This window comes from Neovison vison, chromosome 1 (genome assembly GCF_020171115.1).
Source record: "Neovison vison isolate M4711 chromosome 1, ASM_NN_V1, whole genome shotgun sequence".
In the NCBI taxonomy this organism is placed as follows: Eukaryota; Metazoa; Chordata; class Mammalia; order Carnivora; family Mustelidae; genus Neogale; species Neogale vison.
The window spans coordinates 291,146,654-291,290,832 of record NC_058091.1 but is presented as its reverse complement, the minus strand read 5'-3'; the positions used below and the strand labels follow the sequence as shown (position 1 = coordinate 291,290,832).

Genomic DNA, 144,179 nt, shown 5'->3' with positions numbered 1-144,179 from the left:
CGGAGAAGACCCCAGCTGCACTGCTAAGTATCCTTTCTTTAACAACAACAAAAAACTGAAGCGAATATGGCAAAGTGAAAATATTTATTATAGCTAAGTGGTATAATGTACTATTTTGTGTATTTTGAAATATTTAATAATAAAGTAATAATGAAAAAAATCTAAGCATAAGACATATGGAGTTAGATATTTTTGAAGCAACATTTTTGTCTATAATATAATGTTAAATAGAAATTTGAACTAGTCCCATTATGTAGTCAAACTATATACTGAGCTGGTGAATGATTTGTAGATTTTCAGTGCTGTACCCTGACTCAGTGCTCAAGCCTTGGGTCTTTAATTCTAATACTACAGCTAGTCATTGTCTGTCTACATACCACAGCCAATGGTTTCCTCTTCTGCAAAATCCCACTTGAAAAGGGGATGAAGTTTTCATTTGTTTGTCTTTACCAACACTAATTCTTTTTTTTTTCTAATGCTTTAAAAAAAGATTTTATTTATTTATTTGGCAGAGTATAAGCAGGGGTAGGGGCAGGCAGAGGGAGAGGGAGAGGCAATCCCCTGCCCCTCCTTGAGCAGGGGGCCTGATGTGGGGCTCGATCCCAGGATCCTGGGATCATGCCCTGAGCTGAAGGTAGATGCTTAACGGACTGAGTCACCCACGTGCTCCTTACCAACACTTATTCTTACTAAAAACCTCTCTAGTATGATAATTCCATCATGAACTTGCTTTAGCAGGATAAAGTCAATGATCCAGATTTTTTCCCCCCAGGGACTTATGCAGTAGACATGAACTTTCTCTGTCGAACTAGATGGAAACATATGCTAGGTAATTTTTTATAATGAATATAGAATTATCTCTTCACTATGATCATATTGAATTTTGAGTAGGACATCATCCAAATAATGATGTAAGACTGCAACTTCCCCAGCGCTGCGTGTCTGCCTTACACACATTACAGGCAAGTTTAAAGGTGACTGCTATTTAGAAATTTGATGGAACCCTTCTGTATCTACTCTTTTCCAGCCACCTAGTACTTTGTGCTTTTCTTCACATTGCAAGTACCAAGTTGTGCTATTTCTCCAGGCTTCCCAAACTGCAAGGAGAGGTTCTGGACACTCTGTACAGAAGGAGAATTTGTAGTTGAAAAAAACAAGATTTTAAGGTGCTGAAGTAGTGGAGCAGAAGTGAATACATAAAGGTTTTTATACAAATTCTTGTTCACTAAGTTAGAGCAGTAAAGATAATACATGCATGACTGCTGCGAGGGCATACAGACCCTCTGTGCAAAATCTGAAATGCACCCTTTCTCTGGATGGACACAGCTTCAGTTGGCCAGGTGCCCTTGTACAGGCCATAACCTGCCCAACCATGTGTAGTGGCTCTGAGAGGGATTATCCATAGCTTTTTAGACATCTTAAAATAGCAATACAGATATGCTACAGATAATTTAAATGTGCATGTTGGAAACTTTTTAGGGTATGCATGCAAATATCTTTGCTGAGATAGCATGTACAGTAAGAGACCTGTTTCTTCCTCTGTATCTGTGTGTCCATCCAAATAGCGAGTGGGGACTGTTGAGTCATTCCCACACTCACTGTGACTCCAGGGGTGATGACCGTATCAGAGCCTGGGGAGGGTAGTGGGAGCAGGCATCTGCTCAAGGCAGTAGTCCCCAGGGGCCGATGCAGCACAGGAATGCTGTAGTGCAGTGAGAAACTGGTTCAGATAGACACCTATGAGTAGGAGTAAAATAACTTGAGTGCCCAGCTGTGTCTCCTGAAAGTTTTTGTGATGCCCATACACTGTTCCTCTAGCCAGTTAAAAGTGAGCCCTCCTAGCCAGCTGGAATCTGCAAACCAAGTAAAGCATGGCACAGAGAGCTTCATGTGGATGGAATAAATGATGGATGATGGATTTCTTTTATTATTTAATATGCCTCCCAATAATTGGCTAGGATGAGAAAATTCTAACAGGAAACAATGACCACAAAAGCTGGAAATGCTCCGCTGAATTTTTTCAGACTACTGACTACGTTTCAGTTAGAATTGAATTAGCATTTCTCATGCCCCCGCCCTTAAAAAAGTTTTTATTTATTTATTTGAGAGAGAGAAAGAGGAAGAGCACAGAGGGAAAAGCAGGCTCCCTGCTGAGCAGGAAACCCACCGACCACAGTGGGACTTGATCCCAGGACCCTGGGATCATGACCTGAGCCGAAGGCGGACGCTTACTTAACCAACTGTGCCACCCAGAAGTCCCTCTTACACACTTTTAAAAGATATAATTTTGAAGCAATCACACAGGAAAGCTACAAGTACACCACAGAACATTTTTACCTCTGAGACTTCTCTTTTCTTCTTTGTGATTAGTCAGTATTCTTGTGGGGAGATATATATATATCTATATCCTGTGCCTCATTAAACTGACAGTTCACTGATTGTGTTTTTCCAATAGGTGTATAGGTTTACATGTTTGGGTAAGAATCTATGATTATGGTAACTTATCTGATCCACTGTCCCTGTTTCGGGCCCCATTCAGGCTGGCTGCTGTGTTCTCTGTGGCATGTCCCCTTATTCTGAGACTTGGTGCTTTCTGGCCTCAGATGCTCAGCCTCATCTTCTACTCTCCCTGTCCCAGCCTGGGGGACGGCCCAGCCATTTCCTTGGGGAGCTGTGGCTCCCTTCACTGGCCCGTGGTGGTTAGGATTCAAGATCTGGGTATAGGGTGTATTCATTGTTCCTGGAGTTTGTGGCTGCTAGGCCACTTTAGTAGGTAGATTCTCTCTGTCTCTCTTGATACATGTATGTACAGAAACACATACTTAAATTTATATTAGTTTCTATATCTGCTATTTATAGAAACTCATGACCTCACACCGATACCTCCAATCCGAATCCATCACCGTAGAAGTTCCTTCCTACCTTCCCATATTTATATGTCTCTTCTACATGAGAAGCCTGTCTCCACTAGCTTTATAGCTGTCCCCCAGCCTCTGCCAGCCACTCGCCTTGCCTCATCTCATCATGCGGGTGGTGTAGCATCTTGCATCATCACAAGAAATAGAAAGGTGAGTGCAGTAAGATATTTTGAGAGGGAGACCACATTCATATAACTGTTGTCATAGCATACTGTTCTAGTTGTCCTGTTTTATTATGACTGTTGCTAATCTTACTGTGCCTAATTTATAAGTTAAACTTTATCACAAGTATGTATATACAGGATAAAATAGAGTACATATAGGATTGGGACTTCTTGTGGTTTCAGGCATCCACTGGGGGGTTCTTGGAGCATCTCCCCTGCAGATAAAGGGGGACGACTGTCTTTTACTCCTTTGATCAACCAGTCTGCCCCACTTGCCTTGTCCAGATGCCCTCTTCACTTGAGTGCCCAGCTGCCCCTCCACAAAGATACCCTTCTCCCCTTTGCCCCAGCAACCTGGCCTGGTGGCCCCCCAGCCCCCAAAGGACGCCCTCCTCCTCATGCAGAGCTCTGACACACCCCACTGCCCCAGTTTGCAGATACTGCATTCCCTTTGCTGAGCTGACCTCACATTCTGGGCCACCATGGCTTCTTCCCTCTTCCCTTTTCCTGCCTCATCTGGTAGCTCTGGGAATGGTTTGAGAAGGAAAGAGAAGGGAAGCAGGAGAAGGAGGAGGAGGAGGAGGGCTACTTTTTATATGTACTTTTTAAGAATAAAAGGACCTTAGGGGTGCCGAGGTGGCCCAGTGGGTTAAGTGTCTGCCTTTGGCTCAGGTCATAATCTTGGGGTCCTGGGATTGAGACCCTCACTGGGCTCCTTGCTCAGTGGGGAGCCTGCTTCTCTCTCTCCCTCTGCCCCTTCCCCCACTCATGCTCCCTCTCAAATAAATAAAATCTTAAAAAAGGAAAGAATAAAAGGACTCTAACCTTAACCTTTCTAAATAAATGTTGAACTGTTTTGAAAAACAGCGGTGATTTGGGGACACGCCAAATTGTTGGCCTTCCTGGGGTGCCTTGTGTTTCTGCTCAGCTCTGGCTGTCAAGCGCTCTTATAGATGTCTTAGTTCCTGCCTTCTGTACAAACCCAGAACCCAGTCCTGAGGAATTAGGCTTCTCTCTACTTCCTTTATCTTCCTGAGTTTTCATTGAAGTTATGCTGTGTGGTTTACCTTCATTTTCTATTTTCAGCAGTCTGGCTCCTGCATGTATTTTTCCCTTTCTAAATACGCCTTTCTGGAGTAACTTGGGTTTACTTGCCTCAGAATTCTCAGGCTTGCCACGGTGATGTATAGAGGTAGGTTTGTTGCTAGAATTTGTTTATCAGGAACTTGTGACTGAATTTCTATACATGTTTATTCCTGAGTCTCTCTAGACTGACCTTCCTTCCTTCCTTCCCTCCCACCCTCCTTTTTTTCTTCCTTCCTTTTTTTTTTTTTTTAAAGACTTAGCATCGTACCTGACATGTAAGAGTGATTGTTGTAATTTGTTGGATTGTAACAAGTGATATTGACTGATACTGTACTCCTGACTTCTAATTTATTTGGCCAGTAGTCCCTTTGTTCTGAGGGAATTAGGACAGTCCTTTAGTAATGAAAGGTGAAGCAAAGGCCTTCTTTTAGAACTGACAGGTGTTCGCTAAATGACTTGTCTCTGTATGTGGGCAGAGCTGCCTCACTGCCCATTGTCTTTGCATTAGTGGGGTTTCTCTAAGTACAGATCCAGGCCATGATGCTTAGTATGTCAATGCTCTAAATACTGGAACACAGTGTATGTATTCTTGCTCCCATATCAGGAACAGAGACCCTGAAGGCTCTGGGAACACACGCAGTCCCAGCCTTCTCTTTCCTTATGCTGGAGGAGAGACTGTGCTTGGAGCAAAGTGACCTGGGTGAGATTTGTCTGACCCCAAATTGTGTTTTGAAGATTGAGTGCCCCATTTGGCAAACGTGCTGATACAGAAATGCATTCTGATGTCTTTGGGGGTAAAGAACGATACTACAGTCCTGGGAGTGAAGGCTGGTGTTTCCACTCCACAGTCAGTCATTCTGGAAAGAGGTTAGTCCTGAGGAAGGAGGTGGGAGCGTAAGGGGGTAGATCTGAGGAGAGGTAGAGGAATGATATCTTCTTCTCTCTAATGCCTCAGGTTGGTTAGTCTGGAGCACTTTAGGAACTATTTCCAGGAAATCTTCTATTTCACTTGCTCTTAGACTTACTTTGAGGACTCCATTCTTTTATTTTTTTAAATAAAAAATTTTTTTTATTATTATGTTCAGTTAGCCAGCATATAGTACACAACTCTTTATTTTCAGAAACATGCTCATGTGTGTCATGGTGGCTCACAGCATTTGCTTATCTGGTTTACCCAAGATGATTATAAAGAAACAGTGACATAAAATGTTGAAATGTCAAAGTGAAAATGTCAGAGATGATCTAGGTTAGTTTCACAATAGGGCTATATTGACTTTCTGATGGAATAATTCTTTGTTGTGTGGGACTGGCCTCCCCATTACAGGGCACGTAGCATTCTTTTTTTTTTTTTCCTTTTAAAGATTTAATTTATTTATTTGACAGAGAGAGAAAGCACGAGCAGGGGGAGCAGCAGGGAGAGGGAGAAGCAAGGAGAGGGAGAAGCAGACTCCCCACTGAGCAAGGAGCTGACGTGGGGCTCAATCCCAGGACTTTGAGATCATGAACTGAGCTGAAGGCAGATGCTAACTGATTGAGTCACCCAGGCACACAGCGTTCTTGATTCCCTTAATTTTTGTGACAACCCAAAACCACCCCACTCATCTCCAAATGCCCCCAGGGGAGGGAAGTAACATTCCTGTTGAGAACCACCAAAACCTTCATTACCTAGAAGATAGGAGGCCTGAAGTACTCATGTGACTGCCAAAATTACAGAATGACTTAGAGAGCCCCAAAAGAAACCAAATCCTCTCACTCCTACAGGTAAGTCTTATTATCCTCTTCACTTCACTTGAAATTAAGAAACAAAAGTTCAGAGTGGTTAAGGACAAGTCTTGGATCACACAATTCATAAATGGCACAGCCTGTAGTTAGCCCTAGACCTGGCTAGTTTCAAAGACTACCCATCACACTTCCATCACGTGACTCTCATAAGCTAGCTCATATCCGGTTAGAAAATGAAGACCCTGGGGCGCCTGGGTGGCTCAGTGGGTTAAAGCCTCTGCCTTCGGCTCAGGTCATGATCCCAGGGTCCTGGGATTGAGCCCCGCGTCGGGCTCTCTGCTCTGCAGGGAGCCTGCTTCCTCCCCTCTCTCTCTCTGTCTGCCTCTCTGCCTATTCGTGATTTCTGCCTCTGTCAAATAAATAAAATCTTAAAAAAAAAAAGAAAAGAAAATGAAGACCCTCACGTGCTTGACACTTTCTGCAGGATATTTCCTCCTCGCCCAACATACAACTAACAAAGTGATAATCCTTAGATTTTTTTTTCTTATTTTTTAAAAAATATATTTATTTATTTGAGCAAGGGAGACGGAACGAGCACACGCAAGCAGGGGGAGGGACAGAGTCAGTGGGAGAGAATCCCAAGCAGACTCCCCAATGAGCTTAGAGCCAACATGGGGCTCCATCCCAAGACCCTGAGATATGACCTATGCTGAAATTGAGAGTCAGACACTCAACCAACTGAGCCACCTAGGAACCCCCATAGATTTTTCTGATATTTTGAAATGTTCTAATTTTTCTCATATAAGGTACTGTAAAAATTAACATTTTAAAGTGACGATGATGCAGAAATCTCTAATTTTTTTGGGTTATTACTCAACTATTAACTCATTTGGAATTGTGCAAATAATTAAACTTGCCCAACCCTGCATTCTTTCAGTATGACCAATTTCATCATGGGAGTTTTCATACAGAGATATAAGATGTCAACAAAATGTGTTACTATTAATGTATTACTATTAAAAGCAAATTCTTTGAATTTCTAACTGTGGAAATAAAGGATTATATATTATATTTTGTGTAAAATGAAACTAAATATATTTTTAAAAGATTTTATTTATTTATTTATTTGAGAGAAAGAAAAAGCAGGGGGGGGCAGAGGGACAAGTAGACTCCCTGCTGAGCACAGAGCCTGACCCAGGCTAGATCCCAGCACCCTGAGATCATGACCTGAGCCGAAGTCAGACTTTTAACCAACTGAGCCACCCAGGTGCCCCAAAGTGAAACTAAATATTAAGAAGAAGTTTCTGTATAGCCTCTCTTCATAAGCCTAGCCTATTAATGAGTTCTGTTGATCTATGTAATAGGAATCATTCTGGCATCTGGAACTAGCACACGCAAGATTACTTTTTTTTAAGATTTTTAAAAAAAATTTATTCGACAGAGAGAGTGAGATCACAAGTAGGCAGAGAGGCAGGCAGAGAGAGAAGAGGAAGCAGGCTCCCCGCTATGCAGAGAGCCTGATGCAGGGCTCGATCCCAACACTCTGAGATCACAACCTGAGCTGAAGGCAGAGGCTTAACCCACTGAGCCACCCAGGTGCCCCAAGATTACTTTTTTCTTATATGATAATATAAGAGCTACTTTTCATTGAGATAGTCTCAGTGCTATTTGTTCATGTTTCTAAGACACTTGTAAACAAAGCATGATTATAAATTAAAGAGATCCATGTTACCAGTGATAATCAAAATCTTTCTCATTGTTCTAGATGGTCATCCAGATAATCACAATATGCTGATATTAAACTTTCTGAGATTATTTTAGAAGCATAAATGTAAAATTCAAACATTCCTGGAGGACTCTCTCTTACACATGAAAGCATTTCTTTTCAGCTATCAGTGTTTTGTTCCTTATTAAGATGCTATAATTCTGAGTCTAACTCAACTACATAATTTAGAATAATTAAAAAATGCATTTAGAAAGTCAGTGCTTGCAAGATTTGGTTGAGGTGCCAAGAATTTTTATGCCTCTGTTTGCATTTGCTTTTCTGATTTGTTAACATCAGATAATGATATTCTAATTATCTGGGGTTAGTAAGAAGAGAGCACAGATATTTTCATGCCCAATGAAGGCCAAGTCCTGACCGGCCCTGCTGCCCCAAGGTTTCCCAGTGGACTGAGGGGGTAAAGTGGTGGGAGAACTGAGTCATCAGCAGGCATGGACAGCACAGTGCTGCTGAGCTCGGAAATGCCCGCAGTAGGCAGGCAGGACCAGATGCACGCTGGGAGGGGCAGCTCTGTTCCTGAAACATGTAAGATGTGTAAGTAATTTGAGTTCTATTCGTTTTGCCATTTTGTTTAGGTTGAATTTTAAAATGTGTTGTGCCTTTATGATTTTATAAGTGCTATGCATTCAAGGATTTTTACCCCTGTTTTCATATTTGTACACATCCAAGTAACATTGCAGTGAAAATTTAATTTAAGGCAACACTAGGTGGTCCATGGGCTTTTCTTTTAAATCTTTTATTTATTTTGTTAAAAGTGGTCCTTTTAAGAAGCAGTACTCTAAACGTTCTGGGACATTTTCTCGAGGAATTGCCTCCATTGAGCATTTCTTTGAATGTTTTCAATAGTCCAGGTCATTCTCCTCTGATCACGGATGTGTTGAGGTCATTGGGGCAGACATTTTGTTGCCTGCCCAGCACCCATGAAGCCTCCCTACGGTGACCGCCCCTCTCTTCTCCTTTCTCTTCTAGGCCTCTTACCTTTAGGGTCACTGGTGGGGCTGGGATGTGAGACATGACTGGTTTGAAGACATTTGGACAGACATGGACAAGGCTGAGAACTTTGAATCTGTAAGTTCCCATTATCTTCCTTGATAGCAGAGGAAACCCTACCCCTCTCTGAGGGAACAAGCCTTCCCCTCCTAAAAGCCTTTTGTACCTGGCAATTGTGTCCCCAGCTAGGGTCACCACTCAGTGCCTCCAGGCCCCTAACAAGATCTGAAACCAACAGAGCCCTGTTGGAGAGGCACAAAGGCTGGTCTGGGAAGGGAGAGTTTATACATAGCTCTAAGATGTCGCTGATCTGAGTTGGCAATGGTCTGGGGAGCAAAGTGACAGCGGATTCTAAAGGTATTAGATCTTGGGGCACCTGGGTGGCTCAGTTGGTTAAGTGACTGCCTTTGGCTCAGGTCGTGATCCTGGAGTCCTGGGATGGAGCCCCTCATTGGGATCCCTGCTCAGTAGGGAGTCTGCTTCTCCCTCTGATCCTCCCTCCTCTCGTCCTCTCTCTCAAAAGAAAACAAAACAAACAAAGGAATAACACAGAGGACATGGGGGAGATGGAAAGAAGGTAGTTGAGGGAAACTGGAGGGGGAGACAAACCATGAGAGCCTGTGGACTCTGAAAATCAACCTGTGGGTTTTGGAGGGTGGTGGGAGGTTGGGGGAGCCTGGTGGTGGGCATTATGGAGGGCACGTATTGCATGGAGCACCAGGTGTGGTGCATAAACAATTCTGGAACACTGAAAAGAAATTTAAAAAATAAATTAAAAAACATTAAGAAAAAAACAACAACCCTTAAAGGTGTTAAACCAAAAAGGACACTACATGAGGCTCTTTGGGTCTGAATTATTAGCACTGGAACGCTTTTCCAAGATTCTAGATTTCTGTGCTCAGTTGGTTGACTGAAACCTGGACTCCGCAGCCATGGCATGGTGGGGTGTATTTTCTGAACTGTTTGGAATATATATCCCACCCCATATGCTTAGTCCTAGGGCTAAGTCAGTTCTCTTGTTCCCTGTCACAGTGTAGTTTGGAGGAATAGCAGTCATTTTGCTATCCTATTGTGGATGGAATTATGCTAATAGGACTTGGTGGTGAGGAGGTAGCAAACCGCTTTGATGCCTTACCAAAAATGAGTATGCCTTAGGGTGAAAAGGAAACCCTGAGAAAGTTTAGGGCTTTGGCACCTTGGTGAGTTTCTAGAGCCCAGGGACCTGAACATTGCTTCTAAAGTGAGAGACATGTGTTGTACCTTGCCTGCCTCGCCACTAAGAATGAGGTACAATACATGGTAAGCCTCTTTGGATTTTAGAGGCACAGACCCCATTTGGGCATGCTGCTTTGACTCCCTTATTGGGCAACTCATAGGATACCAGTTTCCAGTTTTGGATAGGGTCTGGAATAAGAAAAGGTTGTGCAGCAGGTCTGGGTTGAGGGCCCATCTCCCTGCTACCTGAGCCTTAGGACCCAGGAGAACCAGGAGGAGGAGAGAATTTCCAATATAATAAAAATAAATAAGACTTTTATTTTCTGATTTTTATAAAATAATACATGCTTATTATGGAAAATTTAGACATACAAGTAAGGAAAATGAAGAAAATGAATCACCTATAATCCCACAACCTATATAACTGGATCCTATTTTGGTGTATATCCTCCCTGTGTTTTATGTTTTTTTCCCCTTAATGTAAATACTTGTCTTTTTCTTCAGAAGAGCAGGTTTCATAGAACATAGAATTCTATAACTCCCATTTAAGTATGTTAAAAGCCTTTCCTTATTCTTCAGCAACATTATTTTAAATACCTGTTTCATGGTTCGTTGTATGGCTATCTCATGATTTACTTAATTTCTTAGCTGTAGATAGATTGTTTTCAGTTTTTAGATACTATTACAGGTTTTGATGACCAACATATTTTAATTTTTATTCTGTTAAACTAAACCCACAACATATAAAAGAGAGAAAACTATTGCCTGAAAAATAATATATCTTTAAATTAAAAATGTGAAAAAATATACATATATTTTAAATTGGGGAGGAGAAAGGTAAAGTGTGCATCTGTCCTTACAATAATGTAAAACTTTCTGAACATAATGCTTTTGTGATTCAGTTTCATATCCCAAGAGCTTTGAGCAACTGTCTGGGACGGAATTACACATCTAACCCAGACTGTAGCGATATCTTCTTGTTCTTTTTTTTTTTTTTTTTTTTTTTTTGTATCAGAGTTGATGAATATCAAATAGCAGTTCTACCTGACATTTTGATTTGGGTTAATTCTGCTGAAGAATGACTTGCCTAAGAGTGGTCTTCAGTATTAATCATGATTTCTAGTTTCTGTATTTTCTGACGTTTGAGATCTTGCCCCACCCGGGATGGCTTGGTTCCTAGAGAGCGCCAACAACTCAGTGAGGGAGCATCTTTTTCATATTCACATTAACCCACCCAAAGTCTGACTCCCCAGCCACTTAACTCACACACCAAACTCCATCTCCTCTGCCCTAAAGCAGGTACTGGACAACTGGGAACCACCCCTAGAGCTTCGAGCCCTGTGAAATTTATTCAAACTCTTTAATCTTCAACGTGTTCAAACCTGTCATCCTGCCTTACCCATTCCTTCCCTGAGAATAAAGGCTTTTTTTGGATCATCCTATCCTCACTCCTGCCTCTTGTGCTTTCCCACCAAGGAAGTGTGTGGTGTGCTGGGCCCCTCTGTTGGGAAGTGTAAGGAATCACCTCTTCTTTCAAAGGTAGTTGTTCCCATGTCTGTCACCACACCACACTTGATTAAAACAAATCCCAGGTTCATCTTAGAACACCTCCCTTCTCCTTAACCGGAAACATTCTAAAGCTGCCAGGGGTCCCAATTCTGTGTCCTTCCTTAGCCTTTCCTGATTCATGGCCACATCCACAAGGGGTGGGGGGGACTGGTGTGCATCTAGTATTTTTGGATTCCCTGAGCCCTGAAGTTCTGAGCATTGTGTGGACAGTTTCCCGCTCTGCTCTCCAGTATGGGGATATAATACAGGGATACGATACAAAGAATGCCCTTTGGTTATTACAATTTGTTTTTTATTTTTCTGGTTTTATCATCATCATCATCATCATCATTATTATTATTATTTTAACTGGATCTTTGTGTTTTTTCCTTGTTCAGAAGAATTAATTAATCTATTATTCTGCTTCATAATCTTTGAATAGCTGCATGAAACAAGAGGACCCCTGGAATTTATATGACGAAAATACGTCTCTAGCAAATATAAATTTTACCCACTGTGAATCTTTCCCCAAAGCCCGGTAATTGGACATATAAAACATGTCAACCAAAGCCTACATTTGATCTCCATAGCTCTGGCAGCTTAAAAATAACTCCTGCTGAGAAACAGGAAAGTGCCTGCTCACAATGAGACAAGGAAGCCCAGGGACATTTAAGAAAATGTGTGATTCCCTAGGAACATATAAATCAAACAGAAATAGAACCTGAGGGCTTATGTACATTTAAAAAAGACATATTTTTTTTCCTGCAAAATAAGCTTGGTAGATTAAAAAAAATGATTTACTTGAAAAAATGCTGAATTTAGAAAATTTAGAAAATTCTGTCTAACATTAAACGTTGTCAAACGCTCACTGAGTAGCGTGTCTACAGCTGGCAGGCTCAAAACAAAAGTGGCAAAAGTTCTTTATAACATAATGTATGATAAGATAAAAAGACACATCACACTGAGAAGTGATTGGGTCGAAATATCTTAATTCTTGGCTTGGCTTCACTTGGTAGCAATGGGTATTCCCTTCACTTTCCATACCTTCCTTCTTCCGTGAAATGAAAGGATTGGACTGGCTGCATTCTTCCAATTCTAAAATTCTGACATATTAATAATTTACTCGGGATTCTTTCTGTGACTATTCCAAGCCCATCTTTAGATGTTTAAATTAGAAGACCCTCTGGTAGAGCCCTTTCCTCCTAATTTATTAGTAGTACAAAATACTTCTGATATATGTCAAAATACAGATGCATGTATTTATGTTTTATAATGAAGTGAAAAAGGGGTACCTGGCTGCTCCGTCAGTTAAGCATCTGCCTCTTGATTTTGGCTCAGGTGTTGATCTTGGGGTCATGAGTTTGTGCCCTGCATTGGGCTCCATGTTGGGTGTCGAACCTACTTAAAAAAAAAAAAAAGAAGAGTAATGGCTAAAATGGAAAATGCTTTGACAATGATTTCTCTATGCAAGGAGGGTAGACGGTGTTCAGCACGGCTGAGTTGGGGAGCCCACCACCCTGGCAGATTCTGAATTGCTTTCCACTATAATAGTGAGACTTGACACTGGCAAGTTCAATCCTGGTTCTGGGTGAACCCAAATCCCTTGTTTTTCCTGTGGAAAATTCCTTAGGAATGTGGGCTTTCGAGTAAAATGACTGGATTCAGCTTGCGACCCTGTCCCATACTACCCATCCTACTGCAGCCAGATTGTTCCATTTGCTGAGGGTTCAGTTTCACCATCTCTAAAATGGAGCTCATAGTAAAGCCTACTGCAGACAGTTACTGGAGGGTTTCTGTGAGCTCGTGCCTGCAGGCGTCTGGTTCTCTCTGAGCAAGGGCTCAGAAATGCTTCCTCTTGTGCTCTGTTGCTGTCTTGGATCTCAATTCTGTGCCCTTATGATCTTGTAGAATTAGGAATAGTGAAGAAAAAATAAGATGATTTATAAATAATAGAAAGGAAGTTGGGAGGGTAAATGGAGCATCTAGTATAAGAGAAAGATGAACTATTTCACAAAGGTAGGAAATAGATCCTAATAGAGTTTACAAAGGTAGAGAAACTGACTTATGAAATGATAGACCAAGAAAAAAAAAATCAGCATCAGATTGGGAAGGAACAGGACATTTTGACTCTCCTAAAACTTTCATACTACAGACATTTTGATAAGCAGATGGCAAAGGATGTGATTGTTATTTGGGTGATAACAGCAGAAAACCACCAATGGTTTCATACCTTCTTCTTAACCCTGGAGAATAAAATGAAATAGATTCAAGGCTGTTGGGTTTTTTTTTTTTTTTTTTTCTGTTTGGAGTTTGTCTTTTTTCCCCCCTGTCTTTAAAGAGTTCAGATCTTCTTTGTAAAAGCACCCAGCTCATGTTACAGTCTTTTTTTTTTTTTTTTAAAGATTTTATTTATTTGTTTGTCAGAGAGAGAGCTCACAAGGAGGGGGAGCAGCAGGCAGAGAGAGAAGCAGGTTCCCACTGAGCAAGGAGCCATATATGGGCAGGATCCCAGGAGCCTGGGATCATGACCTGAGCAGAAGGCAGACACAAGGTTACATGTCTTGATGGGAGGAGACACCGCCTCCCATGTTGCAAGCTAAAGGGGACATTTTCTCTCACACCCAGCCACGGGCAGCTCTCAAATTGTGCTCTGCAGAGTGGACATATTGCTCAGACTTTGGCTCCTCTGGGAGGGAGAGAGTGACGTGTGGACTGGGCTCTTCTCCCCAGGCTCTCCCCTTTTAAGTTCTGTGATGATCTCTCCCTCAATTCTTCGCACCTCCACCTGCCTCCCAGTGAAATCCCTTTTTTGCTGAAGGGACCCTGTTGAGTTTGGTTTCCCCAGAAGTAGACGCTGGGGAAAGAGTTTGAAAGCAAGGAGTTTATTTGGGAGGTGGCAGAAGAATTGCTTAGGAGAGTGGAGACCTCTCTTCTTTATCAGCAGAGAGAAGCTGATAAAAGGTGTATAATCACAGCAGCCTGGTGGGAACGATCCGTCAGCGGAACTCTGTGAACCTGATCTTGGAGTTATCTTGCACACGCCAGGCAGGCACTGGGGGAGTTAGACACTGGTTTCCGGGAGTCCGAGCCTCGGGGCTGCTCTGGGGCTGCTCTGGGGCTGCTCATCATCCTATCCTTCTGGCTGCCCTTAGCACAGGTAGGGCACCTGCTCCTGTTTGGGGAAAGTCTCCTGTCAGACCTGCAGGACACAGAGGAGAAGCAGGTGGGTTGCCGAGGACATCTGCTGCCGAGCCGGCCCGTTCCAGTTGCTGAGCATCAGAACTGGGCCTGCCGTGTGCCAGCGACAGGGCTATGGCCCGGCCAGCCACGCCCAGGTCAGTCATGCCAACATCACCTGCCTCCCCGCCATGTCTGTGTCTCCCTGAGTCTCAGCCAGCCAGGTGCCCCTCCCTCCAGAGTCCTGGGCCTTGGCCAAACCAGGCCCGATGGGTTGTGCTAGCCACCAGGGAGTGGCGAAAGGAAAGTCTGTCTTGGACCTGATTTCCCCAGTGGGAAGCAGAGCACTGAATCCCACCTCTGCTTGTTGTGCACACTTGCCTTCACTGCTGTGTTTCAGGAACAGTCCCTTTTCAGCCCTGCATACCATCATCAGCTGGTCGGCAGGGACTTTTCTCCGTACTGTTTTGGGTTTGAACTGAGCTGAAAGAGGGGAACTTGATGAACCCATCTAGAATGAATTTTTCTGTATTATGCTAATGGTGGTGACATTTCTGTCACCTGAACTTTGTTTAACATTGGTCACCATAGTTTAATATTGGAGAAACTCCAATTGCTTGTGGTGGTACGCTGAATCCAGAATCTTGGATGAGGTTACCTGTATCACCCAGGTTCAACTAGAGAGACAGAACATCTCAGTGGGAGATGCACATTAAGAGACTGATTCCACAGAACTGGCTCACATGTTTGTGGGGCTGGCAAGCCAACTCCAAAATTTATAAGGCAGATTTTCAGGAATGGCAGGTTGGACTTTTTGAGTGAGAGCCCCCCAACCCTTTTTTTTTTTTTTAAAGATTTTTATTTATTTGTCAGAGAGAGAGTGAGAGAGAGTTAGTGAGCCTAAGTAGGGGGACCAGCAGGCAGAGAGAGAAGCAGTTTCCCTGCTGAGCAAGGAGCCCTGATGTGGGACTTGATCCTGACCTGAGAGGAAGGCAGACACGTAACTGACTGAGCCACCCTGGCTGTCCCTTGAGTAAGAATCTTATCTGCTATCCACAGGTAGACTTTCTTCCTCATGAAAGTCTCAGTTTTACTCTTTATAGCCTTTCAACTGATTTAATCAGGCCCACCCAGGTTATCTATAATCTCCTTCACTTAAAGTCAGTTGATTATGGACTTTAATTATATGTACAAAATACCTTCACAGAAACACCTAGATTCACATTTGAATAAATAACTGCAGGACTATAGCTCAACCAAGCTGGTTGCATAAAACTGACCATCAGAGTACCTGTAACATTAAATTCAATCCCATTTAAAAATCAAATCTTAAAAAAAAGCACCAGATTTATAGATATGGAGAACAGATCCAGTGGTTGGTGGAAGTGGGAGGTAAAGAGTGGGGGAAATGGTTGAGGGGAGTCATAAACTTCCAGTTATAACAAATAAGTTACAGGCATGTAATGTACAGCACAGTGATTCTAGTTAATATAACTTTATTGTGTGTTTGAAAGTTGCTAAGAGAGTAAATCTCAAAAGTTCTCATCATAAGAAAAAAAATGCTGTAGATATGTATGATGACAAATGTTAACTGGACTTATGGTGGTAATAATTTCCCAGCATATGCAAATATCACATCATTATGTTGTACATCTGAAACGAATATGTCGTACACCAATTATACCTCAATAAAAAACACATTTTTTAAAAAAGATTTTATTTATTAATTTATTTGACAGAGAGAGAGAGAGAGAGAGAGAGATCACAAGTAGGCAGAGAGGCAGGCAGAGAGAGAGGGGGAAGAGAGGGACCACTGAGCAGAGAGCCCAATGCGGGGCTCGATCCCAGGACCCTGAGATCATGACCTGAGCCAAAGGCAGCGGCCTAACCCACTGAGCCACCCAGGCACCCCAATAAAAAACACATTTTAATGTTTTTTCATTTCTTTAAAAAAAAAGACTTTATTTTTCCCCCCAAGTTTTTAATATAAATTCTAGGTAGTTAATATATAGTGTAATACTACTTTCAGGTGTAGAATTTAGTCATTCAGCACTTCCATACCTCTTTGACATTGGCCATATCTACTTCTTACTGGATGTGTCTCTTATAAGGGAAACAAAAGCAAAAATAATCTATTGGAACTTCATCAAATAAAAAGCTTCTGCTCAGCAGAGGAAACAATCAATAAAACTAAAAGGCAACCTATGGAATAGGAGAAGATATTTGCAAATGATACATCTGATAAAGAATTAGTATCCAAAATATACAAAGAACTTACAAAACTCAACATCCCAAAAACAAATAATCTATTTAAAAATGGGCAGAAGATACAAATAAACATTTTTCCAAAGAAGACATCGAGATGGCGAACAGACACTTGAAAAGATGTTCAACATCACTCATCATCAGGGAAATGCAAATCAAAAGTACAGTGAGATATCACCTCACACCAGACAGAACTGCTAGAGCGAACAACACAGGAAACAACAGGTGTTGGCGAGGATGTGGAGAAATGGAAACCCTCTTACACTGTTGGTGGAAAACAGTATGGAGGTTCCTCAAAAAGTTAAAAATAGAGCTACTCTATGACCCAGCAATTGCACTACTAGGTATTTATCCAAAGGATATATACACAGACACAAAAAAAGGCTTCATCTTTTAAGGGCAGTTTCAGGTTCATAGCAAAATGCAGAGGCAGGTATAGAGATTTCCCATATACTGCTACCCTCACACATGTATACTCTCCCCCTAAATATCAATATCCCCCACCAAATGGGACACGTGTTTCAATTGGTGAACCTATCCTGACACAATCACTGTTATGTCCATGGGACATAACATTGGGATTCATTCTATGGGTTTGGACAATTGTAGAATGACATGTGTCTATCATTACGGTATCAGACAGATTGTTTTTGCTGCCCTAAACATCCTCCATGTTTTGCATAGTCATCTCTGTCCCCTCCCCAAGCTCTGACAAACCAGTGATCTTTTTACTACCTCCATAGTTTTATCTTTCCAGATTGTCATATAGTTGGAATCATACAGTATGCATCCTTTTCAGATTGATTTCTTTCACTAAGTGATATGCATTTAAGCTTTTCCCATGTCTTTTCATGGCTTGTTAGCGCATTTATTTTTAGGTTAATTAGTATTCCATTGTCTGATGTACCACAGTTGATTTATCCATTCACCTCCTGAAGGACAACTTGGTTGCTTCCAAGTTTTGGTAATTATGAATAAAGCTGCTATAAACATCCATGCACAGGTTTTGTGTGGGTACAATTTTTCAATTCCTTTGGGTAAATACCAAGGAGTGTGATTGCTGGATCATATGATAAGTATATGTTTAGCTTTGTAAGAAACAGCCCAACTGCCTTCCAACATGACTGCGCCATTTTTTCATTCCCATCAGCAATAAATGAAAGTTCCTGTAACTACACAGTCTCGCCAGCATTTGGTGTTGGTAGTGTTTCAGATTTTGGTCATTCTGAGGGGTGTGTTGTGGTTGAATCATTTTTTCACAGGAAAGTTTTTAGATTTTTCCATTACCTTTGAGTTATTTGGGAGCTCTTGAATTAAGAGTTTACCAATACACAATAAATAAACCCGAGTGTTACTTGGTACCAGGCAGGACACTTAGGATTTTACCTGTATTGTCTCATTAAAGATTTTATTTATTTACTGAGAGAGAGCGAGCAAGAGAGAGAGCATGAGAGTGGGGACAGGGGTGGGGAGGGGAAGAGGCAGAGGGAGAAGCAGACTCCTCAGTGAGCAGGGAGCCCGATGCAATGTGGGCCCTTGATCCCAAGACCCTGAGATCATGACCTGGACCGAAGGAAGACATTTAACCAACAGAGCCACCCAGGCACTCCTGTGTTGTTTTCATTAAATACCACGACATAAGTACTATTGTTACCCTCTTTCATTTTTGAGGAAAGTGAGATTTAGGGAAATTGCCTAAATTCATTCAGCTGGAGTTCAGTCTAAGTCTGTTTGGATTAGAAGTTTATGGCTTTTCATTTTAGAATAGTTTTAGGTTACAGAAAATTGCAAAGATAGCACAGAGTGTTCCCAGTGCCATGGAGTGAATGTTTGTGTCCCAGAATTCATATGTTGAAGCTTAAACCCCAGTGTGATGATATTGGGAGGTGTGACATTTGGAAGGTGATTAGGTCGTGAGGGTGGAGCCCCAATCATGGGATTAGTGCCATTGTAAAAGAGACTCTGGACAGCTCCCTCACCCCTTCCACAATGTAAAAACACAGCGAGAAGATGGCTTTCTATGAACTAGGAAGTGGTACCTCACTAGACACTGAATCTTCCAGCACCTTAATCTTGGACTTCCAAGCCTCCAGAACTATGAGGAAATAAATGTTTTTGTTTAAGCCATTCAGTCTACGATATTTTTGTTACAGCTACCCAAATGGACTAACATATGAAGTTTTCCCTTTTATTAATATCTGTAACTGTGGTACATTTGCTGAAAGTATGAGCTTAACATTGGTACATTACTAGTAACTAAGCTCTAGACTTTATTCAGATTTCACAAATTTTTCCACTAATGTCCTTTTCCTACCTCAGGACCCAATCCAGAATATACCGAATTGCATTTAGAAAAGCTTGCCTTTTTAACTATTTCACTTGGATTGCTCTATAGAGAAGTTTAGAAATCTAGAAAAAGGTATAAAGTTCCATAATTGTTCTCTGAGTCTGGGTGACACAGCCTAATAGTGGGATAATGGAACTGTTTTCCTTAGACTATGCTAACCACTTGAATTTTCAGATATACTTTGGTTTTAGTGCCTGACCTAAAAACTCAGAGACTTTCCCTTAAAGTTTTTGTAATAGCTTTCAGTAACATTCTTAGTTTCTTAGTTTTCCAGAGAAACCTGCTCCCAAGTAACTATGTTGGTGCCACTCGGAACTCCGCCGTCCTCCTGTCTGATGACTTCCTTCCACAAGCTTTTACTGTTCTCTTCATCTCTGTTCCTATTGCTATCACCTGAGTCCATCCAGGAAAAGATTATTTCACATCTGGATTTTTATAAGTACCTTTAAAGGCTCTTCTAACCTCTAGACTGCCTTCAGTTCCAAACTCATCTTTAATGTCAAGACCAGACTGACATTTTAAAATCATTAGCTTCATCATATGGACCCTTGCCTAAAAATCTTAAGGCTCTGCTCGATGATTTCAGGAGAAGTATTCAAGCTCTAAACGTTATTAAAATCTTTCCCTTTTCTTTTTCCATTTCATTTTCCTATGACCCCTTCACCTCAATGAATCCATTCCTCTGAGACCAGCCAGGCTAACTGACTCGGAGCTCATGCTTATGAGACTCCCCTTATTTAGGATGTCCATTGTCCTCTCCTTTCGGTGCCCAGATATTTTCCATTTTTTAAAGACTGTTTCAAGGTTTATCTGATTGTTCTCCAGGGTATGTAAAGAGTAATTCTCTTCTCTTAGTATTTCGGAAACTCTAGTGTTTATCGTGTGTCCTGGTGAGCAGGGGAAGCTGATTTGTAGTTCTAATTACTTCCCTTCTTTGTGTCCTTTAATTTTGTTATTCCTGCCAGCCACCTGTACACAGTCTCTGTCTAGGCAAGATTCTCTTGCCTTGTGCTCCCTGGGTACAACTGAAACAAGGATAGGGCTTCAAAAGACTTTCTGTGAAACAGGCAAAAAACAAAAGGAAAATAAATACCAAGTTTCAAAAAGCCACAAATAGCCCAGTGTACGTAGTACAAGTTACTCGGTCTACCTTGATGTACTAGTTAGGATTAAGTTCAAATGTATTGGCTTAAAACTCAAAGGATGGCTTGAAAATATAGTTTGTTCATTCTTGTAAAAAAGAGGTCTACCAGTCTATCACTGGGGAGTCAGATACTGATTTTCCTATTCCACCATCCTTGGCACAAGGGCTCCATCCCCCAAATCATTTCATAGCCTTAATGTGACTGCTGGAGCTCTAGCCATCATGCACATGCTCCAGAAAGGGAGAAGAGAAATGGCCAACAGAGTCAGAGTATGACTCCCTTTAAAGACCCTTCCTGGAACTCTTACCCCCAAATTAATTTCCACTTACATTTGACTAGCCATGTTTCTTATTTTTTAGTATTTTGTTATCTTTTTCAAGGTTTTTTAGAAAAGATTTAATTAATTAATTAATTAACTTAGAGAGCCATAGGTGGAGGGGCAAAGGGAGAGGGAGAGACATCTCAAGCAGATTCTGTGCTGAATGAGGAGCCTGCAGTGGGGCTGAATCTCATGACCCTGAGATCATGACCTGAGCTTGACCATACAAGAGTCATACATTTAATTTACTGAGCCACCAGCTGTCCCTATCTTTTTCAAGTTTTTATTAAATTCCAGTTTGTTAACATACAGTGTAATATTAGTTTCAAGTATAGGATTTAGTGATTCATCACTTAGGTACAACACTCAGTGCTCATTACAACAAGGGCCCTCCTTAATACTCAGCACCCACTTAGCCCATCTCTCTGCCCACCTTGCCCCCAGGAATTCTCAGTTATTCTCTGTAGTTAAGAATCTATTTTCTGGTTTGCCTCTCTTTCCCCTCACCCATGTTCATTTGTTTTGTTTCTTAAATTCCACATCTGAATGAAATCATATGACTTACTTCATTTTGTATAATACTCTTTAGCTCCATCCATGTTGCAAATGGCAAGATTTCATCCTTTTTAATGCCCAAGTAACATTCCTCTGTGTGTGTGTGTGTGTGTGTGTGTGTGTGTGTGTATCCCCCACATCTTCTTACCAATTCATCAGTTGATAGACACTTGGGCTGTTTCCACAGTTTGGCTATTGTAGATAATGCTGCTATAAACATTTGAGTGCATGTATACCTTTGAATTAGTATTTTTTTAATTCTTTGAGTAAATATCTAGTTGTGCAATTGCTGGACCATAGACTAGCACTATTTTTAACTTTTTGAGGAAAATCCACACTGTTTTCCAGAGTGTGATTAGCCATATTTAGCTTCTCACATTGCCATACTTAGTTTCAAGGGAGGCTGATCAATATAGTTTTTCATTAGAGAAGATTGCTGCTTTGAATAAAATGGGGTTCTATTAATAAGGACGAAGGGAAGAATGGATATTGGGTGGACAACTAGACTTCTCTGCTGCAGATTGCTTCTATGGCTGAGAATCCCTGTTCAGTATATATCCTCTAGTTCCAAAGCTCAAAGTCTCATTGTCTGTTTTGTTTGTATCTTGAACTTTTCTCTAGTCTCCATGTGGGGGTATTGTCTTAGAACCCATTAACTTGGTGTCCCCTCAATCTCCTGGGTTCTGTCTTAAGCCATTAAGTTTTGAGGTATCTCTTATGCAAAAACAGAACTGAGCCATCTTGGATACTACTCAGAGATGTTGTACCCTGGGTTAGGATTGTGGATTGGTCATACCTATTAACCACAAAGCTATAGTTTTAAGAAAATATGCTTTAGTAAGCACTTGTTCTGGTCATTCAATATCCCTTTCTCTCTCTTTTGGTAACAATACTGGGATTTTAGTTAGGGCCATCATTTATTTAGTTCTCACATGTGATTCCTTTGGTGACTATAGTTAGTAATACCGGACGGTATACTTGAAAGTTGTTAAGAGATTTTGAGCATTCTCACCAAACGCACAAAACGAGTTAACTACATGAGGTGATATATGCATTAATTATCTTGATCTTGATAACTAGTCCACCATGTATATGTATTTCACATCATTATATTGTCCACTTTAAGTATGTATAGTGCTCAAGAATTACTCCTCAATAAAGCCGGAAAAAAAGAGACAGCCTATTCTAAAAATTAAACAAATGTAATGATATAAATTTTTCACCTAATAGTTAAGGTCTATCCGTGTTACTCTTTATGAAAATAAGAAATAGCATAATACAATTTCCATATTGGAATGATACAGGCATGCCCAAGAAACACTCTTTTTCAAGAATCTAAGACCTGTCTGTGGCAGATGTTGAACACATAAAGAGGATCCCGTGGAGTAAAGGGAATATGAAGAGACCCATGAAGGAGAGAAACTAAAACAAGAATCTCACAGATCGATACGTGCCAGATTGAGTGTGCCAAGAACTGATGTTATGGTTAATTAAAAAAAATGTACCCGAGGTGAAAAAAAACCTCACAATGATCTACCACAGCATGAATAATTTGTAATTTGGGATCATCTGCACACTCTCATGCACTTGAATATGAGACATTGTCCAAGTAGAAAGTCATTTCCATGTCATATCTCAAGATTTCCAAGAGTCTGCAATGCAACGAATTCAGGTTAAAATAATCTTTACTGTTTTCCCCAGGCAGTTAGTAAAGGAAGAAAGAAAAGAAGGGCTGGAACGAGAATATTTTTGTAGGGTGGATGAAGAGGAAGAAGAACATTTAATGTTAAAGGTGTTACCAGCAATTGAAAAGTAACAATGTTAGCTTGAAGAAATAATTTTCTCCACTAGTGTCAGGGCGAAATTTGATGTCACAACATGATCACCGAAAATATGAGAGGGCAAATGTCAAGAATTTTCCTGATGTTTTCCTCATGGCATTCTATTCTATTTTAGTCTCATGTATCAGCTATCCAAGATTTAATACCTAGTGGAATGTACTTGTTGGAAAGAAATAAAAAATTATACCTCACAACATTGCACATGGTGTAACAAAAATTTTCCTCATTACCTTAAATTCCTGTTCATAGCATTACAAGATAATGTACTGATTTTTTTTTTTTAAGGATACTGCATTTTCCCCATTAGCAAGGAAATGATCAAGAATTGAGTATGAGTGAATAGATACTGGTGTATCAATGTGTGAATACCTCTTAAAATTGGTATTTAGGTTTTTGGGCCACTTACATTGTTTGCACATTAAGAAATCCAACATGGTCATATCTGAATGTGCTGAAAATTATGAAATTATAAGCTTATATATTTGAATTTGTATCTATGACTGAATTTCTCTTTGAATTATCTTTTTTCTTTCATTGCTTTATTATTTCTCTTCTAAATTCTGTTTTGTGAGAAATTTGTATTCTTTGGATTTATCTTTGGTGAGAAACTTTTTTTTTTTTAAAGGTTGTATTTATTTGAGAGAGAGAGAGAAAGAGAGAGCATGAGAAGGGAGAAGGTCAGAGGGAGAAGCAGACCCCTTAGGCTGGGAGCCTGATACAAGATTTGATCCCGGGACTTCGGGATCATGACCTGAGCCAAAGGTAGTCACTCAACCAACTGAGCCACCCAGATGACCTATCGTTGGTGAGAAGCTTGTAAATGTCTGCTGTATTCTTCTTGAAGGAGGGAACGTTGAATTAAAGAAAAAACTCCTCAGCCCTCATGAAATTTATATTCTAGTAGGTCAATGCTTGTTAATTTAGAGTACAAACCATTCAATATTGTGATGTAATAACACTGGAAAAATTATTTTTATAAGATGTTTTTATAACATTTTATAAATTTGATGTAATTTTGTCTTGATAATGTTTCTCTAAAACATAGCACAGTTGAGTATTATAACATGATTTTTCTATCACATAGAAGTAAGTGTAACTTGGGTCAGATCATAGACCCAGACAAAACTAATGAATGTCTGATATAGTAGGTTTAACGAAGCTGTAGAACACCATAGTGCTTGGCACAATGTAAATATCTTAAAAGGTTTCCTGAATTGGACAAGAGCATTTAGCCCTGGGCCTAAAATTTTTATTACCTGGGTATTTAGTACATTAGGATGCATTTTATTTTTTTCTCATTACTTGTGATAATGTCCACTATCTATAAAGTAAACACATTCCTTCCAACACAATCCTCTTTGTGTTTCCATGCAATCTGCCTCTTTCTTCCCCGTCCCCAAAGTCCTGCCCCTCTGTGCAGCTGCTCTATTTTACCCCCTTTTAAAGAAATTACTCTCTGATGTATCCCTTTAGTTCTCTGAGGCTGGAGGGAACCTGACTTTCTGGAGGAGCGTTTTAGATGGGAAGGGCAGCTGTGGGTGGCGAACATCAGCTCCTGCTCTCTTTGCTCCACTGTGCAGGGGGGAGAATATTGAACAAGATCTTGTCTCAAGCTTACCAGGAAATAGCTGTGGTTGGGAATATTTGCAGCCAGTATCACAGTGATTGCCAAAAGGGTTCCCCCTGGGAAGCCACTGTCACCAAACAAACATTATTAAGTAAGGTCTGGTGATCAGGCGATAGATAATTCCAAGCAAATTACACAAAAGCCACACCGTTTCATGTTTTGAATTAATTCTTTCATTCCATAAACACTTATTGAACACTGCTTGGTGTAGTACTCTTTACTGGCCTTGAAGGGAATTTAATAACAAGAGCTGCCATTTATCTTCCTATGGTAGACAAAGCACCTTGCATCTATTTTTTCTGATTCTTACTTCTACAACACCAGGAAAATATTATTATCTCCTTTGTAGCAGCGAGAAAATCCAAGCCAGTGAGGACACTGAAAGTCAAACAGGTGAGGTGATAACCTGCGCTTGTGCTGGAAGGGTTTTGTGCGGGCCCTCTTTCCCCTGGGAAGCCCGGCCCCCAGCCCCCAGCCCAGTACTCGAGTTAAACCAAGAGCAGCGGCTCTGCATTTTTCAGAAGTCTTTCTCATGTCATTTTGTTTCAGGACATTTTCAAAGAAGGGACAAGAGATTGTGGCACCTAATGGGAACCTAAGAGGGGACATACAGAAACAAATCTGACCTTAAGGAAGTAAGTCCGTTAGAGCTGTTTTCAAAAGAATCCCTCAAGGCCATGTTTAGCTGCAGTTTCTGGTGAAATTAAATCATAAATTTAAGTAGAAAAAATGTAATTGCTTTTATTTACAGTGTTGGGAAAAAAAATCACAGATTTGTAAAATAGAAGAAAAGGGGTCAATGAATAGAGTCCCTGCTAAAGGAAGGCTAAAACCCAGAGGCAAAGTTATAATTTAATTTTTTGGCATTCACTGATCTCTCTCCCAGGTCTTGAATGGTTCCCTCTAAAACATCAGCTATATGTTAAAACAAAAACCTCAATACTCATTAAATTATAGAAATGTTCTGAATTGTGTGTAATATTCTTTTATCTTTTTTGCCTCTAGGGGGAAGTGTGTTTTCAACAATTCTGTCCGAAGAAGGTATTTTCTTTGTGGGCTGCAGGCTTCACAGGGATCCTTTACTGTCCTTTACTGTGACCTCAGGGCTGGCTTCACGAGGGAGAAGATGTTTTCTGTGAAAATCTGGAAGGGTTCTTACTTGAGAGGTTGCCACTGGGTTTATGAGGGAGAAGGTCATACAGACTGTAAAAATTGGTGGAGAAAACTTCCTTAAGATAGCATTTCTAACACATTTCAAAGAATGGCATGTTGGGGTTCTCCCGATTATGCTGTCTTTCCTGGTGGTAGAAAAATTAACTTATATAGACACCAGACATTTCAAAGAGTGGCAAAGAAATAGCTGAATATAGAAAACTGGCCACCTTCTTTTAGTATCTTCATGTTAAAAAAATATAGTTTGTGATATGGATGAAAACATTTCTAAATCCTATAAAAAGTCGACGCTTTTGTAATAATCCTGCTTAGAGCTCACATTGCTTTTCATTTGGTTAATTTTATTTTATTTTGCAGCATTTCCCTGTAACTTTCTTTTGTTTTCATTCAGCAATTGTTGCCAGAAACAATGTATTAAGTGAAAAGGTTAGGGATTTTTTTTTTTTTCCATTTCACTGTTCTACAGAATTGAAAGGAACAATGTTTAAAAACTGACTCTAAGGGATGAGTTATTTCTATTTGTTTTCTTGTTTCCTTCTTTCTTGGCTTGATCTATCTTTATGTTTACAGTGCTGCAAAAATTCTATTATACTCTTTTAATAATTATATTAGTGTGCTGCCTATCCTCAAAACTTAGCTGCATATAAAACAAAATTTTAATGCAAAGAATGTTATTACTTAATGAAAATTAGCTTTGTCTCCAAACCTCTTTTACATGGTATAATAGGTGGTACATGCTTATTTCTAATTCAATCCCATTTTAAAATACTCTCAGGGACAAAGATGTATTTAAGTACCTCATTTTTATTCTTTGGCCTTAATTCACCATCTAGTGAGTGAGGGTGTCAGGGGGTGACTTCTAAAATCTTTTCCATTCCTATGATCGGAGAACTTCATGGTATTCAAGAAATTTACACAGACTCTCCCCTCCTTGGAAAAAATCTAATTTGGTGGAAAGTAAACAGACGTATAACATTAACATTCATATACTATTACTTCCTATAAATGTGCATATTTTCAATTAAAACTTTTCTTTAAAAAGTCTAATTTCTATAAATTAAATAAGTCCTGGGAGGTAAGATATAGCATGTTGACTATAGTTAAGAGTGCACTGCATATTTGAAAGTTGTGAAGAGATCTTAGAAGTTCTCATCAGGGGCGCCTGGGTGGCTCAGTGGGTTAATGCCTCTGACTTTGGCTCAGGTCATCATCCCAGGGTCCTGGGATCAAGCCCTGCATCAGGCTCTCTGCTCAACGGGGAGCCTGTTTCCTCCTCTCTCTCTGCCTGCCTCTCTGTCTACTTGTGATCTCTGTCTGTCAAGTAAATAAATAAAATCTTAAAAAAAAAAAAAAGAAGTTCTCATCACAAGAAAAAAGAATTTGTAACTATGCATAGTGATGGAAATTATAACTAGACTTATTGTGGTGACCATTTCCCAATATATACAAATATGGAATCATTATATATAGTACATCTGAGACTAATATAATGTTACATATCAATTGTACCTCAATTTAAAAAATTCTAATTTCTGCTCACTGGAAAAATTTAAGGGGTGCTTTGAGCACCAGCAAGGACAGTAATGCTTCTCTGGTTCTGCTGGGTAGTTTGGGGGCTCTTCCTTTCCACACATTGTTTAGTCTGTGCCATTGAGTGACAAGCTGCAAGTTGAGAGCTCTGATGGAAAGGCCACAGAGAGGCTGTGATACCCAACCTAACCGCACTGCCCTGGGCCTGACCCCTGGTGTGACTGGGGCAGAAGCGTTCATGCAGGGTGCCACTGAAACCCCAGACTCTCCTAATAAGCCCACACCACACAGCGTGCAGAATCCTATCGCCATTGGCCGGTGTTTCCAGACACAGGGCACAGAAAGCAGTAACAGGAAACCTTGATTCCTTCCCGTCTCCTGGCAACCAGTTTTAAAACCCATTAGACCCTTGGAATTCGTGATTTAGTTCTGTTCTCTCTTTCTCCCTCCCTCCCTTCCTTTCTTCCTCCCTTTTTCCTTCCTTCATTCCTTCCCTTCCTTTTTCCCTCCCTCCCTCTTTCTTCCCAGGAGTGTTTAATTGCTGTGAAGTGCTAAATCTCGATTTCCAGTGTGTGCAAATTACCCTCTTTGTGGAATTAAAATTTTATGCAGATGCCTCTTTTGCTACTGTTTAGCAGCTCTAATTAAATAAATAAGATTTCTTGTAGGAGTAGAAAGGTCTTGCTTGAAGACTGAGGGATCATAGTGCATAATCTGAAATCTTAATGACCCAGACGGTGACCTGTTGTCCATAATTACGTTTCCGGTGCCAGAAAGAGCATTAAGGAGGTGCTGTCACTGGTCTCCAGTGCCGCTGCTTGAAGTGGCCACGTCTCCTGTAATCCCAATTTGCCTTGTCACTGTTACACTGGAGAACGATTGCTCTCTTGGGGCTTCCGTGTTGAAAGGAAAAGAAAGGAAAAGCAAGGAAAAGAAAAGAAAAAAGAAAAGAAAGAACAACAAACAAAAGCAAAGCAACCAAACGGCAACCCCTGGGGCCATGACATCGGTGATAACCGTCGGCTGCAAGTTTCTGCCGAAAGAGGGCGTTGGTCTAAGACTGTTGGAAATTCGAGGTCACAGTCTACTTTAAAAACATTTTCAATTTATTTTAATTTGCGGTGCTTAAGTATCACAATTCCCCAGCCTAATGCAGCACGTTCGCACTGCAGATGACCTCGGAGTGTTATCACGTTCAGTGGTTCAAGTTCCTTTTGGAGCTGCCCTGTAGCACAGAGGGTATCCCGTGAGGCCCCTCTGACCACGGACTTCACGGCCGTTTCCATCCTTGTCTCCACTGCTGTTGTGGCTGTGACCAGTGGCTAGAGTCGTCTCGGACACAGGATCTTTCTCGGAAGTGCAGAACCGCGAGCACAGTGCCTCTCGCGACCCGGAGGAGAAGCGGTTGGAACGGAGGGTGCCCTTCCACCCAGGGGACCCTCGGGTGACGATTTAGGGAGGTCTCTTGGTTACCTGGTTTGGCAAACAAAACCTCGAGGACGCCTCGGAGATGCTTTTCAGACTATTCGCCACCTCCAGAAGCCGAACTCTTCATTCGCCTCCGGGAGCAACAAGTTTCGCTTTTCTGCTAGCCGCTTGCCAGCTGAGGGTCTTCGCGTGGGGTCACTGGACAGGAAGCGGGGCGACTCCAGCGCGAATCGCGAGGCCCAGAGGGAGAACGCGGGTGCGTGGCAGGAGAGAGCGGGGGTGGGGGGAGGGAGGGGTCCAAGTACCGACTGGGCTAACTGGGAGTTCGAGGTCCTCCATCGAGCCATCGTACGGGGACCTTGGTCCCTGCCTGACCTTGCGCCAGGCGACCGGGAAGGTCGGGTGCCCGCCCCGAGTTGGCGCGTCAGGAGGGAGTTTGGCTGGAGTGAGAAAGAGATGAGAGTGAGCGGCATTTACGGATTTTTGCAAGGAATGTACAAATTTCTAGAACCACCCCCTTCCCTAATCCTGTTGTTTTTTGCACAGTGTGTGCCTGCGTTCATTTACTTTCAAACACGTTTCCCTTTTTAAAGCCTGGAGCTGGAAAAAGAGCTGCCGCGTGCGGGGCCAGGGTAAGGCGAGGGACCCCAGAGGGTGTGCGGTGTGGTGGGGGCTCCCGCCTGTGCGGACGAGGGCGACTGCGGCTTTAAGGACAAGGGCTGGCTGGGAGTTGTTGGGGTTAGGGACCGGGGAGGGGTGGGAAGGTAGGGGTGTGGGGAGGAGCCCTGATGTAAGAATGTTAATGAGAGGCTCCCCAGCCCAGCCCCCACCACTCCCCACCCCCACCCACCCCACCCGCTGGAAATACAAGCCCAGCCTCGGAGCGCCTTGTGTGGTAACACGCTCCGCGGCTGCCACGCTATTTAAACGCGGGCTATGGATCCAGGAACCGGCGCGAATCAATGAGATCAAACGCGGGGGAGATGCACCGTCAATTACAAGCACTTGGACAAGTCTAACTTTTTTTTCTTTTACAAATACGCTTTCAAAAGCAATCTTAGCAACGCCCAAATAAGAAGCCACCTCTAAGCAAAATAGTATATATAAAGGGAGGGCGAAATATATATATATATATATATATATATATATATATATATATATATATATTAAGTATATATATAAAAAATCTATTGTAGGCGTACAGGTTTACACGCGGTGAACTTTTTCTTTTCTTTCTCTCTCTTTTTTAAACGAGTGACACTGCAAAGAAGGACTCTTCCTCTGTCTTCTGGTGAAGGGGGTATTCTATTTTCCTAGAGCGCCCAAGGGGGCGCAGGGACCTCGGAGAGAAGAGTGGGGAGGAAAGAGGAAGGGTGGGTGGGGGGCAGAGGGCGAGTCAGCAGCGAGGGCAGGCTCTTTCCTGCGGCACCATGCCGTCCCTGCTGGTGCTCACTTTCTCCGCGTGCGTCTTGCTTGTCTGGGTGTTGCTGGTCGGCAGCACCAGTGGCGGTGGCGGCGCCAGCCTCGGCGGAAGGCGCCGGGAGAGAGAGGCGCTGCAGCCGCAGAAGATCGAGGTGCTGGTGCTGTTGCCTCAGGACGACTCGTACCTGTTCTCTCTGGCCCGGGTGCGGCCGGCCATCGAATATGCGCTCCGCAGCGTGCAGGGCAACGGGACCGAGCGGCGGCTTCTGCCACCCGGAACTCGCTTCCAGGTGGCCTACGAAGACTCAGATTGCGGCAACCGCGCACTTTTCAGCCTGGTGGACCGCGTGGCGGAGGCACGCGGCGCCAAGCCCGATCTCATCCTGGGGCCGGTGTGCGAGTACGCAGCAGCGCCGGTGGCCCGACTTGCGTCGCACTGGGACCTGCCTATGTTGTCGGCAGGGGCACTGGCCGCAGGCTTCCAGCACAAGGACACCGAGTACTCGCACCTAACGCGCGTGGCACCCGCATACGCTAAGATGGGTGAGATGATGCTCGCCCTATTCCGCCACCACCAGTGGAGCCGCGCGGCACTTGTCTATAGCGATGACAAGCTGGAGCGGAACTGCTACTTCACCCTCGAAGGGGTCCACGAGGTCTTCCAGGAGGAGGGCTTGCACACGTCCGCCTACAATTTCGATGAGACCAAAGACTTGGACCTGGACGACATAGTGCGCTACATCCAGGCCAGTGAGCGAGGTGAGCAGGATTGCGACCCCCGGCTTCCGGCCCTAACCCCACCGCCCGCGGCGGGTCTTCCCGCACACGCGTCCGCTCCTCTGCGAACCCTACTGTACCCCCTGCACCGAGGACCCGGGGAGGACGTGCACGCGGGGATTCGCCCGGGTGTGCGCTGTTTGGCTGCGACAACCTTTGACCATCGCCCTTCGCCGTCGCGGGGTCAATGCGGAGGTCCGAGGGAGGTAGTAGAGCCTGGGGGAGGGGCGTCTGAGCCTGCAGCTCCCGAATGCCCGGGTCCGACAGGTGCTGTCAAATCGCTTTGGTTTTTCCTCCTCTCTCTTCCTTCGCCAGCACCAGGCTAGTGACTGGCGGCGCACTCTCGGTGTCCTGCAGCAACCAGGGTCTGAAAGCGTCCCGAGGCCAGAGAGAACTTGTTGCTCAGTCCTTTACCAGCGTGCGCCCCTTCCCAGTGCGTAAGCAAATGCATTCTCTCCACAGCTGGCTCGCCGCTACTTGGCTGGCTTGGTTCTAAGCGTTTCCCTGGCTGCACCTTCCGCAAATCCCAGCTTTCTTTTAAAAGGTCATTGTTTCGCCCTTCTCATTTCTTTCGTGGCCCTTGCAAAGGAGCCTCTGTGGTTTCCACCAAAAATGCCTCGCTGTGTCTGGACCCAGGCGACACTCACTACCCGCCCCTCCCCCCAAACCCCGCGCGATCGGCACCGAGGTCCTTAAAGCGCCCTGAGCGAGGCTTTGCGAGAGCGCGCGCTGGGGAAGCGATCGCTTTATAGTCTTTGCACGTGAGCCCCAAGTTTTCTCCCCGGGTCTGAGGGAGCTTGAATAACTACCAAACCGAACAAAGCTCAAGGCTGAGGATGGAGGATCCGGCCACAGGGAGCAGGGAGCGGGAGGAGAAACGGGTGGTCGCGGATACCTAAGGGCAGAAGACCCCAGTGCGGTCGCTTTTACTGCAGTGTAGGCGGCGTGAAGGTGGGCTGAGATCCCAGCATAGTGCGATTTCCTCTTTCCTGGTGTCAAGTTTGGGGTGAACAGTGCTCGGGGAACTCTCCTCGGCTCCCGGGTTCGGGAGCGCAGGCGCCTGGATTGCCAACGTGTAGTCGGGCAAAGCTCGCCACGACCCTGCGCGGGGAGGTCACTGGCGAGAAGGGCTGAGCCAAACACAGGGCTAGTCCATGTCTTGGCACGGGCAGGAGTCTGGGCGCTGTGACCGTGGGACACAGGGCAACCGGAAGCTAGCAGTCTCGGGAACAGGTGAGAGTGGGCAGAAGGTCGCTGGGGGATGGCTCGTGGCCGCCCCTTTGCCCAGTTTGTGCACTCCGACTGGGGAGTGAACGCACTCTTTAGAGAGAAGAGGCGGAAGGTGTTGACAGTGGGGTGCATGGCCAAGTTTTGAGCGTTTGAAATCCAGGCTGTCTTCGCGGAATCCCTGCCAGACAAGCAGCGGGGTGTCGGTTTTGCTGATTATGAAAAAAGGCACTTGTGTCCAACGGCTGCGGTCTCCCTACGCTCGGCGGAGAAACCCACATCTACTTCTTTCCCCTCTCCCAGTCCCCAGGTTAAGGCAGAGCCCCGTAGACCTCAGGTTGCCCTGTGTCCCTGGAACCTGATACTTCAGCTCTGGGCTTTCGAGGGGCTGGCAGGGCCTGGCTTTCAGGGCAGGAAGATCTGGGGGGAGGTGTCATCCTGGGGGCGCGAGGCGTGGTCTGCCAACGCTTCTCTGCTGCCACAGCCCTGAAAGTCTGAATGCTGGCGGTGTCCGACCCACACACACAGGGCCTGAGATCGTGGCCTAAGGGGAGCAGTCGGCCCCAAGGAGGGCAGATGGGACCACCAGTCCCCTCAGCCTCACAATGGTGTGACTGAGGCAAGGGGTAGAGGGACGCCAGTGCCCAGGTAGGCCTGGGGGCTTCCGAGAGCTTGGATTACAGTCTGGTGCCAAGGATTAATTTAATTCCGGAAGCCTCATACCTGTTCCCAGGTCTTTTTGCTGCTGCTCCTTCTCCTCCCTCTCTTTTTTGTTTGAATTTAGTGGTGAAAGTTTGCTGGGCTGAACTGTATGTTTACAGGTGATGAGGCTATCATTCTTATTCTAAAGTCTATTTCCAACAGTGACTAGGCAGAAGGATAAATATTCATAGATATAAAACAAAACAGTTTCTCTCATAAGGCTTCTCCCCCACCCCATTTCCCCACCCTCAGGTGAGAAAGTTGCTTGATCACAAAGCTCTCTCTGGGGATCTTTTATCCATCACCCTTCTTTGCCATAGCTGGTTAAAGTGTTAAAAAGGGCTTCAGTTCAGGGGTTTCCTGGCATTTGACTCGCAGAACACCTGCCCTGGCAAAAGAGGCTGGGCTGCTCCCAAGCCTCTTACCCCAGGCTCCTCAGCTGAGGTGTCAGGAGTTGGGGCAGCCCCTGTTGGGGATGCTGGGAGAGTTAAGTGAGCTAACACCCGGAATGTGCTGGAACAGGGCCAGGCACATACCGAATGCTCAGTCAACATGAGGTTTGAGACTGGTTATTCTTATTTAATATATATGACGATAATCGCCCTTACAGAGGTGGGGCCATGCTCTGGGGAGAGAACCTTGGCAGGAGGAGCAGATACTGCGGCTGCTGCATGGCCTGGGGCAAAGCATTTACCTTCTCTGAGGCAGGATTTCCTCCTCCTGGAACAGTGAGGTCAGATGAGAAGCAGGCCTCTTCATGCTGATCTGGCGTTTGCATTTGTGCTCACGCAAATATTAAAAACTTAACTGACCACAGTTTTGTCCTCGAAAATTCCATATGAAACATCATAGAACCAGAGAGTGTCTGTCCCCCTTAACCCATCTTTTGGAGATAACATTTTTAGCACTTTTTCTGAACTTATTTTCATCTTTAAAATCATATCACAAATGTTTGAATTTCTTAACGGGTAACAACTGATAATGTCACCACCTCAAATAATAATATGACTAAAATTTCACTTGGCTATGTGCTGTACTGTAGAATAAAGAACTGAGGGGCATTGATCATTCCTTTCAGGGACTTGCCACTAAGTCAATAATTAAAAAAAAATTTCCCTGTCTTTTGTCCTTAGGCAGCATAGAGCATCACCGAAATACACACGCCTGAGTCTACATCAGTAAAAAAACAATGATCTTTACTTAAAACTTAATCCTACAGTCCATGACAGCCCTCAGTATTCTATAGTCAACAATAAATTTATTTTTAAAAAGACAAGTTTAAGTATGACAACTCTTTCAAGCAATAGAAGCTAGCAGTTGTTTTGTCTCTGCATTTTAGGAAACGCAGAACTGGAAGTGGTACACACACACATTTTTGTATGGAGAACAATTTTATCCTTTTAGTTACTAATATGTCATGGATGTGGCTTGTTAACAACTATAGAGACAACAGTATTTAATCAGGATAAGAGTCACTTATTTTTAGATTTAAGCTGGGGTAAATGACCAAATGGTTGATCAGAATTTTTAAGCAATGAATGCATGATAAGTATAAAATAACTAGCACACAGCAGGGGGAAAAGAAGCATTGTAAGCTGCAGTGTGGATGAAAGTCTTTGGAGTGGATGAGCCTTTGTGAAAATAAAAATAAAAGTGCAATCTCTATTTTGCTAATGAAACGCATTTCTGTATACTGTAGAAATGGCCAGAAAGAAGTCTTTCTAATTTTCTTTCTGAAGATACTAATTTTATGGGTATTAGTTATACAGTTACATAGACTAGGAAGTCAGAAGATTGCACGAGTCTTATTAGGAACAAGCATTTGCTGCCTTGTACTACCCATGTCTCACTTCCCAGAGGAAAGCATTTTCAACTTTGGCAACAATTTCCTTAGGTATTTGACTTCTAAATAACATGTGACTTTGATTATTTTAGTTTGAGGGTTTCTCTCCTACCATCCCTGTGGCAGATGGTAATTTAGTTCTCTTCTCCTGCATATTAACCACATGCTGAAGCTCTGTTTGCAGACATCCTTTCAGAATGGTTGTGTAAAAATTTTTGGTTAGCTCAACTTTCAGTGTCTATATCTTTATTGCCTTCTAAATGTTATTTTTAGTTGGATTGTATCAGTTATTAAAATGATAGTTCCTGAATTGCTCTAGTTTTCCTGGGGTTAAAAAAACAAGTTGTTTTTTTCTTGTTTGCTTTGTTTCTATGGACTTAAAACTGAATCATCCATCAACTCTCTATTCTAAGTCCCTGAGGTGCTCCAGTTTGGTTATTTTCTAAGCAGGTTGCACAGTTGTCACTCTGGATTCTTTAACACACCCCTGCAACTCCAATTACCTCTCTCTCTCTCACACTAGATCCCTAGGTGTTCCTCTTTCTTAGTTTGTGTTCTTGTTTTGGTGGAGTTCTTCCTTCAGGAGCTTTCTCAGAAAGGATGGATAAGAGCTAAAGGTTGATACCTTTCATGACCGAAAATGTCTTCATTCTGCCCTTATGCATTATTATGGAATTCTAGGTTGGAAATCATTTTCCTTCAGGATTTGAAGGGTTGTCTTATAAATTTTGACATTGCTACTAGGAAGCTTCAATTGATTTGGGTTCTTGACCTTATTGTTGTTATCTATTTTTTTCCTGAAAACTTATGGAATTTTCTCTTTGCTCTCAATGTTTTAATATTGTGTTATGAGGTACTTTCATGCCAGTATCTTGCTTTATGCACATCAGGGTATTGGAAGGTGCACCTTTTCAGTTCAGAAACTCATGTCTTCTGGTTCTGAAAAAGTTTATTTAATTATTTCTTTCAACCCCTTCATTTTCTCTGTTGGTCTTTCTAGAATGTATTGATTTGTATATGAATGTATATGACTTGGAATGTATATGATTTGGATGTTAGACCTGGATTGAAACTACCTTTCTTACCTCTTTTCTCCTATTTACGACCTGTCTTTTAAAAAGAAATTACTCTTATTTAGATATTTCTTTGACTGACCCCCAAATTTCTATTAAATTTTTCTAACTTCTGCTATCATATTTTCAATTTGCAGCACATGGCATATATTGCTTTGGTTCCATAAAGTAACATCTCTTTTCTTTTTTAAGCTTAGAATTAAATGGAGAATGGATGCAAGAGTCTGATGGAGAATACGAAAATATGTTTTTTTAAAAAAAATTTTATTTATTTGAGAGACAATGAGTGAGCAAGCATGAATGGGGGGGGGGACAAAGGGAGAGGAAGAAACAGACTCCCCACAGAGCAGGAAGCCCAATGTGGGGCTTGAATCAGGACCTCGAGATTACATCCTGAGTGGGAGGCAGACGTTTAACCAATTGAGCCACCCAGGTGCCCCCAAAACAAGTTTTTATTATAGATAAGATCTTTCAGAAAACATGGGTTTAGGTCTGTTGCCAAAAGGACCCACTTACTGTTACTTCTCCCTTAATATGTGCCCTCTGCAAGCAGACATACATCCAAAAGAGGAAGGAAGAAAGGATCCAGCATGCCATTTTTGTTTTCAGACTCACTCACCAAACCCACAATTTACTCCTTTTCCTCTGGTGCAGGGAGAGGGAAAAATGAAGGCACATTGAGGGATAAGGAGTCTCACCCTCTTAGAGATTACTCCAGATGGAGATATGACACTGGGGAAAAGATATCATCCCTAACTCAGGTATGCCATGTGGACTGTTTCTGGTTCTTTGATGCGGCTTCTGTAGACACCCCTTAGCACCTCTCTTGTTCATTCTTAGAGTGATTGCAAAGTCACTTACAGAAGGCACTGGGAGTCAGATAGTGGAGGATGCCATGGGACATCACAAGTCTTTGGCAAAGAGAGAAAGAGACCAGAATGATGAACAGTCCATCCAGAAACCTAGAATCACACCATCATCCCTCCTTTTACAAGTTTAACAATTTGACCAAAAAGTGAGTATTTGTATATTTAATTATACTTAAATACAGCACAAATTATCTTAATTGACATCATTTAGACAGCCTGCAGGATTAGCTCCAGCTCTCTTTTGCTCCCCATGCTTTATTGACTGTTGGTGAACACTGGTCATTGTATACTTCTCCTGATTATGGCCACATGCTTCTCACACTTGTCCATATACTCTCCAGGAATTGTCGCCAAATCCATTTTTACCAGTTGTACTTAATATAATAAGTGTGTAATTTAATTAGTTATTATACAAACTGATGAAACCTGAGTAGGAGGAGAAGGCTATTTCAGTGAAAACTATTTTAAACCTTCTAACAGATTGTATAAAGACAAGTTGCTAAAAATAGTTGCCATTGAATTAGGCATGAATGAAACAGCCATAAGAGATTAGGAAATACCCTACAAATCTAGAAGGATTCTGCATTCTCTCTGCTTCGCCAGTGTCTGTAAGTGCTTGTTCCAACTTCAGCTGGGTCATAACGTGCATTATGGGGCTTCTTTTATGCAAGAAAAACAATATCTTGCCCAGGAACTTGAAAACCAGTTCTCACAAAGAGGGGTTTAACAGTACGGTCAACCCAAAATGGATGAGATCTAAAGTAATCGAAGTCTGCTCAGTTGGACACACTGGTGCTCTGCGTCACTCTTGGTCCGTCCCAGCAGGTACTGACATTTAAAGAAAGAGTGTGTCTGTCAGAGGGTTTGGTCTTTGTGGTGATGGGAATAGGGAGAAGGAGAAGGGCCAGAGCTGTAAAAATAGACAGAGAGGTGATGGGCGGTGGGGAGGGGCCAGTGTCAGGCAGAGCCCATACAGGACTTAGGGAAACTTCTGCTGCAGGCTGAGGACACAGCTGGGTAGGTCCTGGGCAAGTACTAGCACTTCTATGGATGCTTAGGGTTACCAAGGCCTGAGGTTTCTGGACACCTGAATCCTTTGACTGACCTCCCCGATTTGGATTCCATCCTCACTGACATGCACTGCGTACAATTTGGCTTCTTGTCTGGCATGCCCAGGGAAATATTGATGCAAGTGTGTTTGAGTTTGTGACCATTGGGTTCCTCATTGAAATGAAGTAATCTGCATTTGAGAGTATCTGAAAACATCTGAGTTAGATTATTGGGATTCTGCCTCTAAGCAAAGACTCTACTTTTTACGTGCTGACAGAATCAGGTTCTATATCTGGGGGTTTGGGGCCAGACTCCGCACTCTGATCAAATGATCACAGATTGATGGGGACTGCTGGTGGACAGTCAGCTACAGCCTCTGGGGTCCTTCTGTAGAGGCCCACTCTTGGAATCTGCACTCTTCAAGCTTGTCCAGCTTCAGCCTTTTCCTTATTGGCCGCTCTGTGGGACAGCATGGCTCTTTTAATCATTTTAAGGAACTGGAATTGAATCAGAGCTGAAACAAGGGTCTAGCACACAATGAGTGATGAAGAGTTTCTTTCAAAGCTTCCTTGCTGAGGCATCTTGGAATTGGACTACTCACCCAAATATGTAACAGTATTTCTAGGCACAAACCACACCTACTCCCATAGTTAACAGACCTTTAGGAATTTTGTATTGTTAAATCTTGTTCTCCAGAGTGTTAGCCTGCAGAGCGGGCCCTTCTGTAGTAAGAAATGTCAGAGTCGTGATCTAACACTCGGAATTAACATGCGTAATAAATGAATTATCAACAGGCACCTGACCTTCTGTGCAGGTTGCCAAGGCAGTCTTGGCCCAGCCTGGAGCTTATTTGAAGTTTTTCAGCACCCATGCTTTTACACATAACAGTCGTATCACAGAGGGCTGGCGTGTGTGGTGATAATGTGGGGACAGCCCCCAGAACCCTCTGGGTGTCCTCTCTCTGTGTATGCACTGAAACACAGCGGTCTGCATCATGGGGACCAGGGGCCACCGACAGTGATCAAATTAACTGGATAACGACCAGGCACCTGCTTCACACCAGCCTGGTGTAGCTCTTATGGGGTGGGCCACAAGGTTCTGGAGCTGCTTAAAACTTCTCAGACCTGACAGTGTGGGTATAAATGGAGAGAATATGAGGATGGACTTGGGAGTCTTGTTAACTATTTCCTATATATGTCGAGATAGCTCGTGAAAAATGTTTCAGCGTTCAGACTGCAGAACACTTACACCACTCGCTCGCTGCCTCCTCTGATTTGCCAAAGAGCTGTTCTCCCTAAAGCCATTCAGCTTGCTTTCTTAGGAAAATGTATTTTCCATGCTATGCAGGACAAAAGGCCATTGATATTCTTCACTGGCTTATATTGGGCAAATCTGGTATCTTTGAAGTATTTTTTTAAAACTTGATTTTGAAATAATTTTATACTTTTGGAAAAGATGTAAGAAATTGTAAGAAACCTCTGGGCAGCCTTTGCCTTGACTGTTACCAGTTGTAACATTTTGCTCCATATGCTTTCCTTCCAAATCTCTCCCCCCTCCTTCCCTTCCTACCACCTTCAAATACACACATACACACACACACACACTTATCTTTTTAAGAACCATTTGGGAAGTAAGTAGGACCATGATGCTCCCTTATTCCTAAATACTTAAGTGCGTGTTCCCCAAGAACAAGGACATTCACTTACAAAACCACAGTATAAGTATGAAAAGCAAAAACTTTAACACAGATGCAATACTGCTATCTAATTTACAGACTTACTCAAATTTTTCCAGTTGTCTCAATAATGCCCCTTCTAGCAAAACTTCTAATATTATTATTTTTTAAGATGCAGTTTCACACATTTAGTTTTCTGTTCCTTGAAGTTTTTTAGTTTAGAACATTTCCAAAGCTGGGTTTTTGGCTGCTCTCCTAACTGGATTCACATTGCCCATTTTGACCTTTTTGGTCCTGGGTGTAGATTCGTGTGTGTGCCCCATGGTTGGCGGTGGTGGCTTCCATCACCCGGTGACGCTGGCGTCCGCTCACTTTTTCCACCGTCATGTTACTCTTCTTTCCCTTTGTGATGTGACGGTCATGAGTGAGGAGGTACTATTAGTACCTCCTCTAGGGCTCTATTAGTACCCTATTCCTTGTCAGATGTGCCCCTCCCCCAGTTTCTGCATCCTGTGTCTTGTGGGAAAGGGCGTTTCACGCGTGTTGTTTGTTCCTTCCTCCCCAGTGGTGATCATGTGTGCAAGCAGCGACACTATCCGGGGCATCATGCTGGCAGCGCACAAGCACGGGATGACCAGTGGAGACTACGCCTTCTTCAACATCGAGCTCTTCAACAGCTCTTCCTACGGTAACTGTGCTTCCAGGTCCCCCCTCCAAGTTGTCAAAAGAGGTCCCAAGAAAGCCAATAATTTGAAATACCTCAATAGACTTCGTTCCATAAAGAGGAACTTAGAAATTTGTGATACTGAACACTCCCAGGACTTCTAAGTTCTCAAGCTTTTCTTCTCTGAGAACTCAGAGCAAGAAAATACCTCCTACTTGGGGTGCCCTTGGACTGTTTGGGAGTGAGCATAGCTCCCTGCAGAGCTCCAGATGCTCATAAATCCAGGCCCTAAAGACCCCTCAAACGTGTTTCCAGCTGCAGTTGCCACCATGACGGATGGTTGGAATATTTGAATGAGATCTGGGCATGCTGTTTAATAGAAATAGATGAGAATATATTGATGTAATAGGACATAGAAAAGCGTGTCACACATCGCAAGTGTATTTCATAAAACTTACTTTGTATGTAATATAATTGTATGTGTGTATACATCTAAGCAGGTTACACATAGGTTTGTAATGGGCTGCAGTGTGAAAATAAAATAACCATTACTGTAAACTGAGGTAAAAGCATTTTGAAAGCTACTGCTTCCAGCCTCTCTTCACTCCAGATTACTGCCCATTAAGCCTCCCCTATATCAAAGTTTGAGATCCACCAACAAATATGATTGAAAGCGTATAGTTCTTTAAAGTGGGTCTGGGGGTGTTTCCAGTGTTCCCATTATGGAGGGTGTTTAAGGCCACGAAGATCACAGGTACAAAACATTTCCTCCATATGTGATTGAGGCTCTCTCTGAAGAAGACAGTATAGGACAGTGGAACATTTTCTCAAACACTGCACATTGGCTGCTCAAAGCTGAGCAATTATAGGGAATCGTAAGTGTTACTTTCACAAATGGCTTGTTTATGCTGAGCTCTACTTCTCTGTTCTTGCTCCTGAGAGACAGGCTCTAAACCTTAAAGCATACACCTCACTTTCCTGCTCTGATACCCTGGCTTAGTCAATCAGCTCAAACAATAGAGCATTGTGCATAAACAGATAATAAAACACAATTCTCACAGGGCTAAAGAGAAGTTGATGAAACAAAAGTAGCTCCTGCTTCCTGTCGTGGATAAGATTGGAGATTTGAGGCTTAGAGGATAAACACCCATTTTTCCTCCCTGCTGCCATGGTTGTCTTTCCCCTTCTCTTTACATAAGCAAAGTGGTGGTTTTACTTTTTGACCCCAGATCTGTATGTAATTATAATACTGGCTATGGTATTGAGTTCACTGAGATAGTGGTAGAGAGTGGTGAAAATGAAAAACACTTATTCTGAGTTTTGCAAGTTGGTGATGCAAACATAGTGTTTATTTGGAGAAAATGCATGTGAATGCACATTATAAATGGACCAGTGCAGTGCAAATATTAGGTACTGGAATTTCTTGCATTCACGGGTAAAGCTTGTATTACTTTTCTTTGCTAATTACAATACATGAGTATTATAGAAAATTTGAGAAACAGAAAATCACAAGGAAGAAGGTAAGTAAGTTACCATAATTCTGCCACCAGCTAAAAAGTATATTGATAATATTTAGAAATATGTGCATCTTGCTTATTTTATTAAAAAAATTACAAAAACATTTTTCAATAAAGTGATACTATTTTAAGGGTGGCCATATAGGATTTTATAATGCTGATATGCCATCTTTACCTAAGCAGTCCATTGTTTTTCAATATTTATATTGCTCGCAACTTTTTACTATGAAGAACAATGATATACTGAGTAACATTTATACCTACATATAACCTGTGAGATAAATTTCTTAAAATAGAATTTCTGGGTCAAATTTTTAAGTTCTGATAGATCTTGCCAAGTTGACCTCTAAAGAGCTTTACCACTTGATGCTTTTGCAACAAACTCTGAGTTTGTCTGTTTTCCCGCATCCTTATGTCATCTAACATTTCAATTATTTTATTCATTTGAATTTCCATTTACATCCATAAGCAACGTTGTGCAGTTTCTTCATTTATGTTCTGTACCATTCTTCTTGAGTTCATTCTTAGATATTATGTTTTCTGGTTGTTATTATGATCATGTTCTTTTCCCATTACATTTTGTAACTGTACTTGCTATATAGAAAATCTATGAGAGTCTGTTTATTTATTTTGCAAGAATTCCACCTATCACATCCTCTGTCTCAATAGCTTTTTATATTATTTTTGTACAGCAATAAGTTTTTCCCCATTTTGACAGTTGAACATCTTATTTTTCTTTTTTATTGCATTGGCAAAAACCTCCAGAGTTTTATATAACAATTGTGATCCTTTAATTTCTGACTTCTTGAACTGAAGTAGATGGTAAAGTCTCCTTTTATTTCCAGTTCATTAAGTGTGGTTTTAAAAATTGGAAATGAGTGGGGAATGTTATCAAGTACATTTGACCTATTCTTTAAGTAAATTTCCCAAGATTGAGCCATTGTAGTATTCTTGGAATTAAGTATACTTTTTCATGAGGACTTTTATAGGTGTCTTGCTGATTTTAACTTTTTAGTATGTTAGTTAGGATTTTTGAGTCTGTATTCAGGAGTGAGATTGGACAGTAGTTTTCTTGCCTTGAGGTTGTATTGCCAGATTTTAATATCAGGTTTATATTAGCTTTATAAAATTAATTGGGACACTTGCCATTGTTTTTGTGCTTTAGAACAGTTTATATACCATAAGAATATTCCTTGAAATATGGAAACAATTCAACTCTGTATCTGGACCTAACTTCCTTTTAGAGGTAATTTTTGAAAAACTTAAAAAAAATTATTTTGAAATAATTTTGGACTTATAGAAAACTTGCAAAAATAATATAGAGAGTTCATGTATATCTTTTACCCAGATTCCTCTAGTGTTAACAATTTAAATAACCATACCTCAATGATCAGAATAAGAATATTAACACTGGTACAATACTACTAATTAAACTACAAGACTTATTTGAAATTTACTACTTTTCCTTCTAATGATCTTTTTCTGTTCCAGGATCCAATCCATTTAGCTGTCGTATCTTCTTAATCTTCACCAATCTGTGTTCTTCCCTCAATCTTTCTTTGTCACTCATGACCTGACAGTTCTGATGAGTCTGTTATTTTGTAAAATGTCTCCCAGTTTGGATTTACCTATTGTTTTCCCATGGTTAGAAGGAGTTTATACTTATTTGGCAAGAATACTACAAAAGTGATACCGTGTACTTCTCATTGCGTGTTATCACTGTGTAAGAAGTCATAACCGTATGACTTAGTCTTGGTGATTTGGGGACAACTTTTTAAAACGTATTGTTCCATAAGTTCAGTTTTTCTGCTTCTTGAACATTAAATTGCATAGAGTGATACAGTGTACTCTATACAGTTTGCAAAGTATCCTTGGTGTTCTGATTAGACCTTTCTTTTTTACCTTTTATAGCGTGGGTGCTCAGGCTTTGGGCTCTGGTATCAGTCTGCGGGAGAGGCTGAGCTCTGGGCAAATTGTAACACTGCCCTCCTCCATGGGTCTTAGTTTCTTTTAAAGATAATAATATACTTACCTCATGGCATCAAGCTGAGTAATAAATGAGGTAATGTGGTAATGTGTGTGAGATACCTACTTCTTGAAACATAATGAGTGTTTAATAAATGTTAGCTATATTATTAGTCTTAGTTTACTTTAATGTTTATATATAGTTCTTAAAAATGGTAAGTTTATACATTTTTCTTGGTGTAGTTTTTTTTTCTCTTTCCTTTTTTTTTTTAAGACTTTATTTATTTATTTGACAGACAGAGATCACAAGTAGGCAGAGAGGCAGGCAGAGAGAGAGAGGGGGAAGCAGGCTCCCCGCTTAGCAGAGAGCCCGATGGAGGGCTCGATCCCAGGACCCTGGGATCACGACCTGAGCCGAAGGCAGAGGCTTTAACCCACTGAGCCACCCAGGTGCCCCCGCCCCTTTTTTTTCTTTGTAAGATTTTATTTATTTGCTTGAGAGACAGAGCAAGAGATCATGAGTGGGGAGGAAGGGCAGAGGGAGAGGCAGAAGTGGGCACCCCAGTCAGCAGGGAGCCCAACATGGGGCTTGATCTCAGGACCCAGAGATCATGACCCGAACCAAAGGCAGACGCTTAACCCACTGAGCCACCCAAGTGCCCCTCTTGGTATTATTTTATAGAGAAGTTTAGGCCATACATTCTGTTAACAAATTAACCATCTTTCATCTAATACAGCCCAAGAATGGATGTAGGTGTATTAGGAATTACATCTGCATGCAAATAACCAAGGCTGCCAACTATAGTGATTTAAACAAATGTAGAGGTTTGTCCTCTCACCTGTAGGAGGTCCACAGGTGGGCCCTCCAGGGCAGAGAAGGTGATTCCAACATGTCATCAGGGACCCAAGCTGCTTCTGTTTCTTGGCTCCCTTAATCTCAGTGAACAGCATCCATCCTTAAGATCATAAGATGGTGGCTAGGACTGCAGGGAGGCTGTCTTCAATCCAGGCAAGGTGAAGGGGGAAAGATGAAAGGCAAACAGAGGCTACCTCAGTTGACTCAGTCCTGTTTGAAGGTCTTTCTGGAGGTCCCTCTGATTAACTTCTACTATATATCATTTGCAACCGTAGCTGTGAAGGATGCCAGAAAATGTGTGCTTTCAGCTACACTCTCTGTTACCCCAAATCAAGTTAGGAACCTAAGGAAGAAGGAAGAATGGATGTAGGGAGGCAAAGGTCTATAAGCATAGCTTCAGACCCTGAAGCCCCTTTCCTCCTGAGTAGAAGCAATAAACAGAATCTTATGGCAAGAGAGAGACCTAGACCAAGAATCTAGTGTCTATCATTAGTAAAGGGTCTTCTCAGAGTTTTTTTTTTTTTTTTAAGATTTATTTATTTGAGAGAGAAAGAGAGAGGAAGCACCCACATGCATAAGTGTGTGTGAGTTGGGAGAGGGGCAGAGGGAGAGAATCTTCAAGCTGACCCCGCCGAGCGTGGAGTCCCATATGAGGTTCGATTCCAAGGCCCATGAGATCATGACTTAGCCGAAACCATGAGTCAGAAGCTTAACTGACTGAGCCACCCAGGCACTCCATTGTGCCCTAAGAATCAGATATAAGTTCATGGAGAGTTCTTCAATATCATTATGTTCCTATGCTTCCTCACACCAAACACTATAGCAGTTCTAGAAAAAGACTCTATTTTAATTAATACTTACTTGTTATTGGATTAAAAAAAATATAGTGTGTCTGTATTTACTGATTACTGGGTTGTTTGGTCTTGATAAGTACTCAAATTCTCAGATCTGCCTAAATTACAGTTAGAGGAATTCAGAATATATGATGGGGGAATTCAAGTGGTGGAAAACAAGACTGAAAGGGGAGGTTTAAAAAAATCTAGAGAGAAGTGGCATCTGGGTGGCTCAGTTGGCGAAGCATCTCATGCTTGATTTCAGCTCAGATCTTGATTTCAGGGTTCTGGGATCGAGTCTCACATAGGGCTCTTCGCTCAGCATGGAGTCGGCTTGAGAGCCTCTCTCTCTCCCTCTCTCTCTGCTTCTCCCTCCTACTCACTCGCGTTCTCCCTCTCTCAACTAAATAAATAAATCTTTGAAGCAACATCTAGAAAGAAGATGATGTATAGATTGCCCTGTAGAGGGTTTTTTTTTTTAAAATTTTTATTTATTTACTTGACAGACAGAGATCACAAGTAGGCAGAGAGGGAGGCAGAGACAGAGAAAGAGGAGGAAGCAGGCTCTCTGCTGAGCAAAGAGCCCGATGCAGGGCTTGATCTCAGGATCCTGAGATCATGACCTGAGCCGAAGGCAGAGGCTTTAACCCACTGAGCCACCCAAGTGCCCCCCCCCGCCCTGGAGTTTTTAACAGCACCTGTTGGCATGCTAACTCATGAGCATTAACTTCTTCAGATGAAAGTTAGGTGGCAAGTTATTTGGGTGAGCCTGTCCAGGACTGGTAAGGTTACTGTAGAGCTTTCTTGAGTTCCTAGTAACTCAGAGGGCACTAATTAAGGTGAAGATGGAAATATAGTAGAGCCAGGTAATGCACATAAATTATTTGACTTGCTGAAAGTGGAAAAAAATAGAAAAAATTTAGGAGAGATTAGATTTACTCTAATTAGATGTACATTTTACTACAGAAGTAATATATGCACATTCAAGTTAGTTTGGGACTATGTGAAAAGAAAAAGAATTCTCATGTGATCTGTCAGCTGTAACAGTGGTTAAACCACATATAGACACTTCTTCTGAGCTTTCTTTCTGCGTTACCTTTGTTCTTAACACTTTTGCCATCCCGTTGCATGTTTAGTTTTAAAGCTTGGAACACCCCGAACTCGGATGAAACGAATATAGAGCAGGTCCGGCATGGCACCAATGTTTGGAGTCGGGCTTGCATCTGAGTCCTCCTTCTGTTTATTTGTTAAGTGACTTGGGGCTCATCAGTCTCCTGGAACCTCCGTTTCCTCATCTGTAAGGTGGCGGTTACATTCGCGTCCTTCTCATGGAGTTTTATGAGGACTGAACAATGAAATGCTGCTGGCACTGCCATTCACAATGGCGTCGCCCCGTAAGAGGCGCTGGGATTACTGAAGGGAGCAAGTGGACCGGCCCAGCTCATGGCAAGCTTGTAACAACGGGACATTTGGAGAGGGTCAGGAGAGGCGAGGGAAGAGCCAGAGCTCTACACAGCCAGCCCAGGGGAGTTCCAGGCATTCATTTCTTGGACATATTCTGTGATTCCTCAGCTAGTTATCCCAGGGTGGGTACACCCTGCCAGAGCAGTTCCCTGGCCGTGGGATTGCTGAGTACAAGGCTTGGGGGTGAGCAGGTTATTTCCTCTTTCACAAATATTCTGTGCCCCTAAATACAAGCTTGTGACTCCATGATGTTTAAAACAAAACAAAGAAAATTCACTTTCCTCATTCCTGAAACGGCCGCGAAGGGTCACCTCCTCTCCCCTACTCTTCACTAGCAGACTTCTGTTTCCTCTTACCCCCTTGCTCAGCCCCCCTGAGAGAGGATGACGTTAGTGCTGGCCCCTCTGAAAGTGTTACCATCAAGGTCACCGATGGGATCCTTATCACTAAAGCCCTTAGTCTTACATCAGACGGAGCCTCTGTGCCTCTAAGCAGTGCTGTCTGATGGAACTTTCTGTGATGCTGTGTTCTGTTCTCTGCTGCCCAGTACGGCAGCTACCCGCCACACATGACTACCAGGCACCTGAAAGGCGCCATGTGTGACCGACGATCCAAATTTTAAATTTTATTTAACTTTGATTAGTATAAGTTTGACGAGTCACACATGTGGCCGGTGGCTGCTCAGTTAGGCGGCACCGCTCTGGAGCATTCCATTCTGTTCCCACCAGTTTCTCTCTGGGCATCCGTTTTTCTTGTGTTGGTAGCATGGCATTCTCTGACTTTGCCAGAGCCTCCCCCTGCCCCCTGCCTGCTACAAACACCTTCCCCAAAGTGTCTGTGCTCAGCCCTTCTCCCTTTTTCTTATCCAGTGCCCTCAGGTCCTGGTCGAACTGAAGCCATCTGGAAAGGACGTCTAGCACTTTCTCTAGCACTCACTCCTCTTTCTGGCTTCAGACGACTATTTCCAGCTCCGGCCTGGTGGTGTCACTTGGGCATTCTATAGTTAGTCGTCTTGGATTGACCGTGACCCCGACTGAAAGAAATCATGAATGTTTCCACGTCATTTCCCTCCTCCTCCAGGCTCTGCTCTTTCCTCTCACAACATCCCCTTTTCCTTCCCTCTCTGGCGTCACCAGTGATGTGATGTGCCTCCCTTTCTGTTGTTCCTCACTCCCTCACTCTTTTTAAAAAAATATTTTATTTTTATTTATTTGACACAGAGAGACACACACAGTGAGAGAGGGAATACAAGCAGGGAGGTGGGAGAAGGAGAAGCAGGCTTCTCACTGAGCAGGGAGCTCAGTCCCAGGGTCTAGGGATCATGACCTGAGGCCAAAGGCAGCTGCTTAATGACTGGGCCACCCAGGCGCCCCTCCCTCCCTCCCTCCCTCCCTCCCGTGGAGTCCCGACATTCCTCTTGCCCTGTCCTCAGCTCTTGTTGTCAAGCGCTTTCCCTCTGCTTACAATTCCACACTTGATCTTAGCCAAAAGGCCGAGAAGCGATTTGCTTATAATTCCAAAAGCAGTAAATGTTTATGATCGAAAATTCACTAGATTCCGAAAAACACAAAAAAGGAAAAGAAAAAAAAAAACAACCCTGAAAAAAAAAGCTCGTCCCTGGTTCTGACTACCCAGAGAAACCCGCTTAGCTTTTTGGTGTGGGACTTCCCTCGTATTGCCTCTCATAACCTCTTGCGGGGACGGCGGTGGCTGTGAACCCTCTGTGTCTGCCCGTTCTAATCCACTGCTCTCTCCCAAGGCCTGGTCCTGATCATGTCATTCTTCTGTTACACTCGTAAATCTCCAGAGGCACCCAGTTGTCTACTGAATTAAATTTGTCCCTACTGATGGGGCATCACGCCAGGCGAGCTCTGCTTTTCCAGTGTTCAACAGCCTGGAGGTGGGCAACATTACTGACACGTTACAAGAAGCAACACCCGCAAAAGGAAGTCAGAGGATGGATTATGGTGGTAACTAGATAAGCATTCAGTTTGGATCAGATTTGTTAAGCTTGACTGTTTGCCTTTTTTATTTTTTTTTTCCCTAGAAGACAAAAACTCCCAAGTTATTACCCTTTGGATTGTGATAGATAGTTTTATTGTATTGGATTTCACTTCTTTTAGGAAAAAGTGTTTTCTTATTTCAGGAAGTGAGATAGGGACTGGTCCCACTTCTGTTTGTGTTTTCTAATCCTGCAGCAGAGAACCCATCAGGGTTTAGTATTTTCTTTCTTATGTGCCTAGAGAGTGCTCTTTCCCAGAGCTGAGAGCTCTGAGCCTCTGCCTACAGAGCATGACTACTGTTGACGTCTCAGGTCAGTTACGAATGAATGAATAAATATTGATTGATGCTTGTGAGAAATGGGTTCCTCCTTGGGATGAAGCTGTTCTGGACATTCTTAGAATTGGGGGTCTTACTGGGCAATGGATTTGGCTCCTTAAGAAAGGCCATGTTGTCTGTGTCTTGGCTGGGGGCAGGGACAGCAGCTTTCCCTCTCTCCTTCTCGCTGTAGTCTAGGCTGCTGTTGCCTCCTTAGTGTTTGGGAGGTTTCATATGGAGGAGGACTTTGTCAAGTTTTGTTTGGTGCCCTGAAATTTAATCTGGGCTCCTTGAGAACAGATCTAGTCCTTAATGAATTCCTTCCTCAGCTCTGTCTTATTTATCTTTTAACAGCTCCCTGGCACATAGGAGCAATTAATAAATGCTTGCTATTATTAGGATTATCGTTATACAGATAACTCCACAAACAAATTCTTTGTCTCTGCCTCATCTCATGCTCTAGACCGAGGCTCCCAGCTGCCTACTGGATGTCATACACATTTACACCTTTGCCTGTGCTGCGGGCTCTGCCAAGCATGCCCTTCTATCCCGCTCGCCTTCTATTAAAATCCTAGTCACACTTTGGGCCGGCTGATGCCTCCTCCTCACTTGAAACCTTCCCTCTTGGGAGTGTGGGAGCTCCTGGTGGCTCTCTGTACCCTCTGCATTGTTTCTTTCTACTCCCCCCACCTCCTGCCACAGTGAGCTAGTTGTCATCCTGTTGTAACTTCAGCTGTTAACACAGACATCTCGGAATCCCTTTCCCGAAGGTGGTGGAGGCTGGTCAGGACCTTCCTCATGCCTGCTGAGGTGGCCATCACAGACCCTTGCCTGTGGTCCATGGACAGTTACTGTCTGTCTGCTTTAGGAGGGGCTTGAAGCTCCAAAGCCACCAGCTCTTCCTGCAATTGCATCTGTAGGAGGGGAGTGAGCGCTGCCGAGGCCTGGCTGCCACCTGCTCCCAGCTGCCCTCCCCACTCAGCCGCGGGGCTCCAGGAGTCCGTAGTGACTCGGGGCTTGGTGTGAACGAATGACTCGGATGCTGGACTCCAGCAGGTTGAATTCTTTGTCATGACTCTGGAGATCTGTAGGGATCGTGAGGATAATTCACAGAAACAACAGTCCACGTTTCCTTCTGGGGTCCTGCAGGCCACATGTTTCCTCAGAAGTGAGATCACAAAGAGGAGAGCGCTAATTCTAATTTGCCTTTGCTTTTGTGAAAGGGAGCACTGTGAAGCTGGGCCGGTGGGGGGGACCCAGTTTCTTTGTGCCTCGATTTCCCTATCTGTGAAAGAGGATAACATACCTGAACCAGAGTCTTGTGAAGATTGAGTTTATGCATATAAAGTGCTCAATAAATAGAGCTTTTTAAAAAATATTTTATTTGTTTATTTGAGAAAGAGAGAGAGCACGTGTGAGAGAGAACTTGAGCGGTGGGGAGAGGCAGAGAGAGGGGGAGAAGCAGACTCCCCGCTGAGCAGGGAGCCCGATGCGGGGCTCGATCCCAGGACCCCCAGATCATGAACTGAGCCGAAGACAGACACTAAATGACTGAGCTACCCAGGTGCCCCAATAAATAGAGCTTTCATTGTTATATTTGTGCTCAATAAGCATTAGGAATTTTTATTTTATTACTATTGATACACTGATGAATATTGCCCAATAAATAATTTTTATATGATGTTGCCAGGACTAGAGAGAGATAAATCCTCACGGTCACCAAAGTTAGTTTTATTCTGAGGTGATTCCAGAAAAAGTTCAGAAAGAGTCAATAATCTCAGTGTCCCAAGTTCTTCTACGAATCCCGCCCACTTTACCACATTTGTGCACATCTGTCACGGCGTTCCTGTCATTCCACATCCACACAACGTCAGGTGTGTTTTCCATAGTAAGGACTCAGTTGACTTCCACAGTTGATGGTAGGTATTTAAAAACAATGTGAATAGAAAGGAATAAAAGCTTTCTTCTTACTTCCGCAGTGCTGCAGTTCTCGGGGGCTGAAAGTCACAGTCACACGGTTATTATAAGGCAGTTAACTCTGGAGTGCTTTCCTTGCTCTCTCACATTTCAAAGGAACATGTGTCCAAAAGGTCTTCTTCTCCTTTGAGGATCTTGGCACCGTCAGGTTATATCCAAGGGCAAAACTATGACAATACCGCCTGGCCCAGCTGCCAAAAGTAACATGTCGTGACACACTGCAGTCGAAGGGGGAGAATGGCCCCTTTATGGTGACTGCCTTGGAATTATAAATATTTTTATTTCTCTGTAGGAGATGGCTCGTGGAAGAGAGGAGACAAACATGACTTTGAAGCAAAGCAAGCATACTCATCCCTCCAAACAATCACTCTACTGAGGACAGTGAAGCCTGAATTTGAGAAGTTTTCCATGGAGGTGAAAAGTTCTGTTGAGAAACAAGGACTCAATGAGGAAGATTACGTAAGTGCTTGATTTCGGGCCTAGGCCTTCTGCATCCTGAAAACAGTCTTCTAATTAAATCAGAGGTGACAGTGTCCCGTTCTGAACCATTCAGAGATTCCTAGGTTCATGCCTGAATGTCATTGAGCTTCCTGTGTGGTTTTTTCCTGGCCTGCTCCACCCCCCACCCCAATCACCCCCACCCCACTTTCCCAACTGCTGCAGGAAAGAAAATTGCTCTTTGTGGGGACTTGTGGTAATGCTGAGCAGATGTCGGTAGACTTCCGGCGCCTATTTGACTGGGAGAGTATTGAGGGGGAAGATGGATGATGGAGTGCCAAAGCTTTGCATGCCGAATTTTTCCAAAGCCTGATGGCAGGAGATATTTTGGGTTTTAGAAGTCTCTTTCTTTTGGCAATCTTTTTGGGGAGTCTGCCTCTGTCTCCTGTGACTGTATCATTTCCCTGGGGTCTTCCAGAATTTCCTGCTCCTTCGGTGCTTTTGTTACGGATGTATTTCCGAGAGTGGACTAGGGTCAGGAGCTTTGGGCACCCTCAGGACTGAGCGGAGGAACCCATCTGAGAGGCAGCACGGAAGATGGTGGACCACACCTCACTTGGCACCCTTGTTGGGCTGCCTCTGACCCCTCAAATCCCCTCATCGCTCCTGTAGATTCATTCTCAGAGCAGGGGGAGCCATGGACTCGCAGACCAATTGGGGGGATATGCTCGTTTTCGAAACTGTTCACTCCACAGTGTCCAGGGCAGGAAAGAGATGCCTTCTTAATGGAGATAGATCGCTTTGGGTTGTTTGTGCCCAAAGTGGATGATCAGCTTCATCTGGGCCCTTCCAAAAAGGGCCTCTCTCAGTTTCTTTATTTGAAGTACTGCAGGGTACAGACGTTGGCCCCAGACAGACCTACATTCAGAGCCTGAAGCTAACTCTTCTTAGTTGTGTGATCTAGGGCAAATTACACAGGCTCCCTGGTCCAAACTGCTCCTCCGTGTTGGGAGGATTACAGAGAATCTACCTGAAACATTTACTGTTCTCCCTTCAAAAAGTTGGAGCTCCATAAAGGAGGCCTCTTTTATACCTCTTTTTATACCCGTTTTTATATTACACCTGGCTTTATAAGAATTTCCTATCAAAAGACATATGAAGGTTTTTTTTTTTTTAAGATTTTATTTATTTATTTGACAGAGAGATCACAAGTAGACAGAGAGGCAGGCAGAGAGAGAGGGGGAAGCAGGCTCCCCACTGAGCACAGAGCCCGATGTGGGCTTGATCCTCGGACCCTGAGACCAAAGGCAGATGCTTAACCCACTGAGCCACTCAGGTGCCCCTGAAGGGTCTTATAAAAATATTTATTCATGCCTTAAGTGTTATATATTATACGCATATCATTTAAAATACCTTTTGATTTTCTAAACCATTACTGTCCAGTAGATAAATATATGTGAGCTGCAAATGTGAGCCACATATGTAAGTTAAAATTTCTAGTAGCTACATTTTAAAAAAGTTAAAATAACCAGGTGAGATTAATTTGAATAATACATTTTATTTAACTCACATAGAATATGTTCTTTCAACACTTAAATCAATGTAGAAAGTATGGATGAGATTATATATTCTTTTTATTGGATAAAGTCTTTGAAATCCAATGTGTATTTTACCCTCGCAACATATATTAATTCTTTTCGAATGCTTGGTAGCCATGTGTGACTAGTGGCTACCGTATTGGACAGCGGGTTCTGAATTAGGAAGGAAGGAAGTAGAGCTTCTGCAGTAGAGCCCAGGTTGGAGGAAACCTTTGATAGTATCGTTGTCGTCCAAATCCTTTGCCTCAGGAATAGGAAAGAACGTAAAGGCACTGAACATTTTTGTTTGGCCTTTTACTTGAGGTTGTTGAAGTTCAAGTATCACAGTAAAGGCTGTCCCACATCACGATACTTCTTGGGCAAAAGAGGTGTGTACCTTTGTACCTACTACAAAGATCCATAATATATTCCAAACCAAGTGCTAGCGTTTGGAGATTAGTTGTGGTTTTACATTATAATATGGCTTCTTTCTGATGATGGGATCATTAAAACTGACTTTATAAATAAATGAAAATTTTAATTTTAAGTAGGAATTAAGGCTCATAATAATTTGTTTTGATTCTGAACATGTGTCTACTTTTCATATTTTATGTATTTTTTTTAAAGATTTACTGATTTATATGTAGAGGGGGAAGGGGCAGAAGAAGACGGAGGAAGAGACTCTCCAGCAGACTCCCTGCCGAGTGCAGAACCCAGCGTGGGGCTGGATCTCACCATCCTGAGATCATGACCTGAGCCAAAATCGAGCGTCTGATACTTAACTGACTGAGCCACCGAGGCGCCCCATCATATCTCACGTGTGTTTAGTTGGGCCCTTTTGCGTGCCATCGGGTTAGTGTAGGCAGGCGATTGTGGTGAGTATTGTGGAAGGGGGAGCTATGCGTGCCAAAGACCCGGGAGCTGCTGTAGCTCGGACTCCCAGGTGCTAGACCTTGATCTAAAGCTGCAGGAGATGCTTAACACAGCTAGCAAGGCGTGGTGGTCTTCATTCTAGAGCTCAGCTCTTTCCTAGGTCTTTCTGCTTCTCTTCTTTGTACTATAGATTGTTTTATCTACTTACCTAGAACTTCAGTTCATGACGTTCATCATGGGCTCTTCAGCCTCTACCATTGATTTCAAATCGAACAACTTCAGTGGACTCTCTTATTAGTTCTAAAATTTACCACTCGTTTTAAAAAAATAATCACATGACTTATGAATAGTGTCAATTTTGTTTCTTTCAATTCTTTTCCTATGTACACTTAATTAAAAATATACTTTATTAAATTAAGCATATTAAATTAAATTAAGTATAACTAATTACATTAAAACTTTTAATGGCACTGGCAAGGATCCCAGGACAGTATTGAATATAAGTAGTGATAAGGGGCATTCTTGCCTTGTTCTTAACTTTAATATGAAGAATGCACAACAGATTTCATATCTGTTCATATCACCATTTAGGCATAGTGTTTAGTGTGGGATTTTGGGGAGAGTCCTTATCAGATTATGGAAGTTTCTTTCTATTCTTTGCTGGTGAGGTTTTGTTTTGGCAAAATTACATCTTTTATTAGAATAACTGAAACAAAAATAGCATAACAAGCATTGAAGTTAATAAAATTGAACTTAAGGAAAGGCTTTGGACACAGGTTTTTATTGTAAGCAATGTAAATTACAGCATATTCTTGACGCTCTGTCATGTATATTAGCACTGCATTCATTATATTTAGCATGTTAGCAGCAGCCTTGGAAAGGTGTGATCTCAAAATGCAAAAATCTGATACTTTGGTAAGCCTATACTGAAACACTGGGAAGTGGGAGTAGCTATGGTTTTTAAAATAAAATTACTATTTTATGTTTTTAATTTATCAAATTTTGATGGATTCATGAAATTTTGTTCCCATAAAATTAATCTTCTTTTCCTTCATCCCCCTCTTTTTTCCTCCATCTCCACCTCTTGCGCTCTCTTTATATTTATTTATTATTTTTTAAGATTTTATTTATTCGACAGAGAGAGAGAGAGACAGCGAGAGAGAGAACACAAGCAGGGGGAGTGTGAGAGGGAAAAGCAGGCTTCCTGCTGAGCAGGGAGCCCAATGGGGGACTTGATCCCAGGACCCCAGGATTATGATGTGAGCTGAAGGCAGACACTTAATGATTGAGCCACCCAGGCACCTCTGTGCTCTCTTTTTAAAGTTGGTTTTTTATTGAGATAATTGTAGTTTTAAGGTGTAGTATGGAGAGATCACTTGTATATATTGCCTAATTTCCCCCATTGGTAGCATTTTGGAAAATTATATGTACCAACACAATACAGATATTGACACTGATACAATGCACTGAACTTATTGCTGTGTGTGTGTATGTACGTGTGTGTGTGCACATGTGTGTAGCATAGAGTATGCATATTAAATTCTATGCAATTTTATCACCTGTGTAGGTTGGGGTCTTTGAATTTCATTGAATGGCTTTTCTACATCTGCTGAGATAATCAAGATTTTTTAAAAAAAGATTTTATTTATTTATTTGACAGAGAGAGAAAGATCACAGGTATGCAGAGAGAAGATGGTTATTTCTTTATTCTGTTATAATGTACTAAGTTGCATTACTGGGTTTTTCTCTAATTGACATATAACATCATGTAAGTTTAATATTTGATACATGCATATATGGCAAAACGTTTATCACAGTAAGTTTAGTTAATGTCCATTACCTTGCATAGTTATACAATTTTTTTTCTGGTAATGAGAGGTTTTATGATCTATTATCTTTGCAGCTTTTAAATATACAATACAGTATTAATTATAATCATCATACTTTACATTAAATTCCCAGAACTTATTTATCTTATAACTGAAAACTTGTACCTTTTAATCACTTTTATTACTAGATTTTTCTAATTTTAACTATGTCTGCACTCCAGGCATAACTCTGGTCTCCCTACCTTTCAAGACTGTGAGCTTTTCTATTTCCCAGATCATATTGCAGAGAATAAGATCAGGTTGAACCTAAGCATGTTTGCCTGGGTGCAGCTTCTTTGGCTGCGTCATCCCAAGGGCTTTTGGCAGCCTGTACATCAGCATCTCTGGATCAGATGTCTACTCCTGTTTCCCTTGTCTTTGGTGGGTAGTTTGGTGGGTGCATGTGTGTGGCATGATAGAAAATCAGACTGCTTAGGACTGGGCTATCATTGGGACTGTATATGTTGCATGTACTGTAATGGTCTAGTTATTACCACATGTGTATTATGATGATGTTTCCACCATTCCTATGGGTAATATAAGAAATCCATTTTAAAAAGATTTATTATTTATTTTGGAGAGTGAAAGAGAGAGAGAGAGAGAGAGCGCTTATGGGAGTCGGGGGAGGGGCAGATCATGCCTGAGCCAAAATCAAGAGTCAGCTGCTTAACCAACTGAGCCACCCTGGTGCCCCTAATAATATTTTTACAAGTGTATTTGTCCTCTTACTAATGAACCTAGTAAAGACCTATTCCATTCTGGTGTATCATTTTTTAGTAGGGCCCAGGGGCCACTACTGGAGATAGTGTAGCCTGATGGTTAAAATATGTAGGCTAGGTGTTTCATGGACCTGGCTCTGCCTCTTACTGTTTTTATCGTAGGCACATTTCTGAAACTCTGTGCCTTAGTTTACTGACTATAAAATGGGGATAATAATTTTTAACTGAGAAGACTGTTGAAAGAACTCAAGAATTTTATATAAAGAATATTTAACACGATTCAGGCACTTAGTAAATATTCACTGGATGATAGCTATTATTTCTCTTACTTTTATTTCTTATACTCCAGACCAATGTATATGATGCTTCTGCATGCCTATAGTATCTAGTATTCCTACTTACCCTTCAGATCTCAGCTCAGACACCACCTTCTCAGGATGTGTCTTTCCTGACACTCCAGAATGTCTTAGGGCCCTCTGATCCTTTCCATCATAGCCTCTAGCTATGTGTGGGATTTTCTAATTAAATCCAGCCTCTCCTACCAGACTATAAACCCAGAGAGAGGAGGGACTATGTCTATTTCTGTTCATTCTTGCATCCCCTTGTGGTATGCTTGGTACAAAGGAAGCAGCCAATAAACATATAATTTATTATCATGCTTATTATTTTCATTATTTTTGAATGAGAGGACATCAAATCCAACCTACACTCAGCACAGTGATAGAAAGGGAGAAACTGAGGCCCAGGCAGGCAAGGCGGCCTTTCTAAACGTAATCAGTATGTTGCAATCAGTATAACAATGTTGGGTGGTGATGGAATCCTGTGCCTAGACCTTGTTAGGTCCACAAAGAGAGGAGTTCGGGATTACTTACACTGGGGAAGATGGTATTGGGGATAGTAATGGGTTTTCATAGTGGGGATTCTGAAGACTGTCTGCAAGTCATCAGAAATCTCAAGTTAGAAGTAAAGCCCCATGGAGAGGTCCTCAGCTAGCAGAGGGGCTCTAAGTGTGGCCCAGACAAGTGTTTGCAGAGTGCCTGCCTGGCCTTCTCTGGTGACTTTTATTCCATTGCCCACATGCGCAATGGCTCTCACTCAAGGGTATCTTAGTGGGTGTTTGGCCTTTGCCATGTGAGTGGTTCCAATTCTAGAGCCCTGGAATTTGGTTTTAGAATGCACTGTGTGGTAGCCAAGCCAAGATTAGTTGCATCCCCTGACTCCTGCTTCAGTGACTTTGTTTTTCCACTACATCAGTCTGACCCTTTTATTAACAACGTGCCCAATATGGGGGTGAACCCATGACCTGAAGATTAAATATCTTGGGCCCTACAAGTGAGCCTGGCAGGCAACAGAGGCTTCCTTCCTTTTTCTGCACCCTGCCTGCCCAAATACACACTTTTTTTTTTTTTAAGATTTTATTTATTTATTTTACAGAGATCACAAGTAGTCAGAGAGGCAGGCAGAGAGAGAGAGAGGGGGAAGCAGGCTCCCTGCTGAGCAGAGAGCCCGATGTGGGGCTCGATCCCAGGACCCTGAGATCATGACCTGAGCTGAAGGCAGAGGCTTTAACCCACTGAGCCACCCAGGTGCCCCCCAAATACACACTTTTAAGATAGCAGTTTCTCTTGACTTTTTTACACGCTTGACAAAATCTGGCTAGGACTCTTTCTCTTCTTCATCTGCAGCAATGTGTTTTCTTCTGAAGTGTAAATTATTATTTTATGGATCATGAGATGCTGTTTATTGAGTACTCCAGAGAGCCTGGCTGTGAGTTTGGTATGTGACCATGCAGTAGCCCCATCTGGGTTGAGATCCCCATCACCTAAAAATACTGAAGCAGGTATATCCATGGCCATGAGCTGTGGAAGCCCACAAGAGCGACATTTCTATGCCAGCGTGGATATAAAACATTATGCACCTCAGTGTAAAGCATTCTCATACACTGATGGTACTCACAGAGACATGGACAATTTATCTTGTAGCAGACCATATGTTGTGCATATGTGAAAATACCCACGGTCCTAGAGGAATGAAATCAACCACAGTGGAGTGGGTTCATTTAGTTCTTTAGTAGACAGCTCCTTCCAAATTCATCTAAGTTTCCATGACCTCTTTAAGTGGATAATGACTTAATGTGCATTAACTCTTTATAATTATGTACAGACTTTTGTGTGTGAATGAACATGTGTATATTTCTGGAGAGAGGGGACAGTATCCCTCACCTGATTCTTAATGGAGTCAGTGTCACAAAGAAGGAAGAATCATTGAATTAGACCATAGCTAGTCTGTCTACCATTTGCCCACTTATTGTCTGAAGCCCTATTCGTTCTTATTGATAGGGTACAATGTTGTGCATGTGCAGCTGCATTGAAAACTCACTCCCCTGGAAGCAAATGAAGAAACACCTAAATGCTGGAGTATTTCCTAATCTTAAATTCTAAAACAATTAGCTTTATTGCTGAGATGGGAGAGATACTAGGTCATTCCTTCATTCCTTCATTTTGGACTAGAGAGTCCATTTAGTCTTTCCAATTCCTAGTGTTTTCACATTATGTCTTGAAGAGGTAGACTTAAATTTATCCTTGCTACTATTTCTCAGTTTAGACTGAGCCAGTGCTGGAGACATCATTTCCCCTCTGGCAGGCTGTCTGACTTCTCAGTCGTGTAAATCCCACTCTTGGCCTTGCCCCATTCTCTCTATTGTGTTTGGCACTTCTGAGGCCCATTCACTGGCTGGCTTCGTAAACAGTTGGCTCTGCCTTTGGGTGAAGCTCACCTTCTTCCCCTGATGTTGTTGTTGTTGAAACCAAAATAATACATGACTTTTTAGATGAATACAGTAAATGAAAAAAAGGAACCAGACAGAATAAAAAATAAATTTGTGGTACTGTAAGTTATAGACAAAGAGCAGTGTCCGGTTCTTCTCTACTCCTGACCACCATTCCTTAGAGGCAATAATCTTTAATGTTTTTATTGGCTTCTTCTGCTGTTTCCCTCTATATTTTTCAAATAGCTTATTTATGCTGCTGTTTTTGACATATAAAATCTGATATCATCTTATTATTTTCTAAAATGGAAAGACATTTAACTCCTTTACACATTTTCTCTACAAGTATTTACTTTTCCTCCCAACCTCCCAATATTTTATAACATAATTTTTAGTTAAAAGTACAGTCACAAAATAAAATTTGAAGAAAAGCTACCCCCCACATTCAGAGCTACTATTATTATGACCATATATATAATGAACCACATAACAGAACCACATGGTGTTTTATGATTACATTTCCTCTTCTGTGTAGCCCTTTTTCTATGATGTTAATAATTTCCCTGTTTTGTTATTTGCTTCCATGTAGTTCTCACTATTCCCTGAATGATGTTAGTGATTTCTGTTTTCCGGCTCCAGTTTAGAGTAATGACTTCCTTTAGTATCAACCTGGAAATGTTTCTCAGTTTTCTCCTGTATTAGTTCCCCTTTTTCTTGAATATCAAATCTCCTTCTCAGTTGAATTTCACCTTAGTTTTGAAGATGATATGAGCAGAAAATCTTTTGAGACTTTGAGTATTAGAGAACATTTTGTTTTATCTTTATATATAATTGGTTATTTAGCTGGGTATAAAATTTTAGCTTGAAGGTTAATTTTCCTTCAAATTTTGATGTCATTTCCCTATTTTCATGTTGCTTTTGGTATTACCATTCTGATTATTTTTTTTCATGTTACTTTTTTTTTTCTCTCTCTCTTTAGAAGCCTTTAGTGTTTTCTCTGTATTGTTGATTGTTTAATCAGGGTCTAGTCAGGAAAAATTAGGTAATTGAATGGAAGGAATTTAATAGGAGAAGTTAACTCTAAGGTGTAGGAAGAGCTGAAATGCCAAATAGAATAGTAAGACAAGCCAGAAATTAGCAACAGCAAAAGCTATTACCACTTCTAGAGCTAGTAGGACCAGGAAAGAAATGGTTTTTACCAGGACCAAAGAGTTAGTGTCATAAGAGCTAGATGCATGGAAGAAATGCATCCTCTGCCAGAGATGTTACCTATGGTGAAGCGAGAGAGAGGAGTAAAATCCTGGCTTTTCCCTTCTTCCTGACCCTTCTACCAGTGCTTCCTGCTGACTGGATCAACCAAAAGTCAGCTAACAGGGAAATGCAGCCTAGAAGAATCATCCTCCTGTGATATAGAGCGGAGCAAAGCAGATGCAGGGAGGGAAATGAATTGGAGGCCAGAGGCAGACAGTTGGCTCACTGGTACTCTGTTTTCTCTGTTTTTTACTATTATGTGTCTTGGTTTGGATCCTTTAATATCTTTGTGCTGGTCATTTTGTTTGCTCTTTTCAGAAATTTTAAAATTGGATGTTGACCCTTTTCAGTTGATTCTTTAATTTTTTTCTCCTGTTTTCCAACTCTGCCTTTTTCTTTTCCATTCTGAGAGATTGCCTCAACTATATTTTCCAAAGTGTCCATTGCATTTTTAAATTCTGCTATAATATTTTTAATTTCCAAGAGCTCTCTCTTAGTCTCTTTCTAAAAAAATAGTACCTGACAAGGTTTCCTGGATTCAATATCTTATCTTTCTGTATATACCTTTTCCTCAGTTCTAGATCACATTTCTTTCACATTTTTAAATTTTCTGAAGTTAGGATCCATTTTATAATTGGTGGACTGTTGCAGTTTAGTAAGTAGAGTTTTTTTCTAAGGGAACATAAAACAAAGATGCTTTTTACAATTCTGGTACCTTACTTTTGTTGAGACAAGGGGTTTTTTGGTAAGTTTTCTTTTACTTCTTCATTGCTTATTTCAAGTTCTTTTTAAAAAATATTACTTTTTATTTCTTTCTCTTCCATATTATGAAGTTTTATTAAACTATTGGTAGTTCTTAACTATTTATATTTAAGGGTGATCCATGAAAGAGGCCATCTAGATATTCTGTGTACATGGGAACTTGTTTAGAGGTAGATTTTATTGTAGGGTAATAAGGTATTGAGTTAGTTTTTTCAAAAGGTTATCCCATATTTGATTAGCTGGAAGTTGTTTCTCTTAGACTCATTGGATTCATTAAAGAATTCTCCTCCAAATCCCTTCTTCTTTTTAAAAAAGATTTATTTATTTATTTATTTGACAGAGAGAGAGAGAGGGAGAGAGAGATCACAAGTAGGCAGAGAGGCAGGCAGAGAGAGAGGAAAACAGGCTCCTTGCTGAGCAGAGAGCCTGATGCGGGGCTTGGTCCCAGGACCCCAATCCCAGGACCCTGAGACAACGACCTGAGCCAAAGGCAGAGGCCCAACCAACCAAGCCATCCAGGCACCCCTCTCTTCTTGAGAGTTTTAAGTCTTCCCTACATTCTGGGAGACCATGGTGGGGGAGCCTCACCTTTAGGATTGTAGACTTTTCACTTAAACCTCATTTTCAGTTTTATGCTTCACCTGAGCTCCACCTGTGCCAGATAACTTCCTGTTTGGGTCTTTTTTGTGCCAACAATTTTGGCCAATAAACCTCTTGTTTTCTGCCTGGATGGGAAGGGGCAATTTCTTCTCTGGGTATGGTTTGGTGGTTCCTGGGGGGAGGGCGGGGGCAGCATTTGAGTTGAAGTGGTCTGTATACAGACTTTCAACTAATCCCACCATTTTCTTTTCTTTTCTTTTTTCTTTTAAGATTTTATTTTATTTATTTACTTATTTGACAGAAAGAAAGATAACAAGAGAGGGAGCACACACAAGGGGAGTGGGAGAGGGAGAACCAGGCTCCTCATTGAGTAGGGAGCCCTACGTGGGGTTCAATCCCAGCACCCTGGGATCATGACCTGAGCTAAAGTTTCATGCTTAACAACTGAGCCATCCAGGCAGCCCCAATTCCATCATTTTCAACTGCATGGCATCCCTGCTTCCAGAGACAACTAGTATTTCCAATTCTAGAACATCTTTAAGGGGAATTTTTTTTTTTTTTAATCGGAGCTTCCTGCCCTGTTCCTGTGCACAGTCTAGCTTTAGTTTCTCGGGTCTATTGTGTTGGTGATCCCTCTCCAGTTTCCAAAATTTTGTTGACATTTCTCATCTACTATTTCCTTCCTGTACTCTTTCCAGTTATAAGTTTACACCCTAAAAATTTCTTTTATTGTTGTTTTGGTAGGGATTTTGGAGGGAACGTGTGTTTTACTAGAAGTCTCCCTGGATTGTTGAATCCATGAAAATGTTCAAATACGGCGATGACATCTTGTTTTGTATGATGTTTGGTTTTGTGGTAGTGACAGGTGTGAGGGGTAATCTCATTATAGAGAAAGCAAGGAAGAGAGTTGTGTGTGTTTGAGAGAGGGATTTGTCATGTTTCTTTTGGTCCCAAATGTTGTAGATCCTTTAGAAATTCCTATTTGGTTCTAGTTTCCTTTCTAGTGGCTACTTTTACTTGACTTCCTAGCTTAGTGCCCACTTTCTCACCCTCACAGACATGTCTGCCTTCTGTGAGTCTTTAAAAGCAATTATACACAAACAACATACATTAACAGTAATACTAAGAAAAGGGTTGTTCTTTTACAGTTTTGATATACTGGTGTATGAGTCTTTTATTTTTTAATTTTTTTTTTTCTTTATGTCTAGGACTAAACTCCTCTAATATACCTTATATACCAGCTTCACTTGAAAAATGATTCTTTTTTACCTATACAGGAACATCATGTAGGGATCCTGTTGCCAGTCAAAGTAGAAGTCTAGGTTTTAAAGTAGATTTTTTAAAAGCCAAGTTGACTCAGTTTAAGGTTAAAAGATGGGATATTTAAATAAAAATAATAGGAGCTGTTTGTGTCCTGGCAGGTTATTTGTAATTTATCACAGTGCAATGGTAGCAATTTAAAACCCTTTCTAGAATCTGTTAGGATTCTTTCATTGTAAAACAAAATGCTTCAGAAAAAAAGTTAAAAAACATTTGAAGATGTTAAGAGGGCCCCAATGTGGGGCTCAGTTACCTTCCAAAGCAGTGACTGTCTCCTCTGAATGGGATCCAGCCCCTAGTAATCTCCATTATTGCAGACAGCATTATGCTAGAGCCAAATGCAATCCAGCTGGGAAAGAGCTATAGGAGAGAAGGCAGACTTCCTGACCATGGACTAGGGCAGTGGACTTGGGCTGCGAAAGCCCTTGGCCAGGTCCCTTCACCTCTTGGGGCTTCCTCTATTGTAAAACCAGAGGTTTGGTCCACACCTCAAGGAACGTTCCCATTTCCAGGTTTCTGTTATTACATATTGAAAGTGTTTTTTTGTCTTTAGTCTTAATTTAGAGGCTGCGTTTCAATGTCCATATCTGGTATGGAAGGTACATAGCCCTTACTGAAAAATCACAGTGTAACAATCATCACAAGGCCTCCCTCCCGCCCCACATTTTAGGAGACTCATTACAATGTACTATTCTGCTGCGTGTAACCTTACATCAGAGAAGTCTCTTGGAAATTTTCATTTCTCCAGTTTGTAAGAACAAAGGACCAACTTTTCTTCAGCTTTGAAATGGTCACATTCTATGGCCTGTGTTTGCCTCTGTAAAACTCACCTTTGTATTCATAAGGAATTGCAACCTTCTGTGTTCAATTTGCCTTAGCTAAGATAGAGCTGCCAGGGTACTTTTGCAAACACAGAGTTAGAGCCTGGTTTTTAAGAATGGATCAGAACTGATTTTTAGCCTTTCTCCAGTGAACCTCAGAAATGTTTTTTTGTTGTTACAAAAAGGTGTTCTAGTTATAAAGAATGTGTAGAGTCCACTTTTTTTTTTTTAATGAAATAATGCTGCATCCTCAGTGCTTTGGCCTTCAAATTCCGTTTCTTGCTTCTTAATGCCACCTCTGTTCTTGACTTGGGGTAGAATTTGGTAAATGCTGTTTTTATTTCTAACCAGGTATTCTGAGCAGGGGGTGATTTTATAACCTTGAATATTTGCTCGTTTGAGGTTAGCGGGCCACCCATAGCTTGTTTTTTCTCCTTATTTAAAAGTTGAAAATTTAACTAATTAAACAAATACTCTAGCTGTGTTTGATGCACAGCAGTATTGTTAGGGAGGGGGATGTGTATTTGGGCATCGTCTCCCTCCCACGTTTCCCACTGACACTCAAAAATGAAATGGGAGCCTGGGGAGCAGCCGATTTATCCAGCCAAGGTATTTGAACAGAGACAGGTTTAATAAATCATTGTTTAGATAGGCCACACATTACATTTCGGAAAGCCCCAAATGTTGGAAAACACCGCTCTCATTTCCTTCAATGAGGGGACGGCCTAGCAGGAAAGCTGTCTCAACCAGCTTGTATTTTGACACTGGTTTTGCACAGGAACAGTGTGGGAGGTGACATCAGTTGAAAAGTTATCAGATCATCAATAAAATCTCTGCCAGGCACTTCACCTTTTCTTGTCTTATATAATATCATTTAATGGACACTGTAGGCTCTGAGATTTTAATAGAAGTTAGCTGGTCAGTAAATGTCATGAAAGAAGAAAATGCAGCTGATGGATGCAAACTATATTTTAACCCACTTCTGGTGAGACGGTGCCCAGGCCAGCCTTTGTGCCTGCCAGAGATGCTATTAGAATAACGGAGGCTCCTCACGTTCCCCCCACCCCCACCGGCTGTCTCCCCTTTGTGTCCTCACCCCCTTTCTTTGAAGACAGCCAGGGAATAATTTGTCCAAATGAAAAGGCTCTTTCAGGCACTGGAGAGCTCAGCTAATTGTATTTGAAAGAGTAAAAGGGAACCACAAGTTGGCTTTTAACAACAGAAAAATAATGAGTTCACATGCCAACGTATTAATAAGATTAGTTTTATTAGGAAAATGTAATCAGGCAAACAGTGGCACTGCAAAAGGAATGGCTTATTAAAAGCCATTCTTTTTTGTTAGCTAAAGAAATACCAGTTGGCTTTCAAAACACATTTAAATAAAGACACAATGAAATCTAAAAGATAGTCACTTTCCTTTTCTTGAAATAGGAAAATTGCTTTGAAATTGTTTATTCCTATAAGTTCAATAGCTTTAGTTGTGCCAAATTAGAATATTTTAAAAACTTGGGTATCTCCCAACTCATGTGCTTTTTGTTTGATTGTAAATTATTACCCATTTGGTCATGAGTTTTCACATATAGGCAGGCGTGGATTCATTAATTGCAAAAGCAGTGTTGAACAGGTGCAACCCAAAGATGTTTGCGACAGAAAGAACAACTGTACCTATCAAAAAGGACTTTTCCAGACAGTAGGTTTCATTTTGACCCTTTGAAAGGCAATCACTGTTTTTTAAATTACCATTAGGTACAGTGATATAATTTCAGTTAGAAAGATATTTTGCAATACTGGAGACAATATACTCAAATATGCATGACCAAAATAGCAATGCAGTGGGGAACGATGTTTCACAATTGAAGGGCTCTGCTGTTGAATTTTTTTTTTTTTCCTCACTTGTACTGTCACTGCGTGGAGTAGAGGGCTTTTTAACACATGTGGCCACATTCTTCACAATGAAAACTCAATTCAAGTTCTTTTTAGAATAGCCAGGTCACTTAAAATGTGGACTGTAGCTACATTCCCAGTCCAGCTTGCAGCAAGAACACACATCAGCTTGAACAATCATACCCACGGGTGCCAGTGAAGGAGCCCAGGGCAAAACCGTAGAGGAGGAAAGCTCTGATTCGTTTGTTGTTTGTTTTGTTTTGCTTTTCTCTGCTGGTGCTCCTGGAGGCTCAGGGCTACAGCATCCCTCTTTTTCCACGTGGTGAGGAACTCATTTTCACAAAGGCACTGGGATTCAGCAGTTTAGCATCACTAGGATATCACATTTATAGAAAGTATGGGGAGGGATACGGCATTTATAGAAAGGAAAAGGAAGACCTACAATAAATGAGCCTAAAGGTGGTATTTTGCTGTCAGGAGGAGGAGTTGAAAGAGCCTCTCCGAGGCCAGGATTCATTCTTTCTCTGAGGGAAACATGGCTATAGTCAGACCCCCCCCCCCGCCGCCCCCCACAACCGCTGGAGCAGCACTTCAACGCCCTTACACAAAGCCTTGCGTTTTATTGATGGAGTAGCAGGAGAGGGACTCTGCATTTCACATACATTCACAGGAACAGGAAGAGACTGCCCATGTGTCCAGCCTTCCAGCCTGGGAGGGGGGCGGTGGACAGGCCCCGGCCAGCTTCATGGGCCACTAACACAGGATTCTGGTGCCTGATGCTGACGGTGGCCACAGAGTTTTAAAGTCCAAGGGCAGAGTTCTGGTTCATAAGGCCGGGCCACGGATGCTGCTCTCCATGTGGCTGGCTGTGGTGGAGGAGCCCGAGGTAGTGGTTCAGTAAATATTCATTAATGGGCATTAAAACAATTGATGACCTCGGGACATGCCACTTTGTGTGCTAGAGACTTTAATCTGTGAAATGGAGAAAACCACACTGAGTTGCTCTTGGAATTTATGAAAAATGATTGTAAAGGGGTTTTATAAGCTTAAGCGCTTTGAGTGACAGTGTCCAAAGCAAACAGCCCGGCGGCCGAGGGCAGGACATCCCGTAGCCTTGCAGGCAGCCGGAGCTGAGGCCGCATGCTTTCTGGGGGCTGGCTGGTTGTTGAAAAAGAGGAACTAGAATAATCCATTGCTAGGGACTCGATCCTCTCCCCAGTTGTGAAATCCGAAAGTAGCTCAAGCTGTAGGGAATGATTTTGGATTAGTATTTATCTTCTGATTTTTGCTCCCCCTGGAGTGAGCTTGCTTCATTTTGTAAAGTCCTAAAAATCTTGCTCCTACAGGCTGTGATTGGAGGTAGGGAGGCGGAGAACTGGGGAATTTTTTATTTATTTATTTATTTTTGGTATGTTAACTTGACAGTTGGCCTCAGTTGGGAGATCTTTATTATTTCCTTTATTCTTTCCTTTTCCTGCTCTCTCTATGTGAGATAATTACAGACTCACTGAAGTCAGATGGCTGTGTTTCTAGCCCATCGTAAAGATCTTGAAGATTCAGTCTCTCTATTAGTAAATGGCCCCGTGTCAGGTTGGCCCCCTAATTTGCCCAGTGTTGCTGTACAAATTATGTGCATTGCAGTCTTAGGACATTTTTCCTTTTCTGTACTCAGCAGTGACATGTATTTGATGTCAAACCTACGCCCAAAAATTTCTTGGGGAGGTGCACCTGGGTGGCTCTGTTGGTTAAGCATCTGCCTTCAGCTCAGGTCATGATCCCAGGGTTTGGGGATCGAGCTCCTGCTCAGTGGGGAGGCTGCTTCTCCCTCTGCTTCCTGCTTGTGGTGCCCTCTCACCCTATCTCTGTCTCTGTCTCTCTCAAATAAATAAATAAAATATTAAAAAAAAAGAGAAAATGTAAATTAAAAAAAAAAAAAGAATTTTTTGGGAGAAGAGACTTCAGATACAGTCCCCGAGCTCTCCGGGGGGACTCATATTCTTGCTGATCACCGGACCATGAGCATCACCATGCATATAATTAAGCTGGGAGAGGGTTGCTCTTTGAATCCCTACGCATACCGTGAAGAATTTACCAAGTCCTTTGTTTGGTCAAGGCATTGCAGCAGGTCCTGTGAGGATAATTCAGCATCTGTGTGGGCCGCTCTGGAAGGACAGGTAAGAAGAGTTGCGTACTGATGAGCCTCCTAAGTGAGGCTAAGTGAATCCAAGCCTAGAAGTAGGAAAGCCATTAGATGCATTTAGGGAATAGCGAGCAAAATAACCTGGCTTGACCGGAGTGATTTCACAGAGGAGTAGTTTGGAAAGGTCTCTTTCTGTGTTGAAATTTGCCCCTCCCTTGGCTGCCAAGACGCCGCTGTCTCCAAGTTCTCTGCCTACACTGCAATCCTTCCTAGTGTCCTTTCATGAATCCTCTTCCCCACTTGCTCCACAAATATTGGTGTTTCCCAGGGTTCTTCCCTTGGCCCTTTTCTCTCTAAACACAATTTCTGGGCAGCACATCCACTTGTCTGGGTGGGATGTTCAACTCTATGTGGATAGCACCTAAATTTATATCTCCAATTGCAACCTCTCTCCTGAGTGGCAGCCCTCCCCCCACCCCCCTTCCAATTTCCCACCCACACCTCTGCCTGAATGACATGGCATCTGCCTGCCTCATGCTTTCACTGGGAACTGCTCCATTTTGGCACTGGGCTGGACAAAGTATAGAGGGGTGTCAAGGAGGGTGGAAGCTTGAATTCAAAGAACTTGTTCTACACGCAGAAGGAAGTGGGAGATTATGGTCAAAAAGAGATTGTCAAGGATTTTGAAAGTAGAGCAGCTCCGGGGGATGACAAGGGTTAGCGTCTTGCTACTCACAGGGTGGTCTCTGGAGCAGCTACGTAGGATCAACGGGGAGACTGTAGAAATGAGGAATTTTTTTTTTTTAAACATTTTGTTTATTTATTTAAAAGAGAGATGCCCAGTGAGAGAAGGAACACAGCAGGGGGAGAGGGAGACAGGCTTCCCAAAGAGCAGGGAGCCTGATGTGGGGCTTGATCCCAGGACCCTGGGATCATGACCTGAGCCGAAGGCAGATGCTTAATGACTGAGCCACCCAGGTGCCCCGAAATGAGGAATCTTGGTGCCTCATTCCTTAGACCTGCTGAATCAGAATCTGCCTCTGAATGAGGTTCCTAGGTGACTGGTATGCACATTAAAGTCTGAGAGGCATTGGTCTAGGGTGTGTGCATGAGATTGAGTTGAAATTGAGGGGACATGAAATTTGTTAAATAATGGCAGTCAGGGAACCAAGAGGCTATGGTGTTGAATGAATGAATAATGCACGGGGACCTTGAAATGGCCCAGTATGAATGCAGTAACGTGGGTGGAGAGGAAGAATGCGAACTGACTGCCAGCCTCCTTAATGCATTCATTATGCCCTAGGAGTGAGGGAGGGGCCTTGCCTCAGATGACAGTAATATTTGACAGAGGATTTTTGACATCTCAGTTCTGTGAGAATAGAGCCTCTAATTAGGATTTTTCCCCTTTTAAGTTCCATGTCTTAGTTCTTAAAATAATAGCAGATTCTTAAATGATAATGAATTGGCTTTATGAGTACTGGACTTAATAAGACTAAGCCCTTTTTTCTGGCTTTATGTCAATTTATAATTTTCTCCGCTCCCCACCCCCCCTTTTTTTTTAACATAGCAGCAAGAGCTGACTTTAATGATCTGGTATCAAATACTACCCTTTTTTACTTCCTTTGATCCCCTTTTCCTGACAATTAAAAACACGTTTGCTAGGATAAAATTTCACATTATTTTTTCTCTTCCTCCTGATATGTAGATAACATCGTGGAAATCTCACATTAGAGAAGTGATACTAGACTTTGAAGGAAGAGGCTGATATCCTTGAGGCTATGTCCTTTGGGGAGGTGCCCTGCTTGATAAGAAAGTTAACACTGATGATGAAGGTGCTGGTTTGGAGTTAGGAGACTTTAGTTTTGGTTGTAGTTCTGTCCTTGTATCTGCATGGCTTTGAGTGAATCAGGCAACTGTTATGGGTTTCAGTTTCGCGTGTATGCTGGTTGGACTGTATAAACTCTAAATTCCCTTCAATCTGTGGAATTTTGTAATTCTCTGATTCTTTTGGTTTATACCCAGGAGTTTCTTCTATTGTGGCTAATATATTTTTTGAGCTCGGTGTTACTCTGCTTTGCAAATTCTTGGGGCTACTGCCATGATTCAAAATCATGACACATCTGCATCTAGAATACTCTGACTGTTTTGGTAACTTTCTTAAGAGTATCAAGTCTCCTCATATTAGCAGAGTATGTTAGCTCTAAATGTTTTTAAAAAGTAATAGAGAATGTTTTAATTGCCCAAGGGAATGAAACAATTTTCTTAATGAGATAGACTTAGAAAGACCAATCTCTTCAAAATGCATAATAAGATGTAGCATGAGTCAACCTGGTGAAGACCATGGGACATTTCTTGAAATTTGAAGACTTAAACTGAATTCTCAAACTGTAGACCTGAAGGCATACTTTCAGGATAATTACAAGGATGACTATTTTTCCTGGTAGTTAGTAGGCATATGAAACTCATTATTTGCATAGTTTCCAAAGGCTGTCTTAAAATGTGTCCCAGAATGATTTAGATAAGTTCATTATGATGGATTCCAAATGGGACTGAGAGCATGTTGGTCACTTGGTGTGTTGCCCTATTCTTTTAGGTTGATATTTAAGATTTTTAAAAGTCCAGGGCGCCTGGGTGGCTCAGTGGGTTGAAGCCTCTGCCTTCGGCTCAGGTCATGATCTCAGGGTCCTGGGATCAAGCCCCACATCGGGCTCTCTGCTCCACGGGGAGCCTGCTTCCTTCTCTCTCTCTCTGCCTGCCTCTCTGCCTATAATTGTGATCTCTGTCTGTCAAATAAATAAATAAAATCTTTAAAAAAATCTATAAATGTCCTTTATAAATGATTGATTTAAAAATTTTTAAAAATTTTGATTGATGATAGGAAACGCAGAACTTGACCAGACAAAGCATGAATGTTGACCGGATTGTTATCTATTTTCAGATATTCTGGTAGCACCAACTGTGGAATATTTCCACTATTCTGGCTTGAGTTGTTCATTTAGGGAATTGATTAATAAAGAAAACTTTTTATTGTGGGAAATTTCAAATATACACAAAAAAAGAGTGCAGTATAGTGAAGCTCCATGTCCCCATCACTCAGCTTCAACAATTACCAACTCATTTTAATTTTACCTATAAACTTGCCTGCCTTCACTTCTGACATCTGATAATTTTGAATCAAATCCAAGGCATTCTCATTTCATCTGTAAATATGTTAGTTTGAATCCAAAAAATAAGACTCTATCATTTTTACAAGTATACAATACAGTATTGTTAACTACAGTCACCATGCTACACATTAGATCCCTGGAACTTACTCATAACTATAAGTTTCTACCTTTTGACTAATATCTCCTCGTTTCTCCCACCCCCAGCCCCTGGCAATCCCCATTCCACTATCAGTTTCTATGAATCTGACTTTCTTAGATTCCACTTATAGGTGAGATCATAGAGCATTTCTCTTTTTCTGTCTGGTTTATTTTGCTTAACACAGTCACCTCTGCGTTTATCTATATTGTCACAAATGGTAAGATTTCCTTCTTTTTTATGGATGACTAATATTCCATTGCATATCTACCAGTTACTTTATCTATTAATTTATTGATGGATATTTAGGGTTTTTTTTTTAATGTTTTGGCTATTGTGAATAATGCTGCAATCTACATGCAGATATCTCTTCAAGATACTGATTTCATTTCCTTCAGACACATACCCAGAAGTGGGATTGCTGGATTATACAGTATTTCTATTTTTCACTTTTTGAGGAATTTCCATACTGTTTTCCATAATGACTGTACCAATTTACATTCCCACATATGGTGCACATGTGTTCCCTTTTCTCCATATTCTCAGTTGTTATCTCTTGGTTTTTGTTTTGTTTTTAAAAATTTTTTTAAAAAGATTTATTTATTTATTTGAGAGAGAATGAGAGAGAGCAAGCTGGGGGAGATGCAGAGTGAGAGAGAGAATCCTCAAGCATACTCCCTGCTGAGCATAAAACTCAACACGAGACTTGATCCCAGCACCCTGAGATCACAGCCCGAGTTAAAATCAAGAGTTGAATTCTTAACCAACTGTGCCATCCAGACACCCTGTTTTGTTTCCTGTTTTTAAATAATAACCATCCTAAGAAGTGTGTAGTGATATCTCATTGTGGCTTTGATGTACATTCACCTGATGGTTAGTGATGCTGAGCATCTTTTCATGTATCTGCTAGCCATCTGTATGAGCCCTTTGGGAAAAATGTCTATTCAGGTCCTTTGCTAATAATCTCTAAATGAGATTATTACCATTATTTGCTGTTGAGTTGTATGAGTTCCTTATATATTTTGAATATTAACCTCTAAACAGATAAATGGTTTGCAAATATTTTTTCCTGTTCCATATGTTGCCTTTTCATTTGGTCGATGTTTCCTTTGTTGTCCAGAAGCTTTTCAGTATGGTATGGTTCCACTTGTTTATTTTTGCTTTTGCTGCTTCTGCTTTTGGTGTCATATCCAAAAAATCATTGCCAAGACCAATGTCCAAGGATCTTTTTCCCTATGTTTTTTCCTGGTAGTTTTCTAGTTTCAGCCTCACATTTAAGACTTTAATCCATTTTAACCATAGTGACATACCACCTCACACCAGTTAGAGTGGCTAAAATTCACAAGTCAGGAAACGACAGGTATTGGCGAAGATGAGGAGAAAGGGGAACCCTCCTACACTGTTGTTGGGAGTGCAAGCTGGTGTAGCCACTTTGGAAAACAGTATGGAGGTTCCTCAAAAAGTTGAAAATAGGGGCACCTGGGTGGCTCAATGGGTTAAAACCTCTGCCTTCGGCTCAGGTCATGATCCCAGGGTCCCTGAGTCAGGCTTTCTGCTCAGCGGGGAGCCTACTTCCCTTCTTCTCTCTCTGCCTGCCTCTCTGCCTACCTGTGATCTCTGTCTGTCAAATAAATTAAAAAAAAAATCTTAAAAAAATGAAAATAGAGCTACCCTAAGACCCAGCAATCACACTACTGGGTATTTATCCTAAAGATACAAATGTAGTGATACGAAGGGGCACGTGCATGTAAATGTTTATAGCAGCAATGTCCACAATAGCCAAACTATGGAAAGAACCTGGATGTCCACCAACAGATGAATGGATAAAGAAGATGTGACACACACACACACACACACACACACACACACACTGAAATACTATGCAGCCATCAAAAACCTAAAATCTTGCCATTTGCAATGACATGCATGGAACTAGAGGGTATTATGATAAGTGAAATAAGTGAACCAGAGAAAGACAATTATCATATGATCCCTCTGATATGAAGAATTTGAGAGGCAGGTCATGAGGGCTAAGGAGGGAAAAAAATGAAACAAGATGGGATCGGGAGGGAGACAAACCATAAGAGACTCTTAATCTCACAAACAAACTGAGGGTTGCTGGGGGGTGCGGAGGTAGGGATAGGGTGGCTGGGTTATGGACATTGGGGAGGGTAGTACTGTGGTGAGTGCTGTGAAATGTTTAAGCCTGATGACTCACAGACCTGTACCCTGGAGCAAATAATACATTATACGTTAATTAAAAAAAAAAAAGACTTGAATCCATTTTGAGGTGATTTTTGTGAGTGTTGTAAGATAGAGGTCTAATTTCATTCCTTTACATGTGGATATCCAGTTTTCCCAACACCATTTATTAAGAGACTAGCCTTCACTATTGTGTTCTTGGTTTCCTTGTCAAAGATTAGTTGAACATATATGTGTGGGTTTATTTTTGGGCTCTTGATTCTGTTCTATTGGTTTATGTGTCTATTTCTACTCTATACCATACTGTTTTGATTACTATAGCTTTGTAATATGTTTTGAAATCAGAAAGTGTGATGTCTCTTGCTTTGTTCCCTTTCCCAAGATTGCTTTGGCTGTTTGTGGTCTTTTTTGGTTCCCTAAAAATTTTAGGACAGTTTTTCTTTTTCTATGAACATTGCCATTGGAATTTTAGTAGACATTGCATTGAATCTGTGGGTTGGTTTGGGTGCTATGGGCATTTTAACAATATTATTTCTTCCTGTTCATGAACAGACAGGATACTTTCCATTTATTTGTGTCTTCGTCAGTTTCTTTTATCAATCTCTTATAGTTTTTAGTGTACAGATCTTTCAGTTCCTTGATTAAATCTATTCCTAAGTAGTTTGTTGTTTTTGACGCAAGCACTCTTCTTATTTTTATTTTCATGAATTTGTTTTGCCCACTCTTAAATTCACCCAGCACATACTGTATGAATGGAATCATACAGTATATAGTTTGTGTCTGGCTTCTTTCACTCACATGCTGTTTTTGAGATTTTACATGCTGTCTTGTGCTTGTTGGCCTACTTCATTTTTGTGATCCATTTGCTGAAGCATTTTGCCCAACTTTAAATGGAGTTACTTATCTCTTTTTATTGACTTGAAAAGTTCTTTTGAAATATTCTGAATATAAGTCAAATATATGTATAATGAATATTTTCTTTCAATTTTTCACTTTTTAATATCTTTAATGACAATTTCGACAGCAGAATTTTTTGTATTGAAGAAGTCTTTTTTTTTTTAATGGTTAGTGCTTTTTTGTATTCTCCTTAAGAAAAACTTGCTAATCCCAAAGACACAAAAATATTGTTTTCTTTCAGAGCTTTATAGTTTTAGCTTTTATGTTTAGACCAGTGATCCATCTCAAATGAATTTTTGTATATGCTGAGAGAAATCAAGTTTTAGTTTTTTCCCATTTTTTAAAATCACTTTGTCCCATCACCATGTGTTGAAAAGATTCTGTTTTTCCCATTGCGAATTGCTTAAGTGACTTGGTAAAAATTCAGATAACAATAAAAGTTGTGGATTTTGGACTCTTTACTCTGTTCCATTACTCAATTTGTCTGTATTTATACCAGTTCTGTACTGTATTGAATACTGTAGCTTTACAGCAAATCTTGAAATCTGATAATGCAAGCCCTCTAATTTGCCTTTCTCTTTCAAGGAAGTTTTGCATGTTCTAATTTCCTCCCTTTTTCTATATAAATTTTAGAAACAACTTCTCAATTTCTAAAACAAACAAACAAACAAACAAACAAAAAACTCCTTAGGATTTCTTGATTTGGATTGTATTGATCTATAGATTAATTTGAGGAAGAACTGACATGTTAAAAACATTAAATCTTCCAATCCATGAAAATGGTATATCTCTCCATTTATTTGATTGTCTTTACTTTTTCTCAGTAATGTTTGTAGTTTTCTGTGTAGAGGTTCTGCATATCTTTGATTAAATTTATTGCTAATAATTTTATGTCTTCTGAAGCTGTTGTAAGTAGAATAAAAAGTCATTTTCAATTTTTTATTGGTAGAATATAGAAATGCAGCTGTTTTTTGTATATTGACTTTGTATTGTTTCTGTTCTTTAAATTGAAATATTTACTGTTGATCTATCTTTTTGATCATGGACTCAATCTGCTTTTAAAAGTAGTGAATATTTCTTTTTTCGATACTGCAGTTTTCAGTTCTAGAATATCCACTTCTTCTTTCTAAAGCTTTCATTTCTCTGCTGATTCTGTGTTTGGTCAGTCATTCTTTGCAGTCATCTTTTTCTTCAAGTCTTTGAATGTATTTATAATAGCTGCTTTAAGGTTCTTATCTGCTAATTTCAACATTTGCACCATTTCAGGGTAACTTTTTTATTTGCTGTATTCTTGACTATAGATCATTTCTCCTGCTCCTGAATGTTTAGTATTTTTTGAGTTTGTGCTGGATGTTGTGGATAATATGTTATAGACTGTATTCAGTTATGTTCCTCTGAAGAGCAATTTTTGTTCCAGCAGGTAGTTAAATTACTAATTACTTTGAACTTTTGGAATCTTGGTTTTATTTGTTCTTGAGGTGACTCTGCTTTGGTTTTGTTTTAGTTTTAGGATGAATCCTTAGTCTCTTGGTATAGCCTTTACTTCTAAGGTGTGGCCCACATAGGGTTTTACTAGAAAGGCTGAGATATTTCCCAGGTTACGAACTCCTAACATTCTTCTGTGCAGAAGGTGGAATCTATATGTTCCTTAGCTTCTTCAGCTTTCCAGCTCTTGCTTTCTACTGGATTCCTTGGTGTCTTTTCTCTATGCGTGCATTTTAAGAATCAACTAAGGACAGTAGAGTTTATGAATAGATTTGAGTGCTCCTTTCTCTGTGGCTCTCTTCTTCCCTGTATTTACTACCTTATTATATGTCTTCAGGGTCATCTCTGAACTACATCCTCTGTCCTCTAAAGCCAAGAAGGCTCTGACTTTCTACTTGAATCCTAGGTTGAAAAAATCCTACTTGAAACCCCATGTCTCTTGGACAAGGAGTACCCTTAGAGGATACTCATATGCATTTAGTTCTCATGAAATACGGTCCCTTTTTTTTCAAGAATCAACTCTCCCATATTTTCTCCCTCTTTTTGGTCATTTCCCAGTGTCTTCAATTAATTTTATTTTTTTTAATTTTTATTTAGAGAGTCTAATTGTTTTTTGAAATCTTAATCTGATATAAACTACCCTACAACTACTGGAGCTCTCTCTTTAAAAACTGAATTATAATGCTATTATCACACCTGAAAATTTCTAATAATTCCTTAATTTCACCAATAAGCAATGTTCAAAACTTGTAGGGAATTTTCTTGTGAGGAAGATAATATTTACTTTTCTGTGTATATATATGTGTTTGTAGCAAACTTTATGGAAAAAAATTTCCTAAAAGAGAAAAGTTCACTCCCTGGCTAAGAATATATTGATAGTTTCAGCATGCACATCATGCATTGGTGTTAAGATCTGGAAGTCTTTCTCTTAGTAGTAGCTGCTGAATCAATTTTATGGCAATCTCAACTACATCAAACCCAGCTATGGGTCTGTGTGAAACTATGTGAAAAAGGCCTTTGAGCAGCTAAAATTGGCATATTATCTATTAATTTTATCATAGTAGAATCTATCAAATCCTACTCAGAAACTGTTTACCCCATTTTAAATGTAGTTATAAGGAATTTTGTGATTTCTTCCCCCAGCTTACAGAACATTAGTAGTATAAAATCTGAGAGGGAAAGATGGCATTAAGAAGGGCAGAGTGAAAGTAGCAGGTAGTGACAGGTGACAGTGAAGTCAACTCAAGTGAGTACTGTTTCTGTGTTAGATGCAGGGCTAAATCCCAGAGAAACTAAGATACCTACCATATGGTTTGTGCATCCAGCAACTTGTGTAATGTCAGAGTACGGAGGCATGCAAAAGTATAAAATAGACTGATCAGTGAGATGATACGAGTTTACACTAGGTGCAGTTGTGGAAGGAAGGAGGACTTGGGTAGTTCAGGAAAAGATCCAGCAAGAACAAGTTTGAGTGGCTCAAAGAACGTTTATGTGTCCATTAGGATGCTGGGAGGAAATAAAAGACACACTGAAAGGAAATGAGAGAGACCTCAGTGAAGGGACAGTTACAAATTTATGTGTGGAGTTAAGGAAGATCAACAAAATATGGCAGAGAACCTCATGGCCTGCACATGTGGGAAGTTGTTACAACCCCTAGACCTGAAAGGGCAAGAGGAGGGAGAGGTTACTAGCACCCATAAGGCTTGTGGCAGTTGGGGAAAACCACCTGTGACATCTGGTGGAGGAGTGCAGCCCCTGATATCTTGACCTTTATCTCCTTCTACCCTCTCATCTGCTGAAAAAACCAGAAGCCAGGGAACAAGGAGACCCAGTTGAGTTGTCCATATATGTCATCCTCCCAGAGCACAGCTAGTTGAAGAAGGGTGGGAGGTGGATCTGGAGGAGGTAACCTGAGAACATCCAGTAAAGTTGAGTAACAGTTTGCTTTGCATGAGACAAGGCTCATGGGGAGGGCATTCCAAGCCCAGGGGCTAATGTGTAAAGGTACCTCATGGCATGCTCAGAGAATCCAAGAAATTTTGTAAGGAGTAGCACATAGAGTTCATTTGGGAGTGTGACTAATAATGAAGAGCCAGCAAGGAAGAAGTGAGAATGTCTAGAAACATACAAGTCTGGTGACGGCATTGTATAGAGAGCCCAATGCACTTTTTTGCTGCTGGACTGCCTCTTGTCATAGCCTTACGAATATGGAGAATAATAATAAGTATATCACATGTAGCATACTTATGCTATCAAGGCAGGAATGCATGTGGCTAATTTAGAATGTATGTGGTTCCCCCCAAGAATACTTCCATTGAAAGTATTTATATTATTCAAAAAATTTTGATACTTAGAGAAAAAATATTTAAGAACCTGGAAACTTTGTTTATATGAAACATCTTTTCTTTGGGTAGCTGGTAGCTGGATAGATGAAGCTTTGTTACATTTACTACTATTATTTATCAAAGTCATCATACTTCACATTGAGTACTAGTTAGAAATACATTATATTAGTAGTTCTTTTATTACCTGATTTGGTTGCTGATATGTTTGCAACAGATTAGTCTCTGAAGCAGGACCCTCATCCTTTACGTCCAGCTTATTTAGATGCCCTTTTGGCATAACAGGCCTTTTTATTCACTGCTGGGGCAAGGTCAACTTTATTTGAATCCAGGACTTATCAGAAATCCTGATCTACTTGATCTGAATCATGTTGTATTGGCTCTGGTTTAAAGATTGAATTAAGAGTTGAGGGACAATTAGCTTGTTGCCTCATGTCCCTTTTCCTCCTTTCTTCTTCCACCCTCTGTCTTCCCATTCCCTCTCCAGGTGTGGGTTTGGCTTCTCCATCATGAAGAATACTGTCAGTCTTAGTCTTCTCTTTATTACTCTTATGGTTCTTTCCACTCTACATACTCAACGTGTAGAGCTATCAAGTCAATTAAAAACAGAAACTAGAGCACAAAGCTGTTTTCCAGTATTAGTTGGCTGAACATATGTGTCAATAGGATAAATGTTATAACTAGGCAGTCCTGGTTTGGAACCCTACTAAGAACTTGTCCGTCCAACATTTTCTGGAATCTTGACCCCATCCATTGACCAAGATATCCCTATTCTGCTAGAGTGTTAGTTAGAGTTTCTTTCAGGGATAATAACAGTGACTATCTATGAAGGTTTTGTAAAGACTTAATATAATAGAACTTAAGTGTTTACATAGCTCCTAGTAGCACACAGAAGATTAATAAAAGTTAGCTGTTATAATAATTACCTGGCATTAAAAAGAACAGCTTGACTTTGTCAATCTAGCATTTTGTAAACTTGTAAGCCACAATACTGCTATTTCTAGAGTCATCCTTTAACATTTTAAGGTATGCTGCTACTCTATGGAATACATTTTGGGAAACTCTGAATTAAGAATGGAACAAAATTAAGCTTTTGACTATTCATAGTGATTGAATAAATCAGTAATACTTGAACTAGGAGTTGGGGTTCTGGATCTTAGCTCAGTCCTTACCATACCTTGAAATTGATTAAAGAAAAAGAGAGATGTTTCATTTTAAGATACAAGACAGAAATGACAAAAGTTCACCCCTTCTCCCCCAAGGAAAAAAAAAAAAAACTCCAGAGCCTGGATTTTTGCTCATCTCTTCCTTGCCATCACATCTCCAGATGACTCAAGGGAAGTGGTCTGAAATTCTCAGGCTGTTTAAAAGAATGTCATCAAGTTGGAGAAATTAGAATTTACTGTTCCTTCTGATTTTGGCCTTTCAGAAATAATGAAGCCAGAAATTGTCCTCCCGTGTTTCCCTGTCTCCATCTCCCTTTGCCCTCTTCTTGTCTTGGTCGGCCTTACCTCCTGGAATTGAGGTACTGTGAGGCACTGCAGGCCACACAGTGTTCTGCTGTCTGACCGAGTCCTTTCCCCATTGGATTTTGGTATATGCTTTTATCCATTTCAACATTGTGCCTGATAGGACCACATAACCCTGGGAAGAGAGGCCAATGAGTATCCAGAGCAGTCTGTGGGGGTTGGGTCATCAAGCTTTCCAGAGGCAAATCTATCTGGTGGGGCACTGGTGGGATATCAAGGCCAAGGCCAGACATCCCTCACTTGATCATCTGTAAGACAGGGACAATTATGTCATTATGTATGTGCATTTCTCAACAAAACCTTCAAGGGTAATGGGTGATGAGAAGCATCCGGATATGACGTGAGCGTGACACATTCAGAGGGCAAATATATCAGATGACTGAATTCTCTGCATGAGCAGGGGTTAAGTTTCTGAGTCACTGGTCATTTGCTTGTGCTCCACAGCCAGCAGTTCAAAGAATCCAATTCCATAGACTCCTCCTCTGCCTTGTTCCTTCCTACCAGGCGGCCCCATGTGGCTTTCCTTGCTGAGGTGTGTTTGTGTAAATGGATGCCAGATGCCAGCACTGTGGTGCCTGCACTTAGCCTCCACGGCTGCTGCAATCACTGAAAGGTCAGCCAGTTGCTGTAGCATGGGAGGGATCGTAACTTGGCTTAAGGATCTTCCCGGGACTGCTTTTGTTTAACAATCCGTTCTGTGTTGAGAGGGGGAGAGAGAGAGAGAGAAAGAGAGAGAGAGAGAGAGATATTGAGAATCTGCTTCTATCTGTAGGCAGCCATAGTCTAGGCTATAAGACCCGAGTTAATCCAGGGTAGGCATTGTTACAGGGGTGGATCTGAGCCCAGGATAAGACAGTCATTTGGGAAACTTAGGGCAAACCCCTATCCCATGTAAGTCATAACTTGAATATAGGGAGGAAGGAATCTGACAGACATGATGGCAATGCTTCAGCCAAGCACACAGCTGGGCCCTGGCTCCCTCCCTGATGTGCTGCCTTACTGTTGTTAGTAAGACTCTTGACCTTTGCATTTCCTCAGAGTTCAACTCGGATAAGGATTTAGATTTTCAACTTAACTTTCCTCAAGGCTAAAATAAGCAAGTGACCAAGTGTGAATTCCATGAAGGCAGGCCCAGTAGAGAAGATCAGGCACTGGATTGTCTGCCAGGAAGAATGAGAACTCCTTCTTCTGGTGTTGAAGAAGTATGGTGTCACTTGGTTTATGGAAATCTTTGCTGTTATCCTAAATTATAGATTTTTAATTTTATGATTCAACAGAAAGTTGAATTAAAATGAAATCTCAGTTTTTACTACAAGGAGACCACTTGTAAAGTGTTCATCAGATGCATAATGTTCTTTAACCTTTGACCTATCTGTGCAGCATGCCAAGGCCATTTCTTTCCCCTGTGCATGGTTGACAGGGGCCCAGTGGGTCAAGATAAGTTTCATTTAAAGATCTTATTATTAATATAATTATTAATTATAGCCGTCAAGCTGTCATTGTTCCTGCTATGATGGAGAAAGGGCACATCTTAGACCCATCTCTTTTCTTACCTTGTCACCATAAAAATTTCCATTTCCTCAGGCACATGGGTGGCACAATTGGTTGAGTGTCCCAATTTTGATTTCAGCTCAGGTCGTGATCTCAGAGTTGTGAGACTGAGCCCCGTGTTGGGCTCTGAGCTCAGTGCGGAGTCTGCTTGAGATTCTCTGTCCCTCTTCCTCTGCCCCTCCTGCTTGTGCTCTTTCTTTCTCTCTAAAATAAATAAATAAACCTTTAAAAAAATTTCCATTTACCTCATCTCCCCTTCAACTGAATGAGAGGTTAAGGGTCATGTCTTTTTCAAAAGCCTCTTGAGAAATGTTGCCCAACACCCTCAGTTTTCCTCATTTGCACTGGGAACCATTGGTTTGTGGTAAGGAAGATGGAACCACTGTGTGATATGCTTGAATTATGTGAATACCACAAGCAAAATCCCAGGACAGCATAGCCTTGCATTTAACTTTGGTAGCTTTCTCCCAGGAGCCTCCATCTGCGAGCTTTACAGGCTTTCTCAGATATCCAGATGAGCCGGGGAGCTAGATGACTACTGTGTTATTCACTCTCACTTTACAGAACAGCTGAGGCTGAGGCATGCAGCATACTTTGCTTGCTTGCTTGTTTGGAACTCAGGCATTAAGGAATTCATCTATGAATTTGCTCCCCCAAAGAGAAATGAGAAAGATTCCACTCACCATCACAGATAGGAGCCATGTCGTGTATGACAATTCTTGATGATCATTTAAAATATAACAAGCTTTTCCCATGATAGAGGATTTAAGAAAACCAACCAACCCATGCTAGTAGACATGGCTGATATATGCTCTCAGAGAGGAAGGCCAGGGGCAAAATGGTGTTCCTTCATTTGGAATACCCGCTGCTGGCCAACCAGAGAGGGCAGAATCAAGAGAATGGAGACGAAAGGATGAGACGGTTAGTGCCAGCAGACTACCTTGTTTTGGGAAACCTCCCAGAATGAGTGAAAGATGATGAGTGACTTCCATTTTTTAAATGATAGATGCTTTATTTGATACATAGCACAAGCAATTTTTACTCTGAAGCTCGCCCCTCATTGTGGTCTAATTCATAACTTTCTTGTGTAGAGGCTATCTGTGTGTTTTTGTGTTGCTGTGGTACTATTTGGTTGAGGCTGTAAACTCTTAGGGCTCACGAACTATATTGTTCAGCATCTAGAAGGAGAATAGCTGTGTTTAGGAATTTGATTAAGACTTATGGGATGCCTGGTGGCTCAGTAGGTTAAACGTCTGCCTTTGGCTCAGGTCACGATCCCAGGATCCTAGGAGAGAGTCCCTTGTTGGGCTCCCTGTCAGTGGGGAGCCTGCTTCTCTCTCTGCCCCCTCTCTCTCCTCCTCTGTTCTCTCTCGCTATCTCTCTCTCTCAAATAAATAAAAAAAATCTTTTTAAAAAAAGACTTAGGCCTAATGACAGTAAGGAAGAGTTTTTTGGCTAGAAATGGTGCTAAATACTGGAATACTCAGGTAAGGGAATCCCATTTTCTTCGATTAGTAACAATAGCATGATTTGTCAGTCAGGACTTTGAGGTTCGAATTTTGTCATGACCAGAGACGGGGGGGGGGGGGGACATACCAGATGACTTTGTTCCTTTTAGCCTGGGGGTCAAGTGAAAATGTTTCAAAGGCAGCTTAGTACTCTGGATTTTTTTCTCCCTCAGTAAATTTTTTTTTTTTTTTGCATTTGCAATTTTCAGTGTCTATAATGTGCTAACGGGCTTTCCTCCCATTTAAAAAACACGTGTGGATGTGAGAATGTTCTCCTCGAGAAAAGATGGTCTCTAGGGTTTTGCTTCTGGCTTGAGGTTCTATGAGGTAGGTGTTATGAAACCTCCCCCGCAGCAGGCTGGGGGTGGGGGTCAGCAGCTCTCCTGCTAATTTTGTCAGGAAAGGGAAACACTCAGTCACTTTGAGGGGAAAGAAGGTAAATTTTGTGATCCATTTGCAAATCAAGATAGAGTGAGTTCTCAGATCTGGACACGTGTTCAGAACCTATCTGTTCTCTTCTACCATCAAACCTGGTAGGAAAAGAGTAATTCAAGATTACGTTTCTCAGCTGGATAATTTGAGAGTGTAAAGGGGACAACTGAGTTAGAAAGAGGAGTAAGGAAGAGGAGGGGCCAGAAGGTAGTTGGAGCTGGAGCGTGTGTCCTGTGCTTTGGGTCGCCAATGGCAGCATGATGGCCCTAGGTTAGGATGTTGTGAAGGAATCAGGAGGAGGAGGGAGAGAAGTGGGCAGCTGATACCCAGTAGCTGGTACTTTACAATTTTAAACAGGGACATACTAGGCTCCCCAGGAACCAGGAGTACAGAGGGAACAACCCTCCGTTAGAGAGTACAGGAAGACTGATGGTTCTAAAAGGAAGGAGAGGATTAGACCAGAGCTTTTTTAAGGGGTCTTACATCTCCCATATTCCAAGGTTCTGGGATTTCCTTTTGTAGAAGGCTGAGTTTTATATAATTATCAAAAGGAAGATAGATTTGTCTTTTGAAAAAATTTTTTAGCATGACCTGAGAATTTACATAGCTTAAGCCCACTTATTAAAACTCTAACTCATCAGCATGCACACTTTCTCAAGCCAGGATGACTTCATGGCATAAGTGAAAATTTCCTATTCCTTTGGAAAACTGAATTAGCATAGCCATAGCAGAAAATTATCTTTGACCAGGAGATGTTATTTCTGTATCATTCTTTGCCTAAGAAAATAATGACTCTGAGACTTAAGCTTGATGAGTAAGAGTAAAAGCCGATGTCTACCATTTGTTTTAGTGGTCCCAGAAAGAGTTTCAAGATGTTTTATATGCACTAATTCATTTAATCTCCAGAAGAGCTCTGTGGGATGAATAGGTGCTAAACCCTCATTTAGCCAATAAGGAAAATGAACAGTAGAGAGATTAAGTAATGTGTCATGGCCAGGATTAGACTTTGGGTCCATCAGCTAACTCTGAGCTTTTCTGTGAACGAATATGCTTCCTCCTTCTCTCTCCTAGATGGTCAGTGGAATTGACCAGTGTGGGCTGCATGCTTCATGATTAGGCAGAATTAAGGGTGTGACACTCTGGAAGTAAGAGAACTGATTGGTATGTTAAAACATGAGCAAGGAGCCTTAGTTTCCATTAAGTGTAAAATGGGTCCATAAGATATGTTATACGGTAAATAGATCACTTATTTTCTGACTGCTGTTATTGGGAATTAAAGACTAATCAGGATCCCTCGTTTATAATTCTCTATATGTAGACAATAACAACACCAAAACCTAACAGCGAGTACTGACTCTGTCAGGCACTGTTGGAAGTCTTTCATATATATTAATTCCTTGAACCTATGAGCAACCCCATAAGTACTAATATTTTCCAGAGGGGGAAAACTGAGGCCTAGAGTTGTGGAGAAACACATCTAGGAGGTGGCAGAGCTATGTAGTGAGCCCAGGCCATTATTCTAAACTGCCTCTGGCACTGGGCTTTGGCAAATCCAAAATATTTGCTTCAGTTACAAGAATAGAACTCACTGTGCTTAAGGATGGGATGAGGCCAACTAGTACTGGACATTGGGCTATGTCTTCTGTGAATGTTTGTGTATTTGAACCAGGTGATGCAGGTCAGTTGTGTCTCCCTTCATATGGGATCTTTTCCTAGGGATGAGGCATAGAATGCCTCCTTGCAGAGACTCACAGTGGCCATCCATGGGGTACCGAATTCATTTTGCTTCATGGCATTCCTCTTTTGACACTTTTTCCTGAAATAAGAAAATTTGTTTTGATTTTTGGTTTTTTGTACTTCTATACAGAATTTGTAAGCTCCTCAACTTCAAGATTGTATTTAATCATTTCGTGTTTAATGAATGTACAGTGGGTTTAAATATGGTATCAGAGCTTTTAAATGGTGCTTATGGAATGAAGCAAGTCTGAAAGAAATTAAACAGCTTCCCCAAATTCACATGAAGCTTAAGTTTCTCAAGGGCAAGGACTATCTTACTTGATCCAGGACTTAGCTGGGATAAACCAGTGGTGCAAGCCTATTTCAACTCCTGTTGTTAGAGCTTGAGGGGGGGAAGTGGTCAAGAGGTAGGGTGGGGAGTGGTCAGAATCACAGGAACCACTAAGAACACAAACTGGAAAGAGAACAGATGCCATTGCCAATGGAAGAGAGGACACAGATGCCAGGCAGGGAGAAATGGCAGTGCCCCCTTATCTTTGAATCCTTAATACCAGTGCTAGAGTAGGCTTTCAATAGTATCTGAAACTAAATGGATGGATCTGTGCTCTTCTTTTAGTCAGTGTCACATGCAGAGCATGTAAAGGTCATGGGGACTGTTAAAGTTGGTGAAGACCTTATGGGGGAGGTTGGACTTAGGTTGGTTTGAGGTAGAGAATAGAGGTGAGGAAGGAGGAGGGCAGCTATGCAGAGCAATCTTTGGGCAAAGGCGGATATACTTGGAACAATCAACCTCATTGACTTCTACGATTTCCTCGACTTCTGTAATATCTTGTCTGCCCTCCAGATTCTTGAACTGAGGAAGGGTTTTCCTCACTAATCCAGTGCCAGGAAAACTAAGGCACGATTCTTGTTAGCTACCCTTCTGCCCATCTCTGCTACTGTTTGTGGACCTTGAGTCTAACTTGTTAACTGCTTTGATTTGCTTACATTATTCATGAATGTTGAGACATTGGTGTCTGGGCTCACTCAACCAGAGTTTCTTTTCCAGGTTAACATGTTTGTTGAAGGATTCCACGATGCCATCCTTCTCTATGTTCTGGCTTTACATGAAGTACTCAGAGCTGGTTACAGCAAGAAGGATGGAGGGAAAATTATCCAGCAGACTTGGAACAGAACATTTGAAGGTGAGGATTCGGTCTGTAAGACAACAACACTCTGTAGGTGATCCAGTTGCTTCTTCCCTGGTTCTGCTTTTCTCTCTTACACCTGTGGGACTTTGTCAGTTTCTTGTTTTTCGCAGCTGTCAAGTAAGGATAGTAGGTCAAGATCAACCCACCTCACAGACTTGTTGTGAACACTAAATGAGATAAAGCTTGTGAAAGTGCTCTGACAGAGTCCCACTGACACACGAAGTGCCTCATTTCTGTCTGGTTGTTAGATAACAATTCTACGCTTCTTCAAATTAAATTTATCACAAGGCTCATTCACAACAAATAATCAGTTTGTGAAATGTTCTGTGATCAGTTTTAAAAGAAATAATACCAGATAAACATTCATCTGTTCAATCCTGGGTGGTTTGAGATGATAAGCAAGTCCAGTCAAGGTCTGTGATTTTATTTTATTTTTATTTTTATTATTTTTTAAAGATTTTATTTGTTTATTTGACAGACAAAGATCACAAGTAGGCAGAGAGGCAGGCGGAGAGAGAGGGGGAAGCAGGCTCCCTGCTCAGCAGGGAGCCTGATATGGGGCTTGATCCAAGGACCCTGAGATCATGACCTGAGCTGAAAGCAGAGACTTCTGACTGAGCCACCCAGGTGCCCCTTTATTTTATTTTTAAGATGGTGACTATCATCTGTGGCTTTCTTAAGAACAGAGAAGTATAAGAACCATGCCAAAACAATGGCCCATAATCTCATCACTTGAACAACCTCTGTTGACAATGAAAAATTGTATAAGAATGAGATTACCCTTGGCTGGAAAAGTTAAACAGTACAAAAATGTACAAAATGAAAAGTGAAAGTTTTCCTTCCCGCCCTAGTCCCCTCTCCCTAATGTAAACACTATTAACAATTTCCTGTAAGTCTATCTAAAAATATTTTGTGCCTTTTTCCGGCACATATGCATTTATATATCTTATCAAAAAACGTATACAAAAGGAATTGTATAATGAATGCCACTCTTCATCTCAGCTTTTTTAAACTTGTGTGTCAAGTAAGAGAAATTTGCCATATGAGCACTCATAGATTCAGCACATTTTTAAATGGTAGTTCCAGATTTTTTGACCATGTGGCTGCTTAAGGACTCCTTTAATCTGTCTCCTCTTGATGGATACTTCATTTGTTTACAGTTTTTGCTGTTACACAAAATGCCATCACAGGCATCTTACACATACTGATGAATATTTTTGAGTGCATCCAACAGGGAACATTTCTAGTCATGGGATATCTGGGTCAAAATGTATGTTCGTGCCTTTTAAATTGCATTAAATATCGCTGAATATCTTCCATAAAGGTCTACTAGTCTAAATTCTTGCTAACAGCCTATACGGTGCTGGTTTCCTCTCACTTCACTGACACACTCAAGGGAAATTAACATAAGACTCAATGAGAGTGACCCAGCTGCTGAAGCCATGCAGCTGTCAACTTCATATTCATTCAATCGTTCATTCATCCAATAGTCTTGAGCACCTACTACGGACCAGGCCCTGTTCAAAGCGAAGAAGATTCAGCAGTCCTCCCTGCAATTAACTGAGCTTTCAGGGTCGTGGGGGGTACTGGTGATAAACATATAAATACACCATTTCAGGAGCTATAAAATAAAGCAGGGTAGGGAGACAGAAAGTGACAGGAGGGGGTGAGGAGATGGCTAATTTAAAGAACATGGCCAGGCAAGGTCTTTGAAAAAGTTGCAGGTGAGTAGAGATGTGAGAGAAGTGAAAGAAATTATGTAGGTGTTCAGGAGGGAACATTCTAGACAGAGCGGCAGACACAGAGACCTTAAGTGTGCCTGCAGAGAGAGTGTTGAGTGCTGAGGGCAAAGAGGCCTGTGTAGTTGAGCATAGCACATGGGGGGCCGTGCGTTAGGAGCCACAGTCTGAGAGGTAGTTGGGGCTGGATCACGTCAATGTGGAAGGTTACTGAGGTCTTTCACTTCCACCCTGCATGAGAGAGAAAGCCACCAGAAGGTTTTGAGGGATGTGATCTTTCTGGAGTCTTTAAAAGGGATTCCTTATGGGGCTGTGTGGAAAATAAAGTGTAGTATGCTGATGGGTATCATTTAAAAACCCCTGATACACGGAGTACAGATCGCCGGACCAGGGGTCAGGAGGCCTGCGTCCGAGTCACTGACTCAGTATTTTGGCCTCTCTTTCATTCCCCGTACGAAGAGGTCAGGCTAGCTGATGACCTAGGGGGGCCTGTCCAGTCCTGCATCACACCAGCTCTTCCCTTGAGCCCTTCTACAGTTATTTGCAGTTCAATGAAGGAAATTTTTCGGTGATGGGAGCAAGTACTGTCAAGCCTGGATTTGGGGTCCATATGTATATTTTTTCATTTGGGACTTCAATGCACGCCATGGCCTCGTCCTGTCCTTGTTTATTAGAAATGGCAGGACAGTGCTGAGGGGTCGCATTCCAGCTGTCTGGGCAGTAGCTATGGTGACAATTAGATTTAATTTCTCCTGGGTGGCTTTAGCAAATGCCGCATCTTACTAGAAACTAGAGTGACATTTACTTTAACTTTAGACAGATTGGAGGACGTGAACCAATAAGCCTCTAGGATTGTCTTGCTCAACTTCTGACTGCTTCAGTTGAGGAGCTGGAATCAAATAGGATAATGCAGGGGGCATGTTAGGACAGAGTCAAATTTCCCAGAAGTTGTGCCCAATACACTGAGAAACTGGCGTGTGTGGACACAACCTCGGTAGGCCACATCCCGTTCTTAGCTGTTGCTCACTTCATGGTGTGGTCATTTGTTCTTGGGCTTCTGAAGGAGGTTGTTAAGGGAAGGGCAGGTGCCCACAAGGGCTGGAATGAAGTTTTGTCTAGAGGGCATGGACGAAATTTTCCCATAGCTCATCCTGATGCTTCCATTCTAGGACTAGGTCACACCGGCAATGTGAAGTGAGTCCTAGAGCAATCGATGATACAGTTCCGTCCAAAGTTAGAATCTTACCTGTGAAGATACTTGAAGCCAATGTAAAGACAACTGAAGCCAACTGAACTTGAATTGTTTGGAAAGCCCATTTTATTTGCTAAACAATCAATCTGAGGGTAGTCCCCAAGAGAACTCTGAGAAATGGTCATTTCGTACATGGCCATTAAATTGTCAAGGGAAAAATACTCTGGATGTTATTTGACAAATTTAGATTTTATTACCGTGAAACCTATGACCATCTCTCAAGGCTCTTAATAAATGGCCTGGGAAGAAGCTGAATTTCCTCTCTGTGTGACAGGTCAGAGTGACAAGGTAAATAGGACTGCGGCTCAAGCCTTGAGGTCCACTACAGGCCCATAGAAATGAGGGTGGAAAGTCTCATTCCTTACGTACAGGAAAATTTTGCTGTCAGCCCGACAATCTCACCTTAAACACAATACGCTCAGGTGAAGTCTCACTTGCTAATTGGCCACCCTGAGGGTTCTCACCCCATTTCTTGGCAGAATTGTAATAGCTTAAAGTGTAATGAGGTCTTGGATTACGAGGGCCTCCTTGTTTTATAAAATACTCTTCAAAAGCCTTAGCAGAACACACCTTTATAAACACCTCTGAACAGAATGACAGATGGTTTTGGCTAGGCAATATGTTTGGAGATAAATATGATTTTTAAAAATGACATTTCATTCTTAAAAGTCGTATAGATTGTCAAGGATAAACAAGTTTGAGATTGGTGTATCATTTGTAACCAGTCTATATTAAAAAGACCAAAAAAAAAAAAAAAATCAAGATGAATGGTAGCTCCATTCTGTTTGTGGCAAAGTAGACCAAAGTCTGGAAAAATCAGTGGGCCTTCAAACCACAACCCAAAGGACAGTAAACCCAAATACTTGCCCTCTCCAAACCACACCAGAGGATGGAACTTTCCCTTGAGATCCCTTTTCCCAGACATTCATTTTACTTCCGGAGAGAATCAAATCAATAGAAACACTAACTAAGAATTACATTGAACTCTATTATGGTCTAAATTGAAAGAAAAGAGATAGCTTTAGTTAATTAGGATGTGGCTGACATATGCATTCTCTTACTTAGTTAATGAAAATTACAATGCAGACAAATTTAATATCAACTAATGATACATTTTTGCTTTCACTGATTACTGTCTAAGCCACTGTTGCTGGCCAGGCAAAGTCAAATCCTTTGTGTGGGCTTTCAGGGCTACCTTTTTCCCACTGCTTCCCTCCTCTTGGGCCACCTCCCCTAGAATGTCCTGGTCTCTTTGCTTCCTTTCAGCTTCCATGCCTTTAAATACTAACAGGGCTGGCCTTTTGGTGAGCCATTCCCTGATGGCTGCTTGTCTAAGTCATGGACTTACTTCATTCACATGCCTATAAAAGACCGCTCTTTTACTGAGTCTCCAGCTAGATGCCAGCTCCTTCTCTGAGTGGTGTGGGCACATCAGGTGTCCCCTCCAAGATTCTAGGCCCACTGGCAGTAACAAGAGCAGAAGAGAACAGCCTATGTCTTTTACACCTATAGCGGAAGTACTCGACCTGTCCTGGCTCAGTTAATCATCTCGACAGGCTCTTGGCTGGGAGGTGCCAGTGGGCCTCTTCAACGGTCCCGAGACTGAGGCCCAGAGGGCTGAGTCCTTGCCCACGGTCACAGAGCTCATAACCGTGGAAGCAAGGATTCAAATAGATGTAGTCAGAAATCCCTAGTCCAGGCTGCCTGTGTCTTGGTGGGTGGGGAACCTGTCCATTTCGTCTTTGCCTCAGCGGCAGCATTAAATTCAGCCCCTAATGCCAGCTTCGAATTCATCTGGATAAACAATGAATGACTTCATGTGTCTCTGGGAGATGGTGGGTGTCATCTCAGCTTAGCGTGGTCATCGTTTCACAGTATACATAAAAGTCAGACCTTTGTGCCATACACTTGAAACTCATACAGCGATGTGTATCAATGATAGCTCAGTAAAACTGGGGGAAAACCCCCCAAAAAACAATACCAAAAAACCCAAAACAAAACAGAATGAACACAAGTGAGGTAAAGACCAGCTCTGCTTTAGCTCTTGGCTCCCATGACCCATAAAGCAGGCCCTCAGCTCTCCCGGGCATCTCTGGAGCCCATAATGAAGCACATTCTCGGAGTCCTGGGCCTAGAACGAGTTTTCTTTTATAATGTTTGGCCAGTGATAACACGTACTCTTGACGAGTCTAGGAGCACGCCATACCTCTAGCCTCTCTCCTTGCAGGTTTTCTTTTTCTTTCTTTCTTTTTTTTTTTTTTAATAAACACAAAACTCTGGGACAAGCATGCTGCTTTCAGGATTAGCCTTAATCCATTTTTTTAAAAACATATTCCCCAAAGAAGGTCATTTATTTCTTTTTCTCTTCATTTTTAAATGGAGAAATGTTAAGAATTTAGGAATGCAGACACAGATGAAATTACAATGTCTTTCCAAATGCCAACAAAAATGCTCAGAGTCTGATGAGATCCCCTGCGGCATGAGTTTGTTTAAAGAATCCTGTCAATTCATTTTCTTGTTTCTGTTGGCTGATGAAGGTCTTTGAAATCACTAACTTGGAGTTCTTCCCATCTCGTCCTCTAGGTATTGCTGGCCAGGTGTCCATAGATGCCAATGGAGACCGGTATGGGGATTTCTCCGTGATCGCTATGACAGACCTGGAAGCGGGCACCCAGGAGGTGAGCCAATGACCCCCTGCCTCACTGCTCCTCCTGCTTGTTGAGATTCCAAGGAATGCATTTGTCCTGGTGTCCAAACAGCTGTCCCCAACACAGCCTCCAAATAAGAATAAACTGAAAATTTTGGAGTTTCTGAGTAGGGAGGGCTTACTTCTGCTTGAGGATATCCTGGACGATTTCAAGAAACAGTCCCTTGTTTACCCGAAGTGGGCAAATCATATGTTTCCAGTGGCCAAGTGTGTATCTTTGATGCCTCTCGCTCAGAGCTGATGTTCCCATAGCACTTGATGGGCCCTGGCGTAACGGCCTTGGTGCCTTTCTCCTCGTGCACATGTACTGGGCCTTTGTGGCAGGAGCAGAGCCAGCAGAACCTGGCACTTGCTATATTTCCTGAAAGTCTTTTTTCACCCTTGGGGTGGTCTGGGTTTCATGGGCATTCTAGTCTCTCCCTCCACGAACAGTGGATAGCTATAGTCCTTTGCAGGGCCCTTGTGAGCATTTGGGAGGGAATGTGTGTCAAGTACTTGGTGAGTGCTCAGCACATGCCAGAGATCGTTAGATTTTGGTGATTATCTAGAATGCTTTTTACTATGACATGAACTAGCCTGTGGAAGCTTGCTGGGTCTCCTTCCAGAGAGATAGGGGGGATGTCACAGGTCACTTAGGAGTAGTGCGCTGGTGCCCAGAAAAAAGAGAAACATATCCCGAGAACCTGGGGGGGAAGGTACTTCCAGATCAGGGCTCAGATAGCTGGTGGGAAGTTCTGCTTGAATCAGAAACTGGGGACAAACCTTGAATCGAGTCAACAAAGAATACTGAGCCAGTTGAAAAGGAGTTCAGTCTGGAAAGGTAACTCGCAAAGTCATGAACTAATCTTCTAGCCAGAGAAGGGGGAAACAGGATGTTCCTAAAAGATATTTTTGACTCTTTAAAAAAAAAAAATTTACTTACTTATTTGAGAGAGAGAGAACGCACAAGCTGGAGGAGCAGAGAGGGAGAGGGAGAAGCAGGCTTCCTGCTGATCAGGGAGCCTAATTCGGGGCTCCATCCTAGGACCTTGGGATCATGACCTGAGCCCAACGCAGATGCTTAACCTACTGAGCCACCCAGCTGCCTCCATTTTGACTCTTTCTATGCCCAGGTGATTGAGAGGTATGAGGCCGTACACCTGTGATGGCTTACTCTGGTCATGATGTCTGACTTTCTCCCATATCCCTGAAAGCAGTTTGGGCTTTACAAATGGCTGACCTCATGGGCTGCTCTGCGGCGGACGTCAGATGCCGGGAGCGGCAGCCCCTCCGACAAACAAGGGAAAAGTTGTAAATTCTGGTTATTGTTTTCTATAGAACCACTTTCCCACCATGAGGAGACACTGTTCTCCCTAAATTATGCCGACCATTAAAAGCACCATTACTGCCTGCAAATCTTGATTTACAAAGTCCTCAAAAATACATCATTGTGGTCAGTGTGATAGGGGGTGCCTGTCCTATGCCTCCTTTGGAAACAGAGAACTTTGAGCTTTGAGTTTGCACATTTGTTTTTTGCTTTTACGTAGGTCATTGGTGATTACTTTGGAAAAGAAGGTCGTTTTGAAATGCGGCCGAATGTCAAATATCCTTGGGGACCTTTAAAACTGAGAATAGATGAGACCAGAATTGTGGAGCACACAAACAGCTCTCCTTGCAAATCATGTAAGTTTAGAGACTTAATTGCTCTGCATCTCACCGTCTAACCTGTCACCATGATGCAAATTTAAAAGGCAGATGCTATCCAGGAGCTCATGTTCTCAAAGCTCAGCTTGCTTTCTCTGATGTTGTGAAACCCATGGGAAGAGTTTACGAACTGGCAGTCCACTTTCTAGGGCTTTCTTCTTTTTTCAAAATGGTAAAAGCCTTCTCCCTATTATCACACCTCTATTCATAATATAATCCCTTCACATTTGACATGCCCACTTAGGGAAAATAAAAAGATCCAATATTAAATGTGTAGCAAGTATCATTCTGATTCAGAGTTTGTGTGTCCTCCTACTCCTCGGAACCGAACAGATAATGTCCCTTAAATACCCCTCAAATTTACAAATTGGCAAATCAGTGTAAAACATGCTATTTACTAGAAGCTTTGTCATAAATACAGAAGCAAGTGGACATTCGCACAAGGAGATTACAAATAGGAACTTATTGGAAATTGTTGCTTTAGAGATAAGCTAATGAAGGAGAACCAAGTGAAATCGATCTTTCAGGCCAATTAGTCACTTTAGGCTAACATAGAATGCTCTTTATTTTGGGCCCAGGCTTCAAACTGCTCTATTTATGTTTATGCGATAATTATGGAAAGGAGTAAGGCAGACATATGTTAAGGATAGTCTGTAGTTGCTGGGCATGGATTTGAAATCCTGCCCTATCACTTAGTGGTTTGTGACCCTAGGAATGTTCCTCTATATCTTTAAACCTCAGTCTGCCCATATGCGAAATAAAAAAAAGTGTACCCTGCCCTTTGGGCTGAGGATTAAATGGGATAATGCATTAAAGGCTGACACTACCCTGTTTATATAAAGGTTAGCTATTTATCGTGTTTATATAATAACTGGGACGCTACTGCACTCGATTGTTTCAGATTGTTATTCACATTTTCACAAAGCTATATAGGACATTTTGACATGAAACTCCGGCCTTGGTGAGAGAACATCTAAAAACAGAATATCAGCCCAATGCATTTTTCACCAAATCTTCTAGCACTTTGAAGTGTCATCACCCATCTGTGATAATAAAATGTGCTGGGTCAGTCCCATGGTCTGTCCAGTTGTCTTCTCCGACTAGGAGCTCAAGAGATGACGGACGGACCTGAAAACCTGTTTCCAGTGTTCCTCAGATCTTTCTTGAACTGCTTTATTCCCATTGTTCTCCCATAGTTTTTTCTGAAATGCCTCTTAAGCTTTGCACTTGGCAAAAAAAAAAAAAAAAAAAAAGAAAAAAAGAAAAAAAGAAAGAAAAGAAGCTGCAGGATACCCTAGAAAATCTTTCTTAAAAAAAAAAAAAAGGAAAATTTGCCACAAGTGGAAAATTAATTGAGATGCATCTCCCAATGACTAAAACTTGAAACATCTCTGTTTCTCCAAATGCACTCTGATTATCTATGTTTCTTTTTTAAGCAGGTGGTCTAGAAGAATCGGCAGTGACAGGAATTGTTGTGGGGGCCTTACTAGGAGCTGGCTTGTTAATGGCCTTCTACTTTTTCAGGTTAGGATGCTTTATCAAATTTTAAAATTCACTTTCCTCTGTTGCCTTGGTCGCTCACCTTTGCACAGTCGTCCTTGCGACTTTTCCGTATCTTGCTCTTACCCCAGAAGCACGGCGGTTAAAAGAATGAAGCTGTTCTTTTGTGACGGTCTTCACGACCCTCCTGGTTTGGCGGTCAGGGCTTTGTACTGCTTCCCCCTGTGGGCCACAGAGCCGAGACTCTCCTGTGATCACAAATATTCTGATGCAAATTCCTACCATCCACCAAATGTGTAAGTGGAGAGAGAATCTGGACAAAGGCAAAACAACTTGCCTATTCTTATGCTTCCTCCAATTCAGAAAGAGGAGTCTGGGTTCACCTTCTGAAAGGGAGGAGGCAGCTCTGAGCAGTCCACACTCCCAGGCTGCACTGGGCACAGTCCTTGGAGAATCCGCACATTTAGTTGTCACTGTGGTTAAGCCCCGAAGCTTGTAAAATTGTAACATTTATGTGTTTTCCAGGTACTCAGAGTCCCAAATCATGAGGGCCGTCCCTTCCCCTGTAATCTTTTGTGGTTGAGTTTGTGGCTTTGTCTCAAGTCATTAGACCAAGATGTCTTCATTTCTGTAGGGAACTATAACCCTGGGTGTACGTGACTCTTTGCGGGAACAATTGTATTCCTGTTCCTTTGGTCACAGTACGCTTAATCTGGTCTTTATCTAGGGCATATCATGGGAGTTAGGGAGAGCTTCTGTGGCAGAATAGACAAGACTTAACCCACAAGGCACCCAGGGAAAAAGGGGAGGGCTTGTTCTATGGCATTTCAGAGAGCATGCCAATTTTCCTCCTTGAATAAGGGCACAACGCCTCGGGGCCACACTGCTTTAATCTCTGACCAGGGTCTCATATTCTGTCATTTCTCATTTATCAGCCCAAGCCCAGATGTCCCTTGGGGGCATTCTTTGTAAGAGAAACCATAGTATTTTGTAGCCAAGTGAGGTTTTATTACTGCGTTCGCTTTCCCTTTACCCAGGAAGAAATACAGAATAACCATTGAGAGGCGAAGCCAGCAAGAAGAAAGTAACGTTGGAAAACATCGAGAGTTACGGGAAGACTCCATCAGATCCCATTTTTCAGTGGCTTAAAAGAAAGCCTTTTCTTTAGGCCTGAGATTCTTTAAGGAGATAGATGGGATGAAAGACATCAATGGAACAGAAGGGGCGCTCTTGAAGAACTCATTCTTTTAAGCAGTTAGTCATTTCGTTGTAAAATTTCTTTAGAAGCTCAGGAACTATTTTGAGTCACCATATGCCTCCCGGGCTTTCACCTCATGACAAACAAGTATGAGAATACAACATCGCTCTGTTAAATGTTCCTGCTGTTTCAAGGGCATATGATTAGATTTATGTTTGGAAATCTGATGTCTCCATATTTTGATGGTTTTGGGGGCATTTCATATAAACCTACAAAAATGTGGTTTTCTGAAATGAAATGTTTTATAGCTAGAATAAAATCATTTTTACGAGTAGAATATTCTTGGAAAGAATTTAACATCCAAAAAGAGGAAAATGTAATGAAAAATCTCAATGTTGGAAATACAGTGTCCCTTTTTCTAGTGCAAGTGGACACATTTGAAGTTAAGGACTGCTCTGTCCAATGTATTCAGGTCCTGACTTCATATCTCCAAAAAGGATTTCTGGCCTGTCTCCTTTAATGTCTCATAAAAGCTATTCTGGAAAGTTGTAACTATTACTAAGATAAGAGAATTTATATAAGAAAAACAGATCTAAAATATTTCACTTTTTAATGTAAAAAAAAAGCCCTATTTCACACTAACATTTTATTTTTAGGTATTTTAATCTTATATTTTGCTATTAGAAAATGTGTCTATTTTTTCATTTTGAAGATTAAATTCCACTTATATTTTAAAAGCATGGGTCAAGTGTGCAACAAACCAGCAATGATGAAAGAGGCTTCTCTTTTTCTCCCTGTTTCCCTATCCCCCTGGCCACAGCCAAATGCCAATTGCTGCTTTACTTACAGAGATCTAGGCATGTATTCAGATCACAGACTCTATCGGAGGACATTGATTTACCTGCTTTAAGTGCAAAGTTATTTTAGGGATAGACCTCTTCTAGTTCTGGTCAAATGATGAGTTTCCAGGTAAAGGGTGGAGTTTATTGGGCTTAACTAGGTTTTAAGGCAGCCCTTTTCCCCTTAAGAACAACTTTATAGAGTACTAGCATTTGACAGTAAGCACAGAAAGGATAACTCTAAAAATGCATACATGACATTTTACTAAGATTCAGTGATATTTTGGTTAAAAGAAGGAATCTAAGTAGCTACTCTATTCCTTTTTAGTGGACTCCACAAAGCTTTAGCGTCATCCACTAATAACATGCGTAATAGCAGGTGAAGTGTAGATAGAAGAGATTTGAAAAAAGTGAAATAAGTATTTAGTGAATATCTACCTGCACTCACTACTCTGCATGTAGGTGTAAACTCAGGTTGCCATTTTTGCTGATAATTTATGGAGAAAATAGTGAGAGAAGAAGAGAGAGTTGGCAGATTAACATACCATGTTGTAATTATGTCACTAGGGGCTTTCCTCAGTAACAGTTTGAACATCTGAAAAATAGTTTTTAAAATTATCTTAGTGGCTATAAAAGATCATGTACAGGGAAGAAAATAGGGGAGTTCAAGCAAGTCCTTGGTCGTGATGGAGGTCGTAGTTCACACGGGTGGGGGTGGAGGCAGGCAGAGGGAAAGCTGTGTATCTTGGAAGCTGGCCCGAGCTTTCTTCCCTGGAAGCGTCTGCCTCTGCCCTTCCTATTTCAACCAGCCAATGGATTATTTCCGTGAATGGGTTATTTCTGTGTGAGGCATATTTCCCCTCTACATTTAAAAAATGGGATTCAGGCATCTGGAGAGCATGACAACCGAATGAGCTATGATCAGCCAAAATGACTTTGTTGTAGTTCTCCATGGTGGATGCAATGGAAAAAGTGCTGACTTCCAAAAAAGATGGCGAAAGAAGACAAGAAAGGCAAGCTCCAGAAATTCCAATGTCGGAAGAGTGTAGGCGAGTAAAATCTAGGAAAGCAAAACATTTAACAACTCAGGACTCCTCAAAGTGAAAACAGAATGGGAGATTTGCATCCATCTTTTTCTGTGTGTGAATTGAGAACTTAGTTCTCTCTCATTTTTATTTATCAATGATGTTTTCAATATATTTTTGAGCTATTCACTTTATACTACCTTGTGTTTGTGAAAAAAAGTTTAAAATTCAAGCTTATGTGCTTATTACAGGGGGAAGATCATTCTACCTGGTTGTCATCTTTGGACATAAACATTTCTCACCTTTCTGGAATTAATATAGGGGCCCGTTAACTGTAACATTTTAAAGCAAATATCTTTTATTTCTACTTTAGGTGGAGGAATAGTTCTAAATTTAATATTATATCCCCTGATAAAATGGTGGCATGAGATTTTAGTTTTTTTAAAATGGCGGACTAAGTCATGAGATGCCATCCCATTCCGTTAAAACCATTCTGGGAGTTCTTGAGATTGATTGCTTATTTATTTACATGTCTGTTTTCACTTCTTTCCTCCTTAAAGTCATCATGTGAATTACCAAAACTCCATTAAGTTTAAGTTGGAAATGTTTGGAAATTAAGTTGGAAAACTTTGCTGCAATGTAGGTGTTCGGTGTAAGTGTGCCCTGGGTTAAGACCTCTGGAGATTATAATTTGGGACTTGATTTCCTTACAGCTAAGCAGCATCTTTGACAACTAATCTTTTGTACTCCACCTGAAGCCACATATCATACAGTAAAATAAATAGGGCTTTAGTTCTTAAATCACCCTATAAATTTTTACCCTGAAATCTAGGGCACTCAGATTTCAGAAGGGAAACTTCGTCACTATTTTCTCATCTGGCCAAACAAGCTGATAGTTGTATAGGTCAAAATGAGTATATATGCTTTGTATATACTCATGGTGCTGGAAATAAGTATAGACTTTATGGTCATCATTTCACCTGCTTAGTTTTTTTTTTTTTTTTTTTCCTGGATTCAAAAATAAAAGCTTTCTCCAAATGATTACTTCTATCCAGAAATAATTTTCTGGATAAAGTGCATATCTTCTCCCAGACTGACTACAGTTTCCACGAGGAAGCCCTACAAATTACACTTCACGGAACTCTCAGCTTGTCCTTTCCTGAACCACAGCCATAGTTCCACAGGTTTTGAAATAGTTTTTTTTTTTTTCCTTCTATTTTAACATTTCAGAAGCTATATTGAATGGAGACAAGAGAAATGCATGGAAAGAGAATGTCTCCTTTTCTCCTCTTCTTTAAGATTCAGACTTTTGCTTTAGAATGTCTTATCATTCTCCCTGTTCACAGGTTTTAGGGTTCTTAACTTATTCAAGGTACCTGTGCCCCCTTTGTCCCCAGTACCACTTTCCTTCTGGTTGTTACTGATTTTGAAAGTGTAAGAGGTGCCGTTGGCAGTGACGTCAAAGCTATTGTCTAGATCTCATACAGTGACAATGCAGAAATTAGCTTCCCGTGGCATCACCCCCTTCTTGTGAGTGAGTATACAGGGCTACTTGTGGAAGTCTCTGTAGAAGGCCAAATAAAATATTATGCCACCAGTATTAAGGGAGTGTTTATACATGGAAAGAAATGCATACTTACATTTCTTGGGACACAAAGAACCCAGATTCTGAGTGGATACAGTATAAAACCAAACAGCACCCCAAATTCGGGCTCTTGATATTTCATGGGTTCTGCTTAATTATGTCCCTGGTGGTTAGCACTTCATGGAGAAGTTGAAAATGGGAGGCATTTCTTCTTCAGTGGAAAACACTGGAGCTGTCTGAAAACATGAAATATGCTTTGGGGGCAGCATGGAAGCATAGAAAGCGAGAAGGTGCTGTTCAGAGGGATCCGTTTCTTTTTCAGCTGATGCTTAGAACTACAGAATACCCAATTATTTAAGCCCATCTTCAACAGCTAGACTCAGCAAGAAGCTTGGGACACACCCAGCCAGAAGAATCGGGAGTCGATCCTGGGAAAGAAACAGAAGAGCGTGGCATTGCAAGCAGCCCCTGTCCTTACCACCCCTTTCTCTCTCACTCCCGCTGCCACCTTGGCTCTCCCTTACCCCCAGCCCCCTGCCATGCACTGTGGCTCCAAAGATGCCTTGGCGTCTGGCCCATGCAGGTAGAAACTTGTGAGTAGGAACCCTGTACTTCCTCAGAGGAAAGAACACAAAACAGTGCTGCCTATAGGATTGTAGCTGGCTTTGGATCAAAACCCTTATGCTAACTTGACGGCACACGCTCTGGGGCAGGACAAGCCTGTGATGTGCCTATATTCCAACAAGCTTTGTTTTGGTTTTCAGCATGTAGATCTCATGACTGTCTCTTGCAGGCATACCACACAGCTAGACTCTAGGATTAAAATGACTTTCAAAAGGGGCTAGATTGGAGTTTGTTCAAATTTGTCATTAACCACTAATGTTAATTCATACCAAAGGTAAAGCAATTCTAAACCAGCTGATGCTGTTAATGTTTATGTTTTAAGCTACTTCAAACATGGTGAAAGGGTTTCAATGCGAGCCGAATATCAGAAGTAAAAATTTACATGTTATAATAGCTCTTTGATGGCTCAGGAGTGGAATGATTCCTAGAGGAGGGATGTGAATAAGCAAAATTAAGAGTTAGCAAAAATGCTGTTTCTTTGAGTCACACGTTTAAAGACCTAAATTTTATGCACAGGAATACACTTGATCTTAGCCAAAAGGCCGAGAAGCGATAAAGGGCCCTTCCACAAAGGGTGTAAATTGTCACATGGACTACCAAATTGTTTTTTATGTGCTAGGGGAACAAAGCTGTGATAGCACACAGTAATTGAGCAGAAAATGTCGAGAAAGAGGAAAATTTGGATTTCAAAACAGGATGGCCTGTTTATTATTTAATGCCAACATCTGAAAAAGTTCAAAGTGGTGCATCTTACAATGGGGGTGCCCATTGTAAGTTCAAAGCATCTTACAAAGTGGTGCATCTTGCAAGACAGCAATGGGGGGTGCCCTCAGCAACCTGAAGATGCTGTGAGTTTGTAGAATTTTTCTGCTGGGTCCTGGGAATCTGAGCTTTGTTCCCCATGCAGTGGTGAGTACTGAAACCAAGAGGACACAGAATAGATACCGTGAAGGATTACTTCTGCAGCCCTTCTCTTCTGGGCCATATTACTCCTGGTTATTTTAAATATAGGACTACCAAACAATACAAAGCTACCATGAGTATGGTAGAAGAGTAAAATAAAAGCTGCACAAGCTACCATTTATTATTCTAATGTAAGTAGAACTATCTGCATATAATGTGATTTAATTTATTGTTTTGTGTAGAGAATGAAAATTAATGACTGTGGATATAACCCCTGTTTTGTATAATATATTTTATTTCTGATGCAAACTGGTCATTTAACATATCTACTTGGTTTGGTGTTTGGATATAAATGTGTATGTGTTCTTGTAAATGTTTCTTTTAAGCAAGAATGCCACATGCTCACAGTATAACAATGTGTTCTCATTAAAAATACATCCCACAGAAAACTTTTCCTGTTTATAATTCAACTAACATACACTGCACATATCCATAGTCTCTGAGGACTTTCTGTTTTGCTAGGATGAGTGGAAGTGAAGGTCAGTTAGTGGTTGGGGTGGATTGTACTGCTTGAATGGTACCCCTGGAAGAACTCAAGAATTTCTGCCCAGCAAAGTGACGTTTATAGAAATAAGAAAACTATCTATTATAGTGAGTGGTGAACCTTGAACTGGCAGGTAAGGAAAGAACTCTTCAGGGGTACTGTTATCTTGCATCTACATAGTTATGCAGTTGACCTTGGTGACTCATATTGTGATGTCCCTTGCCGGGCTGGAAGAGGTCCTAAGTCACTTTTGTCACTCTGAAGAGCTCCTCGGGTTCTAGCAGACTAGGCAAACTGAGTAGCCTCAAGCATCTCCAGTTGCCTTGAGGTTGCTGCCTCATTATCTAGAAAGTTATTTATGATTCACTTTAAGCTGGAGAAACACCGCCATTCTCACAGTTGGAATGATGTTTCCCTGGTCGTGCTGTGGCTGCCACCGTCGGTGAAGTCCAGGACAGCACCACAAAGGCCATCCACGCAGGGTGCCCAGGTTGGAGAGGATTCTGGGCAGGATGTGATTCTGGGCTGGAGGTGGGAGTGGGGGTTGGGGGAGGGCTGTGGGAAGGCCTGCCATGACTGAAGGGTGGGGCCCGGAAACATCGGATGTCTCAGTCCACTGGGGCTGCCATACCAGAATACCAGACTGGGGGTCTTCACCCAGAACCGTATTTCTCACAGTTCTGGAGGCTAGAAGTCCGAGATCAAGATGTCTGCTATTTCAGGTCCTGGTGAGAACTTTCTTCTTGGCTTACGGATGCCTACATTCTTGCTGTACTCTTATGTGTCCTTTCCTGGGTGCATATGTGTGCAGAGAGAGAGAGAGAGAGAGAGGTATGTGCTGGGAAGCCTGAGCCAGTGTACTGGATGAACAACACGCAGAGTACCATCTGATGAACGAGGAGGCATGAGGCCCCACACAGGGTTGGCAGGTAACTAACTCCCTTAGCATTTAGACCTCACACTTTGGGGAAGTGAAGATCTTGGGGTTCTTTTGATGGAAGGTCCAGGTTTCAATATACTCACAGAGAGGGAGTAAAGTCACAAGATTTATTACTTACAAATCCCAGAAATAGGGTGTGGAGGGCAGGAAATGCAATGAGGGGAGTGGGTAAGGGGGCAGGCCATTCTCTGTCCCCGGTCATGAGTCAGCATGAGATAGACAGCAGGAGGGGCGCCTGGGTCATCAGTAGGTTAAGTATCTGCCTTCAGCTCACATCATGATCCTGGAGTCCTGGAGTCGAGACGCATATTGGGCTCCCACTCAGCAGGGAGTTTGCCTCTCTCTTTCCCTCTGCCTTTCCCCTGCTCGTGATCTCTCTCTCTCTCTCTCAAATAAATAAAATAAAATCTTTAAAGAAAAAGAGATAGCTGGGTAGCAAGCATCTATTATTTATAAGGTAGGAGGGGCAGAGGTCACTAACTTTTCACAGGCTTAACTCCAAATGGTTATTTGTGAAAAGTAAAGCAGGGGCTAATGGCAGGACTCTCCTAAATTAAAGTCCTTATCTGTGGATGTGAGTAGGGTTATCATACTGTAAAATGCCTGGGCAACAGCTCAAAACAAAAGTTGTTTTTCTCATCACAAGATAGACAGACAAGTAGAGAGGCAGCGGCTCTCGTTTCTTCTTAGGAGGACACTAATCCTATTAGATCAGGGCCCCACCCTTGTGACCTCACTTAACTTAATTACTTCCTTAGTGGCCCCATTCCAAACCAAGCCACACTGGAGGGGAGTTGGATTTCAACACAGGAATTTGAGGGGAAACACATTCAGTCCCTAATGTGCAGGGTATTCCTATTACTTCCCCATATCACCTTGAGGACCGTGGCCTCCTTGAATCTTTCCACCGCATGTCTTACCTCCACATCCCTCTCTCAACTTCTTCATTCATACCCAGTATCCACGACGGGCCAAGGATGTCTCCTCATTGTGGCTAGTGGGGACTACTTTCCCTTGAGGAGCCTCAGGGAGCTCCAAACATCATGCATTTAAGGTCCTTTCCTAACCCTAAATTATGGATTTCTGGAATAGACATACTATAGCCTGTAGTGGCTACTATTAGAAGAGGTATCAACGACTGCATAAAAAACTGTCCTCTAATAAACCATATCTTAGCACCAAACTAGAACTAAGAGAAAGAATTCCTTCTGCAGGCTTTGTTCCTCCCTGACCATCATTATCTGTTGAAGTCCCGTCATTCCCATTTCAGAGATAAGGACGCTCTTGGAGCCAGGGGAGAACCCTGGCTCCATGCTTGAGGCTGTGCACCTGTGCAGACATGGGGGTGACCATAGTCCCAATCTCACTGGGCTGCTGTGAAGACCTCAGACTTAGAATCCTGCCTGGTAGGTAGTGAAGCACTCAGTAGGGTGATTATTAGACTCTCCCAGTTCCTTGGCTATGGAGACAAAGCCCCCAATTGGTCATTTTTGATGACTTTCAAGATAATTTGCCTTGATGACAAGTAGCCCCACCCTCTTGTGGGGGGAAGAAGAGAGGCAATGAGGAGGAAGAGGTCCCTTTTCTGGACATTGGCCTCCTCCTGAAGGGTCCAGACAAGGGCAGAGAGTGGGGCAATGATGGCCACATTGCCTCTGAGGCCCTCAGAGGGCCAGAGCGGTTTTTTCCAGATCTGTTTCTCCTCGGGTGGAGGTGGCCCTGCTGGCCTCGCATGTCAGCATGGCCTCACGCCTCCCTTCTTGCCCTGGCTTATCTGGCCCCAAGAACCACTCCCTGGACTTCATCATTCTGGGGCAACCATGCTCACAGCTGGGCTCTGCCAGAGCAATGTCTGCTCCCCTCCCAACATAAAGGACCCTAATGGGTCCTGAAGAACATCTTTCCCTCCAGTGCTTGCCCTCAGTCCAGATCTCTCCTAGGAATGCTGGGATTTTGTCCCAAATGCAACAGCAGCACCTCATAAAGGTGTCAGTGGCTGGTGGAGGGGGGTGGATTGACTAGTAGAGACAGAAGGGGTTCTTGTTGCTACTCCAATGGGCAGAGAGAGACCAGGCATCAGCAGACTAGTGGGAGATGATGGCATCAAAGTCCTGAAGTTCCGGGCATATAGGGGCAACCCCCAGGTCCCGGGACACCTGAGACTGGGGCAGAGACCACACTGCTCTTCCAAGAGGGCCTCTGATGGCTCAGAGTGTGGGTCAGGTAAGGCAGATCTGGGAGGCTGTGCTCCAGAGGCTGTGTTCTGTGTGTCACCCCCTCCTTATCCCTTAGCGTGGTGGTCAGCGCAGGCTTCCCTCCCCGAGTGCTTGAAAAGAACTGGCTGTGCACAAGAGCTCTGTGCTCCTTGGGCAGGAGCGTCTTGGGTGGTGTCAAAGGTATTCTATGCTTTCAGGCAAAAATCCAACAGAAGATTGTATCTGAATGGAACTTGCACCTGTACTGTATACCCCTTCATGACTGTTCTCAGCATTTTATTCAGAAGGAAAATGAAGAATGAACAAGAGTGTGTGCCCTTCTCAATTCAGTATCGGTAGCTGGCTACTGAGAGCTCTCTGTGTGTCAAGACTGGGCTAAGCACCTCAAATGGGTTCATTTTCTGAGCCATTTGATGGTTATCCATATATCACTCTGATGAAGTAGGACTACAGTCACGTTAAAAGTGTGTAAATGGAGGCACAGAGAGGTTAAGTAACTTGCTCAAGGCCTCCTAGCTACCAAGTGGCAGGGCGGGGATGTGACGTCGGGCTGCTGTTCTAGACAATGACTATGCCAAACCACGTAGTCCGTAGAGTGGCCATTGTCAGACTTCTATAAGCAGAGCTCCCTTCCTGTTCATCACCTTCCACATCTTGACAGATTCCCGTCCATTTCTCCCATCCAGTTCATCTTCCCTGTCACCGAACAAGGCCTTTATCACCTCAGCCCCAAAGTGGTGGGGAGCAGCCTCCTACCCCTGCTCCCCTCTTTCCCTCATTCTTCTCACTGCCGCCATGTCAGTCTCCCTGAGACACTGCTCTGACGTCACTCTCCTTTCTCAGTAATCTCTGATGACTCCCATTTCTCCAGGTCAGATTCCATACTCTGTGCCTGGCGTTCACAGCCCCACGCCCTCAGTTAACAGCCTGATTAGGCACTAGTCCTTTGGTTCAGGTAGGTCGTGCTGAATTTGACCTACTCAAACTGGTTTTCTTGTCACACACTACACACACTACACATGCTCCCTCTGTTCCTCCTGCTTGGAAGACCCTTTGCTTACTAGTCAGGCCCATCCTTTATGTGCAGTTCCCACCCCCGTTTCTCTGTGGACATCCCTGCCCACCCCGGGCTTTAGATGAACCCTCCCTTACTTTGTGGCACTTATTGTCTCAGGGGTCATGAATACTTGGTCTGCAGATGCATTCTCTTTGGCCAGCTGTATTTAGAAAATGAAAAAAGGAATTTTAATGCCTTCGATGTGCCAACACTCTCCAACTTGCCAGAAGCCCTACGCTCCTGATGTTTTTACATCCAGCTTCCTTCACTAATTTACTTTAGGTTTTGGGACTTGCAAATTGTTTTGAACAATCATGTAGAGCTTTGTGCCATCTCTTCTGGGGCCACTTTACTTCTTTTAATGATAGCCTCCACGCTGTGGGTCTTCAAAGAATATCCTTCAAAAAATAACCTTTCTCTCCTCTCAGTTTCTTCATCAAGTACTAAGTACTCCAAAATAAAATATTTCCTGCATCAGGCGATTTATTACCCCCAAAGCTTCCATACAGTGTTTGTAATATGGATACTCCATAACCTTTCTACCTTGTGGAATTTTCTTAAAATGGGGATATTCGTAAATGGCCTGCTTAAATCTCTGTTTTATTACTACTTGTGGGGTCGCAGCAAACCACAGGCCTTTGTTAGCCTCAGTTTCCTCCCTCATACAATTAGGAGGATAATAACTACTTTGAAGGGTTCAAGTGTTTCCTAACACGCAGTAGCAGTTCAGCGAATGGGGTTGTTACTGTTTGCATGAGAACTTAGCACCTCAAGTTCTTGAGATCCTGTGTGAAGACTGGCTCATAACTGTGGTTCTTGTATGTGACGTTGTGGTAGATTCTGTCGCCCTCGGCCCGCAAGAATGACAATCAGCCTGGTATGGTGTTAATGCTTGATCCGTTTATTTCGTCAACTTCCTTAGCTTATATGCGGCAGGGTGACCAATAAGGGGCCAAGCAATGGGGAGAGCCAATGAGAGTCCTGTTTCTATGCTGATTAAATTTGAAACAGCCAATGACTATGTCCTCCTTTAGGCGGGCTTCACCAGAACATTTGTTGTTTACTTGCAGCATATTTTGCTGGCAGTGAGCCAAACACCATCTTGTAATGGTGGGGACTTTCCCGGCCAGAGGCGGTCCCCGACATCTCCCCCTTTTTTGTTTTATGGCAGAGATCGTGCCTGTCTTAGGTCGTCAGTAGCAGAAAACATCCTTACCCGTCATCAGACACAAGATATCGATGATCTCTGTCCTGTCTTAGGTTGGTATGTTTCTCTATTGATCTTACCTGTCTTTGACTACTGATCTAGCATGCTTAGCCATATCTGGGGAGATGTCCCAGCCTCTATTGACATAAGCGCTTGTACTATAGCTCGGCTCTGCTCTCGCTGCTGTGTTCTCCATTGGCGAACTTTTCTGAATAAAAGCAGAATGCCAATAAGAAGGAGGACAAGAAGACCAATTGTGCCAGCCCATTGTTTGGTGAACTGGAACATATTGCTGAATGTTTGAAATAGCTCTGGGAGGGAAGCTGGTTGCACACGCGTACTATTTACTCGAGTTATCTCAGCCAGAAGGATTCGTGTGAAATTTTGAAAATCGTCAGACCAAGCACCCTGCAAATACTGGGAGAGCTGCTGGGAGGAATTCCTGGCCTTATTAAATTGAGAGAATTTTACAGAGGTAACACAAAGGTCTGGGGGTAAGACCCTGTAAGATGGTAACATTAACTTTAACGGCAGTGTGATTATATGGCTGAAAATGTCCGAGTGTTTGATAACTCAATTGGATACATGGGGGTGCTAGAACTGTTTCTTTCTGAAGCACGAGATGACTGTTCCTCTTTAACTTCCTCAAGGGCCTCAGCTCCCTCCTGAATATCTGACTCACATCTCGGCTTATGTCCCCCAAGGCATCCTCTGACCAGAGTCCATATAGCTAATGTTCTGGGCGGCAATGGTTTGCTTTTATCTCTTTTCTTAAGATCCTCTCCTAAATGGTCCCATTGCAGAATATTTAACAAACCCTTGTCCAAAAACCAAGGTGCAACGGTTTCCACTGTAGTTAGAAATGCTCTGGCAGTTTTTGATTTCAGAGGTGCACCGTTGGCTTTGAGAAGGTCCTTTAAAGAACCCTCCAATCTAGATTTTGATAATTCAGAACCCATCTGGCCGCTTAGGTTAATTTCACAAGTGATAAGAAAATCCCGGCTCTATGGCCGCCTCGCTTCTTGTTGCAGTCTTGTACAAGATTCCCACCACTTTGATCGTGGTCCCTTCCCCGCTTACCTGTGGTTTTTCTCCTTGCAAGGTTTACTACCCGTTAACGATTCCCGGGTTTCAGCACCATTTGTCGCCCTCGGCCCGCAAGAACGACCATCAGCCTGGTATGGTGTTAATGCTTCATCTGTTTATTTCGTCAACTTCCTTAGCTTATATGCGGGAGGGTGACCAATAAGGGGCCAAGCAATGGGGAGAGCCAATGAGAGTCCTGTTACTATGCTGATTAAATTTGAAATAGCCAATGACTATGTCCTCCTTTAGGCGGGCTTCACCAGAACGTTTGTTGTTTAACTTGCAGCGTATTTTGCTGGCAGTGAGCCAAGCGCCATCTTGTAATGGCGGGGACTTTCCTGGCCAGAGGCGGTCCCCGACAAGATTTTATCTACCAGTACTCTCATTTCATAGATGAGGACCCTGGGGTGTGCACAAGATGGCGGGTGGCACAGAGAAGTAATGCTAGCTTGCATTGGTGGCGTCGAACTTCCCAGGACCCTTGAGGGCTAAACTATGTCATGCAGTCCCTACCAGAGCCGGGTGAGGCAGGCACTGTGGTCATCTCTGAGACATGGTGTGCTTCAACACCTTGCCTGGTACCCCAGCCAGGAAGTGACAAAGCCAGGGCATGAAATACGGTAGTGGCCACTGCAAAGACCCTCGAAGACCATCTCACCTTTAACCCTCTGTTGCCCATGACCCTGTCAGACATCAGTAGTGAGGATGAGAAAAAGATGATGCCTTTCCAGCAGAATTTAGGATTTTAGCCTGTAGGTTCCCATGCATTATCTGTAGGCTGGTTGTCAACCCAGGGAACATGACCAGTTTGTGCTTTAATAAGGACAATAAGGACAATAATAGGGAAATGTTCATAAACACTAATTGATTCAATATGGAAAGTTTGGGCCTTTTTTCCCCTTGAGATTAACTAAGATTTTCTGTCTGAGCTGAGAGAAAATCTTTTCTATCATCAAATGTGCTTTTTTTTTCTTTTCCTTTTTTGGTCTTTACTTGACAGAATTTAATGTTGGTAAATGATAGTTGAAATTCATGACGTCTATCAGTCTAGAGACATTAGTCTGTTGTCAAAATGGGATTACGTAATGTCTTCTTGTTTATTCCACGGTGACAGGGGAATACATCCTGTCTTCTGGACCAGCCTCCCCCACCCACCCCCTGCTGTGTCGTGTGGCTTAGGAACACCCATCTGTTTAGTAAATCCTTGCTGGTTGATTCTTTTAAAGGACACACAAAACCTGTGCCCAGCCCAGGGTCCTAATAGTTAATCCTTGTCTTCCTTGAGAGATCTCTCACATTCTGTTAGTTGAGTGATCGATAGATTATTTCTAAACCAAAACTGTTGGCAAAACAAACATCCCAGACCCCTGATCTTTCCTTCAAAGGTTTTCCTTTTTCATTTTTTAAAAAGATTTTATTTATTTATTTTTAGAGAGAGAAACCGAGTGCAAGAAGGGGGAAGAGCAGAAGGGCAGGGAGAGGGAGGGCAAAGAGTCTTAAGCAGATTCCATAGCGAGAGCGGAGTCCAACTTGGGGCTTGATCTCACCACCCGGAGGTCACGACCCCAGCCTAAACCGAGAGCGGGATGCTCAAACCACCGAGCCACTCAGGCGCCCCGGAAAGGGTTTCTGAAAACTGGCCTCCAGGGTTGACCTTGTGGTGACATTTACAAGCAGCTCCTGTGCTGAAACAGCACCACTTACCAGTTCATTCTGACAACGATGCTGGTAACAGTGTGACAATACGCTCGCAAACGGTCACACTAAAGCATGTTTTTTCTTCCTTTATTAAGCCTTTTCTAGCTGTCTAAAAAAATTTTTTTTCCCAAAAAATGTGAGTGTAGGTGACTCGCAATGTTACGTTAGCGTCAGGCGTAAGGGCAGGGACCCCACGCTCTGTGCCTTCTCTGCTCCGCGCAGGCGTGGTCGCGCGGTCAGCGCACAGCCCAGTCCCAGGGTCACGGACTAGACGCCCTAGGCTGTGCCTTTCCTTCCTCTCTTAATCATCCCTCCCTGGACGCCTGCACCTCCAGCTCTCCTTCCTGCATTTTCCCGACTCCCGCCTCCCTCTCCCGCCCCAACCCTCAGTTTGTTCTCTGGTATTGATAGCGCTTTTTGTTTGTTTATTCATTTGTTTTGTTTTGTTTGGATTATACAAGAGGAAATCATATGGTATTCGTCTTCCTTATTTAGTGTATACTTGCAAATAATCACACTGGAACATTTTTTTCTTTAAGCTTTTTATAGCTGCTTTGACTTAAGAGAAAAAAAGAAAAGCTCCTGAAGCCAAAACCCTGCCTATCAGTGCGGATGTTTTATACCATTTTATTCTTCATTTCTACCCATCCAAGATCCTATATCTTCTCGTTCAAGTAAGCCTTGGCCCAAAGGCTTTCTTAGATTTTACTTAAGAATTAATGGTCATCCTGTGGTTCATCTCTGTCATTAACCAAACCAGCCAGCCCCTGGCAGCGTGCCGGGGTTGTTTGTAGTGGCTTGTGAGAACAATTTATTAACATTTCAGAAACTCCGTGACCTCGTTAACCAAGTCATTCTTAAGAGCTAAGTTATATAAACTTATAATTAAATAAATTTTATTATTATTAAAAAAATTTTTTTTAGATTTTATTTATTTATTTGAGAGAAAGAGTGAGCGAGCATAAGGCGGCAGGGAAGGGGCAGAGGGGGAGGGAGAGGGAGAGAAAGAGGGACTCTCTCAAGACAGTTCCATGCTGAGAGCATGGAGTCCCAGGCAAGTCCTAAGTCGCAAGTCTCCATCTCACAACCCCGAGATGATGACCTAAGCTGTAACCAAGAGTCAGACACTCAACTGACTGAGCCACCCCGGTGCCCCTAAATAAATTTTATTTTAAAAAAAGGTAATAGGGGCACCGGGGTGACTCAGTGGGTTAAAGCCTCTGCCTTTGGCTCAAGTCATGATCCCGGGGTCCTGGGATGGAGCCCCGCATCAGGCTCTCTGCTCAGCAGGGAGCCTGCTTCCCTTCCTCTCTCTCTGCCTGCCTCTGCTTACTTGTGATCTCTCTCTCTGTCAAAAAAATAAGTAAATAAATCTTTTAAAAAAAATAAAAAAGGTAATAAATACTCAAAACATTCCTTTCAAATTATTTCATTACATTGTACTGTTATCCATGCACTTGGGTTATTCACATCTACTCTGTCTGTAGGCCCTCTGTAGGGAAATACAAAACCACCATGCACTCCTGTACGTCTCTTCTTAGCTCCACATTCAATGAAGTCATGTTGGTATTGGCACTGGCCGTGTTAGGAGTATTTACATCACACCCATTAACGAACACTACAGATCATGGCACATTCCCTCCAGAGACCTGGTTGTTAAATGTTTACCAACGTACCAATTGTTTACGATTTTCTTCTTCCTACTAGGTGAACCCAGAATGAAACCCACCCATGAGGCTTCTCTTTCACAGAAAAAGAAATTGATATTCTAAGAAGTTAAATGACCTTTTTGACGTTTCACAGCTGATAAACAGTAAACTGAGCACTAGACCCCAGCGCTTCAAAAGTCTACCTAGAGTTCTTTTCTTATGCTAGAGAATGAAGGGCACCTCTAAATAATCTTGACTCTAAAAGGAACCTTGAATACTGGGATAAACTTTCCAACATACTAATTGCCCCAGAGAAAGTGCTACCCTTAGGGTCTCCCAGGAGATCAAAGATTTGATTCTTGTTTTCTTAAAAGATAAAAATGCTTTTATGGCCACAGCTAATAGTTCCAAATTGTTTGATAAGAAACCCTCAGTATTTTAGTGATGTTTGTATGTACAGTGGAAGTTGGAGGATGGGAAGGGGAGGGGTAGAAGGGAGAAGAACCCTTTGCAATCTGATCGTTGGAAACTTTGCTTTTGCGGAAAATTTTAGAACCCTCATCCTCCTCCCTTTACAGCTCCCAGCCCCACACACCGCACACCCATACATGGCACACATAGTAAAGATGGAAACGTGATTAAAAATATAGAAAATAGTAGGATCTCCAAGTAAGACGTCAGTCCATGCATTTGCAAAATGCTATACTGTGGCCATTTAAATATTACATTTATGATATAGAACCAATCTAAGCACACTTATAGTACAGCAGAGAAATTTTAGAGGCTTCCTCAGGAGTGATGGATATAATTTCCTAAATAGAATGCAGAATCTGGCATCAGCCTCCTATATAAACTCTGAGACCCACTGCTATTTTTTAAAAAATCACTCATAGAACAGTGTTCTTAATATATTTAGTTTGATTTCATAAAATTAATAAAATGAATGTGATAATTGATAATAACTTAATGTCTTGCCTTGTTGTTTCATGATGTTATTTGCATGGCCCAGCTACTGCCCTCGAAGGACTAGTTCTTTTTCTACCCTTACTGGTCAAGGATGTTCAGTTCCTCTGTAGGCATCATAGCTCTATATCTGTGATGATGTATCTTTCTTTTTTTTTTTTTAAGATTTTATTGATTTGTTTAGAGAGGGAGAGAGAGAGCAAGCACATGAGTGGGAAGGGCAGAGAGAGGGAGAGAGAGGGAGAGACTCTCAGGCAGACTCCCTGCTCAGCATGGATTCTGACTCCAGGCTTGATCCCAGGACCCTGAGATCATCACCTGAGCTGAAGGCAGACACCAACTGAGCCACCCAGGTGCCCCTGTGACGGTAATCCTGACTCAATATTTGATTTTTAATTTTCATGCCCACCCTCCCACCATTCAAATTTCATTTTATTTTCTATCCTGGGAACTCAGGTACATTGTGAATATTTCCCTTGACAACCACAATATATACTGTTAGTAACTGAGTATTTGTCTAGATGTAATGTTATGCTAAATACAAATGGGCAGGGAATATTCTCCACCTCGACCCATAGACCTAAATATTTAAATTGCAGTGATCCTTTGAAATCTTTAAGTATGAGTGATGCTTTCTGATATATAAATGAAGGGCTGTGAATGAGCAAGAAATGGACACTGAGTGCATCTACTGGCCCCTTGGAAGGTTGGGGATCATTTAGATGTTCCCATGATTCTCCTCTTCACTACTGTTACATTCAAACAGGATACTAAGAAGTGTAGGAATCCTATGCTGTTTAGTTTAACACAGAACTTTCAATGATGAAGAGAGATCTGGGTAACCTTGATAGATTTTATATTGCTGTGTTCACGAATCATGTACAAAGTACAGAGTCCAGGCATCAGGAGTGCCCTACTTCTACTTAAAGCCATCTTCTACTGTGTTTGATGAAGAAGATTCCTGATGTGATCCAGAATTCTCGCCCTTAACTTAGGAAGCCCTTGTAACTCAGCTGTACTAGTAAAGTCCCCAAAAGCTTCATTCCTTAAATCCCTTTCAAACATGTACAGGAGACATTCCTGCAGCCTACTTAGGAAACTATTTCTTGAGGTACGGTCATCACATTTCTGAAAAATTATGGTGGCAGCTGATCCAAAATCTTGGCCTTGAACTCCAGCCAATGTTTTCTTGACTCCAAAGTGTCCTGCCAAAACAAAGTAATTGCACAGCTGACAGAACCTCTCTTGTTACCTCTTAGGAATGACCATAATTTATAGCCAGCAATGCCAATGGGGGTCTCCCAGTGAACATACGGCCACTCTGGGTGCATTTCAGTGAGTTATCTCAGGGCTAATGGTCTTCTCATTTTTACCTTCTCAGGAAAACACAAAATTCCTTGTCTGAGGAGAAAGAACATCACTGATAAGGAGCTCTGTTTTTATTATAACCACGTGCTCCTTTTTTCTTTCTAGATATCTACTGGTTTCCTGACAATTGGGTCCCTTTTCCTGAGGGCTCTAAATCCTCACCAAGGTACTGGTTCCAGGCTTAAGGTGGCTGTGAACAAAGCTGTCACTATGGAGACTTGTTAAAGGAAAGACATCCTATTTGGCTTTATTTTTTGTTTTTGTTTTTTATTTATTTATTTTTCTTTTTGCCTTTTTTTCCCCATTTTATTTCTTTTCAGTGTTCCAGAATTCATTTGGCTTTAAAAACAGGTAGGCAGGTGAGGTTGTTGCCAGAAGGGAGATGGTCACTAGAGACCTGGGCAAAACAGATGAAGAAGATCAAGAGGTACAAACTTCCAGTTATAAAATAAATGTCACAGAGATGAAAAGTACAACATAGGGAATATAGTCAATGATATTGCAGTAACATTGTATCGTGACCACAGTAATCGAGGTGAGCATTGAGTCATTATGTCTAGAACTGTTGCATCATCTGGAATGCACAGAATTGTTGAAGCAGTATGTTGAGTAATGTATAGAATGTATACATGTATGTATGTATGTCAATTATACTTCAACAATAGATTAAAAAAAACTAAGCTCATACAAAAGTCAACTTAGCTGCTTGACTTGAAGGTTGCAAAGCAGGAGGAAGCCAGAAAGAGGAGAAAAAAGAAAGTGAGAGGCTATAGGCTATAAAGCAAAGGCTGGGAGACTTGTCTTTAAGACAGGAAAAAGCCATTCCTTGAGCATGGGATTCCCCTTGCAGCACGGAGGAAGGTATCACCCAGTGTGTTACTGTTCTAAGTAGCAACTAAGATCATAATACAGAAAAGCCCCTCTTCGGTGCTGAAAAACTGATAACATGATGTGGTATAAAGGACTGCAATCATTCATTGGTCATTCAGTAATTTTTTTTAATAGAGAATGTGTGTGTGCTTGTGAGCATGGGGGTGGGGGGTGGGAAGTTGGGGAAGGGAGTGGGGTGGGGGGAGGGGCATAGGGAGAGGGAGAGAGAATCCTAAGCAGGTTCTGTGCTCAGTGCTCAAAGTGGGGCTCTATTTTGACTCTGAGGTCATGGCCTGAGCCGAAATCAAGAGTCAGACACTTAACTGACTGAGCCAACCAGGCGCCCCTTTAAATAAACGTTTTAAGTGCTTGTTGCTAGATGTTGGGGACGTAATTATTACAAAAAAAGAAGAATAAGAATAAGAAGGAGAAGGAGAAGAAGGAGGAAACCTAATGAAACAAACAAAAAAATTTGCAAGCTTCCTTCTTCTAAAAGGAAGCTTGAATTTTTCTGAAAGAACATTCTAGGTTTAACTGTTCATTTTAAGGTAAGTAGGTTCTGGACCCAGGATCCTCTGGGTTATAGAATATAGAATCTAGGAGCCTTTAATGAGGCAGGTGGGAAGATGTATTCCTAAGCTTTGTGAACCTGGGTGAGCAGATGAGAAGCAAAGGCCCATGGATGACTAAATGTTGCTCAAGCTAGAAGACTCCGAGGGTCTCCAGGGTTTGTTATTGTACTTAAGCAGCTTCAGTGTCCTCTGCCTTCTGAGACAAACATATCGAGAAGCAGCACGGAACAAAGTTCATCGCACTCATCTTCAGGACTAGCCAAAGGGAAGAAAGATTTGGGGACTGATTCTGACAAGGAGGCTGAAAGTCCACCAAAGTCACCCAAGAGAGGCACCTAGTCATGGCAAAATTTCTCTAAAACATTCATTCTCCATTCTGACATGGCTGTTAAAACCGAAGCCCTGGTTTCTGTCAAACTCCCTGCCTTCCCTTCGTGCCCAGGGCAGTGGCTCTGGCTCATGATCTTACTGGTCTGGAGCTTATCAGTTCCTTCTACATTTTGGCCCCTTTGGGGCCTTGGAGATTTCCCTTGATTTTTTTTTTTTTTTTTTTTTTTTTTTTTGGTGAGCTCAGCTATACATTTACTGGAATGTTTGATTCTCTCTCTTTCATTCTTCCCAGTATTTCTAGCTGTCCTGTAGTGGGCAGTTTCCACATAATCATATCCTCCACACTGCCAGAAATAAAGTCTTTGCAATCTGATTAGAGGTAAGGAATGGAAAGAAATCAAGCTAGAAACAGTGGTTGCCTTTTCTTATTTAAAGTTGGAAAGGTCAAGCACTGGTGAGGTCTTTACCTGGGTCTTTGAGGTGAGATGAATTTCTGTATGGAATGTATTTCTCCTGAGAAGAGTTTTCTTACGGGACATCAGGTACGTTTGCTGCAGGATTCCTGGGTGTGCTGCCTGGACCACCTAACAGTGTCCCTAAACCTCCCTTAGTTGTACTTACTCCCTGGGGAACTGAGGCTCCTATTCAAGCCTGTGGTCTAGACTACTGGTCTCTGCTCCTCAGGCTTCATCCCACTGGTTACCCTTGTTTTTAGTTTTTTGTTACCCTCTGGTTTCTCACTGCCTGAGTGTTTTGAATCAATGCCTTTCTTCAAACTAAAGAACTATGTGTGCAGAGCCCCCTTGGCCGCTCACCTGGTCCCCAGGTTTCCCCCAAGCCCCACCCACTCTAGTGCTTTGCCTCCCAGGATATAAGTTTCTTTTAGCCTTCTCCCCAGAATGAATAAGGGCAAATCATATGAAGACTGTCTTGACAGTTTCGGTTCTAAGGAGGAGAGAGTGGGTGGGTCTGTGATATCCAAAAGATGCAGATCTATCAAGACATTCAGAATTGGGGAGACCAGAAGTGAGCAGGAAGCAGGCTTTGCATACACCTCGTCAATCCTGGGATGCCTGGGGGCTCAGTTGGTTGAGTGTCTGCCTTTGGCTCAGGTCATGGTCCTGGGGTCCTGGGATCAAGTCTCAGGTCAGGTTCCTTGCTCAGCGGGGAGCCTGCTTCTCTCTCTGCTAGCCACTCCCCTTGCCTGTGCGCTCTCTCTGACAGATAAATAAAATATTTAAAAACAAAACCAAACCTCTTCAATCCCTTTTGTATTCTGAGGTTATTATCTCAGCTCTGTCTTCATTTACACTCAATACTTCCTAAGTTACTAGGAAGGACACAAGTCCAGACCCCTTAAAACTCTGTATTCTTTCTGTTGTCTGTGAAGAAATTTTTCACCAGATGTCTACTGAAGTTCATTGCCAATGAGAGAATTCATAGTTTTTTATTTTGATAAAAAGTACATAACATAAAATTTACCAACTTAGCCATTTTTAAGTCCAGTAGTGTTAAGTATATTCACAGTATTGTAAAACAGATTCAGAACTTTTTTTATCTTGCAAATCTAAAACTCTATATTCATTAAACAAAAACTCCTCCCTTCCCTGGTAACCACGATTCTACTATTTCTATGAATTTGATTACTAAATACCTCATATAAGTGGAATTGTACACTATTTGTCTTTTTGGGACTGGCTTATTTCACTTAGCATACTGTCTTCACGGTTCATGCATGTTGTAGCATGTAGCAAGACTTCTTCTTTTTAAAGGCCAAATAATATTCTACTGTGTGTATACACATTTTGTTTTTACATTAATTTGTCAGTGGACATTTGGGTTGCTTCCACATCTTGGTTATTGTTAACAGTCCTGCTATAAACATGGGTATGCAAATATCTATTTGAGACCCTGATTTAAATTTGGGTATATACTCAGAAGTGGGCTTGCTGGAGCATGTGGTAGTCCTATTTTTTAATTTTTGTGAGGAACTTCCATACCATTTTCCATAGCAGTTGCATTTTATATTCCTGCAAACAGTCCAATTTCTCTATATTCTTGCTAATACTTATTATTTTCTGTTTCTTTGATAGTAACCATCCTAATGGTTGTAAGGTGGTCATGTCTTTCTTATACTTCTTCATACGATTGCTGGGATTATGGATGTTTTAAAAATATCTGATCAGCCAACATCTGCTCAGTTTGACTTTCAATGGCAGATGGCTACCCAAATGACCTTCAAAATTCAAAGAAACTGTGACAAATTAAGAGTTTTCTGATCAAGAGTGGAAAACATCCAGAACATTCATGTTTGTTTTCCATCCAAAATTATCACTCAATTAATGCTCACCACCAAATTCCACCTGGTTTCTTTACATAAACTTTATAACGCTCTCCTTACAAGACTTCTGTGTGTTTTCCTAATGATGGAAAGACCACTTCATCTTGGCTTCTGCTTTTCTTCTGTGAGCTCATGCTAAGGTCATTGTGCAATGTCTTCTATATGTTTGGGTTAGGGTAGAATGTTAATCCCTCCTGATTCTAAATCTTGATCTCTCTTCAAACTGGGGTGGTTGGCTTCTTTTAGAGGTCACAAAGGTCACCTTGGCTACCTCTAAGCTACGACCACGAGTAACATATTTTCACTGTAAATGACTTTCTTGTTCATTAGATTTTATTTGAAGTTGATATTGGATCAAAACCTGGTATACTCACCGTGGCAGCCTGCATTCCCAAGACTGTTATGCCATTCCCAAGGATGGTAACTCATGATGACTTTCTGTTTGGTGTACCTCTCCTCCAATGCATGGCTCTAAAATAATAAATCATACATTTTGTATTACCTTTTATTTCCTTACTATCTCTTGAGTTACAGCCCTGCATGCATTCAGCACAGCAAAGTACATGGCAAGGAGAGAATTTATGACTCACAATTGATGAATATTTTATCTTATTGGGAGGTAGACTGAGGGCAACATAGTGTGCCAGCCTGTGCTTGACCAAACACCATTAGAGATTTCAATCCAATCCAACTGAATGCTTCTGACCTTGAAACTCCTCAGTTATTGGTGCTTTACAAATAAATTGATATGGGACCATGCTGTTTTTTGGTCATGTGACCAAGGTGATGGTTCTTAAACTGGGGACCTTGTTGAGGCAACAGATCCCATGAGCCATACCTACTCACACTTGAAAATGTCTTGCAGAAGTACCCTCATCATAATTAAAGAACACAATAAATGTGTGAGGGATTGGTATGGAAAGGAAATTTTTTTATGGTTAGCATAAACCAGAAATCTTGAAAAAGTTCAATGACAGAGAAGAAAGGCTGGAGAGAAACTGGGTCCTTGATGACATTGATGATCCATCCAGAACCACTATTTTAAAGATTTACTGTTAAGTGACAAAATTATTGTTTACGATAGTTGAGTGGGGATTCTTCATTATTTACAACCCAAAGCATCCAAAACCCTGAAGCCGTGTTAGGGTTTTAACTAATGAACAATGGGAAGGTGATAAGGGGTTTAGCAAAAATGTAACATGGTCAGAGATGAATTGCAAAAAGATGGTCTAGTTCCAGTGTTGGGAGTGCTGTTTAGGGGTTTAAGGATGAATGCATGGGGGTAGGTATAAAGGAGGACCAGGATTGAGGGGGAGGATTATGAGATACATCTCAGATGTGTTGAATGTAATCTGCCTTTAAGTTTTCCTACTGAAGATGCCAGATAGGCACTGAAATATATGGAGCTTAGAAATGATATCCTGTTTGGAGAGATAAATTCCTAAATTTATCTCTGTCACTGATGTATAGACTTATTGAAGTGCTGGATATGGATGGATGTGCTTGGGATGAATCCTTGAGGCACTTTGGTATAATGCCAGGATAAATGAGTATGAGTCTCCAAAGGAGACAGAGAAGGATATGCAATGTAAAAGATCTGAATATCTTAAAGTTAGGCTGTGAATTTTCACTTAAGAACCCATGGGACAGAGAGTGGACTTGATAATTTCTCAGAATCCTCTACTTCTGAGATCCTTGAATCTAAGGTAATTATGATTGCTGTACCTTGTGGCATCAAAGATAAATACTGTCAAATTTGTTTTTTTTTTTTTTTGAATCCTGCCAATATAAAATAATCCTGCCTTTGAACTCATATTGCATATTACCTGTATTCCTGTCAGGGAATATCTTACTTTGTGGGGTGGTTGTTTGTGACTATGTCTCATTTATTTTACTAGAAAAGTTGTTCTTGAAGGACAGAAATTACATCCTATTTATGTCTTTGTCTTTCTCCCCAGGCTGCTCTACCTAACTGACAGGGTATTTTGAATATAGTTAGACACTTATATATTCTTTGGTGAATGAGTATTTGCTAAATAATTAAAACACTTAGTGCAATTGTTAATTTTAAAAATGGAATTCTTGAATGTGAACTAGAAAGTCTGATTGAAGACAAAGGTAAACAAAAATCTCATCCTGGAGAGATCTAAGTGTCCTGGAACATTTACCTAAAGCCCTTTACCTAGTGAGCATCCAGCTGTCTGTTTAAGGTGGTAAGATCATTATGAATCACTGACTTCCAGTTTTCTGAATCAATCTAATGATCAAAACATACAGAAGATAAAATAATCCTTACTCTGACCAGCACTCTTATGCCACCAGAGTTAATCATTTTCCTATTTCCTGTAGTACTACCGAATTGGATCCTTCCTCAATTGAGGAAGAAAGAAATGTTACATTTGGTCAAAGCAGACTTCAAAAATGGATTTAGCATCAGATCTTGATAAAACCTGCAAGATAGTCAATATTATCAGCTTAGTATTATTATAGTATAGTTTTGTGACTGTTTTTAACGGGTGTCCATCCAAAACAACACACTTAACATTTAGCTGAGTTCATTACAAAATATGAGTTGTCAAAAAATGGGTCCATTATTATAGGGAAATTGGATAAAGCATAGAATGGAAGATTAAATGAAACCTAAATTTATTGATACATTCTATTTTCTGGATTCTCTAACATTGTAATTTCATTTGACAAGAAAAATAAAAGTATATGTACACTTATTTTCAGGTCTTATATGTTCAGTAATTAAGAATTTTGAGTATTATTACACCATTCATAGTTATCAATTTAAGATAAAAAATTAATTAAATGACTTTCACATCCCAGGTTTTAAAGAAATCTAGATAGGCACTTCTGCTTTCACATATCCAATAGTCCTTCAAAAATTCCCTCTTCTTAAAGCCAGCAACCATTAAGTTACTCTTAAACCCACACTAAGTACTATTTAACACAGGGGACAGAAAGCCAGATAGGTCTGGTTTTTGGTATCAGTAGTGTCTTTGTTGTGGAGAGATGTCAGTTTCCAAATTCGCACTACACTGTACAGAGCTGTGTACCTCAGGCAACTTTATAGCTCAAACCCCACTCCCTGGGGACTTATAGCAACTTGTAAATCCATGAGGAATTTTTCAGCAAAGTTCTATTTCTTAGTTTATTCATGGATTAGAGTTATAAGAGTAGATTCATTCTAAGGCTCTAATGAGCAGGTTTTTTTTTTTTTTTTCTTCACACTGAAAAGAACACTTGCTTCTCTTTTTCCAACATTCGGCTTATGATGATTTTAGAATTTATGTTCTTAGTTATATCCCCCATTGACTTTGAAATCTTAGAAAATACTCACCGTGGTTCTTCCCAGAATCCAGCACTATTCAAAGCCTTTCTTTATGTAGCATTAGAAAATGGAGACCCACAAAACTATTTCACATGAGTTTGTTGCTCTGGTTTACTTCTAAGAACATTGGCTCTGCTCTTCCTACTAACCGGAAGTCATGACAGCGGTCTAAGAACAGCAATGTCTGTTATTAGGGTGGAGAACGCGAAGAGGATTTCCATATAAAGTTTCTCAGAGTCAGGCTAAGGGTAAGTTCTTTTTCCTTTCACTGGAAAAGATTTGAACCAGAATTTTTTTTTTTAAACAATATATGTTTCCAGAATGAAGTCCATAAAACCAGTCTGAGGAGTATTAATAGCCCTATTGCCCACTTGTTAGATGAGCCAGCATCACATCTGTGACTGGTCTGGGTTGTTTCATTTCATTGACTACTATGGGGCTGTCAGTATATGGGCTTTTTACAACTTTTTATTCAGAGCTGAATTTCCTTTCAGTTTTCAATGCTTGCTCATTTCTGTTCCATTATTTCCAAATTTCATTCCTTTCTGTTTCACCTCACTTCAAAGGCATTTCAAGGGTATCCCCCTCTTTTTGGATAATAAGGTATAACATTTTTGAGTTGAAAAGTCCCTTAGAGTTCACCCATTATGATGTCCTTATTTTACAGATGAGAAAAGTGAGGCACAGAGAAGGGAAGAGAATTGCTTGTCATAATTTAGTGGGATTTGTCTTAGATCTTAGCTCTTCTGAGTACTGATTCAGCCACTTGCCTAAAAAGGCAATGTAATCTGAGGCAGGGATCAGAACCAAGACACATATCTGAACAGTTTGTCTCCTCACTTTATGATTCTGTATTAGTGTTCTATGCTATGTAACAAATTGCAGCAAACACAGCATCTTAAAACAATATACATCTACTATCTATTACACCATACTCTACGTCTTCAGCTCCTAGAGGCCACCTTCACTCTCTAGACGTGAGGGCCTTCCAACATGCACATTTACTTCTTCAAGCCCAGCAAGGGAGAAAGTCTCTAATAAGATTGTGTCTTATATGACTTAATTAAGAATTAATAATTAAGAAGAGACATTGCATCACCATTGCCATATTCTATTGGTTAGAAACAACTCACAAGTAGTACCCAGACTCAAGGCAATGAGATGATAGAAAGGCATGAATACCAGAAGATGACGATCTTTGAGGGTGACTTTAGAGTCAGTAGACTACAGCCCCCCAAAATGATCTATTTGGGCTAACATCAGAATAATTTTGAAGCAAGCAGTATTTTCACTGTAGATCATGGGTCAATTTGCAAATATATTTCTAGAAGTGCATCTCCAGGATCCTCTACCTTGTTCAATAATTTTATCCTTTTTACTAATGAAGGTACAAAAGATGAGTTTTTCAAATTTATTGGTGAATGAGATCAGTGTTAACAAATAATTTGGATGTCACAATTAGGTTCCATTTTTATTTCCATGCTAATGTAATGGGGATAATATTTTTGATTTACATAAAATGACCTTCATATTTGAATTTCCTTGTATGTAACCTCCTAGACAGCCAGAGGCACCCATTTGCCTTGCAGAAAATTAGAATTTTTGCAGCAAGAATGCAAGGACAAAGGCAATGCTGAACTTTTTTGAAAGACAAGCTTTGGTGGGAGAGAATAGATTTTCTAAACTTCTTTAGTTCCTACTAATTTTTTTTTTTAAATGTATTTATTTGACAGAGAGAGTAGGCAGAGAGGCAGGCAGAGAGAGAGAGAAGGAAGCAGGCTCCCCTCTGAGCAGAGAGCCCGATGTAGGGCTCGATCCCAGGATCCTGAGATCATGACCTGAGCTGAAGGCAGAGGCTTAAACCACTGAGCCACCCAGGCGCCCCCCTACTAATTGTTTTGATCATTGAGTTTTGATCCTTGAGGGCAGAGGGGACTTAGGTATGATGTCACAGAAGCCATTAAGGAAGGAAGGAAAACTCACCCTTGGTAATCTCAGAGGGCTGTGGGAAGGTGAGAAAAGACAGAGTAAGGTATGAAGGTCTGATGGTAGGGCCCTTTGGGACCTTATTCAAGGGCCCCAAAATTCAAGGGTGCTGAAGTATCCAGATAGGTTTATGGAATGGAATCCAGTCATGTTGGGATGATTGGTCAGTTTCTATAGGCAGAGCCAGTGGTTACCTAAAAACTTCTTTGTGAGAATTGTGAGAATTCATTGTGAGAATTGGTCTCACAATGGGCTGGGCATCCATAGCTTCTAGTATGGTGTATCACTGACAGGGAGGTGGCTTGAGAGATGGATCCAAGGCACCACTTACAGCTTCCTGTGATCCATCTGTGTCATTCTCAGAGCCCAGAAATTCTCACGTGCTCTGGAGAGGGCATATGGAGATGCTAAGAGGGCTTGGACTAAAAACCAAGGTTCATACTGACAATGTTGGGCCTTACTGAGCTCTGTGATTTTAGAAACTGAGAAAGGGATAAAATTCCCCAACCTTTTGTGTTCCAGGAAAGAGTTCACTGCAAAGAACCACCCTCCCCCATATGGCTTAAAGAAGATTCTCCCCATGCTGTCTGGTTTATCTATAACAAGGCCATACACATATCTTCCAAATTCCCATTTTGCCTTATAAATGATTAGATTAACTGCTTGTGTCTATTGACTAAACAGAAAAAATATTTTTTAATTGAACTTCATTTATTTTCTTTTTTAACTTTTTTTTTTTTAACAATTTCATTTATTTATTTGAGAGAGAGAGAGAGAGATCACAAGTCAGCAGAGAGGCAGGCAGAGAGAGGGGAAGCAGGCTCCCTGCTGAGTGGAGAGCCTTATGCGGGGCTCTATCCCAGGACCCCCGAGATCATGACCTCGGCCAAAGGCAAAGGCTTAACCTGCTGAGCCACTCAGGCACCCCTAATATTTTTTTTAAGGTAGGCTCCCTGCTCACTGCAGAGCCCTGAACTCATGACCCTGAGATCAAGACCTGAGCTGAGATCAAGAGTCAGATACTTCACTGACTGGGCCGCTCAGGTGCCCTGTAATTGAACTTTAGTTAGGACTTTCTCCTTACCCCAGGTCTCTGAACTTTGGCCTAGCCAAAGCCTGAACCAGCATTCAAGCCCTCCTATGACTAGGCTGGTCTCAGGGTAAAATATTCTCTGGTCTACTATTCCATCACAGTACCCTTTCATCCCATTTCTCCACTTCCAGTTCTTTTTAGCCTTGTTTACTCCTCCATATAAAAGAAAAACTCTTCTTGCTGAGTTCTTGAGATGCTTGCAGACCTTAGGCTCAAGACGTCCTCTTACAGCAATAGTGCCGACACCTACTGCTGTTCTCCCTTTTGGAACAATCCTTTTGAATAAAGTCTTTCTTAGTAAGTCTGGATTTGTTTTATTTGATAACAGCATAAATTTGTAACCAGAGTCAAATGGTCAGGGCCACTGATTCAGCTGTGGATGCCAGTATGATGACCTAATGCTCAGGTAAGGTCATCAACACCTCTGAGACGAGACCAGACAAATTGGTCCACTGTACAGACCAGGGAGGACCAGAGGAAGTCACCTGGATGAGATTTCCATCATCATGAAATCTCATGATTCCTTCCTTTAGCCAGTCAAAATCTTAGAGAATAGGGGCTGGAGTGTTTCAAAGGACTAAAAATTTACTCAAAAGAGTCAAGTCAGTTTCTTTCAGACACTGTTACCGGAAAATTTATTTTTTTCTTGCCACTCAGCGGGGTCTTATGAGGGTGACTAGCTCTGCTACCAAAAGTTTACAAAAGCCACTTTTTCTTAGGACAGCTGACAGCAGTGTGTACAAATTTGTGACCAGCTACACTAGAATTATGAATCAAATAAAACAAGATGATGTTCCACAGCAGTGAATGTAAGATCCTGCCTTTGAGTTGAAAAACATGTAAGTACAGGATGAGAATATTTGGTTTAGGAACAGCACGGCAACACTCAGGAAGAAAAAATTAGGGGTTGTATTAGTCAGGAATTTTTTGGTTGCAACTTACAGAAACCCATCTGGAATTAGGCAAAAGGGCAAAAAAGGGAATTTATTGGCTCTTAGAATCCAAGAACAACCAGACTGAGGGAAGGAATATTGCTGTTAGGTTTCAGGGATAAATGGGGGCAAGGGACACAAGAGCCCTGGGGCTCTCCATCCTAGTCTTGGCTTCTCTTAGGGTGGCATTCTCTCCTTTGGGTTTTATTCTCTCACTACAGACCATCCTTCCACTCTAGGCAACATTATGACCTTTAAATGCTTGTGAGACTTACCTTTTTTGACTTTAGTTATTACACTTGAAAGAGGCCCAGGAAATTCTGTGGGAGAATTCTGATAGGACACCTGGTAAGGGCTCTCCTGTAGCCAGGGAAACACAATCATGTAAAAATGGGAAGCTTTCAAAATAACCATTTAAATGTGCTTATGGGCAGGGGAAAAGAAGAGGGCCATTCCAAAATTTTAAGAAGTAAAGGGAGTTTCTGGATAAACAACCCTATATAGTTCAAGTATAAGTGCGTGACCAACATTAATAGGAAGTCAGAGAGAGAATGTGTTTTTCAGAGAAGCTGATGTAGCAGGAGGTTGGGTCTGTCGGTGTAGAGTTTGGGGTGCAGTTAGCAGTTAGCACACCCAGAGGCTGGGGTTTTGTCCTGGTGTCTATGCTTATAGGAGATTACAGACCACATGGAAGGTGTTTCTAGGAGTTCAAGTAGATGGGTGACGCGACTCAAATGGTCCCATGTTATTGTTGATGCAGCCATCTGGGGGACCCCAAAAACACTGAGGTTGTTTAGGTTGGAGAGGACAAAGTCCTGAGACATAGCAGCTATTGTCAGCGGCTCCTATTCTTTGTAGGCTAATACACAGAAGCTTCAGGGCAACAGACTGATTCAATGCAAGGACTTCCTCACAATCAAAGCTGTCTTGGGATGGAAGTGGTGAGGTGACAACCTATGGAGGTGTGGGCTCATTTACTCACTCCTCCACAACCTCATGCATTCAGCAAATATTTATTAACCAACAAATAGGCAACGCTGAGAAATAGACAAGGTATTCCAGAATGGCAGCTCATGAATGCGCTACTTACACCCGGCCCAGTGTATGGCACTATATCAGTATTTGTTAAATGAATGAAAGATATGAAGGAGTCGGGGGCATGGTCACTGTCCTGGGTACTAGAGACGACCATAGGCCCCTCAGGGAACTGACAGTCTGAGGCAGCCAATCAAGTGATTTGATGGACAAATGCATAAATTGCTTTGAAACGACAGAGGAGAGGTGTTGGCAGAAAGTGCTCCTGGGGTTCACAGCAGGACTGGCAGAGCTGGAAACGTCTTATGCAGAAAGGGCAGCAAGGTGGAGAGAGATGGAAGGACATTCCCAGAGGGAGAAAGAGTATGGAGAAGGGGGAAGAGGTGGGGCCACCTGGGGCTCCTGTTCTGGGTTGTTCCCTGCCTCACTGCAGACCCTCAGTGCAGGCCCGCTGCTGGGTTCTGTTTCTTCCATTTCTGTACTACATGTGTGATATTCTTGCCCTGTGATATGTGCTGGACTGGAGGCGGACAGCCAAGGAGCTCTAGGTGTGCAGAGGAGGCCTCGGGGTGGGGAGAAAGGAGGGATTGGCTCTCTTAGAAAGTGAGTAAAAAAGCTAGGGCATGTGTTCACCTTGGAAAACTGGGTCATGCACATCTCTAGATACTTTTTTCTACCATAAGTGACACCAAAAAACGTTAAAAAAAGTTATTTAAGAAAAAAAGGCCTACATTCTCTATACCTTCACATGGGGAGAGGGCACCTGGGTTCACCAAGGTGCCCTAATCCCCTTAGAAGCCCTTCACTCAGTCCTTCCTCAGAGCATTCTTATTGTCACTCGCACCCTCTCCCTTATTCAAGCTGACCTCTTTTCTGTTGTGGTGCGATGTGATGCAGCGTCATGTAATATTTTCAGTCTCATAAAGGTGTAAATGATAGACCAAGTTTATTCTTTTACCCATTCAGGATTCATCTACATTTTAATAGCAGAGAACATTTTTAGCCAAAACAATGCCATCCTCAATGGGAAATTTAAGCATCTCCAATAGAAGTGGCAGGATGTAGGGGATTTATGATAAAATTATTTCCCCCACCCCATCCCCAGGAGTATCTTTTTTTTTCACACTGTGGGTCATGGATTGGGAAATGAATTTTGTGAGTTGCAGATAGGATTTTAAAAAGAATGAAATAGAATTGAATAGGATGAAATAAAAGAGGTGAAAATACCAGAAGTCACTGCATGTGGTATGAATAAGTGATGTTTCACAAAATGTTTAAAAAAAAAAAACCACAAAAAACACCCCAAAATGTTATTTCAGGTTAAAAAAATACACACACATACACACACACATATATATATACATATATATACACACACATACACATACATATATACACATACATATATACACATACATATATACATATACATATATACATACACATATATGTGTGTGTGTGTATTTATATACATATATATGTATATGTGTGTGTGTGTGTATGTGTGTGTGTGTGTGCTTGTGTGTAAATGTTTAAATTATGTTTTTTGCTGTGGGTTGTAGTAAAGACAAATGTTTGAAAATGTTGTCTCAAATTTACTTTCTAGAAAAGTACAATTTGATTTTGCCTAAATGACTTGGCTTTTTCTTAGACTAGAAACAACTTGGCTAGTCCATCTTGCTTGGTGGTGGGTTCTAAACAGAATATTTCAATTTACTTTTTTTAAAAAAGATTTTATTTATTTATTTGACAGAGAGATCACAAGTAGGCAGAAGACAGGCAGAGAGAGAGGGGGAAGCAGGCTTCCTGCTGAGCAGAGAGCCTGATGCGGGGCTCGATCCCAGGGCCCTGAGATCATGACCAGAGCTGAAGGCAGAGGCTTAGCCTACTGAGCCACCCAGGCACCCCTCAATTTACTTTTTTATGTCTCATATCAGAGGAGTGGAATTCTCTCAGTTTTTCCAAGTCCTCTCAGGAAAAGAAACAAAATGAAAGACCTAACAATCTCTTGCCTACCTAAGCAAATGGTTTTTTGCCTGAAATATCCCCAGGGAGGGGATATCTAAGTGTTTCTAAGTGATTTTGAGGATTAGAGTATTAATTAAATGCATCTCTGCTATCCATAAGAGTTAATGTGGATTTCCTATTGGACTTTCCTATTTGTTGAAGACAGAAGGACCAACATGGCTTGTTTAAATTAAATAATGTCACTGTTTGAATAAATAATCTCAAGGAAGAAAAGCTAGATCCATTATTAGTATTGAAAAGCATCCCCCCGTTCCAGAAGGCCAGCTGTATCCTTGCATCCACAGCATCAGATGATGGGGCAGAAGAAGGCACAGAAGTGTTTTTAATGATTATTGCATTTTAGGGTAACTGTAACCAAAAATGACAGTCTGTCTAAGCAATTATTTTTTCTCCCAGAAAAGCCTCCTGAGCTCTGAAGAGATTCAAGGAAGATTCCATTTTACTCAGTCAAGAGGACGACTGAAAATGCCAAGCCTATTAAGGTGAAATACATCCCACTAGAAATTCAGAAGGACAGTGTGAGAGTTTCTGCACCAGGGAAACCACCCAGAATTGTAAACTAATTGTTCATGTCATAAAGTTTGCCCAGAGTCTATGCCACCCAGATGCAAAAAAATAAACCTACAATCCTTTGGCCAAATTGATAATGAGTAATGATTAACAAAACGTTCTTTTCCTTGGCGAGACTGCTGGGAGAGATATTCTGTTCCTCCCAGTGGCTTAAAGAAGAGCTTGCCTTTGTGTGTTCATCACGTTCCAGGAGAAAGGAAGGCAGAGCTAATGTCTATCCTACAAGGGAAGTTCCTTGCCTTAGGGGGTCTTTACGGATCAGGCTCCCTACTACTTACATCGTAATCATTTTAAAAGGGAAACTCAGATTGTTTTTCAGAGTCCATAGTCTCTCATGGTTCACCTCCCCTTCCAATTTACCCAAATTCCCTACTCAATCTGAGGGGTTTGAAGTGGCGGGGGGGTGGGAGGTTGGGGTACCAGGTGGTGGGTATTATAGAGGGCACGGCTTGCATGGAGCACTGGGTGTGGTGAAAAAATAATGAATACTGTTTTTCTGAAAATTTAAAAAAAAATAAATTAAAAAAAAAAAAAAGGGAAACTCCAGGAAACAGTGCGTGTGAGCAATTCCTGTGACTTCTCAGAGCCCGCAGACTCACAGGACTAAGTGGTTTCTTTAATGCTCAAATAGTTCACAAACTTCACGACATAGCCTGGATGCTTCCTCCCTGGAATTCTGTATCGTATTATCCCCCAGGGAAACTCAAGGTGCTGAAAGAAGTCACCTCCAATCCTTATATGTTGTCTAATTTTAGTATGATTTTTTTTTGACCTTTTTTTTTTTCCAATTTATTTATTTTCAGAAAAACAGTATTCATTATTTTTTCACCACACCCAGTGCTCCATGCAAGCCGTGCCCTCTATAATACCCACCACCTGGTACCCCAACCTCCCATCCCCCCGCCACTTCAAACCCCTCAGACTGTTTTTCCGAGTCCATATTCTCTCATGGTTCACCTCCCCTTCCAATTTACCCAAATTCCCTACTCCTCTCTAACGCCCCTTGTCCTCCATGCTATTTGTTATGCTCCACAAATAAGTGAAACCATATGATAATTGACTCTCTCTGCTTGACTTATTTCACTCAGCATAATCTCTTCCAGTCCCGTCCATGTTGCTACAAAAGTTGGGTATTCGTCCTTTCTGATGGAGGCATAATACTCCATAGTGTATATGGACCACATCTTCCTTATCCATTCATCCGTTAGGTTGGGGAAGGCTGGGCATATCCAATGTTCTTAGTATTTCTTTCACATTTCGCCTCATGCAATTTGAACAGATGTTTATAGTTTAATAAATAAATGTCTATAAAGAAGCAATGAAATTAAAAGTGGCATGCAAGGTCCCAGTAAGCACTATGTTGGGGGAGATACAGACCACCATGATTATCAGAATGAGGGAGGATGGTGTTATGGACAACGCTGACTGAGAAATGGCAAACATGATCTTTTAAATAGAGAGCTTTGTTTAGAAATGAATGGTCCATCTCATTTTTTTTTTTTAAGATTTTATTTATTTATTTGAGAGAGAGACAGTGAGAGAGAGCATGAGCGAGGAGAAGGTCAGAGAGAGAAGCAGACTCCCCATGGAGCTAGGTGCATGATGCGGGACTTGATCCTGGGACTCCAGGATCGTGACCTGAGCCAAAGGCAGTCGTCCAACCAACTGAGCCACGTAGGCGTCCCTCCATCTCATATTCTTGCAAAGTTACAGGAATTACACCAATATGATCCAAGTTTCACTGGACATGGTTTATGGACCAGAGAAGTATGTTTGGAGAGACAGTTGAAGAAAATTCAGTAAAAGCCATAAAATGTAGATGAATAGAAGAGGCTGGAACCTTCTGTGAATGCCTGTAAGGAGTTTTCCCAAAGAAGAGTTCTTTCGGGATGTACTTCTCGATTCTTTGTTTTCATCATCTGCCACCTAACACGTGCATTTCTCCTTTGTGTGACCTGGGCACGTGTGTGCTTGCTATCTCCCTGATCTTCCACGCCACTTAGCGAAATGCAGGCATTTCACAGATAGAGGTGGAAAACAAGGACGAAAGAGAAGAAAGACAAAGGCATGTAAAAGGAAAAATGGAATGAGGGAAAAGAAAGAAAAAGAAGCAAGTCTGCTTCGAGCCTAGCAAATGGAACGCAGACAGAAATGCACTCGTCCTGTTTTACAGCCTTGCTGCAGCCAGGACTGTTGTCTGCTTCCTTATCCTGGGGAAAGGGGGGAAACTTGTTTATCGGGGCTTGGGATATGACCAGGAGGAGTGGGATTCTAGAATGAGCAGTACCCACAAGACCTTCTAGGAAGGCCAGTCAGATTGTAGAGAAGGGAAAGAGCAAAGAAGAAGAGAAAGAGGGGGCCAGAGACAGTGTGTGGGAAGGAACTGGGCAAGTGAGTTTATTTCTGATGCACAGCAAATGCTTCGTGGATTGTGCAAACTAACAGTAGATACATGAATGAGGTTGGTCTTGGCACAGGGTAAGTACTCAATAAATAGTTGCCGGGTGAGGTCTGATAATGGAATCTGGGGGTGGGCAGAGAAGTAGGTGTTAAAAGATTTAAAGGAATAAATGATTTTTAAGCATATTGGATGGATTTATGTTTTGAATTGATGTGCCAGTTATACATCATTTGATTTTTTTTTGGTGAAGCAATTCCCCTGAGTATCCTGTTGGCAACGTGTGTGTGTGTGTATGTGTACATGTGTGTATGTGTGTGTGTGTTCCACTGTGGTCATCAAATGAACCACTTCTTAAATCAAGACTCTTTAGTATTTTCTTCTTGTGAATTGGAGGCCAAACCAGATGTTTATCTCCCTGCGGGATTCACTGCTTCTGTGAAGGGCCACCTTTCCTTCCTCCTGTTTCCTTACTCCCCATTTCTACCATTACTGTCACTTGGCAAGGACTGGGACTGCCACGTAAACCGTGGACATCGGCTATTGCCTGCTGACACTCACCAAAGGCCTAGACTTCTGCTGGTGCCATCATCTCAAGTCTCCTGCCCAGGATCCCCTTTCTGCTTTCTGGGATCCCCATCTCACTGTTGGGAGATCTGCAGGTTATTATGGGTTGAACAGGGGGCAATGATGGAGAGTTTCTGCATGACTCCCTAAAGGCCTCTGCTAGAACTTGGGATGTTTTAATTTTAGAAATAGATATTTGAAAGTGTGATGAGATCTCATGGAATTACTAGCGTAGCACTATACTTCAGGAGAAAAATGAATTAAGGAAGTATTTGGGGATTGACTCAGAATCTAACCACAATGTTTCTATGGCAAATTGGCTACTAATTTGCCAATTATCAACTTAGAAATGACTATTAGAATAAGACATATTCACTGAGAACCAACAGAACTAATATGGACTATTTCAGATTTTGTACAAAACTCAGATGGATCTAACTTGTCTGAATTAGGGCTTCAAATAAAGTAGATTGAATACATCCTATTCCAGCAGGCTTGCCTTCATTATGGGCTGGTTTTCCCATCAGGAAAGAGGCAATAAAGTCTGATACTCTGGTGGTACTAACACCTTCTGGATGTTTGTACAAGGAACAACTTTGGGCCAAGTGAACAAAAAAAGAGGAAGTTCCTGAACCACTTGCAAAGGGTTGAGGCTAAAGAACAGATGTCTCTGGGCTGCCCAGACGTCTGCCACATGACCCAGCAGTGCTACCACTGCCGAAACCCCAAGTCTACAACTCAGGGTGGTCTGGAAGAGAAGGATTGTTTTCTTGAGAGTGGTTTCAAGAATGCAGCTCCTCACCTAATAAAAGGAATGTGCAATGATTAACTGAGTCTAATATTAGCATCTGCAAAATAAAAAGCAATTGGGCCTGCTCGGAAAGAGCAAACCTTGTCCGCACCCGTTGCCAGGTAAAATCTGTTCTTACTCAGTCATAAATCTTTCTTGGATGCCAGAGAAGAATTTCACTTCCGTCAGAAACACTGGATGAACCAAAGAGAAAGAACATGCTGTTTTGGAGGTGAAAGCATCTTGAGTTTAAAGCCATTGGTGTTTTTCTGCCTGCTTTGTTGGCTTCTTTCTGATGGTGTCCTTGACTTGACCATGCCTTGTGTCATTTTTTCATAGGATGAGGCAGCAGTGGGGAAATGTAAGGATGGGACATTTGCTTCAGGCTTTAGCCTCAGTGAGAGAACCAGCATTTGACACTGAGTTTCACTGTTCTCCGGGATGGAGAGCCTTGATTAAACTTTGAACACCAAACTTTGATAATTCTGATGCATACATTGATTTTATGGTTTCTTTAAACTCAAGGATGCCACTAATTGAGAAGCAGAAATTGAATTGATTTGTTCATCAAATAAGGTTAGTACTCTTGCTGAACTAGAGATTTAAATGAGCAGAAACCGCCATATATTATCTGCTTTGTTTTCATGAAATCCTTTGACATAGGACACTGGTTCTCAACCTATGAGCCTCACAATATCAGCATCACTTGGGAACTTCCTAAAAATAAGCATTCTTGGGCCCACCCCAGACTTCATGGGGCAGCAATTTGTGTTTTAGTTAAGTCTTCTAAGTGCTTCTGGACACAATAAAGTTTGGGACCCACCAAAGTAGGAAACATTAGCACCATAGAATTTATTATATACCATCTTATCTTGGATCTTTGAAGTCCCTTATAGCGAAAACTTTCAATGTTAAATCCTAGATTTCCAAGGATCTTTGGCATCATACATGTAGATGATTGTCAATAAATGTTCTCTATAGATATAGCATCTCTGAGGTAGTAAGTCAGTTTTTATTTTCCTCCCTTCCTCATTCCCTCCCTCTCGTCTTCCATCCTTCCTTCCCTTCCTCCCTGCCTTCTTTCCTTCTCCCTTTTTCCCTCCCCCCTTTTTTTTTTTTTAAGCCTGCCTCTATATCACTTTAGAAAACATTCTCTTCTCTTTTACATATATTTTAGATGGGGCTGACAATCAAGTGGATCTCATCTCACCTGCCACTTGGTGAGCCACTAAGTGGCTAAGCCACTTAGCCCACCAGTCAAAGTACTTCTCTCTGGACAGAGTGATTTGTCCAAAGGTCGTAGCAGGGTCACTGAGAATCTCTGGAGTAGGAGAGATCACTGTAAACTCTATGAAGGAGAGACTCTGTATTTCTGACTTTGTGAAGACCAAGAAACAAGGTGAACTTGGAACTTTTGGGAGGCACATTTGCTTCCACATGGAGATAGTCTGCCTGGGAATGAAGCCAACTCAGAGGAAGACAAAGCCAAGTTTTACATGAAGAGAGGGCAGAGAGCTGATGTCATCTTTTGAAACTTCATGCCTTAAAACTGGAGTCGGCTCTCTTCCCAAGGAGAGATTCATAATCAATTCAACATTCCACGTGAATACCTTAGCTTAGGATCTTGGAGACATTCATATTAATGATTTTTTTTCCTTATCACAAAAGTAAGAAATTTGATCTTAGTAGAACTGTGTCATATAGAAAAAGTCCCTTGCAGTCATTTCCACTTCCTGAAAATCACTGTATATAGTTTGCGTATATTCCTTTAGATTATTTCTATCAATATACTAATGAAATGGGATGTTAATTAAGAATTTTCTTAGTGTTGGGGCGCCTGGGTGGCTCAATGGGTTAAAACCTCTGCCTTAGGCTCAGGTCATGATCCCAGTGTCCTGGGATCAAGCCCCACATCGGGTTCTCTCCTCAGCAGGGAGCCTGCTTCCTCCTCTCTCTCTGCCTGCCTCTCTGCCTGCTTGTGATCTCTCTCTGTCAAATAAATAAATAAAATCTTAAAAAAAAGAGAAAGAATTTTCTTAGTGTTTATTTTGCTAGAGGCCCATAAAATCAAGGATAAAATAATAGGTGTCTACATCTACATTCTAGAGTGAGGTTATCAGACTGTTTATGTAGGATTTGCAAAGTGAGTGATTCAGGTCTTCCTTCATTAGTTCATATAAGAAGCTAAATTTTTGAGAAGGCTATAAATTAAAGAGGAGGTTGGCAAGGTCAATAGGAGTATATTTCTGGAGAACATTTTTGGAATGGTGGGTATAGCTCCCATCCTGGGGTAGAGTCAGAGAATACTTCCCTTTCACCTTGAGTCAAGTCGGGGAGGACACTTCAAGAGATTCACTCAGAAGACCTTTTATGTATCCTTGGGGTTTTCAGGACACGGTACCTGGTAGCTCATTCATCCCTCATTCCCACTTATAGGGAAGCAGAGGGAAGAGATGAGACTGAACTCATAATGTGATTTGATTTGACTGCCTGCCAACTGTTTCTAATTTGGAATCATTGCAAAACATGAAATCATCCAAGTAGAATGCAGCTATCTGGTTTGGTTGACACTTGAGAAACTTTCCTCCATCATATCCAATCACAGATTTCTCCTCCAAAGCCACAATCTTTCTTTCACACTCTCCTGGATCACTGCTCCTATCCTGGGTTGTCTCCACTCAGTAGACTCAGGAACAGAACAAATGAGGAACAGAACAAATGAAGAGATTTTGAAGGACCACTTATATGTATAATGACTTAATTATGAGTGTACAGACAATAGAAATCTTTACAACAATTTCCAGTTCCATGTACCACTAACATCAGAAATTTCTGGAACTATAATTCATTTTCTGCACTCTGTATCTACCTTTCCAATCCGTTTCTTCTTCCTGTACCCAGATGAACTCCATTTTATAAAGTCCTTGAATTCTGCCTATGTATTCTCCCTTCATTGAATTCCCTCTTTCTTGAGCATCTAGCCTTTAGGCGCTACTCCCTGATAAACATGGTAAGAATGTTGTTTATAACAACCACTTATATTAACCTTAAAAAAGTGCACTTTTTGTCACATTACTTCATTTTCTCCTCACAATACCCCTGTGATGTATTACCATCTCCGTTTTGAAAATGGGAAAATGGAGGCTCAGAAGGATTAAGTGATTTGCCCAGTGTCACAGCAAGTTAGTAGTGGACACAGGACAAGAATTCAGATTTTCTTGCCTTTCAAGCTCTTTCTTTCCCTTACAACCTCATCTCCTCAGCTGCTTGCTGTCTGAAGCCACAAGTTCACACTCAGTTTCATCAGCTTCAGCTTTTTCTCTCTTGCTCTGTATCTCCAACATTTATCTTCAAACTCCCTAAAGTTTCTTCTAACTCTTTCAGGAGTTTCTAGTAGTAGAGTTATATTTCAAGTATTCTGACCTGATCAGACTGACAGTTGCCAGTTTACAAAGGAATTTGGGGAACAAATTGTTTCAGTTAATCAATTCAACTTGAATATTTGAAACTATTATTAAATTAATTTTTCTCCAGAGGTGTTTTCTATTAAAAAAAAAAAAAGAGTTGAAATTCCGATTTGGGGAGATTTCAAAAAGAAAACCAAGACTTTTCTAAAAAAATAGTACTTGAGCAGATACCTGAAAAATGTTGGTAAACTAAAACATCACTAAAAAAATTCATTGTTTCATTATCATCCTGTATGTATATAACACATATTTTTCCTGTTCCCATATTATTTTTGACTACTAATAATTCTTTTAATTAAATTTTTGTTCTATGTAACTGTATCTTGGTAACTTTTCAGCTAAAAAGAGAAAAAAGGATAATCTTTAATATTATTACCTGCTTTTTATATCATATCACTTAAAAATAGTTGACACTGACCACAGGGAAAGGAGAAGGAAAACTGAATGGGAAGAAATCAGAGAAGGAGTCAAACAATGGTAGACTCTGAACTCTAGGAAACAAACCGAGTGTTTCAGAGGAGAGGGGCTGGGGGAATGAGGTAGCCAGATGATGGGTATTAAGGAGGGCATGTGATGTGGTGAGCCCTGGGTGTTATACACAACCAATGAATCATTGAACACTACCTCAAAAACTAAGGATGTACTATATCTTGGCTAACTGAACATAATAAAAAAATTATTATCTTTTTATTTTTATTATTGACTGGATAATAATGGAAATAAGGAACGAAAAAGATTAATTTTACTTGTATATGGCTGACTGAACAGACACTGATTTTTACAGCTGATTTCAAAATTTAAATCTTTCTTTTTTTGAAAAAATATACTTTCAAGCATGTTAGTTTTTAATCTTAATCTGTTTAATTATTAGGCTTCTTGGTTTATATGTGCACTGAAAGTGGCTTTGATTAACAATATTTATTCTTGGTTCTTGGAAAAAAATGACACAACTTCTTAATTTTATATGTCCAAAAACACAAGTCCCCAGGCAGCATTTACAGTAAATGTTTACATAAATAACCTCACTTGACCTTCAGAACAGCCCAGTGAAATGTTATCATTATTTACAGGGTGAGAAACATAAAGGTCAGAAGGCCCTTATTCTGTAAATATTGCTTAAGGTTTACATGGCCTATGAAAGGTGAGGTTCAATGGGGCTCTTTGGCCCAATCTGCAAGCTTAAGAGGGATTTTCATTTTGTTGCTATGAAGTGGAGATCTTATCTATGGAAACAGGGTTTGCCCTTATCTCTGATGCCAACTTCAACCTAGAATTAGTCCATCTTTTTCAAAAAGCCATATTGCTGTCATTTAAGAAATTGTGATGGTCACTCAGAGGTACTAGGAGATGGCAGGCCAGTAGGGTTGCAAGATGAAATACAGGACATTTAGTTAAATTTGAATTACAGATAAACAATGAAACTTTTTTTTTATTTCTTAATTTTTAAAAAGATTTTATTTATTTATTTGACAGAGAGAGAGAGAGAGAGAGAGCAGCAGAGGGAGAAGCCGACTCCCCAGTGAGCAGGGAGACCGATTCGGGACTCCATTCTAGGACTCCATCATCATGATCTCAGTTAAGGCAAATGCTTAACTGACTGAATGGCCCAGGTGCCCCAGAATGAATTTATAAGTATAAGTATGTCCCATGCGATATTGGGACATACTTATACTAAAAAATGTTAATATTTATATGATGTTCAATTTTAACTAGGCATCCTAAATTTTAAATTTTGCTAAATCTGGCAACTCTACAAATTGGTTTCCTAGGCAAGGAGCCGTTGGTGGCCTGGTGCAAACTTTAAGGGTAGTAAATCTACTAATAACATCACAGGAGGCAGACAAACGTAGACACTAAAGCTGGATTGTTCCTTGCTTGCTTTCATATTCTGATTCCCCTGCTTACCAGCTACTTAGCTTTCCTGAGACTTGGTTCCCTCCTCTGCAAAACAGCAGAAAACAACAATCTCTATTTCCTCAGGGTTGTTGTGAGAATTAAATAAAATAACTCAGAATACATTTCACATGATAAATGCTCAATAAACTTTGTATTTATGTTAGTATTCTATATAGTGTCTTCTCTTCCTGGAGAGCACAGTGATGATAATACTTTGAATTATGCATTATATATATTTATATCTGTCTATCTATCTATGCCTATATCTACATCTATACCTATATGTAAAATTTCTTACTGGCCTGGATGCTTACATTTAGTAGCTGCATTGTCTGGTGAATCTCCTGGGTGGCTCAGTGGGTTAAGCCGCTGCCTTCGGCTCAGGTCATGATCTCAGGGTCCTGGGATCGAGTCCCGCATCGGGCTCTCTGCTCAGCAGGGAGCCTGCTTCCTCCTCTCTCTCTCTGCTTGCCTCTATGCCTACTTGTCATCTCTCTCTATCAAATAAATAAATAAAATCTTTAAAAAAAATATTTGTTTCCACTGGTAGTATGTTTTGTATTAAGTTGCCTATATTTATTACTATTGGTTTTAACTCTTGTTTAAGAAAAATGTTAGTGTTCAGTTTAACAGTATTTGCAGATATGCTTAATTTTATTTTTTTGTTAACTTCATTAGAGTATAAGCTTAAATGTATTATAAATTTTTAATATATATATAGTTTTATTGTCAGAAATGATTTTTCCATTATACCCTAAATATCCTGAATTTAGATGTTAATTAGGAAACAAGTTAGGGAAAATGAAACACTGTATGCTCTGAATAGTGCAGTTATTACAGTTTTACCAAGTGTCATTTTCTTACATGCATGTGTTTGCATATCTATACCTATAATTGTTTGTATATGATAATTGTTTTTTGGATTTGATGCTATCTTTTAATTCATGGTTACTGTATATGATTCTACCTAAAACCCATAGATTTAGTAATAGCTACACATGAGGGATGAGGGACCTTAACATGGGTAAACTGAGTGAATTTTCCTGATGCTTTTAGAAAGTCCCTTGAGAACTCTGTACTTATCAGTGTGCTAAGCATTGTGGGGTCATGCAAAGCTGCATCAAACTTGATGCTTATGATTTGTTTGAGGATAGAAGAATGGGGAATAAAACACGTGTAGAAGTAACCACAGTAAAAGCAGCAAGTGCTAAAGGATTTAAGATGAGTACTGATAATGTCTTCTGTGAGACCAGATGTGTCTGTTTGTCCCACTGCAATGACAAGGGATAGATCCAACTGCCACATTTGACATGACTTTAAAGACACTTCCCCACTGAGGTTTAATTTTCCCTTTCCTTTTTTCTTTTCCTGTCCTTTTCTACTGGGCACAAACTTAACCATTAAGATCAGCATGAAAGGTGACATTTTCCAACACTGCTTATTACCTGAGATCCCTAAATAGCATGCTTTAATTTTGAAAAACATTGGTGGTTTTTAAAAAATTTCGGGGCGCCTGGGTGGCTCAGTGGGTTAAGCCACTGCCTTCGGCTCAGGTCATGATCTCAGGGTCCTGGGATCGAGTCCCACGTCGGGCTCTCTGCTCAGCAGGGAGCCTGCTTCCCTCTATCTCCCTCTCTGCCTGCCTCTCCATCTGCTTGTGATCTCTCTCTGTCAAATAAATACATAAAATCTTTAAAAAAAATGTCAAAATATTGCAGACATAAGGTACCTAATATAATATTTTAATGTAAATGAAAATAAAATTGGGTAGCTTTTGTTTATATTAAAATGTTTATATAGGGATGCCTGGGTGGCTCAGTCAGTTAAGTGTCTGCATTTGGCTCAGATCAGGTCCCAGGGTCTTGTTATCAAGACCCACATCAGGCTCCCTGCTCAGCAGAGAGTCTGCTTTTCCCTCCCCCTGCTCATGTGTATGTACTCTCTCTCTCTTTTTCTCAGTCTTTCTCTCTCTCTCCCTCTCAAATAAATAAATATTAAAAAAAAGTTTATATGAACAAAACTGTTTACTAACACATGTACCCCTCCAGGGTCTAAATGGATATATTCAGCTTGTTCTGCTGGGGTTTACTGGTGGCAAAGTAATCTGTCAACATGCAACAAGAACACCAACTATGTCTATACTTTTGTCTCAGTAATTGTGCATCAGAACACCTAGCTTAAGAAGACAGTATAGGGAAGAGCTGGTTATACACATATAAACGCATGTGTGTGTGTACCTTCTGTTTATCTAAATCTGTGTGTTTGAGGAAACTCTTACAATTTTTACCTTCATATCTGTATTTCCTGTATTAGGAGAAAACAGGGCTGGTTTCCTGAGTGGGCAACCAGTACAGTTGCACAGGTTCCCATAGCTCAGAAAGGGTTTCATCCTTGGGGTTTAATGTTCTGTGGTGGTTTTTTTTTTTTTTTTTTAAGATTTTGTTTATTTATTTGACAGAGAGAGATCACAAGTAGGCAGAGAGGCAGGCAGAGAGAGAGGAGGAAGCAGGCTCCCTGCTGAGCAGAGAGCCCAATGTGGGGCTCGATCCCAGGAACCTGGGATCATGAACTGAGCCAAAGGCAGAGGCTTTAACCCACTGAGCCACCCAGGCACCCTTGTGGTTGTCATTTTGAATTTCTAGATAATTTTCTCTTTAAATTTGTGTTTCGTAAGTGAACTCCAAAGGGACGATGAAGCAGGCACAGGGGGTTTGGAGCCTTGATTTACCTGTGCTCTGGTCCCCCGCCACGTCTGTTGGATGGGTTCTCTGGGTCCCACTCCCTAAAAGTGCCCAGTTAGTGCTGCTGTCTTCTACCCCTGGTGTGGGGTATGGGTGTGGGTGGAAAGAGGGTTGGGGTCAAGCATAGGCACTAAACTTGTGGGGCAAGGACACAGACATCTGTGAGTTCATCTGGAAGTTTCCTATTATACTCAAGGGAGTGCAACATTAAATACCAAATGAAAAACCCCTTATCTTGGCTGGCTCAAGAGAAACCACAAACAAGAGGGAAAACTTATTTTTTTGCTTTTGTGGACAAGGTTCTTATATTTGTGTTTTGCGCGGGGACACATAAGTTATGTAGCTGGAAGAAAAGGCTAATAGGTGAAATTTCAGAGGGCTTGGGGTTCCAGTACTGCTCTAGCAAGAAGTTATTCTAGATAAAATGGGATAAAATCAGACTTTTCCCCTTAGCCTCAGAGCCAGGCTGCAGGACTGAAGCCAGGAAGGGAGAGAATGCAGACAGCCCATGTCATTCCCGTGGGCAGAGCTTACGGCTTTTCCCACACTAGTAATAAAGAGTCTTCAACTCTTGGCCCTGAGAATTATTGCCCTTCTGGGCTGTGTGTGTGTGTGTATGCATGTGCGCTAGCGTAGGACGGAGGTGTGGAAGGCAGTGCTTCCTGAGTTACTTTCTGTAATATTTCTTGTGAGTTTCCTCTTTGTTTCCTTTTCCCTTCCATTTAAAGAAATCATCCCATTATTGGAGATGAGATCTGTCCCAGAGCTTTAGTTCTTGTGTGTGAAGTTTTGCACTAAGGTAGATTCAGCACTCCGGGCAGACCCATCAATCTTGTCTGTAATTGGGTCTGCCATTGGTGAGTAGCCACTTGGGAGGAAATTGCTCACCCATGTGGAGTGAATGAACTCTTTCAGGGCGCCCGGCCTCCACAGAGGGCCGCGCCATGGCCTCCTGCCAGAGAGCATCGTTGCGGTGCCCAGCTCAGCGGCAGACTCGGGTTCAGCCCAGGGAGCAGTTTGTTCCTCTGCTCCTGCAGATAAGCATCTGTTTGCTCTCCCTTTTCCTGGTTCAGCAGGGCCGAGGTCCCTTTAGAGAGGCACTGACATTTAAAGGCATGACAGCTTTCGGTGATGGGAATAGGGATATGGACTCACCAAGAGCTTTGAGTCCCTTTGTTTGAAGGAGGGAAGAGCAAGCAGTAGTAGTTTTGTGACGTCAAGGTGAGACCTGTGAGGTCATTCCTGCTTCCAGTCCATTAATCTCTGAGCCATTTGAAGCCAACTGTTTACAAAGAAATGCCAGCTCCATTGGCAGTTTCTCCATAATTGTTCTAAAGAACTGGCATTACTTTTTCTTTCCTCTAACGTATTCCAAATAATGCCTTGTTGCAGGAGAGCTCAAGTAGAATAGTTACCCATCCAAATCAACAACGTGAGATCACCTCTTTTATCCATCAGAGGCGTTGGAGATAAATAGATTGATAAGGAAGTGGAATTCCTGTGTTTATGCTTTCAGACGATTTAACCAAAAGAACATTTAGCTGCTGCTCTTTCCTGTTTTGAAAGAACCCTCTGCTTGGGAGGTCAGTGACTGAATTCACATCTTCAGTATTTTGCATGAAACCTTCAAAAAGAAGGCCTCTCTCCCTCTTGAATGGATTTCACAGCACAAAAGCCCATATGCTTCTTGGCTGTTATTTGCAATGGCATGGTACGTTGGAGAAGAGGGTCAAAAATCTCCCAGTGACCTTTATATTATGGGCACTATACTAGAGCTGCAACAGAATAAAGAATTAATGGCTTTGTGTAAAACACACTTAGACTTTCTAAACCCTCTATTAGAAAAAAATAGAGAATAAGGCTCTTCTAGAAAAAAACAAGCTAAAGAAGAGATATTTATATTTGGAGCATAAAGAAAGCAAAATCACTGAGATGAGCCCATAATTTAGTTGAGGACAACACTATTGAAAAATACTCCAAAAGCACGTTGTTCTAAATCTCTTAGCAATAATCACCTTGGATTATGGTTTTGTGTTGACTTGTTGATCTCTCCTGCTTGCCTAAGTCTTCCAAGCTTAGTATCTGGAACAAATACAATGCTGAAAGGCTTAGTGAATTAAAGAATGAATGCAAAGACTCAATTCTATATGCTATGAGGTATAGAATAAGAAGGAGCAGTCAGGGTGTGGTAATACCCAGAGCAAAAACACTTGCTGTGTTTTTAAGGCCTTTGCCTCAAACAAGCCAAGATGAAAACTTTTAAGGGGAAACATGTTCCCTGAGGGGAAGATTGTATTGGCAACAACCACAGTGTCTTAAGCAACATTAAACACTTAACAGCTCTTGATAGATGAGCTAGGAATTTGGAGCATATATGCCCCTGGGAAATCAGCCAAAACTCTGCATGGCTATATATTTTAAATCTATAGTAACAGTTCAGACAAATTGAGGTTGTTCTCAACTCTGACCCTCACAGGGTTCCTCCCTGATGAAAGCTGCTTTCCTTTCCCCCTGGTGTTCTCATTTTACTTCTTAGAAGAGAGTGAAATGTTCTGCATGGAATTTTATCTTTAAATTTCTGTGGCCAGTGAGGAGAGCCCAAGGGCATGTCTCAGAAAAATGAAAGGACCCAGGTGTGCGGTCTCATCTTTACAGCGTGATATATTTAACACCCTAATCGTCTAAATTGAACACACTGAACTTGGAGCCTTTTTCTAACTTGGGAAAAAAAATCATGTTTTGACAAGTTCCATACGGTTCAACTGAAATCAAGCCTGTTAGCCAGAATGAAGGCCACAGGCAACTGTCCTTAGTATTTCTAAACTGTTGTCTAAATAGACTCATGAGATGACATGGTTGTCCACGGTAATGTTCTTCCACAGGGCAACCTGACATGACAGGAACGTTTATCAAAGAATAAAATTCATGTCAGGCATGAACATGTTCAGCTGTCTCCTTCATTGCTGTGGTTGGATTTGTCATAACACAGGACTGTGCTTGCATACCTGGTTTATACAGAGATCTTTTTGTGTTTGACAGTTGCTACTCTAGGAGCTTCCTCAGAGAAAGGTTAAATTGTCTTTCTCCAGTTCTGCATCACGGAGAGAAGAGCGCAACTTGTTGGGCATGGCTAGTGTGGTGGAAGAGCAAAAGCATGAGAATCAGGAATCTTATCCTTCTG

General features: G+C 41.6%; 2 protein-coding genes across 3 annotated transcripts; one reads left to right on the top strand and one right to left on the bottom strand.

The window, feature by feature from the left end:
- Positions 1-28,863: 28,863 nt before the first annotated feature.
- Positions 28,864-30,265, bottom strand: LOC122894404. The gene is made up of 3 exons (XM_044232199.1): positions 30,258-30,265; positions 29,401-29,665; positions 28,864-29,273 (listed from the first exon to the last, which is right to left on the bottom strand). The coding sequence occupies exons 1-3, from the start codon at positions 30,263-30,265 to the stop codon at positions 28,923-28,925; spliced, it is 624 nt and encodes a 207-aa protein (XP_044088134.1). The 3' UTR covers positions 28,864-28,922.
- Positions 29,590-101,766, top strand: NPR3 (natriuretic peptide receptor 3). 2 transcript variants are annotated; one of them, XM_044233110.1, is made up of 8 exons: positions 29,590-31,014; positions 40,037-40,159; positions 51,359-51,525; positions 86,121-86,256; positions 91,837-91,931; positions 93,487-93,622; positions 95,083-95,167; positions 96,181-101,766. In XM_044233110.1, the coding sequence occupies exons 1-8, from the start codon at positions 30,264-30,266 to the stop codon at positions 96,290-96,292; spliced, it is 1,605 nt and encodes a 534-aa protein (XP_044089045.1). In that variant the 5' UTR covers positions 29,590-30,263; the 3' UTR covers positions 96,293-101,766. The 2 variants fall into 2 exon arrangements, with proteins under 2 accessions (XP_044089045.1, XP_044089037.1); XM_044233102.1 differs by having other exon boundaries at positions 95,080-95,167.
- Positions 101,767-144,179: the final 42,413 nt, after the last annotated feature.

What these genes read in the sequence shown, in the direction of transcription:
- NPR3 (XM_044233102.1), top strand. Translation starts at nt 30,264, where the DNA reads ATGCCGTCCCTGCTGGTGCTCACTTTCTCCGCGTGCGTCTTGCTTGTC. An exon ending in TTGGAACAGAACATTTGAAG is followed by an intron (nt 86,257 to 91,836) that starts GTGAGGATTCGG and finishes CTCGTCCTCTAG; the next exon opens with GTATTGCTGGCCAGGTGTCC. An exon ending in CAGCTCTCCTTGCAAATCAT is followed by an intron (nt 93,623 to 95,079) that starts GTAAGTTTAGAG and finishes TTCTTTTTTAAG; the next exon opens with CAGGTGGTCTAGAAGAATCG.
- LOC122894404 (XM_044232199.1), bottom strand. An exon ending in AAAGGGAAACGTGTTTGAAA is followed by an intron (nt 29,274 to 29,400) that starts GTAAATGAACGC and finishes TTCTCACTCCAG; the next exon opens with CCAAACTCCCTCCTGACGCG.